This window comes from Tachypleus tridentatus, chromosome 7 (assembly GCF_004210375.1).
Source record: "Tachypleus tridentatus isolate NWPU-2018 chromosome 7, ASM421037v1, whole genome shotgun sequence".
NCBI lineage: Eukaryota > Metazoa > Arthropoda > Merostomata > Xiphosura > Limulidae > Tachypleus > Tachypleus tridentatus.
The window spans coordinates 64,732,600-64,876,778 of record NC_134831.1 but is presented as its reverse complement, the minus strand read 5'-3'; the positions used below and the strand labels follow the sequence as shown (position 1 = coordinate 64,876,778).

The 144,179-nt window shown below is 33.3% G+C and overlaps 2 protein-coding genes across 2 annotated transcripts in view; both read left to right on the top strand.

The window, feature by feature from the left end:
* Positions 1 to 55,212, top strand: part of LOC143258009 (uncharacterized) — a 56,742-nt gene extending 1,530 nt beyond the window's left edge. Inside the window, exons 3-8 of the mRNA XM_076517051.1 lie at positions 3,871 to 4,040; positions 6,193 to 6,403; positions 32,096 to 32,149; positions 33,192 to 33,319; positions 38,069 to 38,139; positions 52,763 to 55,212. Coding sequence (XP_076373166.1) covers positions 3,871 to 4,040; positions 6,193 to 6,403; positions 32,096 to 32,149; positions 33,192 to 33,319; positions 38,069 to 38,139; positions 52,763 to 52,910 — 782 coding nt within the window. The 3' untranslated portion in view covers positions 52,911 to 55,212. The remainder of the gene's footprint in view (positions 1 to 3,870; positions 4,041 to 6,192; positions 6,404 to 32,095; positions 32,150 to 33,191; positions 33,320 to 38,068; positions 38,140 to 52,762) is intronic.
* Positions 55,213 to 79,607: 24,395 nt separating this feature from the next.
* LOC143255840 (bone morphogenetic protein 2-like) lies at positions 79,608 to 139,101 on the top strand. The gene is made up of 5 exons (XM_076512159.1): positions 79,608 to 80,476; positions 109,066 to 109,217; positions 119,250 to 119,409; positions 128,862 to 129,020; positions 137,860 to 139,101. The coding sequence occupies exons 1-5, from the start codon at positions 80,173 to 80,175 to the stop codon at positions 138,393 to 138,395; spliced, it is 1,311 nt and encodes a 436-aa protein (XP_076368274.1). The 5' UTR covers positions 79,608 to 80,172; the 3' UTR covers positions 138,396 to 139,101.
* The last annotated feature ends 5,078 nt before the right edge of the window (positions 139,102 to 144,179 follow it).

Sequence of the window (144,179 nt, the reverse complement as noted above, 5' to 3'; positions counted from 1 at the left end):
CACATTTAATCAGTTATAACTAACAGTAGCAAATGTCCTTACTACTTTAAATATAATTACAAGACCATGAAACAAAAAGAATAAAGACTGATGATAGAAAGCACTGACGTCATTTAATGACATTCTGTATAGTCTTATAAATCAATTTTAACCACCCAATTATTTTTGTAACTACCTCTCACTTATTTATGGTAGACGCACTTTACAGTATTTATGCAAATTTTAGCTACTAAGCGCGTTTTAACATTCGACCAATATATATATATATATATATATGTGTGTGTGTGTATATGTATGTGTGTGTGCGTGCGTATATGTATGTGTGTGTGTGTGTGTGTATAGGCTGTGAACGTAATATGAATAAAAGACATAATTCAAACTGCCACAAAAAATGTATAACTCGAATACGTTGAAGGTTTCTCTTATATAACATTAGAATAAGTAAACTGTAGTGCTTATAACCATGATGAGCCACGTGTTCATTAATAAATATAACTCGAATAAATACAGAGTTTACTCGAATATTCAAGTAAAATAGGAAAAGTGTTTATTAATATGTATACTAGATAAAGTTCCACTCACATTATTCTAAACAAAGTGTCCATTAATATGTATACAAGATAAAGTATCTATTCATGTGTACATTAGATAAAGTATCTATTCATGTGTATACTAAATAATGTATACTAAATAATGTATACACTAATATGTATACTGTATAAAGTATCTACTTATGTGTACATTAGATAAAGTATCTATTCATGTGTATACTAAATAATGTATACACTAATATGTATACTGTATAAAGTATCTACTTATGTGTACATTAGATAAAGTATCTATTCAAGTATTCAAATAAATTGGTTAACTGTCCGCATTACTTTTACATTTATACAAATACGAAATAATTTTTTTAGAACTTTAACATTATCATTTGCACTTATTTACACGAATAAATAAAACATTCTGTAAGTTTTGATGTCAATAGTGTTAGCCATATTTGCACAGAAGAAATAAACTGAAACTGTTTCATAATCAACTATTTTATTTGTATTTATTTGACAGGAAGCACCAAAACCGTAAACCGATTTTGTCGTTAATGTAAACATTCTAAATTATTAACAGTTACTATTAGTGAATTGTGTAATATAAAAGGTGCGTGCTATTAGCGGATTTTGTAATATAAATTGTGCTATATGATAAACGTGTACTGAAAGGGATTTAAATCATACGCATTTATTTTGTGGTTTTTTCTGCGTTAAGGGAAAAAAATAGAAAGTTCTGATTGTGATATAGTACAGGATATGTGATTTCAAAGATTAATATAACTCAAGATTGATACTGCTAGATAGTCATAATATTTTCTGTTATAAGACTGTGTGATATAAAATACATAATTATAACGAATTCTGTATTGCAAATACTTTATATCAGATGCTTTTGTTAACCTGAAGATGACCTAAGAAGGTCGAAACGTTGTTCTTTGCTTTATTTTAATAAACGTTTTAATACACCTTGAGATACAAGTTTACTTCAAGTGGGTTTCTCGCCATCACGTATAGTTATAGAATTCTACATGCATTATTGACCCCGATGTCAGAGGTTCGATGTGGCTTTGCCATAAGAAAACATACACACACACTCTACACGTATTAATCGGGATTCCTACTAAGAATTGTTGTTGATAATAAAGCAGAAAGCTCAACAAAGGGTAATCTGTGGTGTGCCCGGTTTCTAGCATTATAAGTTTGAGACATACCCTGTAAGAGAATTTTGTAATAAAGAGGAGCTGCTGTTAGAGAGTATCAGTTGTAAACAATTAAATATAAAATCACCTATCATTCTTCAACCCAGAAAAATTCATTGTTAGAACAATGTTTGCGTTATTTTATTTTTAAGAATATGCTGATTGTGATTTAATAATACAAATAACGGACTATCAAATATGTTTCTAATACATAACATGTACTACATTATGACTATCTGATAATATAACTTACGGAAAATAAGGAACTATTTGGACTTTCCAGACTGTCCTTGCATACACAGTCTTAAGAAAAGCAACCATATAAATCCAACTTTTAATTTTAAGAAACGAGCGATTATCTTCTTACCCTATTCTAAACCGCTAGCCTCTACTGATGCCGACAACTCGTTCCATAAGCCAATCACTTGGTCTTAACTAGAGCCTTGCCTGTCATTTCCAAATTATAAACTTCTATACTCTCGTTTAATTATTTCCATGATAGAGAAGAAAGAAATCAGAGGTCTTTAGCCTATCAATTTCCGGGATAATCTTTGACATTTAAATAAGATCACCACTTGTCATTCTTTTCTCAACAGAAAATAAGTTAATAGTTATCCCTATAAGTTAGCCATTCTATCCTACTTCCAAACCATTTTCAGTATGTCAGTATAATTTTTTAAAGACCAAACTGCACAAAGTATTCTAAGTGAGGCTTAACTATCTAATTTTTTAGAGATATTTGAACCATTTTGACTAGTGATCAGTAGGTCTATAAACACATTCTATAATTCTGTAGCTCCCCCCACTAGTAGAGCGGTAAGTCTACGGATTTACGACTCTAAAATCAGGGATTCAATTCTCCTCGGTGGGCTCAGCAGATAATCCGATGTGGCTTTGCTACAAGAAAATACACACACAATTCTATTAACTTTACTATTAGCAACAGGAAATTTCATCGATGGCTTCAGTGATTTAACCACCACTATGGAAAGATTTTTTTCCTTTGGTTACGCTATTACGTAAGTTCTCATCTATATAAAAATGTGGAAATTACATTATGATAATCCATATGAACTGCTTTGTACCTGCTGTAATTACAGGTTACAACAACGACTTCTGTAACACATGGAATGTAATATCAGAATATTTTATATCACACATAATATAATATCAGAAGAGTTTGTAATTAAATGTTGTATTTTGAAGGAGATATTCAACACATGGAATTTATATCGTAAGTTTGTGTATCACAGATAATGTAACCATGGAGGCTCAATTCCTGTGATGGGAGCAGTGCAGATAGCGTATTGCATTTTTTTTTCACTTGAAACAAACAAACAGAATGTTACTTCAACGTATTTAGTCATATGGGCTAGGCATCATCTATTGGTTAGTGTGCCCGAAATGTGACACATTGCATTCGTGGTTCGCACTCCGTTTCCACGCAAATGCGCTCCAAATTCTAAGACAGTGCGTCCAATAAAGAGTAACAACATATTCGTTCATGTAATAGTAAGTAGTTCAAGAGTTGACGATAGTTATCGCTTACAAGCTGTCTTCTTTCTTGTCCATCAGCTCTAACAACTAGGAAATGTTAACCTTATAATTACCAGATTTAGAATATTAACCTTTACATAGCAAACTTGAGTTGAATCATGTGGCCACATCAATAAAGTTCTATGAGATATAACAAAGAAGAGGATGTTTTGATTTATGTCTATTATATGAATTCGTTACTAGTTGTTTCAAGGGTCTTTCATACAAGAGTTGACCCGGCATGGCCAGATGGATTAAGGCGTTCGACTTATGATCTGAGGTTCGCGGATTCGAATCTCCGTCGCACCAAACATGCTCGCCCTTTCAGCCGTGAGGGCGTTATAATGTTACGACAAATCCCACTATTCGTTGATAGAAGAATAATCCAAGAGTTGGCGGTGGATGGTGATGACTAGTCTTACACTGCTAAATTAGGGACGGCTAGCTCAGATAGCCCTCGTATAGCTTTGCGCAAAATTTCAAAACAAAAAAAAAACAACGTACAAGAGTTTATGTTAAAACGTTACCCACCAGCAGTAATGAATCATAAAATCTGTAACAAGAAAACTAATCAATAAGTTTGTTAGATATTACAGGTGTTCAAAGATATGTAGACGTTGGAAAATGTCGACGTTCTTGCAAGAAACAACATCATCGTCGCCATAGGAACCATCATCATAAGCGATACCAGAACAGCACACAACCAAAGGAAAGCTTTTCCAGCCTTCAAGGATTTGACATCACCAATTTATTGCAGGTCAGAAAGGTTCACACAAAGTGACATTTCATTTATTTTTGTTTTGCTTTTGAATTTTTAATGTAGTTTTAATTTCATGAAATATTCCATTCGTTGGTTAATTAACTCGTATAAAAACTAAATACTTTATCAACATGTTTTGGTTAAATTAAAAAAAAATCCTGTAATTGGCTTAAAATCAGTTTGAATACCACAGTACAGTGATCAGAATATCACCTTGTTCAAAATTATAGACAGAAAAAAGTTCATAAAAAAGTCCACTCAAACCATTAGAAAAATTAGTCTGACTGTTTACATTTTCAGTCTATCTCAGAAATTGAAATTCATGTATCGTTAAATGAAGATTGGAAAACAATGTTAAATAGAGTAAAAAAAAAGATTATGTTTTTAGGTTTCCAGTATGTGTCACGCATCCAATATCAATCCTGGTGATTTTGTGAAAAACGATAATAGGTCTAATTCTGATTATTAATGTTTCCATGCAACAACACTATATATACTATTACATCTTTTCAATAGCATTGAAAATATATTCCTTTCACATGAAAGGTCTCCATATTAAAATAGCGAGGTAATTTTAACGCTAGATTGCAAACGTTAGATATGCAGTCATAACACTGGGTATTATGGATTAATAGAGTCCTTAAAATGACGTTCCAGGGTTAATTTGAAAGCTTGGCTTAGAACAACGCCCCCAAATCGTGTTTCTAAAGTGAAACGTAAAGAGTTATGGTCATATGGCCAAACCTAAAAGTAAATACTAACATTCCATTGTAATTCAACCTTTTCATTTTAGAATCGATGCTCTCCTTTAAAGTAAAATACAGAATTTATGGCTGTTAAATAAGGGATTTCAGATGAAGATTAATTTAACAGTATTATTAGTTTTGGAATTTGATAGATGAATTATTTTCAGGTAAACACAGATAAAATATTATTGTTGTTTTTTTTGTAATTAAGCACAAAGCGACACATTGGTCTATCTGTGCTTTACCCATCACGGGTATCGAAATCCGGTTTCTAGTGTTGTAAGTCTGCAGACATTCCCGCTGTGCCACTGGTGAGCAAAATATGATTAAATATCGACTTCTACTAGTAGTGGTTTACAACTCCTTATTGTAGTGAGTCCAAAGTAGTGATTACTCTCAAATTTGATTTCCTTTTATCCAAACAGTCATGAAGAATTTTAAAGAGTTTAAAACAGTTATTAACCTAAATGTAATATTATCCAAGCCATAACTGAACTTACTGTAAGTACTTTAAGTACTATAAGGCAGTAAGTTAAACTGTGTTAGTTGATCAGTCGTTGGGTATCAGTTTTCAGCAACTTACTGTATGGTTACAGTTTTAATTGTTTATCTCAAATCTCTAGGTCATTCATTAACTTGGATTATAACAGGATAGCATATCGTATTTGGCACAACAGAAGGCACAATAAAATCATGAATTATACTGTTTAATATCAGAGCTCATGATACTACACAGCAAAATGACCTGAAAGAGGAAACTCTTGTAAAGATGGAAAACAATAAAGACAATGTTATTCATAAATTATACGTTACAGTTAAAATTATAATTTTCGGTGTGGTCATAAACAGAACAAAATAGCAATGAGCAACTTTCTTTATTATCAGCTGATCTCCTTATTTTTCCTTAAAAAACATTGAGGAAATGATGCCATTTGTCATAAGTTGGGAAGAAACTCCATAAAGGAAAGAAAAGATACATTTTAAAGGTGATGGATGGCATTTTTATTTCTTTTTTGATTTGTTTGTTTTGTTTTTTGAATTTCGCGCAAAGCTACTCGAGGGCTATCTGCGCTAGCCATCCCTAATTTAGCAGTGTAAGACTAAAGGGAAGGCAGCTAGTCATCACCACCCACCGCTAACTCTTGCGCTACTCTTTTACCAACGAATAGTGGGATTGACTGTAACCTTATAACGCCCCCACGGCTAAAAGGGCGAACATGTTTGGTGTGACGGGGATGCAAACTCACGACCCTCAGATTATGAGTCGCACGCCTTAACCTACCTGGCCATGCCGGGCCTTTCCTTCTTGAAGAACATTCTTCACTTTATAATAAGAATAGCATACAATATTTTAATTAGAAAAAATGTTTTAATGAAATATTTTTTTTTTGTATATTGAACAGGATAAAAGGGAAGTTTGTCAGCCACTGGTTACACGAGTCCAGAAACATCATCTGCAGAGAGGACCTTCTGATGTTGAAGTTGTGGACAGTTGTCATTGCGTTTCTGAATCAGAACAATGTGCTAGAACCTCCCACCGAGTTATCTTTTATGAACACTCACCTTATGAAGTAGAGGTGGACGTAGGAACATGTAGAGGTGTTTGTCACGAGGGTAAGTTATTCATTAGTTACTTTATTATTACCAATTTAGTATGTTCTTTTGTGAAACTTATTAATTATCATCTGATAATAAAACGGTAGTCAGACTATCGAAAGACTTTATCAGCCTAGTTACTAGCAGAGCAAAGAACTATAACTATAATACAAACAAACAAAAAGCTATATCATACAAACCTCATCACCAGTTTTCCATCATTTTCTTAGCTGGAGTGATGAGAATTAACTGGTTGAAATTTCAGTTATTGGACAGCCACCATTTTCTGATACATGTTCCAAAGATGGAATATTGAGAGGAAGTTAAAACAAATTTCTCCGCAATTATTTCCACACTTTACTCAAATTCATCGATAGATTAAAGCTTGAAATATATTCGGATTTATTTAACTTCAGGTGTTCTTTACGTCCACCTGTCTGTCCATCTATCTACACGATTATACAAGTATCAAGCAAAAATCTTTTATCGCCAAAAATTAAATGAATATACTTTGGAATTAGAAATTGTTGCTTTAAATGAAGTTTTATCTGTTTGCATAATTTACAATTCGAAACCATTAAGAAAGTCCCCCAGCGTCTCAGCGGTGTGTCTGCGGACTTACAACGCTAAAAACCGGATTTCGATACCCGTGGTGGGAAGAGCACCGATAGCCCATTGAGTAGCTTTGTGCTTAATTCAAAACAACAACAACCATTGAGAAGTAAATTAAAATACTTATTAAAAGAAATAAAACACATTTTTATTAATATAAACGTTCTGGGATTATAAATTTCAGCACTAATTAATTTATTCAGAATCGAAATATTTGCCCCAATTGTTTTTGTTACCTCCAAGAATTGTGAATTAATTTTGATAATAACGTTTTCATGAAATATCCATTTAACTTGGTTATACTTGACTGTGGGATGTCTCTTGGTTCACGTGTTTACTGTTATCACTATCATATAGAAACTACAACTTACCCTTTGAATGAAAAGAACTACAATTATAACATGGTGAAGATCATATAGAGATATTTCTTCATATGTATTCTTGGAGTTATTCTGATAGAACTATGGCTGAGAATCTATACGAAAATTGGGAAGAAATAGTAAATGGCCTAATGGGTGAAGAATAATGTATTTAAGCATGAGAAAGTTGTCAATTGTAAGCCTATTTATTGTAGAGAATATACTAACCTATAAGTATTTAAGTTAACCACAATCTAAACGTATGATTTTCGCCAGTTCAATGTTTGCTCTAACAGTCTTTTAATTTGTTTTTTATAAAAAGTGAAATACTTTCTCTTAAACGTTGATTTTAATTTCACAAATTATAATCTATTAACTTATATTAATCTCCTTCTTCCATTTGTGTTTGTTTATAATGTTTTATTTAATTATTAATTTACTCTCACCAGAAGTATGAGAAAAAAAGTTTCACTTCAATCACAAATGTTGAAACTACTGTTTCATAGAAAGTATCGTCCCAATAAGTTATACAAAGCTGCATACTTCGTTAATATTAACTTCATTTATTACGAGCAATGAAAATAAATTGTTTAACAGATTATTAGCTAATCCCTATTTTGTTTTGTTTTTGTTTACAAATTACTCAAAGTTTTATAATAAGCTTCAAACGAAAATTTTCTTTTAACAAATCTCTCTTTAAATATGTCAATACTTTCTTTATTACACTAACAATGTAAAAAAAAAACGTTTCTCCCATTGTATATTGTAAGAAAGGAATAAATTTGATTAAACATTTCCTTTTTTACTAACAACAATAAACGTTTCGTCTATCGTATATCGTGAGAAAGGAGTAAACATGATATATTTTGTATTCGTAATACACTTTGGACTACCCAGCAGTAACTCTTTCGAAACGGCTGAACTTTTTGTTCTGAGAAGTGTGTCGGCGTATAAAGTTGTGACAGAGAATTCCGACATCTTTCATTAGTTCAGAAGCACTTTTCTGTCACTTTGAGACACTTTCACTATGTATCTTCCGGTTTTCCTACTAAGCAAGCTAAAACACTAAATATCGGGTTTCGATACCTATGGTGAGCACAGCACAATTAACTTATTGTGTAATTTTGTGCTTAACAACAGACAAACACATTTGTAAAAACAAAATATCTCACTCATTCCATACCGTAAAAACTATTAAACTACGTCAAACCTACCTTTTTTATATATGCCTTGACAAATCGTTTCGCTTGAGGTATATCGCAAAACTAGTAAAATATATCATACTTTTCTTCCATATTCTGGTAAAGGATGTTTCGTTCAATTTATATCCTAAAACGTTTGTAATCTGAGTCGAATCTTTCTTGTCATATACCATCAACTGCCTACTCTTAGGACATTTACTTCAACTGGCTACTCTGACCGAAAACCTAGCTCATTCTTTGCCGACCTCAGTCCAATCGAATTAGGGATTGCCAGTAATTTGTACACTGCTCATCCAATCACCAAACAAACAAAAAGAGCATGTTTGGTGACGGGGATTCGAGCTCGTGACCCTCAGATTACGAGTCGAGAGCCTTAACCACCAGGCCATGTTAGGCCCAATACCATTTTGTGATATTTTAAAAATGTAGAGATATATTTAGGTCGCCCAAACACCTGCATTTGTTCAAACATTAGAAACGTACTGTCTGGTGCGGGTTTGGGACTGGCCTGTTTGGGAAGTTAATTTATGCTATTTGGTTATAGGTGTTTTAAATTCAAGTTCTTTGATAAAATCGAATGGTTCTGCAGGTGCACGTGCTTTTGTTATCTAAATGGCTAAACTTCAATGTGTATGCGTTTTCTTATCTTAGGGTTCCTCTCGAAACGCTCGAAGTTTTTATCCTGAGAAGTGTGTCGGCATATAAAGTTGTGAGAGAGAAGTCCGGCATCTTTATTTAGTTCAGAAGCACTTTTCTGTCACTTTGAGACACTTTCACTATGTATCTTCCGGTTTTCCTACTAAGCAAGCTAAAAGTCTTGTTTTAGATTACCGAAATTAAGTGGATAAGGGATTTTTTTTTACTTATAAGTATATATTTATCTAATCATAAAGAACTTGTGGATCCATGACTTTGCTGGTTACAGTATTCCTAATAACACGAGTCAAAAACTGTACACAGAAACAATGTCATTATAGCAGGTAATCCATTAATTTATGCTTGGGATTTTCTATAAATTTAATTCTCAAAATGAATTATCTGACCCAATATTTTACGCTGGGTTTTATACTGAATGGTGTAATAGTAATAAGAAACATGAAATATTTTAAGATAATGTAATATGTGGACCCTACCGGCAGTGTTTGTGGGTAAATTATACTTTGTATAAAACTGTTCATTCAGAGATGTAACCATTGCAGGAACTGGGATGCTACCCTCTTAGATTATGTTTCACTTACCACCCTCGTTCGTTTGCCTTCAATAGTAATTATTGGGCTTAACAATTGATTTGTTTTGTTTTGAATTTCGCGCAAATTCCCACAATGGCTATGAACATAAAAACAAGACTAGCTTGAAATAGTTTTAATTCTTTACTTAAAGAAAAAAGGTTTGGTTTGTTTGGAATTTCGCGTAAAGCTACTCGAGAGCTACCTACGCTAGCCGTCCCTAATTTAGTAGTGTAAGACTAGAGAGATTGCAGCTAGCCATCACCAATCACCATCAATTTTTGGGCTACTCTTTTACGAACGAATAGTCGGATTGACCGTAACATTATAACGCCTCCACGGCTGAAAGGGCAAGTATGTTTAGTGTGATGGGGATTCGAACTCGCGATCCTCAGATTACGAGTCGACTGCTTTAATCACCTGGCCATGCCTAGCCTGTTCAGGAAGAACTAACTTCTCTCATTTGTTATAGGCAGTGAATGGTAGTTTTGAGTATAGAGAGACTCACCATCCATATTTGCTCCTAAATTAAAATTAAATTTCTCATCTGAATTCAAGGCCCTTGAAAGGCGTTTAATCCAATAGAAGATGATTTCTCATAAATCTGTGAGCCTTACTTCCGAAGACACTTCTACTAATGTATATTTTACCATTCTTACTCCAGGTTTGGATAGCTTTATGATACAACTATGTTGTACTTATGCAACATAGTTGTTTCTGAATATTTTATTCTGTGGAATTTGAATCCATTAAAGTATTATAAGTACTCATTGTTTATTTAAACATGTCTTTTTTCCTCTCTAACTGTTACACACACAGAGAAACACATGCGCACGTATGTATATACGTTGGCCCGGAATGGCCAGGTGGATAAGGCAGAGGACTCGTAATCTGAGGGTCGCGGTTTCGAATCTGTGTCACACCAACCATGCTCGCCCTTTCAGCCGTGGGGGCGTTATAATGTTATGGTAAATCCCACTATTCGTTGGTACAAAAGTACCCCCAAAAGGTAATGGTGAATCTTACACTGATAAATTAAGGCCTACTAGCGCAGTTAGCCCTCGTGTAGCTTTGCGCGAAATTAAAAAAAAAACATGTATATATAATAAAGTATGTAACATAACGTAACAGAAAAGTGCTTTTAAAGCGGCTAGTCACACGAATACAGCCGAAGTAGCTCTACAGACCTACAAAGGTGTTTATCTATACATTACATAATTACCATGAACAAACATGCTATACTTCAAGATTTACATAACAGATACTGAATCAAGCTTAATGTTGATAGGCACCCAGTTTCTTTTACATGTATATATAGAATTTTAAAATAATATTTACATTTAGACTTGATGTCAAAACAGGAACCCTTTGATTTCCTTATTATTTGCTAATGTCACATATGTTGAAAGAAAGCTATAATTTCCAAAATGTCGGAGTTCATCAGACTGGGGTAACAGCTACAGATTTCATATCTATTTGCCAACTACTTTGTGGTGTGCTGTTTGGAATCATTTTAACATGCCTTATTTTGTTAACACAAATAATCCACTTCAAAACTTAATTTGTAAGATTTCATTACTTATCTTATGTTTTTGAATAAAATTCCGTCTCAAAACGCTTGACACTCAAGCGTTTTTGAAATAACTTAAATACCTCTAGAAATTTAATTGTGTTTATTCATCATCGTGCTTAAACTTTTGACATGTTTGTTTTGTTGTTTTTTAAATCTGCACATTTATTTTTGTATTACTCAAATATTTAGAAAATGGCTTCAGTTCCCCAGGGCAGCATATTCAAAAGTGATGGAGATATTCAACGAGTCAAATACCCCGTTTACTCATAATTGCCATCTACATGAACTAATACTAAGTATGGTACATCTTACATACCCTCCCTTTTTTATATATAATCTCTTGGCCTCTTTTTAAATTGCTGAGTTGAAACATCAACGCAGTCCGGATGGTTTGTCCAGTTCTGAGATGGTATCCGCAATTTACAAGATTTGTACTTTTCTACGAATCGGGTATGTTAATTAGCATGTTCAGGCTGTGAATCCGACGGTCTACTGTTTGCCGCCCGTTGTACCAGAAACAAGCTTCGCACTATGAGGTCATGGATACACTTTAAGAATGACAACAAAATCTCACTGTTAATTCGGACATGATTGGTTCAAGAGTTGGCGCCAGGTGTCTCTGAATAGCTGCCTTCTTTCTAGTCTATTAATTTAAAATTAGTGGTGGCAAAGCGTAGACAGTCTTTATGCGAAAACTCTAAAACAAACTAAAAAAACAACAAATTTTCGGCGACAGGTAAACAATAAATTAGGTTTTAATTATGTTTACCCTGAGAAAACAAATGGGTATTTGGCTTGAAGAATTACAAATTTAATATTAGTAGGATACAAATTAATTCTTATTCTGGGAAATGCGCTTGTTTTTGTTGTTGTTGTTGTTTTTACATATATGACATAATTCATTTGCTATCTTCCATATTTCTGTCAATTTGCTTTATTACCACGCTTCGTGGCACATTTTTATTGGATAACTAAAAACTAAATTGGCGCATCTTTTAGAATAAATATTCTTTTTATTGCAGCTTGCACACAAATGAAGAATGTTTTGTGTGTGTGTGTAGTGACACGTTATATCTGAGACATTAACATTAGTATAACTGCTGTGTAAGCTTTATATGAAGTAAACAATTCTGTTTTTAAAGGTACTTAGATATATTATTTATATAGGAGCTGACCAAGGGTAATAAGACATATTACTTACATAGGAGATGATTAAACATACTGAGATATATTACTTACATTGGAGATGATTAAGGTTACTTAGGTATATTATTTATGTAGGAGATGACCAGGGGTACTAAGATATATTACTTATAGAGGAGATGATCAAGAGTACTAAGGTATATCACTTATAGAGGAAATGATCAAGGGTACTAAGATATATTACTTGTATGTGTGTAAGAAAAATTAGGCTGTAGAATAGTAGAAAATTATATGTTTGTGTGCTATACATTATAACACATTTTATAATCTCCCAAAACTGAAACTATATAAAAGTTAGTCACCTACAACCGAATATTTGTACTCAGTTTTTCCTCTCATTTTAACAAAATTAAATACTTAGGGGAGGAATATTTATTAAGCTACCTACGTCTACAATACATGAACGGTTAAAGAATAAGCTGCTTAACTGCTTAACAGTGATTGAGATAATGATTAAATAAAATAACTGGATCTTTTTTTGGAATAATAATATTTTACAAGGATTAAAACCAACAGAAATTTAGTGTTATTCTTCCTGACTTTTCCAACAACTCAAAAGTTGTATGAAAGGAAGACGCATACCTAATCTCATAACCAAGACTATTCACCCCAAAAACTTTATTACATTCGATAAATGATGCACTGATTTAACCCAATTTGTTTTCACTATGTTTAATAATTACATATCTACTACGAAATATCTTCACCATTTCACTTGATGAAAACAAATTAAAAATATTTTAAAATAACTCAGTTTGATTATAAAGTTAATAATTGGTGTAAAATAAAATAAACCATTCTGTTTTTCGAAGTATCCAAAAGACCAGTCAAAGGTACTACGATATATTACTTGTATAGGAAATGATTGAAGTTACTAAGATATAATGCTTAGATAGGATATGATAAAAGGTAGCAAAATATATTACTTATACAGAAAATGATAAAAGATACTATGATATATTACTCATATTGGAGTTGATCAACGGGCCATATACGTAGGAATAGCGTTATGTTAGAATTAGACAGGCCACTGGAGGTGTTAAATACACAGACTTAGTATTTCTTTAGCAGTGGTAACCTGATAGAGGTGCTACAATAGAAAATTGGGAGTTACTTTATTTATATATCTTTGCTAGAATACATTTCCCAAAACGACAATTTTTTTTTGTCTGTAAATGGTAACATTTCATCCAATTTTGTTCGAAAACGTCACACTTTGAATAGCTTAACGGGTAAATAGTAAGCTTACATTTAAGCATTAGTTTAGTTATATACGTTATGACTGTAATACATTTCTCAGAACGTAACTTTAATAGCATATACTAAAGGATATTAAATAAAATGTAACTTTAATGATTTTGCCATAAAGATACTGTTGAAAAACTGTATCTGCCACGTTACATTTGAGTTGTTTTTTTAACGGAAGATTAAAATACCAAAAGTTGTTCCTACAATAGTTTAACATACAGCTGTGAAAAGGTTCATATTTTAAGTTTATGCTAGATGATATTTTATGTTTTTTAGGTTTTTGAACGTCATTAAAATGAATTCTATGTTAAACAAATCACAGTTTAAAAACAAACTTATAAGATGAACAATACCACAATAATGGAAAGGTTCACATGGATGGAACATATACTTTCGTTTTCACACAATTTTTATGCCTTAAATGTATTATTCAATCCTGCACAACGCAAACATATAATTTTGCTTCTAATTGCTTTATTATAAGAAACTTCGTAATCTACAAACTTGATTAAAGTTTGTTTTAAGCATGTAAACATCTTATATGTAAATGTTAGTTATTTCAAATTATGAAATATTGTCCTATAGAAAACATTCGAAACACGTAACATAATAATTTTAAAAATAATAGTTACGCCTTTCGTATCATTTCGATGGGATGCATTGCTCGAGTGTGTATGTTTCAATTTATCCGTGTTTCATGTATATTACTAGGCTAATTCACGCTTATGGCACGTGTTTGCCTCATCTAATCACGAATATCATTTTTTTGTAACGGCAAATTACGTATTGATTCCTTGTTCACTGAATATGCACACAATCATATATACACTTACAGACTCACTTGTTTTGAAACGACTATGAAAGTACGTATTACTAATATTTATTTGGAAATGTGAAAAAAGGAAAAGAAAGTTAAATAAGTTTCGAAACCGCTACTTAAGGTGTATGCTTAAGTTATTATTTTTTTGATGCACGCTATACACACTCTAGTTGTCTCCAAGGGCTAACCAAGATTTCTAATCGTAATGGAGAGTTTTAAAATAATAAGTAGAGTCTTCTAAAGTCACGTGAAGAGTTACAGTGTTATTAGAATCTGTGCTGGGTTTTTGTGTATGTATGTACCTTGTATGTGTCAAATATGGTTTTGAGAATTTCGTTACAATTATTAAGCCTTAACACAGTACAATAGTAAGATTGAAGTTTGGGTGACATGTTCCAAAGTTAACTTGGTTGTAAAAGCAACAGCTTTTATATGAAATCGTTGACAGAATATCAGTATAATTCTATCGTTAAGGATATATTTTCTAAATATATATATATAGTTTGTTATAAACAAAAACAAGCCGAGACAGAAGTAAAAAACACTGTACTGATGGAAAGGGTCCCCAGGGTACAGGTGGGATATAAAATGTACTTAGAGTTTTGGGTTTACTTTTTTTAACACAGTCCTTCCTTTTGATTTTCTTTTATTTTACTTAATTCTCCAGTTACCTCCAAAATCTGGGGTGCATTTTATATCCTACACTATAGCCCGTATCCAATGAATTCTTTCAGTTGGTATACAGGTTTGTATTTTTGTTTCGTCTTGTTTTTGGTTATAACAAACTTACGTTAGTCAGAAGTTTGGATTTGTTTTTAACACAGTTCTTCCTTTTGATTTTGTTTTATTTTACTCAACTCTTCAGTATGAATATTATATATATACATCTCTCTTTACAGATATATATTAGACCTTTATGTACGTTCTATCAATGTTTATGGTTGGAAATACATTACAACTAAAACGAAAGCATTGTTTGTTTCATAATTTTGCACGTAACTGCGCCAGGAGTATTCTGTGCTTAATTGTCTGTATCTAATTGTGAACTTGTAGTCGGTTAAAAGTAACCACTGCCAACTTCTGAGCTACTCTTTTATGACCCAATAGTAAAATTTGACTGTTATTCTTATAACGCATCTACCGCCCCAAAGATTCAAAGTGTGGGTATTCTATCCATTAGACCACAACCCGCTTAACGAACTAAGGACATTATAGTCATTAAACCTCATCTGGCCTAATGAATTACGGACAGTCTAGTCATTAGACCAAATCTGTTTCAACGAACACTTATAAAGAAACAAAACATGAGCACATAGACTAGGAAACTAGTTTAGATACTTTTGTAAATTCTATACAGTTTTCAAAAGAAAGTGTAGTATTGAGGATAACAAAGGAAAGTGTTGTAATTAGTACCTTAGATTTTATACCAATATCTTCTTCATAAAGTGTGGTTTATTTTATTTCTTTAATTTGACTAAAATACAAAGTATTGTGAATTTTTACAGAACTGTTATACTCAGATTTCACGTACTGATAAGATATATATAACACTAAAAGCAACAAACAGGGAATTTTATATGATAAAAACACTTGTAATATAATGCTAGTCCTAGGATTTTTTTATTTAAAGCTATATTAGTATATATTGATATTATTAATATAAAGTTTAAAATCTTTTTAACACTTGAATATATTAAGTTAGGTTAGTTTCTGGATTTAGTTCTAAGTTAAATATTTTAAGCAGACCAAAACTCTTGATAAATTACTGGGATTACTAATAAGAATTCCGTTTAAACAACTGTACTATATAACCTACTATTCAGCTCATTCAAATGTGGTTTATTTTTTGTGTATTGGTTTATGACTTTTAATGATATTGTTATGTAAAAGTATCTTTATTATTTAATCTAAAGGCTTTTTTTTAAAGTTTTGAATGTAATTTTCAGAATAATTTACAATAGATCTAAAATTAAATTATATTTAAGGTAAAAGAAGTCGATTGAACACACTGCGTGGAAAATGCGTCTGTTTGTATGTGTGTATAGATATTTTTAAACATAATGAATTGATGAATTTCTAAACATCTTATATAAGCATAATTAACAAAGAACAAAGGAACAGAAGTTACGATTAACATGTTTATTGTAATAAACAGATATCTGTAGCAAAAGCTCGTTTTGAACAAGTCGTGTTATACTTACACAACTAAATATTAGAATATTACATAATAATAATGAATAACGAAGGAACAGAAGTTACGATTAACATGTTTATTGTGATAAACAGATACCTGCAGCAAAAGATTGTTTTGACTAACTAGTAGTGTTATGTTTTAGAATGAGACATTACAATACGAACACTCAGATAAATTATCATAGAATTTTTCTTCTGATTTTGTTAAAATACAGCTTAGTATAATAATATATTTCATAATTTATTTAAAAATAAATCTACACAAATATAATAGAGCTGTCTGCTGTATATCCGTGTAACTATTTCGCAGGGTTTGGGTGAACCTTTACCAAAATTGGTTTGGAGATTTATTTGGTCCATGCGGGTGTACATAAAAACTTTCGGTTTTGTATTTTGCGTTTTGCGGGTTTTAATGGGCTTTTTTTTTGCGTTTTTAATCACTGTTTCGCTCCTGTTGATGGATCTTCTCAAAATTCAGAATAAATGGTTTCTTGGGTCCATGCAGGGATGCATGTAAAGTTGTGGTTTTACGTTTTGTATTTTGTATTTTTTTATGAACAGTTTTACGTTTTTTATAACAACATATAAGGGAAACAACTGTCATGTTCTATGATAGCCCCTTTTTCTAATCATAAATTTACATAATTTCCGTTCAGGGACTGATACTCCAACTAGTAGAAGAATACGTATGAATATACACATGAAATTAGTTATAATTTTCACAAAAACATTTTGGTTGAATAAAGAAAAAACACACTTAAGTTTAACTGCTACTCTAGCAAATATAACTTGTTTTTTTATTCACTGTATTTAGCGTATTTCGTTATTTTTATTTATATGTCATTTTTAACATCAATCCGAAACGCTGATCGACAAGCGAGTGCTGTAGTGTTTCCTTTCTCTCTATAAAAAAAAACAAACTATTTGCATTTATATCCTCCATCATATATATTTTAAACGTAAAAAGTTTGTTTGTTTGTTTGTTTGTTTTGGAATTTCGCACAAAGCTACTCGAGGGCTATCTGTGCTAGCCGTCCCTAATTTAGCAGTGTAAGACTAGAGGGAAGGCAGCTAGTCATCACCACCCACCGCCAACTCTTTTACCAACGAATAGTGGGATTGACCGTCACGTTATAACGCCCCCACGGCTGGGAGGGCGAGAATGTTTGGCGCGACGCGGATGCGAACCCGCGACTCTCAGATTACGAGTCGCACGCTTTAACGCGCTTGGCCTAAACGTAAAAAGAGCTACGAATTTCGGAGCTTACATTTGGATTCGAATCCTTGCGATACTGCAAAATATTCATCCCAATTTAAACTATGATCACATTATAGGAGTAACAGTAAGTCCTTTAGTACAGGCGGTAAGTAGTCTAGTAGTTCAAAATTAGGGACAGAGGGAGATAATCCTAGTGTCTCTGTCATAAATACAAAATACAGTGAAATAACTGCATAAAAATAAATGTGTTTTCTTCAGCACCAGTTTGACAGTCAAACAACTCTATTTATCAAATGCTACGAAATAAATAAATAAATATGTTTCCAGAATACTGGATAATTGGGTCATACAAAATTGGTAATGACATTAGATTTCATATAATCTAGCAACTACATTTACTATATTGACAAAACAATAAACGAAAATGTTATGCTTTTACGTAAATAATTAATCAGTGCATCGATTCATTCGTCAGCTTAAGCTGGGTTACAATGACGTGAAAACAAAGATTTTGTTTATTTGCAGTTAAGTACAAAGCTATACAATATGTTGTATCCATGATATGCCCGGCATGGTCAAGCGTGTTAAGGCGTGCGACTCGTAATCTGAGGGTCGCGGGTGCGCATCCCCGTCGCTCCAAATATGCACGCCCGTTCAGCCATGGGGGCGTTGTAATGTGAAGGTCAATCCCACTATTTGTTGGTAAAAGAGTAGCCCAAGAGTTGGCGGTGGGTGGTGATGACTAGCTGCCTTCCCTCTAGTCTTACACTGCTAAATTAGGGACGGTTAGCACAGATAGCCCTTGAGTAGCTTTGTGCGAATTTCAAAAACAAACCATGATATGCTCATCTCGAGTATCGAAACCTGGTTTTCAGCGTTATAAAACTTTAGAGTTTTTGCTGAACCACTGGGAGTTTGAAAAGAAAGAGGGTAAAGTAATTTTGTCAAAGAAATATAAGAATTTCTATCTATATAGTTTTAATGTTCATCATGATTTAAATTTGGATTAAAGGAAAAATAAACATATGGTTTTGAAATTTGTAAAACTTGGTTCAGTTGTACCTGAAAAATATGTTTCCGGTAAACGAACACCCGGTTACACCGAAATCTCTTTCTGCTATATTCCAGGTACTTGTTTGTCTTCTGAGACCTTGAGATCCGTGCCTTTTTATGTTTTTTTCATCAGTAATGAAATTATTTCTGGATCTGTCCTTCTATAATCTTTCATAATTCAGTGCAATTTTTTAAATATTTAATACTTTGTTACACGTTGGAAGTGTTATAACCCTTTAGGTTTCTTGTATAGTGATAAATAATTAGATTTTTATGTGTTACCTACTCATATTCTTTCTCATGTGTACTTATGTTTTTTCTTCTTTAAGATAACCACACTTCAGTATAAGTTTTATCAACGTCCACATCAGTATTACATAAATATTATCAGATTAGTTAATCAGAGAATATTATGAACAATTTTCTACCTTTTTTAACCTCTCTTCTCAGCATGCATAATTATATTGATAATGTATATTAGAAAAAAACCCAACAACAACCGGTTATGCTATTAAATTAAAAATAAATAACTGATTATACTTATTTACTACACATTCTATTTTTGGAGTTTGGTAGCACATGGAGCCCCAACAACAGTAGAGGTGTGTTGATGTCGTTTGATTTTGAGAACATTAACACAATTATTATGTTTTATACTCGAAAGAAAATAATAAACACACACATATATATATAAAGAAACAGAGTTCATTTCTTCATATAATAATATAAATAAAGCACCAAAGTTCGAAACTTAATTTTAAATTCTAGACCTATCTCTCCGTACTTCTAAATATAAATTTATTATTAATTTATAAAAGGCCTGTAAGTGTTTACTTATTTTTGAAAAAGTTCATTTTTAGGTTTCGTTAGTCAGTTATCAGTAAGCTTGAGTGCTTTAATGGTTTTTCTTTTCCCACTGATAGAGTAGCTCAAACATCTGCTTAAAGCTTTATATACTTTCAAGAAAAACATATAAATTATCCTAACAATAGAAGTAGAGTTTATCTAAGATAAGTATCTGAAATTTGAACAAATAAACACGTGGGCCTTGTTCTGCTAGTCTAAGAAAATTAAGTAACTACATTAAAATAATTCTAAAAATATTAACATTGCAGGGGGCGTCCTTGATGTTATTCTTGTTATAGCTTCCCTAGTTTAACAGTCTCTTCACTCATCTAAAACTTAATCAAATAAGGTTTGTTCATTAACGTGAAGGCATGTGAGGCGACACCTCTTATAAACAGTGGTCCTTAGAAGTATTAATTAATTTGATCTTTAGATAGAGCAGGTTAAGGACACTTAGCATCAAGTAATAGTAGCGTAACAGAAGAAAAATATAAGTTGCGAGTTTTAACCATCAGCTGATTAGATGTTAAAACTTCAATAGTTTGAAACTTATTTTACTCATCACTTACATTATTTTCTTTTTTAAACACACAACCAGGTCGCTGCAGATAACACACAATATAACGCGCACAAATGGTAATTAGTTAGTTCTTATAATAAATATGAAGTGATAATTAATAAATAGTTACATCAGTTACAAACTCAGCATTTAAGTAAACATCACCAGAAAAACGTCAAAAAGTACTCTTCATTGCAAACCTTATTGAACACCCACCCAAGTTCAAGAACAGTGTTAGCTCAATTGTTTCTCTCACATATAAGTATTTTAGTAGGAAATATATTAACGCTGTGTTTTTATCTATTCCGCCTTCAATAAATATTGGAAGTTCATTAAATTTGCACCCATTCCTTTAAGTAGTAAAACCCATAAACTCCTTGTGCGGATTTAGATCCCTGTTACACCAAACATGCTCGCCATTTCAGCCGTGGGGGCGTTATAATGGGACGGTCAATCTCACTATTCGTTGGTAAAAGGATGGCCCAAGAGTTGGCGGTGGGTGGTGAGGACTAGCTGCCTTCTCTCTAGTCTTACACTGCTAATTTAGGGACGGCTAGCGCAGATAGCCCTCGTGTAGCTTTGCACGAAATTTAAACCAAACCAAACCTTATTTTGTTTGTGACTGTAAAGTTTTGTTTGTTTGTAATTAAGCACAAAGTTTCATAATGAACCATCTGTGCACTATCCACAAATATCGAAAACCGGTTGCTAGTGAAGATTAAGGGGTGGGATTTTTTAGTTTTGATATCATGAAATGGTTGTTAGGACGAAGCAGTTGCATTTAAAGTTTACAAAATCTATGATCCTACCTTGGCAGAAATTAGGTGTTTTTTTAGTAAAGTACTGTAGTTTTAGCGTGTTTAGTTGCATTGAAATCTGTCTACTCAACAATATTCACAAGGAGTTTCGTGTTATTTAAATTCTTAAATTACGTTAAAGGTTCACTTAACTCCGATTTTTATGATTAACAAAACAAATAAAAAATAATCTGTTTATTGTGACGTTGGTTCTTGATGCCATAATTCCTTAAAAATACTAGAATTCCTTACAGGCCGAAGAATACTTTTGCTTCAGTGAAAAAATGCCCCATATGAAAGTTTCATGCTCTAAATTTGCTATTAAATTCTGGGGGTTAAAAATACTTATTGCATTAATATAAAGAGGCATATAAACCTAGTATTATGAATAAACGATACGAGTTTAGAAATGAATATCTCCAGAATATGTATGTACTTATGTGCATTTAAGAATGTTTCTATTTAATTTAGTAAAGGACAGTGGTCATTATTTATTAGCTTCTTACAGGCAATCGTAAGAAGGTGTTTGACGGTTTGCCTGAAAAAGTTGACCCAGCATGGCCAAATGTTTAAGGCGTGCGACCAGTAATCCGAGGGGCGCGGGTTCGAATCCCCGTCGCACCAGACATGCTTGCTCTTTCAGCCGTGAGGGCGTAATAATTTCTCGGCCAATCCTACTATTCGTTGGTAAAAGAGTAGCTCAAATGTTAGTGGTGGGTGGTGATGATTAGCTGTCATCCCTCTGGTCTTACACTGCTAAATTAGGGACGACTAGCGCAGACAGTTCTCGTGTAGCTTGGTACGAAATTCAAAAAGCAAACAAAACCTAAAAAAGTCATTTTATGAGAAGGTTACCTTTCGAATAAGTATATTTCATACGTTCTGAGCAAATGGTGTCGTAATCTTACGTATAAGCAAAAAACAAAACCTCCATTTTCTAAAAGCCATTATTTCGATTTACACTTATACTTGTCTAGTAAGCATGTGCTAGGATAAAATATAACGTGTATTTCCTGTTTCAATATTTTAAGATATAAACATCAATTATTTATATCCTAAGCATGTGCTAGGATAAAATATAACGTGTATTTCCTGTTTCAATATTTTAAGATATAAACATCAATTATTTAGGAATTTTTATACTGTGTTTTTGACCAACTCTGTAGGTAAATATTAATATGCTATCCTTCAGCGAAATTCCTGTCCGAATATTTAATGTAGGTTGATTTTATGTTCACGTGACAATCGACTATAAACGTGGCCTCGTCCATGATAGTATATAGGTTTTTAGCTTGAAATTGATCATGTACGACTAAACAATCTAGCTTATTCTGGATTATATTTAGGGTGTGGCTGAGTCTATACAGAGACACTAGTGACTTACCTTTCAAATGATAATATATTGTATAACAGGAACTGATTTTTATATATGTTTCCTTGTCAAAGCGGCAAAAACAAATTACTTTCAGGAGTACTTTGTAGAAAAATCATTAAAACAAGGTAACTGTTTGGCCTATTTAAAAGACATGATGACCTCATATATATTTGATTATGTTCCAGAGTATTGTCCTGCTAAAAGGTACTGAAAGAGTTTGTTGTTAACAAGAAACTTAGTTTCTATTTCTTATTGAAATCTTTAATCATTAACGAATTTTGAAAGTACGTTTTTACATGAAACTTGATTTGTTTGTTTAACTCGTAAAAGTTTAAAAGCTAGCACCCAGTCGATTGTATTAGTTTCACAGGAACTCATTGCTAGAATATGTTAATACTTAACGATTCTAACAAAATAAAACAAAACCCCAAACAGCAATAAAAAAGAAGTTTACAATAAGAAATTTCTAAAAAAAAATTTATAAAATAAGAAGTCTCTAGATTAAACAATGCCCTACTACTAACAAGTTTTAAGGACCTGGCATGTCCAAGCGCGTAAGGCGTGCGACTCGTAATCCCAGGGTCGCGGGTTCGCGCCCGCGTCGCGCTAAATATGCTCGCCCTCACAGCCGTTGGGGCGTATAATGTGACGGTCAATCCCACTTTTCGTAGGTAAAAAAGTAGTCCAAGAGTTGGCGGTGGGTGGTGATGACTAGCTGCCTTCCCTCTAGTCTTACACTGCTAAATTAGGGATGGCTAGCACAGATAGCCCTCGAGTAGCTTGATGCGAAATTCCAAAACAAACAAACAAACACAACAAGTTTTAAAATTAAAAAATACTTTAATAACAAGTTTATAGATTAAACAATACTTTACCAACAAGTTCCTAGATCAAACAATACCATACTAACAAATTCCTAGATGAAATAATACGTTATAAGAAGTTTCTAGATTTAATAATATTCTACAAAGAAACTTCTAGATTAAATGATACCCCGTTAACAGATTTATAAATTAAACAATACCCTGTTAAAGAATTAAGTGATAAAATACGACGATGCTGAGTAATTCTTTAGTGATATACAAAAAGAAGATTCTAAAATAAAATTTCTTAAGTTCCTACATTAAAAATGTCTCAATTTTAGATTAGGTTATCACTTAGAGCTTTCGAGGTTAAAAACTCCACATAAAAAGAATCTTATTTTAAACAATTTTTTTACTAAAACGACTTGAGATTCAACAGGTCCATCAAAAATAACCTCAGGATTAAATAATTTTCTATTAAACATTTCAAGGGTTAAATTACTACAACAAAGAGCTTGAAAGTGGTTTTAAGATGAACAATTTGAAAAATCTATTAGAGAGCGTTTTAACAAACGTAAACATTCTCTTAATACTAAGAAAATAAAAATACTTTCTTATTGTCAACTCTTCAACCAACTCAGTTTTTCAATTCTGTTCTTTTATATTAATGGCTTGCTTTTTTATAGGTGTAGAATATAGTTTTAAAACTAAAAGAGACAAGGTAATGAGAGAAGCCTGTAGAATTGTCACTTTAAATGTTGTCCAGTTTATTGGAATAAACATAATTTCTAGATACCAGTGATTTTTCAACTATTAATTAGTTTTATGTATAACAAATGAATGTTGTGCTCTGCCCCCCCAGTGGCTCAGCGGTATGTCTGGGGACTTAGAACGTTAAAAACTGCGTTTCGATACCCGTGGTGGGCAGAGCACAGATAGCCAATTGTGTAGCTTTGTGCATAATTCAAAACAACAACATCCTTTTTTTGTGTGGTGCAAAGTCTTTATTTATAATACTTTTCCACGTTTATGTTTTATCTTCTTTAATTTGTATTGAGTTAATAGTTTCTTGTTAATTTATCTTCGAATAACATCTCTTTTTACTTTATCAACATCCAAGGGAGTTTCCCTTTAAAAAAAATCAAATAAAACTTTTCTGACCACTTTATACACAACTTTCTGGTTTCCAATCGTCATAAGCAAGAAATAACAGAATATAATTTATTATCAATGGAGTTTCCCTTTAAAAAAATTTAAATACAACTTTTCTAACCACTTTACACTTTCTGGTTTCATATCGTATTGCACAACGGAAACGAGTTACACCTGCAACACTCGTTTAAAGCTAATCAAAACACTACCAGGTTGTCATGGTAGCCTACCATGACGTCACTCAATCTTTTCACACACTTCACTCCCCTTAGTCAATACCAATTTATCCTTAACAAAGAAAGGACTAATTTTTGAAAGCGCTAGAATTATCGGGTTTCTTAATTTTGTCTATAATTGGTTTTTCTATTCTAGATGTTTTCGTAACATCATGAGGAAAGTAATTAGATGATACCCAAGCATTTATATAAGATATGTTTATCTGAGACAAATTGTAACTTTTTTTTCTGGTTGAGAGTTATAACAGTTGTTTAACTACAAACAACTATGTTTTTACCAAGTATTGAACGTATCTGAAATGTTCTTCATGATCAATATACCAATACAATAGTTTTTAAACAAGTGTGTTTACTGATGAATCGCCTTTAGTTTGTTCTTCACATATATTTTACTTTGTAACATGAATTATGTTAATTTCATGAGAATCAAGTTCTACGTTTAAATACATGACAGTTTAATCTTTGATATTGAATATCTAACTAATATTATAAACATTCAGGCTATTTCACCCTTAGGTCTATCACTTGAAATAAGAATACTGTAAGGTAATATAAATAATAACAGCTTAGAGATTAATTTTCTCACGTTACGAGTTACGTCGAAGAGAGAAATACTACAGAATACACCATTTCATGTTTCGGTATTCATAATATGGAGAGCAATATTTTGTGGTCTTTCTTTGCAGTAAACAGAGAGTGACTTTGTTCCTGATTTGCATGCACAAAGTTCTTACCTCGTCCCTGATAAATAATGACAAAAGTGGCTACTGTTCTAGTACCCTTATGTCTGTATATCACTTCAAGCTTCTAGCTCAAAAATAAAAATAACAGTTTATTCATTATCATAACATTTAAGTAATGAGAATGTTTTCTAAGAAATAACACAAAATATTTATGTAAATTTGTATCTGTAGTGTTCACAAACAGTATATCAGTTTGCAGTACGTCCTGAAAGATTCTTCACCTAGAAACTGTTGCCATTGTTGTATATCCCTCCTTCTGTATTTCAGGTATAAAAACATTGTTTGGATACCCTTGATGAGCATAACGTATTTAGATAACCTGTTTCATTAGAGGGTCCAGGCTTTGCATAAAGGGAAGGCGAAACCAAGTGAGAGAGAGGATCAAGGGGTCACTTTAAATCGATCCCAGGTGTAGGGGCTTAAAATAATACATCGCTACAACCATGGTTCAACAACAACAACAATTTATTAAATTAAAACAGCACTTGAAATAAGCTTTCAAGTGGGGCTTAAAATAATACATCGCTACAACCATGGTTCAACAACAACAACAATTTATTAAATTAAAACAGCACTTGAAATAAGCTTTAGCGCTTACCATAAACGTAGTTAAGAAAGAAGTGCCTAGCAAGGACTTGTTATTGATCTTAATAAATAATAAAACATAAATATCAACATTAATCATTTTAAATAATGGAAGAAAGAAAAACGTAATAAAAAAAATGTATATATGAAATCATCTTTCTATACTAATAGCAATATCGAGTGACAATCATCAATAATTCTCTATCTCGTGACTCGGTTTATGAAGGTTATGGCAGGATATTTATTCACTCTTTAGGTCACGAGAGTACATCTGATCTGAAAATAAACTTACATAATATTTTGCTTTATTAATAATATCTGTATGTCGTTACTAAGCAAGCTGATGTCAGATTCCTAAACCATCCATATTTACTCAAAATAAACCCGATCAGCGAGAATATAGCGTTTTAATGCAATTAAAAATTCAGAAACAAATGAAACGAACAAGGAATAATAAATGAAGAATAAATAAAAAATAACTTGTAGTATTTCAACATAAATTCATTATTTTACGTACAGAAAAACTTTTTTTTGTCGAGGATGAGGAACGAGCTACGCTACAAACTAGTTGGATTAGCGTGAGGAACGAGCTACGCTACAAACTAGTTGGATTAGCGTGAGGAACGAGCTACGCTACAAACTAGTTGGATTAGCGTGAGGAACGAGCTACACTACAAACTAGTTGGATTAGCGTGAGGAACGAGCTACGCTACAAACTAGTTGGATTAGCGTGAGGAACGAGCTACGCTAATCCAACTAGTTTGTAGCGTAGCTTCTTATTTAAAAACAAAGTAGTTGTTGTCAATACAAAAGTAGTAATAATTTTATAGAAATTAGATATTATTTTATTATAATTATTCCTGTGAAGTTTAACAGCTCGTAACATAGTGTTTTAATAGGCCGTATCTCGTCTTTTATTTCTAAATGTTGACAAAACTTTTATTCGTTGTTGGTATGATCATTACACAAAACATTTTGAACTTGGCGTTTCCTAAACGACCAAAATGAGTCAGTTAACTTCTCTAGTAACAACACAAAAAATCATGAGAGTTTTTATTAAAAAGAATACCAAATATATCAATGGTTAAATAAGACAAGTTTTCTAAATTTATTACACGTAATCGCTTAGATTAGAGTTATGTGTTAACAGAATTATCGAAGACTTAGTCCTTATTGTGGATTTTGATAATGGCCCTGAATAACCTTAAAAGCAGAATTTTCTTCACTTAGAGAATGGTAGAGACCACTTAATCAGAATGATCGAGTCATACTCACACAAACTAAGTGACGTGACTTCAATATAGACACACAGATAAACGTAGCAAGGCCTAAAGTTCACTCTCACGTCATTTATAAAAGGAGCGGTTAATTTGACCACAATCAACGCTTTAACGGGAGTTAAAGAGTACAGTATTCTGGTGATACTTTCCACGTGCTTCTAGCTTTATCTCAGCACTAGCTAAGCACATATACAAGTATCAAATTAGTATTATTATCGAAGAATCTACTCATTTAGAATGCATGACACATACACAGGAAAAATAGGCCGCTCGATTGATGAAAAAATAACAGGGTAAGTACATTTTAGACAGGATCTCACCAAAGGCTATTGTATAACAAACTCACTCTGACATGACCTTGCGTCGAACTCCACGTTCGGAATCAAAATATCCAGTTTCAAGAATTAACCACAAAAAAATGCCATTCTAAGTAATTATTATAATTACATATTTATTCTACTCTTAGCACATGCTTTATTTCTAAATAACCTTAATTCATTTTTTAATTATTTTCTATCTTATCTTATAACCTAGAAAAAATGTTCATTGGCATTAATTTCAGTACCCATAATTTTCTGCTGCTACCTTTTAGCATTGTTATTCCACTGCAACTTACAATCATATCACTAACTTGGCCCGGCATGGGCAGGTGGGTTAACGCGTGCGACTTGTAATCCGAGAGTCGCGGGTTCGCATCCCCATCGCGCCAAACATGCTCGCCCTTTTATGGTGGTGCGTTATAATGTGACGGTCAATCCCACTATTCGTTGGTAAAAGAGTTGCCCACAAGTTGGCGGTTGGTGGTGATGACTAGCTGCCTTCTCTCTAGTGTTACACTGCTAAATTAGGGACGGCTAGCGCAGATAGCCCTCGAGTAGCTTTGCGGGAAATTCAAAACAAACAAACAATATTACTGACTTATATTAAAATAAAAATTGTTACTGCTAATTCACAGAGACGCGTGATTTGTTCACATATCTCTATTCTACTTTTATAGTAATTTTCTATTGCTATGTCTTTAAAGCAGAAAACGAATGGTGCGGAAGAATACAAAATACTGACAAATGTCTGAAGTTAAAAGCCGTTGATTTTTTTATCAATAATTTACGGAAGTTTTGGTAGACATTAAAAAATATCAGTTAGGGTACAAATTATATTCAATAAAACGTAATAACTTTCTCTCTGAAATTAGTGTTGAGTAAAATGACATTTACAGAATACAAGATTAAACTTCTATGCAATTATTCGTATTCGTGTCAAAGTTATTCATAAAGATGCTACTCACGAGGATGGACTCATGTGACCTGACCTCTTAAGGCACGGCTTCGGCAGACAGTATGGAGCCTCCGCGGGGTGGCGCTGCTTGCGTGGGCGAGTGGATGCACACAAGCAGGTTCCCTTTGTTGCACCGCACTTCCGCTTGTCATCCTCTTGTTGTTTACGGTACAAAATAAGGCACGTGCGGAGGGATGGATTGCATTAACAACTATCTTCTAATGAGGATACTTAACGTTCAATCCAAGCCATCGTGGGCTTTCTAAGAACTCCGAAAGCAACGCGAAAACAGTGGGGGTTCTGGCGGAAGTCACCTGAGGCTCTTTGGACAATATTAATAATTGTCATCGAGGTTATCGTAGTCTATTAATCTTGTCGCCCTTGGCAACTAGCTTGCATTAGGACAACGTGGTGGTTCCCACCAATTGATCAGAGTTGATCTGAGCTTTTATGAGTTATACATTTGAAACGGGTGTCCCGAGAAATAGGTTTGGCTGCTGTAGAGCGAACGCTTCTAATGTTATTTTTTAAAAGGGGAAGTCCCTTTACTGTCACAAAACATAATAAGTAGGGATGTTACTTATGTCAGAAAAACAGAAAAAAAAGTAGAATATTTCTAAAGAAACACATAGAAATAAACGTACGCAGCTTGTGTTAGAAACAACAACAAAACTGTCCTTGTTTTTCCTTCTTGAAGATATTTTCTTTACTCAATTTGGCAAGGAAAATTATTGAAAATATTTTCTTTTGACTACTGACAGAAATATCAGACAATTAGAGGAAGCTGTGTTAAAAGAGGGCAGCATGTAAGATTAAATTATGATGAATTTCAGAAGATTATACGACTGTTTTTATAATACAAACATTATAATCAACCATAAATCCGTATTGTGGACTATATAAATCCGTATTGAGCATCATCCTTAAGAAACGTCGTAGCGGCAATAATGAGAACTAATATTTCAATTTTAAACGCTATATTCTTCAATTATTCTCTTCAGGATTTTCAAGAATTAGAATAATGTATTATGATAATATTCCAAATATACTATTTTGTTATATGATTTGTCGACAGCACGTTTCGCTCAATCCAGCGGGCCCAGCATGGCCAAGTGGTTAAGGCACTCGATTCGTAATTTGAACGGGTTCGAATCCCTATCACACCAAATATGCTCGCCCTTTCAGCCGTTATGGCGTTACAGTGTTATGGTCGATCTCACTCTTCGTTGATAAAAGAGTAGCCTAAGAGTTGGCGGTGGGCAGTGATGACTAGCTGCCTTCCCTCTAGTCTTATGCTGCTAAATTAGGGACAACTAGCGCAGATATCCTTCGTGTAGCTTTGCGCGAAATTCAAAAAACAAATAATCAATCCAGAGCTCTTCAGACAGTCTGGGACCAATCAAATACAGCAATGATCGGAACATTGTTTATACAAGCCATTTGGTATAGCAACAGTTGTTACAGTGTATAGGCCTTATTGTTCAAAACAGATTGTACTATCGCTTATGTTATACATTGCAAAAGCATTTTAAAATGACGTCCTGCACAATAATAAGTTTAAGAAAACTGTGCATCTATATCAAACTAGAGCCGATGTGTTTAAACATACATATAATTTACAGGATATATCTTTTTTAAATCAATTATAATTGTACTGTAGATAAACACTCTAAACGTTAGTGAAAAGTTAATCTTTCCATGTTAAACAAAGTAATGGAAGGAAATGACGTATTCATCAAATGGTATCACTTCCCACCAAGATATGATATGAAAAGCGTTACAATGTTTGACGAAAATAAAAAAGCTGGCATGATTGATATGATATTTACCAGGTTTTAAACGGCCTTGGGCTGTTTTTTTTCAATTATTAGTTTCATAAAGTTGATCAGTAAAATTTTACTACGCGTAAGATGCTTAAGTCCGAAGATATATTAACGTTAGATTTGTTTTGTTTGTTTTCGAAATTCGCGCAAAGCTACACGAGGAATATCTGCACTAGCCCTCCCTTTAACACGCGGCCCTCGGATTAACGTCACAATGGATAACATTTATTTAGGTAATATTAAAAGTTAAGCCAATTTTACTAAGTGTAGTTTTTATATATGCAGACAAATGCCTTCGGATTTTGTCATCTAATGTCCGTTTAAGTGCCTTTTTGTCACGGAATACCGCCTGATGGCTCAGCGACAAGTCTAAGTGTTTATCACGGTAAAAATTGAGTTTCTCTCCCTGCGGTGAGAATGGGGAGGTACAAGTAACCCATTGCGTGGCTTTGAGCTTAACAAAATACCACAGATTAGCAGTTGAGAAGTGAACGAAACCGTGGTGGAAGTTTTAGTCTGAGAGCTGTATTATCTCGAAGTTTATATCAGGATAATAGAGGACAAACGTATGTGTTGTTTGATTGTTGACAAGCCCGAAGTTGCAAAACGGGCTACCTGTGATGCACACACCACAAGGATCGTACCCTCTATTTCAGTGTTATAAGCCCTTATTAAGCTTAATGTTGAACCGCTGTGTAAACAACTATTTTTATTTGCCGATTCTATCAAGTTATAATTTTAGACCAGTCATTTAATATACTAACAACTCATATTCCGTTTTACATTTCTACGTACCATAGTTACTAAATATAGTTGTTTGTCCTTTTATGTATTAATTTGATTAATTTGTGGATCTCATAATAATTAAAATTATGGGACGAAACATTTAACTTGTCCTATTGTCCCTAGTTTTCTATTACAACATGTTGGAATTTAGACGGTTTTTGCCTGTGCTAAACAAATCAAGGGTCGTGTTTCTTTATACTTACATATTTATTTCATTTTGCGTGTCACTATTATTACAGTGTAATACAGATCCGTGGAATGGATAAATTCCCATTGTTTTTACTGAAAGTCTGTTAAAAAAATCAACGCGTGTCCTGTTTTAATTTGTGCCGTTTTATTTTTTTATAATATTTGACAAGTGAATGGTGAATGGCTGTGTTTAGAAATTAGTAAATTCTCCTTAAAGATCGAAGATCGAGTGTGTCGCATATAGAAAGATCTTTTCCATGGATTTTGTGACAACAAAGATATTTCTTTGGGGAGTATGGTTTCTGTGGTTTATGTATATTTCATATACATGGTTGGCAAAATTCGTTGTCACGTTAGACGTGATCTGTTACGCCAAGAATGCTCTTATGTTTTAATAATAATTATAATTTTAAAACTAGAATATTTATTTACAACATAAAAGAAACAAATCATTCGTTACTGAAAGATTATTTGTTGTTAAAATACCATGACATTTACAACGTTGTCTACTTTTTAAACAAAGGTTTGACCTAAAACCATATTTTCATTGCAGAACATCGCTGTTTTCCACTGAAAAACCGTACGATCACTGTTGAAGGACCAAATGGTATGTTTATAAAGAAAAGATAATTTATGTCAAACAATTTAACGATTTTAAATTGAAATAATAGTTAAAATTAGAAAAAATATCACTCAACTTAAATTTAACTTTTGAAGTGCAAAAATGTATCATTGGGATAAATTAAAAATTATGTTTAATCTCAAACTTTATTTTCCTATACCCTAAAAATTCGAGCAGCTTTTTTTTAGTTATTTTATCTTAAATTCTAAACCAAACAAAAGGTTTTTAGTGTTCACGTCTTTGAGAAAATCCAATTAAAGTTCATAAGCCAATTTTTGTATACTTTACAAAAAAACGTAGCTAACAAAATACTTCAGTTATGTTTCTCCAGAATAAAAATAATATTAACAAGACACCGATATTACTATAGTCTAAATAAGTTAACAAACAATACTTACGTTGCAGGAAGACATACGGATAACTTATTTTATTTGGTTAAATAAGTTCATCATAGTTCTTAATTTTTATAGTACATATTTGAACTATGTTGGAATTAATTGAAATAAATGCTTGTGTTTCATAGACTTTCATAACTATAAAACAAATATATGCATTTTTATTTTGTAATTAACAAACGGATCTTTATAAATTTGATTTATAAAATGAATATAATACAAAATTACATGTTTAGAGAATTCATATTTCCGAACAAATACTTATAGAAAAAAAGTTTAAATATTCCATATTAGGAGAATAAACATTTTCAAGTTTCACATGAAACGTTTTTTATAGACTAGGCGTCTATAGAATGAGCCTTTAAAGATTTCGTGTTCAATGAACAAATCTTCAAAAGTTTGGTGTTTAAAAAATATATCTTCACAGGTTCTAGCTTTAACGGGCGAACTTTTAAAGTTCTGGTTAGAGAAAATGGGTATTTAAAAGTTCAGTGTCTAGAGATAGAATTTCGAAGATTCTACGTTTAACGGGCGAACCTTTACAGGTTTAGTTACATACGATGAGTTTTTGCAAGTTAAGTGTTTAGAGAACGAATCTTTTTAGGTCCATGTTTGAATAACATTTTTTATAGGAGCTAAGTGCGTGGAAGTTGTCGAAGAATGTCAATGTTCCGGGTCGTGTTACAGGATGACTTTCAGAGAGTCGTTTCACGAAGGACTCTGGAACGAAACTACAAACTCTACAGTGAAGCGGATCAAGGTAAAGTTTATCCGGTTGATTTACATATCGTGACTTCTAAAACAATCACGGCACCTGCCACCCGCGATGTCCGTAGGGTGGTAATTCTTTTAAAGGAGGAGCGTACAATAGAGTAGTAAGTTACTTATTTTGCATATTCAGGAAGCGTGACTGGAGATCGTTCTTTCTGGTCGTTGGACGCTGGCCATTGGTTATCCTGGTGAGCGGCATTGGCAAGCATGATGTCATCGCTCCAGGTGACGTGCTGTTGGTGGGCTCTTAGCTGGATGATGTAACGCCACCTGACGAGACTTGTTAAAGTGCTGATGAATAACTTGTCATCCGATTTTAGTTACTTGGAATAAGAAAGCAGCTTAGAACAGGAACTCATGGGATTATTCCCCTTTCTTGTCCACATGTGCTAAGTGGGCGGGGGATCACGCTCACTTTACAAGACCGCGGCGCCCCCTCCTGGGAAGAAAACATAAAATTAAATTTTGATCAAGGCACTTAAAACCAACACACGCTCAAGAAACCAGAAGTTTATTACAGCTCACTCTAACAACCTCGCTACCGTCATTAACACATTATATTCGAAAATTATAATATTATCAATAAATAAGTACCGATCACTTTAAAAGGCACGGAATTTTGGCTCACAGCTGAGCTCCAATTTCACATCCGGAAGTGTGTTTTTTAATACTAGTTCTACATTGTTTTATGTTAATTACAATTTATAAGGTGTGAAAATATACTAGTATTGTTTCATTTATTGGATGTGTATGTTAGTGTTAAAGACAATTGTTCAATGTTCTGGACAAATTACCAGAGTTTCGAGTTTGCGAGGTAAACTCCCTGTTTCTGTTTATTAAATGAATACATTTTATATGATGAAACACTTAACAAGAAAATAAAAAAATACCATTTATCCTTTAAAAAAGGGAAAATATGAGTAGGAAAAATAAAGCTAACTAATTTTAAATAATTTCTTGAGCAATTTGCTATATTTGATTTGTTAATTTCTTGGGTAATTTGCCATGTTTGATTTGTTAATTTCTTGGGTAATTTGCCATATTTGATTTGTTAATTTCTTGAGCAATTTGCCATATTTGATTTGTTAATTTCTTGGGTAATTTGCCATATTTGATTTGTTAATTTCTTGGGTAATTTGCCATGTTTGATTTGTTAATTTCTTGAGCAATTTGCCATATTTGATTTGTTAATTTCTTGGGTAATTTGCCATATTTGATTTGTTAATTTCTTGGGTAATTTGCCATGTTTGATTTGTTAATTTCTTGGGTAATTTGTCATATTTGATTTGTTAATTTCTTGGGTAATTTGCCATGTTTGATTTGTTAATTTCTTGGGTAATTTGCCATGTTTGATTTGTTAATTTCTTGGGTAATTTGCCATGTTTGATTTGTTAATTTCTTGGGTAATTTGCCATGTTTGATTTGTTAATTTCTTGGGTAATTTGTCATATTTGATTTGTTAATTTCTTGGGTAATTTGCCATATTTGATTTGTTAATTTCTTGGGTAATTTGCCATGTTTGATTTGTTAATTTCTTGGGTAATTTGCCATGTTTGATTTGTTAATTTCTTGGGTAATTTGCCATGTTTGATTTGCGAACGTTTGTGATTTCACAACTTATGTTTTCCTCTTCTTTCAAAGGCTAGGAACGAGTGTTGTTGGTAACACGCATGCGAACGTTCTATGAAAGACGTGCTTCATATTTATATTAGTTATTGTACGTTATATGTCTATTAGATATAGAAATCATTGTGAATAAATTTTAACCTAAAATAAATTCAATATTTATATCAATAACTATAAAAAAACAACAACTTATAAGTCAATGAAGTCAATGCTTATAAGTTAAACAATCAAGTTTGTTTGTTTGTTTTTTGAATTTCGCGCAAAACTACTCGAGGGCTATCTGCGCTAGCCGTCCCTAATTTAGCAGTGTAAGACTAGAGGGAAGGCAGCTAGTCATCACCACCAACGCCAATTCTTGGACTACTTTTTTACCAACGAATAGTAGGATTGAGTGTAACATTATAACGCCCCCGCGACTAAAAGTGCGAGCATGTTTGGTGGTGATTCGAACCCGCGACCCTTGGATTACGAGTCGAATGTCTTAACACGCTTGGCCTATAAGTAATCACGAAGTAAATAATCTAAGAAAAATAAAACTTGTAATGGGTATAGTGCATCGAATCCTCAATTCAGTTGCAATGTATTAATTATATATTCGGCTGTAATTCCAATAATAACCTCGAGATTCGGCTATATTAGAAGGTTCATGCTAGCTCTGATGTAACGCCATATATATACATATATCCAACTAACAAAGCAAAATAACCTTCGAAAGTTTAGAAGCTAATAACGAAATAATAATAACATTCAAATTGCCTTATAATTTCTCACAAATAACATTAAAGAATTTAATCTCAAAGAAAAATGGAGTTTATGTTTATCCACAATGAATTTTCAAGTAAAGAAACGCGAGATAAAGTAGCTAGTGTTTGAGATCAATTGGATTCATTGCAAACTTTCCAGAGTCCATCAACAATGCGTAATTGCCTATTTATCCAACATTATCTTGAATTGATAGAAATAAAAAATATCCATTGGTTATTTGTCACGTTATTTGTTCCATATCCCTGAAAGATAAAGATTCTTTATTGTTGTTTATTTAACCATCATCGGCAAGAACACACACACGATGTTTGACGTGATTAAAACTTTGCCGTAACATAATTTCAACTAGTCTGACTTTATTACTTCAACAGTTAATGGGTATGCTTCTAGGAAAACTTGTTTCAGTACGTTTAGTAGCAGATCAAGAAACTTTTTGGGAACTGTCTAATCCACAGGAAAAAATCATTTTTTAAATAGTTTTCCTTAATATCTTTATCTTATTAGATGTATGTCATAATACTGTATAAACAGCTGATTGATAAGCTGTATTATTTTAGAGTCTTTTGATGGCTCATTGGCAATTAGACTTTAGGTCTATAACATTAAAATTCGGGGTTACACTCTGCGGGGAAAACTGTGCAATTAGCTCTTTGTGTGGTTCTGGGCTAAAATGAACAAAAAACAACAACAGCTGATTTTTCAGGAGTATAATGTAAAAAACAGACTTGTGGATATGAACTTCGTACAGCTATTTTATTAGTTTTCTGATTGTGTTTGCTTTAGTTAAAATTATTCGAAAATTAATAACTTATTTTGAAAAAAAGAAAAAGCTGTTTGTCTTTACTTTTCGTTTGAGATTACGGATTTGTTTTTCGATTTTATTTTCCACCACCCACTTACACTATATAAGAAAAACGTTAAACAATCTTGCTCAATAAACGCCACTATTTAACATGTCAATGCCAATCCAATTCCTCACTTATGGCGATGGTAAATGGAAAAAACAAACAAACCTTTTTTGGCGTACTGAAGAACGTGAATGTAACTGTTTTGCTGAATTTAGTATTTCCGTAGATAAAAGTTCAAACAAGCATTATAACGATCACTTCAAAAATGTTCACAATAAGCTAAAGTAGGCCCGGCATGGCCAGGTGGTTAAAGCACTCTACACGTAATCTGAGAGTCGCGGGTTCGACTCCTAGTCACACCAAACATGCTCATTCTTTCAGCCGTCGGGGCGTTATAATGTGACGGTCAATCTCACTATTAGTTGGTAAAAGAGTAGCCCAAGGGTTAGCGATCGTGGTGATGACTAGCTGCTTTCCCTTTAGTCTCACACTGCAAAATTAGGGATGGCTTTCGCAGGCAGCCCTCCTGTAGCTTTGCGCGAAATCCAAAACAAACCAAACCAAACTAGGATAAAATATTCTTCTGTAGTTATTCAATTGATTCACTAAAGTCTCATACCTAGTAAGTCCGATTAATGTTGAAAACTACATGTTTTCAATCAGTTTGTGCCACACCCATCCTCCTTTTCTACCTTCTTAAATTAATCTCATTTGGTTGATATTGTAGTGGAGGGAGTTAGGCTTAAAGTACAGAATAAGACACGGATATAAGAAGGAATAATATTGTTAGATATACTAATTTATACCATCTACGTTTTTAATAAGTCCTTCAAAATTATTTTTCACTTCAAGCTTGATTTTGTTTCATCTGAGACCTAAGCCTAATCATAAAATGTGAGATCTAATGTAAATATATGTCAGACGTCTCCTTTCTATATTCACCGACAAATTAATCTCAAGATTTCTCAAAACACTTTTGTCAAAGAAATTTCGAATTACTTTACTAATAAATGTTATTAATCTAAACGCAAACAGCCTGTTACTTTGAAAAAAAAAGGAGCAAATGAAATTCAATAATAGAATGTAAGAAATCACCATCACTATTTCTCGTGATTGAGGTTAATATATTTTGGTAATTGTAAATAACATCTTATGAAAGTAATAAATAATTAGTTTATCGACGCTGTTTAATAACGAATCATTTAGTTTCCTTATATATATATATCTGTGTGTTTCTTAAGATGAAATATTAAGAAGTACAAGATTTATTAGTACGGTTAGGGTGTTTGTATAAAAAAAATTCTTAAACGAAGTAACCTAATCAGTTAAAAAGAATATCTAATATCGGTTCTTTATGAGATGTAATTTAATTTGATATGACTTCTACTTAACGTCGACTTTTATCATTTTAAAAATATTTTTGATGTTATGTTTTAAATTATGATTGAATTTGTAATGTGTAATTGTATTTACTCACAATTATTTTTTTAATCCCTCAGAATATCGATGTGGGAAGATGTGCTGGAAGCTGTGATGATTTTCACAAAAGTCAGTTTCACTGTGTGTTCAGGTAGGGAGTACATAATTTGCTCATTTTCAACAATTGCAAACTAGTAGTTGGAAACAATTAGTCACGTTCTTTAAAAGAAATTATGATTTTAATTCAGCAAAGCCGTTTTAAAAAATAGTTTAGTAGCCAGTGGCTAAGAAGTTTCATCAGTTGACCTTTAATACTGTGAAATATGATTGACGAAGATCCAATTGAAACACTTTAAGAGCACGTTTTACGTTGGCTGTATTGAGTTTTTATTTTTTAATTCTACGAACTTCTGAAGAACATGAATCAAGGAGTTTGTGACAATGTAACCAGAGATACCAGTTTATTTTTTGACAATACGAATTATCGTGACATTTGTGAAGGTCTTTCTTTATCAGGAATTCCCCTTCTGAAAGCGGATGTAAGTGACATTTGGGCAAATAATTTTCTCTCTCTGTGTGGGCTGCAAACCAAAAGATAGTACATAAAAGGTCAATGAACTTTATACATCACTCGAAATGTTTAAAGAGCAGTTGTGTGATATGCTCCTGATTTACGAGAGCTTTAAAAAAAAACATTTGTAGAACCGTTTCTATTTGAAGTAGCTTTAATTTTCATCGTGTCTTATGTGCGTGCTTTAATATGCATTTTAAAGCGTTTCCTTTGATAATAAATAATTTGTTTTCAGTAGCCCAGTGGTAAATCTGTGAGTTTATGACGTTAAAATCGGATTTAGATACCTAAGGTGGGCACAACATATGTTGCCCATTGTGTAGCTTTTTGCTTAATTATAAACAAAAACGTATAAATCGCCTAGATATGCATAAGCGTTTCACACTATCTTTCATTAATATATATACAATGACATTGTTGCTTCAAGGGTAATACCAATCTATCACGTGTACAAGGAAAGTATGGATCATAATGACCACATTGTACCAACGAAAGGCAAGAAAAGTATATATCTTTTAAAAATATTGAGTTTCATGGGTCCATCTTTCAGTTGGGAATTATTTGACGAATTCAAGGTTTTGAGTTTTTTGTCACAGTTGCGACTCGAACTTGAGCTTTTTGTTAATTATTGTTCTTAGAATTACATGCAAAATTATGGTATCTTGTTTTCTTTTATGTCGTAATAGTGTTTCAGATCTGTATGTGGTAAATCCTTCGTTTTAATCCCTGCTTTAAGCACAAAATCGTATGAAAATGTCATGGTTCAAAGCCGTTTTTTTCTTTGGGAACCATGTGAGAACTTAATAGTTGGACGTCTTTTTTATTTTTAAACCATTCGAGTATTTTACTCTGTTTTACGTTGTAGACATGTGATATTTCTTAGTTCTAAGTCTCAAATTAGATTTAGAGCTGTTGCACATTTTTACGCATCTCATTTATGTTTTCATTCAACACATTCTTAGTTTTGTATCCTTATTTGGTTTTCGGATCAATATGAGAGTTTACTAGTTTTAATCTTTATATCGTGTTTAACATTATGTTTTCTTTAAGCCCTAATTTACTTCTTTGTAACCGCATGCACGCTTTATGACTTTAACCTCCATTTCATGTTTGTAACTAAATAAGAATTTTTGAAATTCCAGATATTGTTTTACATCTAAAACCGTATAAGAGGAGTCATAGTTGAAACTAGTGCTTTATTAAATTTTTCATATTTGTAACTTAGAACCGTGTGGGTGTTTTAACGATACCATCCTATATTTAATTTGTTAAAGTTGTAGACGTTCCTAGTAAAATTCGATGTGCCGCAACTGCAAAACCTCTGGAGAATTCCAACACTGAAATGTAAAACAGCTTTATATTGTGTACTGTTAAAGCAAGAATCATTTAGGCACAAATGAAAAAAATTCATAATAGAAGAACATAAAATCCACAACAAGCTAAGTCATAAACCAAAGGACTATGATTTCTTTGTCTTATAGAGCAGTTATTGAAGTTTGATATGATTTAAGAAACGAAAAAGTTTTTCTTTGTGTCATTCCTGACTTGAAGTCAAACTAGTTGACATTAATCTTTAAACGTTTATTTGTAAGCTTGTTTGTTTTCTGAATTTCGCGCAAAACTGCTCGAGCGAGTACTCTTTTACCAACGAATAGTGGAATTGACTGTCATATTATAACGCCCCCACGACTGAAAGGGCGAGCGTGTTTGGTGGGACGGGGATTCGAACCCGCGACCCTCAGATTACGAGTCGAACTCCTTAACCTTACCTGGCCATGCAGGGTCTATTTGTTAGAAATCGACACTAATTTTTAAATCAAAGTAAGCAAATATTTTAATTATCTTTTTAAAATATTGCATAGTAACCTAGAAACAAACGATGAATTAAGTATGTTTTAGAGTTTCATTTTAATTTATTTTTTACAATGTACAGGATGAATATAAGGAAAATTCTGCACTTTAAATGATTATATGTCAAACAGTACTTATCGAAAGGTAAAACAAGATCCATCAGAGACATGTTAAAAATCATAAAATTTATTCAGAGAAGTTTGGACTGATACAGTGTGTTTATAAAACTGTAACAGCAGATGTATAGTATGGTATCTACCATTCTTAGTCACCATATTAAACTTATCCTTAAATGAAGCGAACGAAAGTGTCATCTGTTTCGGACAGCACTCATTTATCTTTGTAATATTCTGGACACAGACACATTTTGTTTAAAACACTAAGTCTGCATTGTTGACAAAGAAAAATAAACGTATTGATATTTTGCAGAAGGATATTTAGATATACAGTGTAACATATTTAGGAAACACATTGTATTATATTCAAACTTTCTTAATAAAACTCGTGTTGCGTTGATAGAAGTCCCCCATTGGGACAGCGGTAAGTCTTGGGATTTATAAGGCTAAAATCAGCGGTTAGATTCCCCTCGGTGGACTCAGCAGATAGTCTTATGTGGCTTTGGTATGAGAAAACACATACAAACCATTGATAGAAGTTTGTTGCTTTTGGACAAACAGTTTCTAAAACCAAATTATTTTAAATATTACTTTTTCTCTGCAATTGTTGTAAATAATTAGTAAATATAAGTGTAAACAGGAATTATTTCTTACTGATCGAACCTGCAAAATTTTGATTATATTATCAATATTATTTTCCTTATGGACTGAATACATTATATACCATTATACTACCATTTTACTGTTTTCTTTAACTATGAAACCTAATTTTAACCCCATAGCTTCCTTACATTTCTAGAAAAGTATAAAATGGCTGGTTTAGGTGAATTAGATCTATAATAATAACTGTCAAAAAAGTTTTTTTTTATGGACTTCGTTGACAATGAAGTATGCTGTATGGCCACATTGACAGTTGTTTAAGAAAGTCTGAAAGTATTAAAAGATAGGGGAACAACGAGATTCTTGATAAAAATCTGGAACTTATCCAAAACTCAAGTGATTAATTGCCCTTTTTGTAGTTTATGAGCTGAATGACACTTTACTTGTTTATGTTTAAAATGTTTTTGGTAAAGTGTGATGTAAACTTTTGTTCTTACTGATGTTTTTTGCATCTTTAATTTAAAAAAATAAATATAAAATATCAATTCCAGATCTCCCTTAAAAGGCTTTCAAAGTTATCTGTTTGTTTTTGAATTTCGCACAAAGCTACTCGAGGGCTATCTGTGCTAGCCGTCCCTAATTTAGCAGTGTAAGACTAGAGGGAAGGCAGCTAGTCATCACCACCCACCGCCAACTCTTGGGCTACTCTTTTACCAACGAATAGTGGGATTGACCGTCACATTATAACGCCCCCACGGCTGAAAGGGCGAGCATGTTTTGAGCGACGGGGATGCGAACCCGCGACCCTCGGATTACGAGTCGCACGTCTTAACGCGCTTGGCCATGCTGGGCCCATCTTTATGAAAATCGATTTAATAAATTATTTGGTAAGCTTAATTTCTTCTTAATATATTTCACATATCAATTTAGCTACTTTAAATCTTCATATATAATTTTCATCTAAGCTAAGCCCTTTAGTTTTTTTTTAAATAATGATATAGCTTTTATTCTCAGAAATTTTGTGCCCCAAAGCATAAAACCAATAATAAATACGGGGGCCCGGCATGGCCTAGCGCGTAAGGCGTGCGACTCATAATATGAGGGTCCCGTTTTCACGCCCGAGTCGCGCTAAACATGCTCGCCCTCCCAGCCGTGGGGGCGTTATAATGTGACGGTCAATCCCACTATTCGTTGGTAAAAGAGTAGCCCAAGAGTTGGCGGTGGGTGGTGATGACTAGCTGCCTTCCCTCTAGTCTTACACTGCTAAATTAGGGACGGCTAGCACAGATAGCCCTCGAGTAGCTTTGTGCGAAATTCCAAAACAAACAAACAAACAATAATAAATACAATGCACAAACCTATCAAAAAATTATTGAAATTCAAAGTATGGTATTTCAAATATCACAGACTAAAAACTGTTCTTGCTATAAGATTCCAATTATACTTCTACGTTATTATTATGCAAATCAGACATTCAAATAAATCGAAATAAAAATTATTGATCATTCAGACTACGCTTGTAAATTAATATCTGGTACATTAATTTTTATATTTCACGACCTTTCAATTCAGTATACAATGTAGTCACAATGTACTACAAAGACCGTGTAGTGCTGGTATTGTGCGTAGTCGGACTGTTGACAGGGCGCTGGAGTATTTTTCTAAGATGTATTTAGTGTCTGGATTCACTTAACGGGATGCGTTGCATCTCCGAAAAACACCAACCACATACATGCTCGATAGGACTGAGTGCGGGTCACTCCCTTCGGTCAATCCCATGTAATTCATGGAAAGTGTCGACTGGTTTACTAGAACGGGGATGCTTAGATTATCCATCTGCTAAATGTTATTAGATTGGAAAGAAACTTGGCCAAAGAGTATTAATAAATGGAGATAGACCTGACTGTATGATAGTCACAAGCTGTTCTCTGGATCTTCTGCTGTTTGTGATTTATTTTAATGAGTTTACTCTGGAATGACTAACAAAATATTGAACTTTCCAGACCACATTAAGATTTTTGGGGTGGCTAACTGTATCAAAGATGCTGCAGACATACAGGGAGATTTAGAACATTTGATGCATTGCGCCAATACGTTGCACATGATGTTTAACTATGCAAAATGTAAGTTGATGCATGTAAATTTTCACAATTTAAATTATTATTGTGATTTAAATGGGAATGCATAAAAGCGTTGTGGTTTCAAAAAAGATCTTAGTACTGTGATCGAAAAATCAGTTAAGTTATCTGAGCAGCATTTTGTGGTTAGCAATATGGTTAATAGAATATTTGGGTAGCATCTATAGAAATACTGAATACAAAAAAAATGGAGAATAATGTTTCACTGTATAGATCATGGTAAGACCTCATTTAAAGTGCTGTGTACAGTTTTAAGTTCCCTTCCTCAAGAAGGGCATTGAATTGTTAAAGGATCAGCGCTGATTTGGTTGAGGTGTTTACGGTTATTACGGGTATTGATAATATAGATTCAGAAATTTTTTTGTCTTAAGCATTAAAAAACAATAGGACAAGGGGTCATAAATTTGAATTTTTGGCAGCGTAGAAGTCGTCTGTCGTTTAGACAGTAATCCTTTTCAAACAGGGTGGTTGGCTTTTGGAATGAGTTGCCTTCAAAGAGTGGTGGAGACAGAAATTTTAACAGAGTTCGAAAAAAAATTGGATGCAAACATCAGTTGTAAGGGGTGGTTACAGTTGGAAACTTGAAAGAACATCCTCGATGGCCTAGTAAGGTATTTTTGTGACTTTAAAATTTAATGAAATTTAAGAATTATGGCACGTTTAAGGAGAATATTGCTCGACGTATCATTGGATCATCCATCTGCATACTGATACAGCACAAAGTCACGGATGGTGACATATGAATCAGTTTCACAGTAGGTGCTTTACGATAGTGGCAAACCAGAATCAACAGATAGTAATCGTCTGTTTGCGTTGTAGCTGATGATTAGTCTTACTTAGGTTTCTGAATAACATCGTTGTTGGCTTGGAAGTAATTGCACATTCGTTTAATGACAATTAGACACTCTTAATCAGCCCACTGTAATCATTTGTATATCGTATTTAATGTCTATGCATTGTTTTCGAGTGAATTCCTGTGTGAATAATGTGCTCATATGTCGTTCATCCGTCGTTTTTGAGTAAATCTCTGTATGTGTGACACTTTCATATATCGTATTTAATGTCTGTCCGTAGTTTCTGAATCTATCTCTGTGTGAGTGAGTGTAGCAATTTAAACACTGAATTTCAGATCACTCAACTGATAAACAAATGCCTCATTTGCATAAAAATGAACTAAGAAGATGACTGGCAACAATGGTTTTGTTTTGATGTTACACAATTTAATTATCTTGTAACTGTTTTGTACAGTTTGTTAATGTAATCAACTGACAAAAAGTTAAGTTTTGGGGTGTTTATTTCAGATTTATCAAACATATGCCAAGCTGTTACAAAAAATGTATTTTGTTTTTAAATAAGGACAAATGCAAGCACTGTATAAATTGTAACACACGTTATTCTAGAAAGTTTAACAACATACCAAAAACGGCTAAAACTTGCTTTCGGTCCTCCAGAGGCAGAGTGTTATGTCTGCGGTCTCACAACGCAAGAAATCAGGTTTCGATACCCGTGGTGGGCAGAGCACAGAAAACCTTTGAAAAGCTTTGTGCGTAATTCCAAACAATCAATCGAAAGATGTTTTTAAATCATTGTAAAACTAAGATATCTATAATTATTAAACTTACATTTTATTTTGTCGATTTATATGCAATACATAATCAATTAAGCATTAAATATTTTACGATTTTAATTGAATATCAATGTTATAAAATAATCTACATTAACATAATTTAAATCTATGTTTTCTTTCAAAAATATGTTAAAATCCTTGTGTTACTTTGTTGAAAAAAAAACGTATAACACTTTTGATTTGCGAAGTATGCCTTTGACCTCTGGTATTTTTTCATCAAATCTTCTCTTTGAGGGGAACTGGGGAACAAAAGTCTTATACTGTTTCATGAAACCTGAGTGTTGCTTTCTCGCGGAATTACACAAATAAAAATGAATAACTGACTGGATTTCCACTTAAATTGCCAAAGTTGGAAATCCATATATTTTATCTTTCTTTTCTATTATTCCTAAAGCTCAAAAGTACCTGCAAAACATTCTTTCTTTCTAAGATTTCAAAAAGCCAAAAAGAAAAATTCAAAATATAATCTTTAGATCTACGTAATAAAACATCTCATATTCGTGATGACGAGAAACCCACTTGAAGAAGTAAATGTATCCTCAAGACGGCTGGTATGGGTATTAAAACTTTAATTAAAATAAAGTACAGAACAACGTTTCGACCTTCTTGAATCATCTTCAGAATAACCTGATTAATTTGAAGATGGTCTTAGAAGATCGAAACGTTGTTCTGTACTTTATTTTAATTAAAGTTTTAATACCCATACCAACCGTCTTGAGAATACATCAAAACATCTCATTAAATATGAAAAAAGCTAGCAAAAAACACACAAGAACAACAGATAAAAACGTTAAGTGACTTCTAAGCAATTTAACAATTTATATGAATTAATCTAGGTTTAGCAGTATAGTTCCACAAATTACATTAACTTATTCTAAAGAACAAAAAATTAAAATATTTTCGGGTTTCTGACTTTAAACTAGTACGTACGTTTTCCTAAATGAAGTGTAATTAAGGACTTATATTATAACACTTTCATCTCAGTTTTCACACATTTCGTTCACAGTTCTGTTAAATTTGCTTAACTCTCATAATAAATGCTCTTTAGCAGAGAAACATATACTAAATCTTCAATGAAATGATTGTTGAAACTGCCGCGAGAGGTTTACCAATAATGTGCAAAAATATATCACGATACTTTCTCTCGATTCTTGTTAACCTGCCTCGAGAATTGTTTGTTCAGGTGATGTAAATGCTTGTCGTTAAACGCAAAGCTACTGAAAGGGCTATTTGTGATATGCCTACTCCCGCGTGTATCGAAACCAGATTTTTAGGGTTATATGCCCACGGACTTACCACTGATTAATGTGCAACAAAATATGGAATAACAAAAATTCAAAAGAGAAATTCAGTAGTAAACACAACCTAATACGTATAAAATATTTAGGTCAGTTGCTGACCTGTAGTACGTATTCAGTAAACCTAGCATAGCCAGGTAGTTAAGGCACTCGACTTGTAATCCAAGGGTCACGGGTTCGAGTCCCTGTCACACCAAATATGCTCGTCCTTTCAGCCGTGGGAGCGTTATAATGTCGCGATCAATCCCACTATTCGTTGGTAAGAGTGTAGCTCAAGAGTTGGTGATGACTAGCTGCCTTCCCTCTAGTCTTACCCTGTTAAATTAGAAACGGCTAGCGCAGATAGCCCTCGAGTAGCTTTGCGCAAAATTCAAAACAAACATATTTAGTATGATTAACTGTATATCCTTCTGCAATATCTACTAGGTGAAAAGTGTGAGTTGAATACCTTTTAAGTCATGTAACGTACTGATAACATTCAAAACATAGACTTAACAAATCAATCATATATCTATCATAATATTTTTAGAGAGGTAAAATATATAACAATTATAAATGCTGCCACAGAGATAGATAGAAGAAAACTACACTTCATACACTGAATCTCTATACACTTCGTTATGCTTAACTCCAAAAATGGTGTATTATTATATTTTGCGGTATTATGTTTCGAAACTGATTTTCGAGTGCGCTTTTTATCCTTGACAAGTTCACACAGTCGTAAAATCTTCGAATTCTAGGATCGAATACGACACAACAATGTTATTGATGTCTAGGTTAAATGTAGCTAGCGATAAGAATGTCGAGTTGTATATCGAAACGTTCTGGATTCGAGACGTGAAGCCCCTGAACACGCTCCATTTCAGCTGTATGCGCTCTATAAAAGTGACATTCAGTTCCACTTTTTAGTTCCAAGAACAAAACACAACTGTGACAGAAATTTGCTGCTAATTGGTTATCTTCTCTCTGGTGAGTAACTCAAAATTATGGATGGCTATAGCTGAATCCTTATGTCTCTGACTTGGCCTTTAACGCACTTTAACCATTTAACTCATGAAGTTCACTCAAGTTGAAACTTTTTGTTTCTAAAAGTATGTTACTCATCACTAGATAGGTGAAGGTTTAAGATCGTAACTGCATGCTCGCCCTTTCGGCTGTGAGGCGTTAAAAATTACGGTCAATCCCACTATTCATAAGTAAAATAGTAGCCAAAGAGTTGGCGGTTGGTGGTGATGACTAGCTGCTAAATTAGGGATAGTTAACGCAGATAGCCCTCGTGTAGTTTTGCGCGGAATTAAACAAACAAAAAAGATCCTAGCTAACAATAGTTCAGGAGTTTTCTTCACTCAAATTATGTAATTACTGCAACTTCAGAAATTTTAAATATTCAGTGTCGAATCATTACTGAAAATAGCAAGTTTTCTTTTCAACGAACCCATATTGTTTGAAAATCATAGTTAAACAGGTAGCGTACAACTGAAACTCTTGTCAAAATGACATTCTACCTCGTGAGCTTTCAATTAAATGAATTTTCGATCTACTTCTGGGTATCAAAATCAGGTCAAACTAAAATAACGTTTCGATCGACTTCTGTGTATAGTGCTTTGCAAATGCACCAATTCCTATTAATAATGATATATTTTGATGAATTAAAGTAATGCAATCTGTTAAACGAATTTATTTTTATTCAAAACTCTAATGATCAAAATTAACACTGTTATGTATGAATTAGGTTGAATGTCAGAAAACCTGCAAAGAAAATATGTAGATTGACATTTGGGAATTGCATAATTTTTCAGTTCCATGAGTCAGTATTTGGTGGAAGTGTCTTTGGTAGTAATTATTGTTAAGGGTCTTTTTTGGATAGATCTTTACCAGCTTCGCATAATTGGTTGGTGTAATTTTTAACCATTATTCCTGGAAAAATTAATCCAACTCTAATACGTTTTGGGGATCCTTGATGAACTCCAATTTTCAAGTCTCGGTATGAATTTTGTATTTGACAGGACCACTCCAGAACTCCACTTTATACTTTTGAGATCACTCCAGTGTGACTTTGGTCTTGTACTTCAGATCATTGTTCTGCTGAAATATGAATTTTCGACTAAATTTCAGATTTTTGACTGACTCAAGCAGGTTTTCTTATAGTATTCATTTGTACTTTGCACCAACTACATTCTCTTCAATCCTAACGAACCTTTAGTCTCTGCTGATGAGAAGCATCCCTATAAAATGATGAAGTCGCCACCATGCTTGACCGAATGATGTGATGTGTTGTTTTTGTACCAGATGTAACGCTTTAAATATAGACCAAAATCTCAGTTTTCTTCTCGTCTGACCAAAAAGTGTTTGTCACATGTCTGCAGTATTACTTAACTTTTTGTCTCAAACTTAATACGAGATTTAAGATGATTCTTTTGTCAGTGATGGTTTCTTGCTTGCCACTAGTCCATACAAACCACATTTGTATATGGATCAGGTGATTGTCGACGTATAAATTCTGACTCCTTTCTCGGACATGGAACTTTGCACAGCTTTAGAAGTCACTGTTGGCTTCACTGTGGAAATCCTAACCAGTTTTCTGCTTGCCCTAGAACGGTGGCCTGATCTGGGTAGTGACTTGGTGGTATAAAGCAAATTCCAGTTTACTTAATGATGGGTTTCATCTTACTCAAAGGGATAATTAGCGATTTTGAAATTTTCTTGCAACCTTCTTCTGATCTATGTTTGTCTACCGCTTTATCCCTGACTTGTTTGGAAAGCTCCTTGGTCTACGTAGTTGATTTGTTGTATCATTGTGTAAGTTGTGCCTTGAACAGATGTCTTTACTCTAAAGTAATGCTAAAGTACTTTGATTACACACAGACAGAAACCATTACACCAATTACACCTTTTTAACTAATATTTTACACCTGGGCTGCTTTAGGGTTGCCGTTACAAAGAGGTTGAATACGTATACAATTGAGAGTATTCTAATTTTATTTGAAAATCTAACTTACTTACATAATATCAGCATTTATTTAGCTTTCTCAGTTTGTATTAGACTGGTTAGATTCTAAATATAAAGTTCCATTTGAAAGTTTCATGATTGCAAGCTCAAACGGCAATAAAATGTGGACACTTTGCAAGGGAGATGAATGCTTTTACAAGACACTGCACCAAAATCAGTAAATACGTCACATATTTATTATATATTATTATAATAATATATTAACACTATATACCTCAATGAATCGAACCTTCTGTTTATATGTTCACAAACCATAATGTTCATTTCAATAACTTTCAACTGAATCTGTCAATTAATTTAGATTATTCTATTAAATTTTCCCGAAACACAAAACTACTAATCGTGTATCGTAAGTACTGGTCACAACTATCCTTGAAACTTTTAAAGGGGTCGGTAACACCTGCGTGAAAACAAATAAACGATTATTTTAGTAAACACTTGACAAAACTTCTAAAATGTAACAGCTAATTAAGAAATATTAACATTAAAAACAAAAGAAGTATCTATTAAAGTGTACTAATTTATTATGTACATAATCTGTTAAATTTTACAAATAATCCTTAAAATTAGTTAAACATGTACTGTGCTTGTTTTTAACATCTTGAATAACCTGCAATGCCCGAAAATTTTCACAATTCAAGAAACGCGAAATAAACCTCATAATATCAAAGTATCAACGACCTTATCAAAGGAAAGAAAACTGCTTTCTTGTTTCAATTTTGTCTGGGCCTCTGAGATTGGATGGACGGCCTTTGTCGTCATCCATGAGGGGCCGTGGTACAGATCTCTGAACAATTTATAGTTTTACATTAATAATTTTGAGTGCTATAACATTGGATCTTAAAAAAAAACGTTTATCAACCTATGTGGTATATCGTTGGTCAATAAACTACCTAAAAATATCTCATCATATTTAGGTAACAATAAAAGGTTTTGTATCCATAAAATGTGATAATTTTAGTACAACGAAATTAACAAAAAGAGTATAATTAAAAACAACTGAAATACATGAAATTAAAAACAACTTAAATACATGAAATTAAAAACAAGCAAACTATAAAAGCCTGAATATTGTGCTTTACGATAAACATGTGATATTCTTTAGACTGTTATGATGTATTAATGACTTTTTAAGATGAGTCTTATCCAGTTAAGTTTTATACATATTGAAATATCTTGCTATACATGTATACATTATCAGATATTTTTATAACTTTAACATATTATGGTAGTCTTGATTAATAATATATTAACACTATATACATTGACCAACTGTATTTAATACAGTGAAACTTGTTAACTTTATAATGTCAGCTCTTTGCATGTTTCGTTACCTAGACCTCAACTTTTTAACTTTACGTCTTTAACGTTAATCGCTTCCATTTTATCATAACACTTAGTACTCTTACAGGGTTTTAATTTTTTTCAGACGCTCGATTTTGTAGTTAATGTGTCACCATCTATATCTATAGTTAGAGAGATGGAAAAAACTGCGTCGGCCCGGCATGGCCAGGTGGTAAAGGCACTCAACTCGTAATCCGAGGGTTGCGGGTTCGAATTCCATTCAGCCGTGTATGCGTTATAATGTTACGATCCATCCCATTATGACTATTCTTTGGTAAAAGAGTAGCCCAAGATGATGACTAGCTGCCTTTCCTCTAGTCTTACACTGCAAAATTATGAACGGCTAGCGCATATAGCCCTCGTGTAGCTTTGCGCAAAATTCAAAACAAACCAAATCAAAAACTGTGTCAGAGTCTATCTTTTCTAGTCTCAAGTGTTTTTTTTTTTAATCTGGGTCGCAGAAATTACATTTCAAGAGTTTACAGTTTATTAGAAATACCGTCTTTGCTAACAGGACATGAACAAATTTTATAGTTTATACAATAATAAAAATCAACTCGCGCAAATGTAAGAAACCGTTTGACACTTTTATATAAAACCACATCTAAATTTCTTTTTTAGGATTTAGACTCGAACCCTAATCCTCCGTCCTTTTAAATAGTAGAAAGTGTTTAGCTGAATTTATTATACAGCATGATGTCTTAATCAGCATTTCAGACTCTGGATCTGTTTATTATATCTTACCATTAATATCATCTGACAATGTCAGAATAACGTATCTTGTATAGCAAAAAATAATAGTTTTTGTTTAATAGGTCGCGGGAACGGAACGTGGAACTTTGAATCAAAGTAATTTAAATATTGGAAAATTTAAACGCAATAACGCAATGAAAGGACACGTATTTTAACCACGAATGTAATATTCCAGACTGGCTACGTGTTTTAACCACGACTGTAATATTCCAGACTGGCCACGTGTTATAACCACGAATGTAATATTCCAGACTGGCCACGTGTTTTAAATTATCAAAAGCAATAATGAAACTTAATGAAACTGATACAATGTCTTTACGAATAATACATATTAATGACCTATCAACTTTCATTATGACCAGTTATAGTCGAACTCTGTATCACAATACTCTTTTTTCTATGACGTTTTAGTTATATCAATGACAGAGACTAGGCAAAAATAGTACACTTTGATCGGATAGATGAGTGAGAATTAGATAACCAACATTTCCAAAAAAAGTGACAAATGTAAGAAGTTTTCTATGAAAATTATACATAAAATAATATATAAGTTACAGTACAGTTCTGTAATGGTTTAATTTTTAACATGCGTATACTGTGAACCAGAGGATACGTGGTTTACAGCTTATTACAAAAAAAATTCGAGTTTGTAATCGTGGGTGCACTATAAGAGTGATGACCAAACTCCATCATTTGACCAGAGGTTGATTGCCTATGTTACCTCTGGTTAGTTAACTCAAAATTACGGACAGATATGCGTATAAATTCTTTGGGGAGATTAGCGTGAAATCCCGAAACAAACAAGCTTACTTTATAGAAAAATTCTATATATTTTTGCAGTAACAATTAATAATAAGTATTTTAGTACATGAATGAAGATAATAAATATTTACAGTTAGTATACATTATTATATATTTGAAGGTAAATAGAAATCGTTAGCTTATTGTCAATTAAATGACTTCACATTTTTCTAACTAATTTTGTTATTCTTCAAAATAAAGCAAAACTGTGACTAAAAAGGCACTGCTAACAGCTCTGCATTTATCACAAAACTATGTAGTTGATTAGGTGACAGGCGCTTTCCAATCTAGAAAATTATACTGTTACAGCTTTGTTCATTTCGCTCTGACAAGAGATTTCTTTTTCGTTTCTATAAAAGTTAATATTTATTTTTCAATTCGGTGAATGTATGAACAAATTACGAGAACAATCTATTAACATATATATATATATTATAAATTTTCATTTTGTGTCGTAGAATTAGAATTATGCTTGTTATGCAAATGAAATTAGCGTCAAGGGATTATGTTCATATAAAAAAATTATCCTTCCGCCCCCTAGAAAAAACTATTTAAAAATAAAGAAAACGTAAACATCAAAGATTATCTATGTGTCCACATTTCATCTTAAGAAATTGAAGAAAATATATCCATACACAAATAATTTGTTTACTATTTCTACACAGAGATCCCATTGACCCAGAGAGGTGTTTAATGTCCCTGAAGAAAAGCGCCCCCCGGTGTGTACCGGTGAAATTTTCTACCCATGCTTTCTTAACAACAGAGGGTGTACTGAAAGAAGTTCTGTCAGTGGATCAGTGCGGATGTCAGTGAAGACTACTAGCATACAGGGATCGTGCTATGTATGATGTCATCTCAAACAACAAAGGGATATAAACTATACACAACATTGCAAGTAGAATAGAAATGTTTAGTTTATCAAATCACATTACATTAAAAATTTATTTTTCCCTTCCTTTTAAACCTGCTATGCATAATATGTTTCACAATGACTAACAGTGTTTGCATAAAATTATCTTAAAGCTTTTCAACACAATTAATTACGTCTTGTAGTTAATATTTAAGGTACCATTTCTAGCTGTTTCTTCGAATAATATACAATTATTGCTTTCATTTCAAGAACCTGAAAGAGTTATAGAGACAGAGATTAACTGCTTTCATTGGACAAAAAGGTTACGTTGGTTCTCCTTAACATTTCAAACACAAAATTGTACTTATTATGATGTAAACTTAACATCGTAGTTAAACTAAATATTTTCAGTAGTTTTTATTAAAACTGTAAATTTGTTTTTGGGTTTAGGCAACGTAACACATATCCTTTAATCTATTGTCTTTCACTGTAGAAGCTGATCTTCCACATGGATTATTTTGTCCCTCACCTCTTGGAAATACTGCTGTAGGCGTCCATGGCTATTTTAATATCGCTTACGCATGATACTATTTTGTCCAATAAAATTTGTTATTGCAGTATGATATAATTACTTATTATGGTAAATAATTATACAAATTTGTACGGTTCACTTTGTCGCTACACTAACTGTTCATTGTCACCATTTTGAGTTCTACAAACACTGAGAAATTAAAATAATATTTATTTGAGAAAGCAGGGTAAGATATAAAAATGAAAAAGTATTAAACAACATCAAATTAATTTAATATATTTTTGTGCTTAATAAAACAAAAAGAAAAACGGAAGTGTTACAGCGCTGTAATCAAGCTAAGGCTTAACATTTTAGCTTACAGATACATTACTGGTTAACGGTATTCAAACCATTTAATAACGCTGTTTAATTTTGCTTTGGATATATTTTGGATATTTTCGTAGCTACTACATTCTGAGTGATGGTGATTTATATATCTATATTTACCTTTATTTTCTGCGCTTAGATAAACTCTTTCGAACTTATATGATCAGAGAAAAAAGCATGATTAACTTATGAACCAAAATAGATGTCATGGAAATTGTCAGATTTTTTTTTTTTTTTTACAAATAATGCTTAAAATCGTATTATCACCAAATAAGGACACTGACACTAAGCAAACAAAAATACGTATGATCATACATACAACTAAGTGAGCTAAACTTTTTAACACTAAACCTGTGATATGTAACAAGTGACTTTCGGCCTGTTACCAACGATAAGTCAGAGGACTTATAACGCTAAAATTGAGATTTCGATACTAATAATGGGCACAGAACAATAAGCCGTGTGTAGCTTTCTGCTTGAAACCAATCATACAGATTGACAAATAACGTGAAGTTTCTCAAATTGATTTTCCTTGTGAAATAGTTGTCACTGTAACAGACTACTTAAGATATGAATAATAAAACTTCTAAAAAGAGTAGTCTGATTTTGAAACTGATATGGTAATAAAAACAACTCAAAAACACGAGCAAATGAGGCAGCATTTCTCTGTGACATTTGTAGAAACAAAAGCATGGATTGTGAAATGTTTATCCAACCGGATCGAACTTAATTAATAGTATGAATTATTACACAAGCAGTTGTGCTAAGAGAACATCAGGCGTGTAAGATATCTATTTATCTTATGCAGCTCTAAATTAATATGTAATACTTTATCCTGATGATAAGTCTGTTCATGTTTATCAGTGTTAAAAGAGGAACATATATGATAGGTCTGTGCTTATAAAATAGGTTTACATTAATATGGAATGCTTGCTCCCAGTGACGTGTGTGTGTTTTTTCTTGTAGCAAAGCCACACCGGGTTATCTGCTGTGTCCAATAAGGAAAAATCGAACCCACTGAATTTAATGTTATAAGTCCATAGATGTACCGCTGTACAAGGGGAACTTTCCCAATGTCAACTCCATTCATGTTTATCAGTACTAAAAGAGGAACATATCTGATAGAACTGTGCTTATAAAATAAGAAACTGTCAGAAATGTGAACCATTTTGAAATTAAAAGAAAAGTGTTAAGTTAGTGTTTTATTATTCTGGTAATATTTGCAATAACGGGTGGGAAAAATTAATAGGTCGTAGTTATTAGGATGAGATGAATTCTATGTTTTGTTTATTCGTTGTTCTATTTTAAGTTATAGAAACTAGATTAACTTTGAGTTAGTAGAACTAGTAATGCAGAATAGTTTTAAACCTTACACATGATATTATAATTCAAATAAAATAATATAAAACATAAAATTATATATATATATATATATATATATATACATACATATATAACTAAGATTTTGTTATGTTTAGACAATTCTTTGAAATATCGATTTTCTTAAAACAGCAGTAACTGTAATATTATCCGAGCCACAAATAAAGGCATATATCTTACAAAAATGTATTTTGTGTTTATGTTGGTAGACAGTAAATAAAACACAACATTATCTGTTACCAATACTCGCTCAAAGTCTATTAATCTCTGGAACAACAAGAACATAAAAGATATAAGTTTGTAACTTTCTTCTTCCCGTTGTATAAAAATTCTGTATTATAAATATATATAAATTATATGGTTGAGTTTCTTATGTATGAATCGACAAATAATCTAAACATGCAAAACTGTTTTTAATTTTTAACTATGACATTGAAACCTCCCTTACTGAAACTTTATTTTTATATAACTTATGAACGTATACTTTACATTACAAGTAACTTTTCTAGTAGGCGTGCTAGTAGAAATGAGAATGGAATTTTTAAACAATTGTATGTCAGTTGACATTTCGAAAATTAAGCAGTGAAATACCTTTATCTATCAATTCCCTGAGCTTTGTAAATTTTACCTTTACAAATTACATTATTTAGGTCAATACACGTGGTACCTGTGAGGAAACTTCAGTACTTCCGTCATAACCGAGCATATCTATTTCTTTCTTTGTGATTTTGATCTTAAAGCGCCACTAGCTAGGGGTTATTCAGCCGGAAAATTACTTTGAAGTCGCAAATTTATCAAGAGTTTTAAACATATACATAGCACGTGCAGACATAATCATATCTCTACAAAAGTGGGTCTGTCTGTCTGTGTTTAGCGAGTGACCTGATTTGTTTTTATTGATGATTCTTTACAACACTGTTGTTACATATGAAATGATAATAAGAGTTTATTAGATATAAATTTATTCAACTCTGCCACTTCTAGTCATTTATAAGAAGTGTGAAGGAAATTTCCCACTGTAGGTCTATGTTTAAACACTTTCCAACAGTAAATAAATATCTATCTCCTTATCTTTGTAGCACTGCCGATAAAGTTTAATTGTCCGAATAAAATTTTATCTCAGCGCCATCTAGTGATAGTCTTATAATTGGTTTTACGAAATGTAGTATTAATTCTGTGGCATTTCGAGAACAAATATTGAGTGGATACGACTAACAATATCAGCATTTGTATTTATAAGACAGAATTTGTTGCCATTTTTGTTCACCTAAGTATTTTTCAGTCAAGAAAATTCAAGCTTATACACATGACATAGACTTCAACGAATATTTTTCACACACACACACACATATATTTTCATTCGAAGCTTAAAGTCCCCCGCTGATACAGTGGTAAGTCTACGGATTTGCAACGCTAAAATCAGGAGTTCGATTCCCTCAGTGGGCTCAGCAGATAGCCAGGTGTGGCTTTGTTATAATAAAACTCCTCCTTCCACTTTATGATCATAAGAAGCACAACTCTGAGCTTTACAGCAAGTAAACTTAGTTTATGCTGTAAATAAAATTGTATCAATAAAAAACTTTTTCAATAACCGTGCCGTAGATAGTAGTGTAATAAAACGGCTTGTTCCCCCTTTACTTCTTAGTAAGTAACTTATCTATAACCTACAGAAATGCAGTGAAAGAAGACATTTAGGACATGAGATTACATTATATATAGAGAAGCTAGAGATCGATATAACGCATCTAACTTAAAACAAATTCGAAACAAAAAACAGCACTAAGCGTGACTCGGAATACGGGGCTAATGAAATACACACAACAGTACAGGAGTGCTGGAGTAGGAAGAAAAATTAAGGAGGGAGAAGAAGGCGAAGCGAGTGTTTTAAATACTGAAAATAACAAGACGCCAAGAGTTCAGCCAACGTACTTTTTATATTCGAATAATGTTGATTACATGATTGTGTTCGACCTAGCTACGCGTTGTTATATATTTATTTTTAAGTTACATGATCCCAGAGTTCGAATTAGAAATGTAAATATGAACAGAATATTTCACATTTTTTTTTGCAAACTGAATGTAGTAACTAAAAGTTTCATATATTCTAAACACCACATGGTTTTCTTTCTGAGTTTTTCTGCACGGTTAATGGCTTCTTTCTTCTGTTAATATAAGGGATTGTCGTTGTGATTAACAGCCTATACGATTACCCAAGTTTCATTATTAACTGATAGGTAATGTTCTTTATTATTAGATTCTATTTATCTTATCATCTACATTTCGGAAACAAATTATATTTGATGATAACAACAGAGATCTTAGCTTTAGTGATTAGAAAAAACAGGAATGTTTGGTTTGGTTTGTTTTGAATTTCGCGCAAAACTACATGAGGGTTATCTGCGCTAGTCGTCCCTAATTTAGCAGTGTAAGGCAGCTAGTCATCATCACCCACCGCCAATTCTTAGGCTACTCTTGGTGAGTTTTATTAATTGCAGCATAACAATTGTAAATTTTTTACGAGCTTGTGAAAAGAAGTAAGTTACATCAGCAAAGTATGTAGTAGTAAATAAAATGAAACAGTTGTAGTTCTTATTTCAACTTGAATATTTTGGTTTCAGTTGTTGTAAAAGTTTGTAAGTCTGTATACTTACCACTGAGTCAAATGGGAGGGAGTTATATATATTAAAATTGTTTAGATATTCAAGCCTATATAATCATGAAGCTGTTCAACTGCAAAGTTGGCTGTAGTAATCATGTTTTTACATTGTATTTACTCTTTACGAGAGTTTGATGCTCTTATATAGGTATTCTAATTATGAAATGCTCCCCATATATTGGCTGTTAGATAGCTTAATAATCATGACATTTTATCTACAAATTCAGTACGAGGTGGCATCACATAGAAGTATAATTAAATATTTAAAAACTGAAATAAATATAAAGTATGTTTAGATACTCACCTCTACCTCACCTAGATAATAAGTCAACAGTGAAGATGTAGATTGTTGAAATATATATTAAAATACGTTAAAACGTATAAAATGTGTTATGAAAATAGAGATAATTTGTTCTAAATTCGCTCTAAACGAGAACGATATTTTAAATACTTTTAGTATTTGTTGAACGTATGTAAAAAGAGAAATTTGTACAAAACGTTTATATGGTACCAACTGTCGCTATGATTCCGATTGAAATAATCTATAATAAATAAAATCAACTGATTCAGAGGGCAACTTTTTTTCGCTTAAGGTACTTAAGATTTAGAGCAAAGTGGTATTTATTTATATGTTGTTCTTACATTGTACTCTTTACACATTTTAGCAACTACTGTCCTGTTGTCGATTAAACCTGTTACTGAATATAATGACATTAATTGTAGGATAAAAATCAGACTCTCAAGTTGTTGTTTAATTTTAAATTTATTCCATATATAATACTACGATGCATCATTGCCTGAATCTGGAAAGACTGGCTGACTTTACTAACTGTGGTGGTTAATAGTATTGTAAAAAATAAATAATATATAGGTTTGTGCATAATGTTTTCAGCAGTTTTTGGTATTGGATAATGTTTTGAATCTGCTGGATATCTAAACTTTATCAGTAGTTGAAATAAAAACGCCTGTAGAGTTCACTTTTTCGAACATCGAACTCTTTAAGATAAAATACATTTCATTACAAACAGGTAACTGATTGAAGTTTTCAGTTCAATTGAGATCTAGTTTTTATAAATGTACTGCTAAAATTTTGCGATACAAGAAAGCAGATATAAATATAATATTCACCGAAAACATTTTAGAAATAACCGTAAATTTTGTTATAAAAATAAAGAAGAATAAATAAATAAAAACTCTCATAAAAAAGGATGTATTATTATTACCAAAATAACAAGACTAATCTTTCTTAACCTACTTCTTGAACCTTTGAGAGCAAGGTCGTCCATCTATCATACGTAATATATTTTTACTTTAGAAAATTACTCTTTCATCTTCTTTAGTTACTAGATGATATTACGTCGTAAAAAGTATGTAAATCATGTAAAGTAAATATGATTCTTAAAAATAATATAATAAAGACAAGGTTTCAGATATCGTGACCAAATACTGGTAGAATATCTAACCAACGAGACACTGCCACACTATCTTAATGCGCATAAAAGTACGGGCAGTCGTACCATTCCCAGGAGTATTGAGATAAAAAATATTCGTGGCTCCCAGAACAAACATGTCATACGACAAATGTGCAGAAATAAAAAGTTTTGGCTGGTGAAAAGTACACCATTCTGTAGAGTGAGGCAAAATTTCATGTTTTAGTAGAAGTTCTGTGGAAAATCTCAGGAAAGTACATGACACTAGTGTCGGTACTAATAGAAGCCACTCAAATGGTGAGCAAAAACTCTTTAAACGTGACGTCGGTTAACTCAGTATATACACAAACATCCAGTTGAGATCTTGCCAGTGGCTTTGTAAGAAGTACAGGTGTGGATACTAGTCCTAGCACAGTAAGATAAATGTAAGCATTGACATGAAGTCGCCTGAAAGGAGATGTAGCTGTTCAGAACCACTGCTCAGGAGAGGTAACCAAATGAAAAGAATGAAGTAAATACAGACAACTGGATAAGGTCACTCTTTACAAGTTGTGTTGCAACTTTTAACGAGAGTGTGTTCGACAACAGAGACGAGAACAGTTTTTATGCTACTCATGAATTTTTCCAACCTTTAGTCAGTTAATGATATATACATATATACTTAACGATATTTTATAGATTATAGAAAATTCACACTTAATTGTAGAAAACATGCTATTAAGCAATGTGATTTACAGAATGTTGAATATTCATTATATGTAATCTCTTTATCTGTTTAAGCTCTTAAATTGTTCTCACTGCGCAAAATTTCGTAACGTTTTTTTTTGCTTTATATACTCGAACAGCTCATTCTATCAAGCCTTTGAAGAAATTACAAAGCTCCGTGTCAAGTAGAACATATGAAAGTTCTCAGTAGCGTGCAGATGGTATTATGAAAAGTGAAATGACGCATGCGCATATTAATCGAACAATGCAATATGTGCCCTGATGTATGTATTCATATGTTTTTTGCTGCGTGTTATATGTAAAAATCTAAATCATGTGAGATTTTTGTGAAACAGTAAATGCGTATTGATCCTCGAGTACGTGAATAGACCTAAACCTTTTTATCAGATGATGGCACATGTTCGTCTTCAGCAAGGCTTTTACCTCATTCGGTTGTAAATGTTCCAAAGTATATTTAAAAATGAGAATAATGCTTATAGGAACATACATTACTGATCATTACAAAAAAAAATAAAAACATTTCAACAAAGGCATAAGAATGCCAGAGTTGGCAGAACTGGATGTATTAAGCACAGTCTAAATTTATCTATTAAATGTTCTGGATGAAGTACATCAGAAATTAATTAATAAGCATTTCTCATTACTTTATTATTTAAGAAACGTTTGTTTGCTTGTTTTAAGTTAAGCACAAAGCTTTACGAAGGGCTAGCTGTACTCTGCTCTCCACGGGTATTTAATTCCGTTTTTTTAGCGACGTAAGCCAGGAGGCATAACACTGTGCCACCAGGATTCTTGAAGGAAGGAGTTGTCCATGTGAAAATTATGAAGCATTTATCGGTGTCAAAATTAATTCAGAAATAACAAGTTATTGATTGTGATCGGTAATTTCGTACTAACGGGTAGAATAATACATCTATAATTCAAATATTAGAAAACGAGATTTAACTTATTTGACGTTTTAGTTTAAATCAAGTACAACATATTTGTAGAAAAAAATGTAAGCGTGATAGATATATTTTACTGAACAAATGGAAATTACTGTCATTTATTTCATAGAATTTTTTGTTATCTATAAGAACAACTATGTAAATGGATCGAATCATAAGTAAAACATGAAGCACAAAGTTAAACATCCCTACCATTTTGTTTTGAAACAAGTGCAAAATATAGATCCACAAATTAATTACGTATTTTGTACGTGACATGTAATGAAAGACATGTCTTAAAATTAACCAGTTTATTATGAGAATAAATATATTTTCACGACTTCAGGAACAAGAAGTTTGTACTCATCTATCAGGATATAACGTTATTAAATCAGTGATTTAGATATTACTAAGCTATCTTAACCAGAGATTCTTGGAAAGCATTTAAATCATTTGATTGTTTCTATTCTAAAGAAAACCTTCTATTCATAAAATGATGTCCCCCAGTGGTATGTCAGCGAACTTACACCGCTAGAAAAAAACGGGGTTTCGACACCGTGGTGGCTAGAGCACAGATAGCTTATTGTGTAGCGTTGTTCGTAATTCTAAACCAAAAAACCAAGGACATAAAATGTTAGACATTAAGGTCATCTATCTGGGGCCCTCTGGAGGGTGTGTGTGTATGCACAGAACTAAGAGCATAAAAATGTTATAAATATGTATGTTTGCATAAATAAATAAATATACAAAGTTAATCTTCCGAGTACAAGTAAATATAGCCATGTTTCATTCAAACACCTTTAAATAAATATACAAAGTTAATCTTCCGAGTACAAGTAAATATAGCTATGTTTCATTCAAACACCTTTAAATAAATATACAAAGTTAATCTTCCGAGTACAAGTAAATATAGCCATGTTTCATTCAAACACCTTTAAATAAATATACAAAGTTAATCTTCCGAGTACAAGTAAATATAGCTATGTTTCATTCAAACACCTTTAAATAAATATACAAAGTTAATCTTCCGAGTACAAGTAAATATAGCCATGTTTCATTCAAACACCTTTAAATAAATATACAAAGCTAATCTTCCGAGTACAAGTAAATATAGCCATGTTTCATTCAAACACCTTTAAATAGATATACAAAGTTAATCTTCCGAGTACAAGTAAATATAGCCATGTTTCATTCAAACACCTTTAAATAAATATACAAAGCTAATCTTCCGAGTACAAGTAAATATAGCCATGTTTCATTCAAACACCTTTAAATAAATATACAAAGTTAATCTTCCGAGTACAAGTAAATATAGCCATGTTTCATTCAAACACCTTTAAATAAATATACAAAGTTAATCTTCCGAGTACAAGTAAATATAGCCATGTTTCATTCAAACACCTTTAAATAAATATACAAAGTTAATCTTCCGAGTACAAGTAAATATAGCCATGTTTCATTCAAACACCTTTAAATCCCGACTTCTTAAGTATATTAACACGATTTAACTAAGTGGGATGTCGTATCTATTACAACCAACATTATTCAGCTTAATCGAAGTTTTCAGCTAAAATTAAGCATGGTAACGAAAATTCTTTATGCCAAAAAATTATAACAGTAACAACTTTAACATAGATACAAAATTTAAAAGAAATATTGTAGATGTGACTTGTGTATCTGTACCGATACAGAACCTTCAGGCTTGTGTTGCGTCTAATGTTTTGTTTTTATTTCATTAACGATCACCTTTCATCGTCTCGCCCCCCGCTAGTACAGCGGTATGTCTCCGGATTTACAATGCTAAAATTAGGGGTTCGATTCCCCTCGGTGGGCTGAGCAGATAGCCCGATGTGGCTTTGCTATAAGAAAAACACAAACACATTCATCGCCTCTCCCCCTAGTGGCACAACAACAATATCTGTGGTCTTACAACGCTAAAAATCGAGTTTCTCTCTCCGTGATGAGCAGAATACAGAAACTTAATGTGTAGTATTATGATTAAAACTTTTATATTACTTCTTTCATTGAACATATTAACCATTCTATATATGCAACATTTTTTATACTAAACGAATTTAGCTTATAGTTACTGCACAACAAGTTTTTTGAAAAGTTTTGCTTCCTGAAAACTTTTTACTCATTGTGACAGGTACCTGGTGGGTATGCACAAATATGGTTTTGGTTTTGCTTCATCACGTAGGAACTCTGAGAAATAGACAGTTAATTGTTTACCGGCAATAACGTAGTTGATTACGTTTATGTTTCTAATACGCTATTAAGTTCAACATAATTAAAAGTGTTTTGCTCCAGATTTTCATTTGTATTCAATTTCCGGTGCATCACGTTGCAGTGTCCAACAGTAGTCAGCAAGCATTGACGGATTTCAGTTGCCCTGATATCGTTTCTCCATTATAGCAAAACTGAATATTTTGATGAAACGGCACGTGATAGGCAAATGTGGATGTGATTTTCGTGATCAGCAGCCACAAATCTATAAGAAACACCCAACAGTGTTCAAGAAGCAAAAACGTTGTTGTGCAGTGTCATCAATGCTACATTATTTTGGCTGCAGTATATAAACTAAAATTTCAGAATACTTGTAATGGATTTACTAATATTTTAATATTTTAATTTTTATTATAACATCGATGTTTCTTTATGTGAAATATGTATTTAGAAATACATATAACTTATATTATTAAATGTGTATTGCGAAACTCCTGCCTATTCCATATATTTGTAAGAGTGTAAGAATTAGCAATATATGTTTTATGAAAGCACTAGTGTATCATTAAGTATTGTTTTCAACTAAAATTTCGAGAACCTCTCCTATGAATAAACGCGCCAAGAGACAATTATATATTGCTGGTTTGCTACAGTTAGTTTATTATAAACCTCGGAAGCTACAACTGTGGTAAACTCTTATCAATCGGGAAACTAAAGATATTTGATCGCGAACGTTTATAGACTTAGAACACTATAAATTCTTTAACTTCAAACAATTAACTTCGGATGTTAATTTTTACGAGGACATTTGATATTTTTGTCGGTGAAAAGCCAGCTTGTAAATAACTGAGACCATCCAAGAATAAAGACCTAGCTAGCTACCCGTAAAGTGTCCGATATACTCAGATGATTAAGGTGCCTGACTCGTAATCTAAGGGTCGCAAGTTCGAATCCCCGTCGCACCAAACATGCTTTCCCTTCGACCCGCGGGGGTGTTATAATATGACGGTCAATTCCATTATTCATTGATAAAAGAGTAGCCTAGGAGTTAGTGGCGGGTGGTGATGACTAACTGCTTTCTCTTTAGTCTTACACTGGTAAATTAGGGACGGCTACCGAAGATAGCCCTCGAGTAGCTTTGCGCGAAATTGAAAACAAAACCTGTAAAGTGAACTGTATTGATATCAATTCGAAAGTAATTCGCTCATTGTAAACCGTCGATACCATATTCAGTTCCAAACCAGATAGAAGACTCAATATTGTTTGTAAATTGTAAAACTTTTGTATATAAATCATTATTTTTAATAACTATTCGTAACAACCGTTATTATAAATTGTATTATTACTTGTGTATTAAACTATATTTGTATTAAAAAAGAAAATTGTTTGTATCAAGGTTGTTGACAAATATCATAAATTTAATACATATTAACATTCAGTTAACTTCCAGATTAAAATTAAAATTTCAGGCTATTTCAAATTGTAATACGTAATGTAATAAACTGGAGGCTTGTCCGAGACAAATGATAATACGTAACATAATAAATCGGAGATTCGTCTGCGATAAATTATAATAAATAATATACTCCAAAAACACACTGTCTTTAAGTAGAATTTATGCACTTGTTAAAAGTTAGTTTTTACGTATTACATCTGCAAGACATTTAATAAACTAAAATATGTTTTAGAAGGTTGCTCTTATTTGACAGCAAATTAAAACCTAATGCTACCAACATTACACTAGAAATTTATTTTTTAATTAAAAGTCAAATTAAGCCTTTATGTTTAAACAAAAATGTATTAGGATTTTTTTAGCACTATTTAATTTTGATAATAAAGTTTGAAAAAAGAAAGAGTCCATCACACTCCAGATATAATAAGTTTATTTTATCCAACATAACTTTCTCGGCTTCTTCAGGAGTAGTAGTACTGGCCTAAAGAAGCTGCAAAGGTCGGTTAAAATAAAAGTTATTCCATCTCAAGTGTAAAAGCAGTTTGTTTTTTTGCTTTATTATTAAATATTTTTTCAGCATGCACAACAAATTTTTAAATGAATACCAGTTTAATGTTCTTGAAATGTAAGAATGTGTGTTTAAAATATTAGATAATGAATTTCTTGCTCAGTAAATGATTAACTACGAGACACACATTTTTCTATAAATCTCGCTGTAATAGCTATGTTTGTCCGTTTATATTTAAATGAGTTTCACAGCTTCTGGAGTCATCAATCAGTTCTTATTCAATGACAATCGTTTTCCACAAATTTGTAATATTGTTTGTTTAACGAAACTTTAAATTATTCGTTCCTTTTTATGGTTTTTTACAGAGCTATTGTATTAATTTGTGTTGGTGTAAACAAAGCCAGAAAATGTTCAACACTACAGGAATTCATCCCTGCAATGGATGCAGCGACACAAACCTTTAGTATGTTACAGGGAAACAAGCATTCTAAATAAGAACAATATATATATATATGTATAATAGTTATTTGCAGAATAAATACACAAAAAAAATTTCTCCTTCTTTGAACTAAGTAAAAATAGGTTATAAAAACAACGAAAACGTTATCAGAAAAAGTATATTTAATTTAAAACTAACCCTAAAATTTCATAAACAGTAATATGATGTAATATTAAACAAGCTGATATGTAATGTCAAAATGATGTATATTAAATACAGTGGCATAAAAAAAAAGATCGACAAAAGTATGATCTAATTTTTGGAAGATGTTCAGGATAAAAACGGTTAATAGTTATTTAAAATAATACTTCTATAATCCCCCTTTTTAAAAACTAGGAATAACGAATTTTCTGTTAGTGAACTTTGAACTTGTTCTTGAGTTAACATGCATTTTTGTGAACTTAGTTAGAAAACACTAAAAAGTTGGATTGATTAAAAAGAACATTACAGACCTTACACAACATACATCCATTAGATGTATATGCTTATAATACGTGACACAGAATTATTAGCAATAGAAAGAAAATGCATAAAATAACGAGATAAAAGTGAATTTGAAAAAAAAAATCCATCTTCTTATTACTTTGTTTCTATTTTTTAATGTTTATGTTAAGTATTGTTCACCAGATGGTGTTTTCCTGGTTGAAACAACCAAAGAAGAATCACTGTTTAAAATCCAATTATTGACAAACATGATTTAGTGGATTATTTCTACCCGACTTTCGACTATCATGGACAAGAAAGTAATCCAATAATTATTTGTGTACAAATAGCTGTGCCTGGTTTTTATTATATGAAAGAGATGAACTCATATTCAAGCAATTAAACACCTATATACCAAAATTATTAAATATGGGTTTTATTGTATTTGAAAGGTCCATTTCTTTCAGCTATAAACTGTATGGGGGTTATTGTATATGACTTTAATTAAATCCGAAAACTCAAATTTCATTTTAAAAATTGATATGGTGTTTTGTCTAACAGTCTAACTCAACAGATAAGCTCATAGGAGTTTTGTCACGTTCAACTTATAAGTTCACTGAATTAACAATATGAATAAAACTCACTGTGCTTAACAAAATAAGTTTATTGATTGAAAAATTCTTATGCTATTACTATTTCTGAGATACTGAGATCGTACATATAAATAACGTATAAGAGGTCGAGCTTATTAAACCTCAATTTTAAAATGGAAACTACTTTGTCTGATGTGTTCGAAGATTGAATTCATCTATCTAATAATATATGGAAGTTATTAATTTCGTAATGAGAGAAAGAATTTCACTTGATAATGTATGTTTTAACATATAGATATTTTTAGTATATATGTATATGTTTTAGTTGTTCGTATTACATGTAGGTATGCATTTCAAATATATTGTATTTTCCTTGATTTCGTCTCCTACAATCCAAGTAAATTTTCATTTTCATCATATAACCAAGTAAAAGACCGATACAAAAACTTGCTACAGCTTGATAAGCTTGATGTAATAGTAAAAGAAAAGGTACAACTGTTAAGTAGTCGACCTAAACATACAGCATTTATAATAAATAAATAACAAAAAATGTGTCTTTGGAAGTTAGGCTAAGGATGAGCTTAATTTCTAGAATTAAAATGTTTATTTCTTTATATTTTTATTTTCGATCATAAATCTGTTTTTATTTCTTAGGTTCCCCGTGTTATTAACAAAAAATGTTTTTAATTAATTAAATACAATTTTTCATTTTTTCTCGTTAAAGAAAATATGTAAAAAATATAAGAGCACGTTTTTGTAACTCTAGATAAACAGTATACCTAAAACCAAACCACAAACTAAAAATATTAACTTGTTTAAACGTTTAAAGAAGGAAGGAATATGTAGGTTGCATAATTTTTCATCATAAATATTCTTATTCTTTAAACGTTTTATTGAAAAAAGGAGCAAAAGAAAGTATGGCAATGTGTTGATTTTTGTAACCCCCTTACACAGTAAAACCTCTTTGAGGTTATTGACGTCATGCAATAAGTTAAGTTTGACACGTATGCAAAATCATGAAAATATGCCTGAGGTCTTACGAGCCACTCAATTAAAATTTCGTCATCGCATGAATGTCATTTAGTAACGAATTACTTTATTTCTGATTTTTTGTTAACTTAATAGTTATATCTTAGTCATTTCAAAAGAATGTCCCCTGGATAAAACAGCGATTACTTGCAGATCACAGCTCTAAAATTTGAGATTCGATTCCTTAGGAGAGACACATTAAATAGCCTTCTGTGACTTTTCTCTGAGACAAATAAACTTCAAAAGGAATACGGGAAAGAATATAAAATGAAGTGGGAAAAAGTATTTCAATAAATGGATTTTAATATTTTTAAAAGAGGAGGTACCAGTCACAGAATAGTAAAATCGCGCTATTTGTTTTTAAAACGTGTTAAAACGTGTTCTCCTTAAAACTTTTTTCACAAATTAGATGAAACGATGTTTGTTCTTTCATTTAGTTTTGTCACAGAAAACGTATATGAAAATAGAGCTAAACCTTAAGATAAACATTTATCCTAAAGTGTGGCAGAAAACATTAAAGGTACTACATAGGAATATAAGTCTTAACTAAAAGCAATAATAAACGAAGAAATATTCAATGGATTTAGTTACCACATACCGATGACAATTATGTAATTTTTTATATGATAATAAGAAGACACGTTTTTTTACTTTAAAAATACATTGATGAAAGTAACCTTGAAGATCATTGTGTTTTACATTTTGATGCGGAGTAAGGTGATACTTTTATGAAATATATTTGTTCAGATTATTTTATTGTAGATGAATTTATTTTAGAATATATCTTACAGCCTTAAAATCTATTTAGTAACAGTTGTGATTAGAGGGCATTACAGTAGTATGCAGATGAAACACAAAGTTCCTTAACAGATAGACAAAACGATGATGTCTAGGTAAAATACAGAATGATGTAGTTATGGGTCACTACAGTAGGCTATAAATGAAACACAAAGCACCTTAATTATTAGGCAAATAATAGCATGCAGATAAAACATAATTATGTAATTGTGAGGCAATGTAGCAGCGTATATATGAAACACAAAGTGCTTTGAATATTAGACAAAAGAATAATATCTAAATAAAACACAGAAGGATGTAATTGTGGGACACTAAAATATTGTTTAAATAGTACACAGAGAGATTTATTTGTTAGACAAAAAATAGTATGATGATAAAACATAGAAGGATACAATTATTTGCCACTACGAAACCGTGTAGATGAAGAAAATGAATCTAGTTATTTGATACTACAATACGACACAGATGAAACACGAAATGTCTTATATATTTGCCACCTTAATAATTTGTAGATGAAAAATGAAAAAATATACAATTACTAAACGCTACAATAATTTTTAAATGAAAAGCATAAGAATTTATTTGATTAATGATCTGAAAAGTGGAGTTCGGTTAGTTTCTTTTATTTGTCTGAACGTTTTTGTACACGTCTTACTACATATTTTAGTCATTAAAACCTTCTACAGAGACAGAAATGATGATGAACGTGTCTGAGAAGCACATTAGGCATATAATGCTTTATGAGTTTCAAAAAGGCAATAGTGCAACAGAAACTACACGAAACGTTCAAGGTTTTTATGGTGTGGAGTCTCTCAATGAAAGAAAATGTCGAAGGTGGTTTCAGAAATTCAGATCAAATGACTACAGCTTAAGTGATGCACCACGTTCAGGTCGTCCTGTTAAGTTTAATGATGACTTGCTGCTGGCTGCACTTGATGAAGATTGTGCTGTAACAGTTGAAGAACTAGCACAGAACCTTAATTCAACTTATTTAACAGTTCACCGTCGTCTGCAACAGCTTGGAAAGGTGTTAAAACTTGGGAAATGGATCCCCCATGATTTTACAGAAGCCAACCTTAGAGCAAGAGTGGACATTTGCACTTCTCTGCGCTCTCGTGAACATAACTTACCTTTTGGACAGGTCAGTGACTGGAGATAAAAAATGGATATTTCAAAAAATGTTAAGCGCCGCAGACAATGGTTCAGTGCAGGTAAACTGGCCAAAGCACAGCCCAAAATGGACTTCCACCCAAGGAAAGTCTTGTTAAGCGTTTGGTGGAATATTGTTGGTGTGATCTACTTTGAGTTGCTACCACTCGATGTAACGATTACATCAGGCTTCTATTGTCAAGAGTTAGAGCGCTTGAACGTTGCAATAGAAGAAAAAAGACCTGCTTTAATCAATCGTAAAGGTGTTGTGTTACACCAAAATAACGCAATGCCCCATATAGCAAGGATCACATCTGCAAATCTGCAAAGACTGAGAAAAACTTCAACATCCTCCTTATTCTCCAGATCTTGCTCCATCTGATTATCATCTACTCCAAAGTTTGCAGAACTACCTTGATGGAAAAGAGCTTGGAACACATGACGATGTCAAAACTACCCTTTCTACATTCTTGTCCTTCAAACCCCAAGAATTTATAGAAGTGGCATTCAGAAGCTTGTGAATCTTTGGCAGGAAGTAATTAATAATAATGTAACTTATATTATTGATCAAGTAACATTAAAAGCGTTTGAAATCCTCTATTTTTCTGAATCTAAAATCGGACATTACTTGAGGGATGACCTGATAATCGTTTTTTCTGAAAACACTCATTTTTAATTCTCTTTCGTCAAAACACATATTTTCTTCCTTTACTTTTATAATTAATCTTGTATTGTCGGATGATTCGTATTTTTATTAAATCTTTACAATTTAGCAATGGTAACTATTGAAAGTCTCATAAACATTAATTTAGCACAAGAATATTGTTCTTAATAGTTAAAGTTTTCCACTCAAATAATTCGAAACTAAAAGAAGTTGATGTACTTATTTTTATCTAAAAGATATTTTGACGAGAAGCAAAGTCAGTGTCCATACAACAAATGTGGGACAAACTTACGAAATAACAATGCTTCCATCTATTATCAGACGTTTTTGGAAGAGTTAAACTACATTAAAAAAGAGACGCTTTTGAATATAAATATATAACCAAGTTGTACTTTATCTAGGGAAATAAATTACAGATATAAAAGAATACAAAGGAACACTCGTGTTTAAATATGTGTATATCAAACATAAGAGGTATGAATATTTCTATTTTCAAAAAATACAGCTCACGAAACAGTTAGAGAATATTCCTAATTCTTATAGCTGAAGCAAATAATGTTCATTAAGTCCTTGATTAGGTATTTGATAATCTGTTATGTGATCTGAGTGGAAGTTATTTGTAATTTGTGAGTATGTCTATATATATAAGTTTGAAATGAATCCCAAATTCCAAATGCTCCAAATTGTTTATGAACAATGTCTAAATGTCAAAGAAGCTTTCTCGATGTTTTACTAACTTAGTGATATGTTAGACCAATAGAACATTTCCAATAAGTGCAGACTATTTTGAATTGACAACAAGTGTTTAAAAGCGTCGTTAACCAAATGTGAAGCTGCTTACAAACCAATCATACACTTGCTCAGACACCTGAATAAGACAGATCACAGCCAAACATAAACACTAATCATTATTTGTTGATTCTTTCTTGCCACAATAAGAAGGCACTTGTTCTGAGTCTGAATCAGATATTCACAGCCGTAGCTTAGCGCTACTTCAGACAAACTGTGAGGAGCAGTATCAATAAAACTAGACCCTGAAAAAGGTGCATTCTGTTCACATCAAAGCTGAAAATGGACATATAAAGTAATAACCTTTTAACACATAAGTTGTACTATAAACTTCAGCGTTGTAACAGGCTTATGCTAAACTAGGGAGAATTTTAAACTAGACTGAACTTTAATTCCTCTTCTGGAACATAACATGTGGCAATGATGGAAGTATGGCGTTTGCAGAACTAAATATTTGTAATACTTCATACCACTCGAAATAGTACTATTGCTGACGCACACGTTATAAAGACCAGACTACAACTTTGTATACTGTCAAACACTATTGAAATAAGCCTTAGTTTTAGTCTAATGGATTATAAAGCCTGTCTCTATTCTGTACTTACCTGCACATTCTTTGAAGGCGAGAACATGACCTAATGGAGTGGTCTGTAAGCTTCAAATGTGTAGAAAATGATCTTTGAATATACGTTCACATAATTCTAGAAACAAAAGCTCTTCCAGATGATCGGTTAACGACGCTACAAGGGCTTCATCAACACTGAATTTGAAGAAAGTAACGTCGGTATCAGACTGTATTTGCTCTTCTTGGTAATTGTACTCCGTATCAAAAATAAATGTCACCACAACCAAATGTTTATGTAAACAAGTAGGCTGAATGATATTTTTTTTTTTTACATTTCACATCTCGCGCCGGATCATCTGATTTGCATAAAAATTAACTGAAAGGAGGACTACCGACATTACTTTATAACGAAGTTTTCCCTTGTCTCACCCAAAATATTATTCCATTTTTGTTTTATTCACTGGGTTCTTAACTTCTGTGAATTAAAATTTCTTTTGGCAAGTGTCGCGCAGTAGTCATTTATATATTCAAAACTACTGAAATATATCTTTAGCTATATTATTTCTTTCTGTGATTCTTAAAAAACGAAGCTTCTTATTTAAGTGAGGTAAGCTAAGAATTTAAGTATTGTACTATTTATATTAATACCATGAACGTAAAGAAACATTTATATATATAGAAGAAAATATTAACACTTGTTCTACAGAGGGAGCCACCGAAGAAATTTAAAATGTTTAAAAGTAGCAATAATAAATGCAAAATATTTTCTTATACATTTTACAGTTCTCGGAGCAAAATAAAACACAGTTGTTACCTATTTATTTCAAGTAGTTTATGTTTTCAATCAGTTTATACAATGGTTTGAAAATGTGAACATTTTCCAAATCAATCTATTTGTTTATAGATATATATATACTTCAAAACTAGGTAATATCTTCTCCAAAAGCTTTAACATTTTTAGTTTATTTACAAAAAGCGCACTCTCATATATTTCTGAATATTTTTATCTTAATGTTCATAGAATAAAATAAAAAGCTAAAGCTACACGAGCGCTATCTGCACTATCCTTCTCTAATTTAGCAATGTAAAACTAGAAGAACAGCAGCTGCTCACTACCACCTACCGTCAACTCTTGCATTACTCTTTTACCAAAGAATAGTGGGATTGATTACACGTTATAACGCTTCCACTGATGAAAGGGCGAGCATGTTTGGTGCAACGGGAATTCGAACCCGCGACCCTCAGATTACGAGTCGAGTTCTTTTTGGCATTGTTATTCCACTGTGACTTATAATGATCTTATCGCTAATTTATATTAAAATAAAAATTGTTACTGCTCATTCACTAAGACGCGTGATTCGAACCCGTGACTGTCGGATTACGAGTCAAGTGTCTTAATCATTTGGTCATTCCAGGCCATTTGTGAATGTAAATATATACATCAGTAGAACAGAAAAAAAAAAAAAACTTGACTTAACCCCATAGTTTCAAGATGCGCACGCATGGTTACCACAGAAATTTGTGTTTTCTCGTAACAAAGTCACATCTGCTGAGCCCACCGTGATGAATCGAAGCCCCTGGTTTTAGCGTTGTAAACCCGTAGACTTACGGCTGCACCAGCAGAAAACACTTCTGAAATAACGATAGCTTTTCGTGAAACATTTTAATATTGTTCACTAACTTTACAATAATGGTTGCAACTAAACTGTTTAAATTCAATTTTGAAAGAAAGAAATATTTAAACTCATAAAACGAGAGCGTGGTTTTGTTTATCCAAACAAGTAAGTTGATAGAAATAAAATTTGCAAAAATGCGACACTATTAATTACATCTTTTAAACAAAGCAGACAACAGGAGATGCAAACTGAGCATGCATATTTTTATTTGTGGTTCGTATGCTATATTACATTTTAAAGTAGAGTAGGAGATAATAACCAAGACAGATAGGTTGGCTAAAATGTAACAACAAAGTGATAGAACAAACAGGTAGAAAAAGATGCAGGCAGATGAACAGATAAAAAATAGTTATCACTAGATATAGAACTACTGTTAAAATGGATAATTAGTAGAAGAGATAGATATGAAAAGACACAAGTAGGTGAACAGATAATAAATAATTATCAATAGATATAGAGCCATTGTTAAAATGGAAAATTAGAATAGGTAGAAATAAAAAAATCACGAATAGGTGAAGAGACCAAGAAATATGGAACAGATAGAACAAGTGTTGGCCCGGCATGACTAAGCGTGTTAAGGCGTGCGACTCGTAATCTGAGGGTCGCAGGTTTTCATCCCCGTCACGCCAAACATACTCGCCCTTTCAGCCGTAGGGGCGTTATAATGTTACGGTCAATCCCACTATTCGTTGGAAAAGAGTAGCCCAAGAATTGGCGATGGGTGGTGATCACTAGCTGCCTTCCCTCTAGTCTTACACTGCTAAAATTAGGGACGGCTAGCACAGATAACCCTCGAGCAGCTTTGTGCGAAATTCAAAAATAAATAACAACAAGTGTTAAAATAGATAATTAGAACAGACAAAAAATAAAAGACAGAGAAAGATGAATAGATCAAAAAATAATAATAGATAGACAGATAGAACAACTGTTAGAATTAATAGTTAGAACAGAGAAACAGAAAAAAATTATGGTCATATTGATAGATCAAAAACTAATAAACAGATAGATAAACAAAAAGATGGTTAAATTGGGTAATCAGAACAGACAGATAGAAAAGGCACAGGTTAATGAACACATTACGAACTGACAAATAAAATTAATCACAACGAACAAAACTTCTAAGATCACATTATAGATAACTTACCAAAAGGAAAGAATGTGGCCTGCATTAACATCTGATAGTCAGATATATAAGTAATTATACTTAGGGATGTTCCAAGATTCTAATTCTATTACGTGAGAATAACAAATATGAGAAATTCTATTAATACATACATGTATATATATATATATATATATAATTGCAAATTGGAAACGAACTGTCTGTGAAAAGTTAAAAGTAAAATCTGACAAGAGATAATGTGGTTTTGAAAAGCATAACCCACTATTGTGTGCTGCTTTTGATCTAACTAGAAAATCTGTTTCGTTTTCCTTTCTAGTTTTAACTATTCCACTTCGTATAGAGCAGGTTTTTGTTGCTGAAATACAGATATTGACTGTCTTCTACAAACCTATTACAGTTGGTGATACTTGATACAACCACGACTCGTGCACTATTTCAACTCCTGTTATACCAATTAGAGGCGTAATAAGCTGCTTGTAGGACACAGAGTCGTTATTTTTCCAGTTATTACCTCTATAAATGCCATATAAAAGAAAACTTAATAGTGGATTTCGAATGTAGTAAAAATAATAGTTCTGGCTAAAAGTAGAATAAAAGTTTCCGAAACCGCATATAAACACCGAAATTATTTATTTCATCGTAAAATGTCATATTAGCTGTAGAGGTAATATTTGAACACACCAGTGCAAGATGATATCGAAGTACCATCTTGATATGTTTTTGGATCTTTGAGATTTAACTCCATCAGACCACATATGCTGCTTTAAAAGAACCCTGACATACTTTTAGGGGCTTCCCCTCCCGGCTTAGATTTGGCCAAAATAATTACCTTGTTAAATTTCAATGATTGACTATGTAAGCCTGATACTAGATTAAATGTTTAAATTTAAACTTTCAACATGGTCTACGTTAATTGAAAAGTAAGGGTCAACACAAGTGCTTTATTTTATCGAAATACACAAACATAGACACATAAAATGTTTTGTTTATTTATATAAATTTTTAAACACGTTACTAATGCTGTCCTAAAACGTCACTTAGATATTTTTCAAAATGTGGATTTTAAACGGTATACCATGCTTGTCCATGGCTGTACACAGAACTAGCCTGTCACTTTTTTTGTATTATGAAAGACTAAATTTTGTTAAAGTTTCACGTACGTTGACGTAATATGGATACCAACCAAATGGTTCTGAAAACCGATGTGGTTACAACCGTTTTGAAAGAAGGAAAAGGAACAACTGTATGGCACGAGGTCATCACACTGAATATCAGGAAATAATAGTAAGAACAAACCGAATGATTAAAATTGTAATACTTAGGACGTTAGAAGTTAAAATTATTTATTTCGTGGTTGCATGGCACAAAAGTGCATTTCGAGATCGAACCCTGATTTTTAACTTTATACACTCTCTTGTTTACCCTGTAAGCCTCAAGAAGGTGAACAGAAGAAGAGGAAGGAAAATATAACTAAATTAACTTTGAAAGACTTCTGAATATTAGTTTAAGATATTTAATTTCCAATACTTTTGTTGAAACTTTAAATGCTAAATGAAAATAATTATTGTTTTATTTTAAAATATTTTACGGTACGATGTTTTAAAGAAAAGAATGACTTTTACTTTGTATTGAACTTTATAATTTCAACAGTTTGTCTTTTCATTTACAAAAAACAACAAAACAGTCATGTCAATCCTAGTTTTAAGTGGATTGCTTAGCTACTAGGTACAGTATAAAATGACCAGGTGGGTAAGGCGCTCGACTCGTAATCTGAGGGTCGCGGGTTTGAATCCCCGTCACACCAAACAGGCTCGCCCTTTCATCCGTGGGGGCGTTATAATGTTACGGTCAATTTCACTATTCGTTGGTAAAAGAGTAGTAGCCCAAGCGTTGACAGTGGGGAGTGATGACTAGCCACCTTCCATCTAAACTTACACTGCTAAATTAGGGACGGCTATCGCAGATAGCCCTCGTGTAGCTTTGCGCGAAATTAAAAAACAACAATAACAAACCAGTATAAAACTTTGTAATCCAAAAAACATTTTACTCAACGAAACTAAATACTTCAAACATAAGGAATAGGTCATAAGTGATGATAAGTGGTAAAAGGAAAAAAAAAAAAGAGAAACATTTATTTCTCTAAACGTTGTTGGACCAAATTTCATCTTTAGAAAAATATGTGTAAGTCATGACCTTGTCTGCTCTCTTTCCTTCTTGAAATCCAGCAACAAAATAGAATAGCAAGAAATATAGCCTTCTCAAGCTACAAATAATCTTGTTTATAAAATCATGTCATCTTTATGAATACAAGTCAACTAAACTTTGCTCTCATTTATCTGAGATCAAGTCAGATACATTACTTCTGTTGACTCTTTGTTTAGAGTTTAGACTGTATAACCTTCATAAGACTGACCATATTTGTTAGAAGTTTGTGATTTAAGCCTTTCTGTCTCAAAGGCCTTTAAAACTGTGTTGTAGTAACGCACACTTAAGATTGATACCAAAAACTTGAATGTGAGTTAAGCCTGTTAGACAAACTGAAGAGTTCTAACAGTTTGTTTGAAAACTTCGCGTAGAACGACATAAAGTCGACTTAGTCGTAGCCGTCACGTACATGTTAAGTCGCTCTTGTCATTATTAAAGTCAGTGAGATTAGCTTTGACATTTATGACTACCCAAATCCAGGAAATAAGTTACAAAAAGTCTTCTCGCTCAAATCTATTTTTACTTTATCAAGAAATGACGATTAATTCGTTTTGAGGCCCAAGAGCATTTCAGTATCCAGTTTTCAATGTACCTAGCTTCTTAATTATACATAGTCGGTTTTATTTTGTGTTAGTTGCATAAAAAAACACATTGTTTACAAAAACAGTCCTTTTCATTTGTGTTGCCTATAAAAAATAAATTTTGTATGTCACAAAATACATTATACCAGGATAACCGAATAAATAAACGCACGTGCACAAACACAATTATGCAAAGCATTCATTCTAACTCATTCCTGAACTTGTTTGGTGTCATTATTTTTTTTTATAAAGGAATGAAAACTATGGCAGAGTAGTATTCGGACTCGTGAGTCCACATAAAAGAAACAATATCTAGCGAACGAAGCTTCCGAGTTTATCGAACTCTTTAACCTACAGTTCTCACATCTTTGTTTAGCGAAGACAACATTTTGGTAGGATACTTGAGTTGTGCTAATTGGACTGCATTTTGGTGGGAGACTTGATTTGTGCTAATTAGACAATATTTTGGTAGGATATCTGAGTTGTGCTAATTGGACAGTATTTTGGCAGGATATTTGAGTTATGCTAATTTTTCAGTATTTTGGTAGGATACTTGAATTGTGCTAATTAGTCATTATTTTGACAGGATATTTAAGAAATTTTGGCAGAATATTTGAGTTATCCTAATTGGGCAGTATTTTGGCAGAATATTTGAGTTATCCTAATTAGGCAGTATTTTGGCAGAATACTTGAATTATGCTAACTGGACACTAGTTTGGCAGGACACTTGAGTTGGCTGGTTGGCTGTTAAGATGACCACAGATGGGACGAATAAGTTAAAATACGTATGTTAAAGATTTAAATACGCGTGAGTTGTGGTAAAAAAAAACAACAACAAAAGTTTTCCCTGAAATGGCTTTATGATTTATTGCAATGTTTATTACGTTAAAACTGGTAAACAAATATTCCTATATAAAAAGGGAATACTTCATTACTAGCACTAGTTGTGAAACATGTTTTAATTCATTTGATACATGTTTATGTATGTTTATGAATGTGTAACTTTATTCACATTCATTTCTCCCGAGAAGCTTAGTGTACGTGCATGATAAATTGTTATTTGTTGTCGTGTATTTTTCGGTTGTGTGTGTACGTGTTTTCTTATCGCAAAGCTGAGTCCACCGATTTTAGCGTTGTAAATCCGTAGACTTAATGCTGTTCCAGCGGGGGACATTTTTTCAGTTGCTCCTTGAAACCAAACCCTAAGAAAGTTTATCAGTACAAATAATATAAAACATTAGTAGTTTTTAATATATCTCTAAACAATATTTAAAAAAAACTTACTTGACATTTCAGACGTGACTGTGAAAACTATCTGGTTATTTAAATCTACTCTTAACTATAAAACTCTAGCGTACATCCATACAATAGTATCAGGTACTATTAAAAAAAAACACATTATTTTTGGAACGAACAACGTTACCTTACCTAGATATCTTGTTCCTTGCATATGATCAGACATTGTCCAGATTTAAATCTACGAGTTTTCATTTCTCAAATATTTAGTAGCTGTCAACACAAACAAACACACAGTCGTACACGAGTGATGACTTTATTTTTCAATAAATCATGTTTAACACAATTGCAAAATGCACCAATCTCTCATTCTAAAGGAATATTTTAAGATTGTCTGAACTAACGGTGGGATACATTATTTCCTGTAGTTCGCCTCAAATGTTTGCTTGTTTGTTGTTAAGCGCTTCACAACGAGTTGTCTATGGATGCCCAACGTAAGTATTAAACTCTGAGTTTTAATATTATAAGCCTATTAAAAGGTCCACCTATTATTCCGGTGTACTGCTAGACCACCGGATGGGACATATTTAACTGACCTAAACATAAAAAAATAATTAACTATAAGAAACGAAAATCCTATTTTGAATTTTTTTCATAAAATGTATGGTGAGAGAAATGTTTTTTGTGGGATAATTAAAACAAAATAAATTATCAAGTCTGTAAAGGTTAATATCCTGAATGTTTTGTAAAAATTAGTTTGTTGTAGTATTAATATACATTTTATGAACCTTTGAAGCTTTCCCACCCCATCTTTGATATAATTTTAAATGAAATGTTAAAGTTCATTTCTCTTTTTTAAATACATTTTAATTCGTATAACAAAAGTATTTTAAAAATTATTAAACTTTAAAAAGACAACGAGGCTGACACGTGTTAATTTTAAACGCACATTTTCAGTTGTAGTGGAATTAGCCCTTCATCTTTAAATACACTTCTAGGTAAAAGATCGACAGACTATTGATAAAATCTTAGTTTATTTTTTATTTTCTGCATTGAATGTAATTTCAGATAATGAAAGGTTTATAAAATAATTTTGTTTAAAAACATGGCTTTAATTCTTACTGTCTCATATTAGAATTTGTTCTTACACCAGTAGTATTTCACATGATCTATACGTTCTACTGGCCCGTTGTGCAAGCGTCGTGTCTCTACTGTTACTTTGCATGTGAATACACAAGTTGGTCCAAGCCTTGAGGAAAGTGGAACTGTTCTGGAAGCGTCGAGAACTACGACAGGGAAAGAAAGACACTGCACAAGAATAATGACAAATCAGTCCGGTTTAAATACGACAGAACTACAGAAAATGTTGTTGGTTTAAAGTTAAAAGAGGCAGGGACAACAATTCTGAAGAATCAGCTGAAGATGTACTTTAAAACAGTTTGGCGCTGAGACGACACCCATGGAGTACTTGGTTTGAAGCTGTGTGATTGGTGTAGCCTTCTTACCACGCCTGCTCAGGTAGTGAGGTCCAAATCCTAGGAGAGAGCGCCCACATCCTGCGCTCGATCTATATAATACGAGCCTTGTGACGCTAACACAGTCGTCTCCACGAAACGCCTGACTGCCACACAAGCCTGACATTCCTCTGACTTCGTTACAGTAATTCAGTCGTTTTCCAAGAGAGTTCCAGCAATGAGTCCATGCAGACACGTGCTCAAGGCAGTGGCTTTTCTGCTACTGTTCATTTGTTTCCTTCAGACTGCTCTCTCTCGGTCGGTGACTTCATCCTACTTTCCGTCGGACATCAGAGATGATGCGACTGCCATTAAGAAACTCCTTCGACTGTTTGGAATGGAACAACCAGGTCGTCGCGAGCGGCATGCTGCTCCCCCGCAGTTCATGCTTGACCTGTACAACGCCATAGCGGACAGTGGAGGAATAACAAAATCACCAAACCCATATCACGCAAACATAGTCCGAAGTTTCCCTAATAAAGGTAGGACTCCAAACAAAAATATATTTTGTGGTAAATTTAACTCATAAAATCTCTGTAAAAAAATCTATTTAGGCAAAGACAAAATCCAGTAAAATATAATATAGGTTGTAATAGGGGTAAAATGGAAGAATCAGGGCTATGAGTAAGCCGTGTGGTCTAAATAGTGACAATTTTATCACTTTAGTTTTAATGTTTCAAGTTATATAGGTAACTATTCCTGTTCATCTTGACAGTGATTATTGTAATCTGAGACATCTTTCATCTACACGTTTCTAAACATCAGTTTAATCCGTGTTAATTAGTGAGATATTTCAGTTGTTTTGTCTGAGAGAGAATAGTCTTAAATTAGCCAAAATCATGTGATTTCAACGCCAACCAAAAAAATACAGCCCTTCATCAACATGTCATCAAATTTCGAGCCTTAAACATGCGTATTAAATCTAAAGAGCAATTTTTACTTTGTAGTTCCCGTTCAAAAGCATTTCTGCAGGATAATATGTGCGCAAAAACTCTGGCTGAGGATTTATGGGATAGGAAAAAAAATTTTGTTTCACAGAACTCGTTAAAAATGTCTGTAAATTAATCAATAAAAATTTATTCATATTGACATCTTGAAAAATGAACCTTTTTTCATACTACTCATTACATAATGTTTAGAGTTAAGAGCAAAGCTACACACTGGTATAATTGTGCTGTACTCGCCAAAGCAATCGAGACAAGGTTTTTTTACAAGCAATCAGATTTATTGCTGAGCCAGTGGACACTTGAAGAAAGGTGAGTGCATCTTTACTATCACTGATGGTTTCCCAGTGGCTCAGCGGTAAATCTCCTGTCTATAGCACTAAACTCCGGGCTTTAATTTCCAGTCATGAACAGATAGCTCCTGTTTAGCTGCGTGCTATAAACAAAACAACTTTCACTAATATTTCTTTGGAAGCTTGGTTTGTAGCAGTTAAACTCTGCTAGGAAACATTACTTTGTATATACAACTCATAACCAGATGTATAACATGCATTTGTGAAGTTAGAATTTGTTTATTTATTGTTTCTCTGAGGTATATTCCAGGTAGACTAACATAAAGAGTGCTAGTGTCCCGACACGCGTAAAAATCGAGTTCTATTTCAGAATTATATTGAAAACAGCTATCGAAGTCTAACTTTAATTTAAAAATCGAAATGAGGAGATATTAAATAATAATAACCGAATACATAAATGAAATTAAAATAGAATAATGTGTTTTGAGCGACTGTTTTCCTAAAACAGATATAAGACATAATAATTTGTTAGAAACCTGAATTTTGTTCAGGAATAAACACATTATATTAGGTATTCTAACTATTGATATAGTAATATTATTTATAAGTGTAAACGTATTTTTCATAAGTTTAATGGCCCGGCATGGCCAAGCGTGTTAAGGCGTGCGACCTCTTAATCTGAGGATCGCGGGTTCGCATCCCCGTCGCGCCAAACATGCTCGCCCTATCAACCTTGGGGGCGTTATAATGTGACGGTCAATCCCACTATTCGTTGGTAAAGGAGTAGCCCAAAAGTTGGCGGTGGGTGGTGATGACTAGCTGCCTTCTTTCTAGTCTTACACTGCTAAATTAGGGACAGCTAGCACAGATAGCCCTCGACTAGCTTTGTGCGAAATTCAAAAACAAACAAACATAAGTTTAAAGTTCATTTATAAGTTGTACTATGTTTAGCAATATATATCGATTACATTGTCTATAATTACGTTGAATTAACTGAGTTGACTCAGTTGACTAGCTGCTTCTGTGCAGATGGTCCCATAGTGGGAGAGCAGTGAGTTCACGGGACTTACAACACTAAACTTGGAGGTTCAATTCCCAGCAGTGAACACCGCAGATAGCGTAATTTGTCGTGCACTATTTTAAATGAACATACGCTCCTTATCAGTGAATTACGGCTGAAAATAAAATCCGGAAAAATACATTCGTATCCTTTTTATCTTTCTGGTTGAAAACCCATAATGAGCTTGCTAAAATTCATGGCTCAAGATGTCAACACTTATGTGATACTTAATCAAAACTACCATTCTACTAAAAGTCTTGTTTTAGTCAGATTAATGCTGTTCCAATGAGATTAACATATCAGATTATTTAGCTGAATTCCCAAGAGTTTTCACTCTCTTACAATTTCGTTTTTATTATAGGTTTTTGACCCTCTAACCAGAACTTTCATATAACAACTACACACACTGAACAGATAAAAGTCTTTTATTATCTCAGTTATAATTAAACATTAAGGATCAATCTTCGTGAAAACCCGAGTGCTTTCGGAAAGTATACCTCTCTGAAAAGGTAGATTAGCACTTACCCCATTCAGATGGAGAAAAAAACTGCTTTCCAAAAGTATTTAGTTATTGGGTTTGTAATTTTCTGACTTGCTATATTTCACTCTATGTAATTTCTCATTAACAGAAACAGAGAAACGATGATGTCATAAACACAGAATATTAACATATGCGTTGTAGAGTTTAAACAAAAAAAAGATTTTTCTTATCTGTTTTTTCAGGTATAAGCGAGTTCAAACTTTGACTGCTAGAGGGCGGAAGTTCGTATTAATTAAACTGCAACTTTATGAAGCGATGAACTCCTAATAATTTGATAAAGCTGTTGACTAACGTATGTTATGAGTCTTAAATAACAAGGATTAGATTAGTCTCACAAAAAATTGCTCAGTACAATGTCATACAACATACTTATTCATACTTTGTTTTGATTTTCGCGCAAAGCTACACGTGGGCTATCGGCTCTAGCCCTTCTTAATTTAGTAATGTAAGACTACAGGGAAGACAGCTAGTCATCACCATCCACCTCCAATAGTGGGATTGACCGTCACATTATAACGCCCCTACGGCTGAAAGAGCGAGCATGTTTGGTGGGACGGGGATTTGAACTCTCGGTCATCAAATTACGAGTCGAGTGTCTTAACCACCTGGCCATGGCGGGCCGTTATTCACAATAAGTTCACTGTGAATCCATTTTAAATCACCACTGGGTTTAATAAAAGAAAGATTTTAATACTTTAAATATCTATAAACTGAAAATGTACAACGTTGTGAAAATAAAAGCAAACATAAATTGAACACAATAAGAAAGTATTAATTCTCTTTCTGGGTTTCAATTTGATTTAAATCAATACGATTTTGTACTGCAGCTCTTATAGTATATTTCATGTTATTGAAATAACGGATTGTGCATGTCTCATTGGTCGATAGAAGTTTCTAAACGAGATAGGTTTGAAAGAAGTATGGTCTTATTTATGGACAAATATGCACATTATAATGCGTTCGATTTTGTTTTCGGCATATAGACATTGTTATATAAGTTTAATTGTTTAATATCTTTACTAAACTTAAACCTGTTACTTTATACATTGGTCAAAGTTACATTTGGGCGAATATAAAACATTTAGTTGCGATTGGTTTCGTGTTGTTTGATTTTCGCACAACTTTACACGAGGGATATCTAAACTAACCGTTCCTAATTTGCCAGTCATAGACTATAAGGAAGGCAGCTAGTCATCACTATCCGCCAGCAACTCTTTCACCGATGGATAGTGGGATTATATATCACTTAAAACGCCCCCACCTTTAAAAAGGTGAATATGTTTAGTAGGATGAGAATTCGAAGTCACGACCTTCAGGCTGCGTGTAAGCCGTCCCAACTACCTGGCCATGCAGGGCTTATGAGTTGGATATAAAACTGGATATCAGAACCGTATGAATCTACAACATGGAACAGTTCAGTTAATATGATAAATTCCTATTGCATGAATATTTAAACACTAAACTCCCCAGATGGCGTGGCGGTTTGTCTTTGGATATACAACTATACAAAACGGATTTTGATAACCGAGGCGAGCAAAGCACAGATAGTCCATTGCGTATCTTTGTGCTTAACTACGAAGCAAAACATTGAACACTATTAAGGAGATCATTATAGACTGTAAAAACAATATATATGTTTGTATCTTCCACATTTAGAATACAGAAAATTATGTTTCTGTCGTTTTTAAATCATTTGTCTTTTCAAACTGGTAGATGAAGTATGGTTTGGTTTTGAATTTCTTACAAAGCTACTCAAGGGCTATCTGTGCTAGCCGTCCCTAATTTAGCAGTGTAAGACTAGAGGGAAGGCAGCTAGTCATCACAACCCACCACCAACTCTTGGGCTACTTTTTTACTAACGAATAGTGGGGTTGACCGTAACATTATAAAGCCTTCACGGCTGAAAAGACGAGCATGTTTGGTGTGACGGGGATTCGAACCCGTGACCCTTGGATTACGAGTCGAATGCCTTAACTACCTAGCCAAGCCTGATGAAGTAGGGAAGAAAGTGGGAAATAATCATCTGATTCCTAGTTTAAAGAGTCTTGTGTAAATATATATATATGTTTTAGATTTTTCATAAAAAATTTATGAACATAATACGATTATATCATTTATTATGTAGTGATACCTCACGAAATTGAAAAATAAAATGAAAGTCACTTTAACTAGGATAACATAAATTCTAAAATATAAATCCATGAAACCAATTTATCATTTCAAGATAACTGATAGAATCTATTCATCTACCTCTGTTGTAGTTTATTAATTTTTGAAATAAACCCATTAAAAAAGTTACACTTTAATCTTATGAGCTTGCATAATAAGTATTTATAAAAGTAAAACGTTTCAGAGAAAGTACATGATGACAATTAATTTTATGACGCATGGTGACTAATACGTTGCTCTTATCCTAAAAAAGGTATTTGGGTATATACTTTATCAATTTTATATCTTTGTTCTTAAACTTTAAGCTCTTTTCGTAGCAGAAATTGTTGTATATTCAATGGATTAGTTGTTTAGTTACAACACATTACTTGCACATGTAAGCGAACTATTATTTTGAGTATTGCTACTTATTATATAATCAGAAGCTTTTCTGATGTACTTGCATAAGTAGCGACGTTTTATAGGAACCATACCCACGTGCTGATGTTCCACGTGTTTTAATGTTCGATGTTTACGTCACTTCAGTATTTATGTGCGCACTTACACAATTTCCCTATCGATGCACACTCGCTTTTGAAGCAGGTTTCGAGATCGTCATTTCGATACAACGCAGTGTTATAAAAGTAACAATAAAATATATCAAGCAAAAAGTTAAGTCATTTGTAGCAATATTTTAAACACCTGCTTCACTTAAGGTCGTTTGTTTTGAGGATGGAAAACATTGTGAAAATTTGCTTTCAAAAAGTAGATATCGAAATAAGAATTGAGGAGAAATGAAATGCTATTTACCTGACATGACCTAAAAATTTTCGAGATAGAACATGGGTAGCACTTGCAATAGGTTTCCATAACATCATTTCACAATAAGTGCATGTGTTTTCTTATAGTAAAGCCACGTCGAGTTACCTGCTGAATCCCCCGATTGGAATCGAACCCCTGATTTTAGCATTGTAAATCCGTAGACTTACCGCTACACCAGTGGGGGACGTTTCATCATAACCGTAATGAATATATTTGACCAATATAGTAACAATTATTATTTGTTTATTATGCCAATATTCACAACACTTTCGCACTGGATCTCCAATTTAAACGCTGAATAATGTAGTTACACCGTCTGTATATTTCGAACTTCGTATTTACATTAGAATGACAGTTTAATATACGATTCTTTGGTTTATATATGTATTCTTTAATCAGTACAAAACACAAATAAGTATGAACTTATCCTAATTCATCATTAATTGTGAATCGTGTAAACAGCAACAACTAGATTAAATATAATTCATCTTTGTCTATTAAAAGCACTCTTTTGAGTAAATGATTCCAATCCTTTCAATGTTCAACGAAGTCAAGAACTGAAAGAGCATAATTTGTATGTAAGTCATACAATGTATTCACAGATTTTAGTTTAAAGACACGTTGTCTATGCTTCTTGGGTTTTTTTATAAAAGTATACATGCTTAGCTATTAAGAGATTTATACAAAATCGGTATACGTGTATTTTTTTTTTCTAAATCTCATCGTCAAACGAAACGCTTTGGTGCATAAGAGAAATAAAAATACAGAAAGTATATTTTTGCTGAAATGTTTTTGAAAACGAGATTCCAAGAATTCCAAGAATAGTAATTGATGTCAAGGAAGATGTAAGCACAAAACCGATGGAGAGAAGAAAAGTGTAACATCAGTCTTGGTACATTATGTTGAAGATATTAAGCAAGGAGAGAAGAAAAAATAATTTCTTTCACCGTGCAGATTGTTCAATTTACAGTTAGAGTGACAGTTCGATACATGTTTAATATTCGAAGAAGAACAGATTCGCCAAATAGAAAGAATGAATAAATCAGAAAACGTTAATTTCACATCTAGATAACTGTACATGAGAAAAGAAGAAAGAAATTACCAAAAATAAAAGTCTAGTATTTTAAAAGAAGAATTTCAGTACGTTTAGCTTTATGGAAACAAACACAATAATGTGCAAAGAAAAGACTAATATATATATATATAAACGAGATGTTTATGTTATTTTTTCTAAGGTATAGTCTTTACAAGGAAAATGTCAAGAAATGGTATTTGTCAATTTAAACCTTCTACCAACAAGCCAGTTTTACTATAAAGAGAACGATTTAATGAATTTTTTTTCGATCCGAGTTCTGATAAGAAGCTGTGATTAACATATGAACATATATATATATACATGGGAGTGCTTGTTAAAGGAATTGGTGTCTGTTTAAAAGTAGGGCTTTATGAAGAAAAGTCCAACAAAATTTATTCTGGATTTGCGGTTTGCCGGTTCTATTGTATCTACCATTAATAAGATTTCTGCAAACCTTCCAAGAACCATTTAATTATACTGGGTAGTTCATCGAAGTTTTATTTCCCTTGTGCATTTCGAAATTGGCAGCTAATTTACACCGAAAAATATTAAAGGCATTTGAGTTCATCTCTAATTTCATCATTTATTTATGTGAAATGTTGATTGAAATAAAAATAAACTCAAAATGTTTCCTAATTTGTTGTGCGAGTCTAGAAGATATTGAAATAGAAGAGTGTTAATTATTTTTTTAAGAAAAAGGATAATGATACCATTTTTGCTCAAAGTATGAAATATGTCAGAGATGTTTAATAATAGTGGAAATTAAATTAATACGTTCTAAACGTTTCAAGCTACTAAACGGAAGAGGGCGCTTCATAGCACGAAATGTGTAAGAGATATTTAATAATAGTGGAAATTAAATTACATACGTTCTAAACGTTTCAAGCTACTAAACGGAAGAGGGCGCTTCATAGCACGAAATGTGTAAGAGATGTTTAATAATAGTGGAAATTAAATTACATACTTCTAAACGTTTCACACCAAACATGCTCGCCCTTTCAGCCGTGGAGGCGTTATAATGTGACCGTCAATCTCACTATTGATTGGTAAAAGAGTAGCCCAAGAGTTGGCGGTGGGTGATAGTGACTAGTTGTCTTCCCTTCTAGTCTTTCACTGCGAAATTATGGACGGCTAGCGCAGATAGCCTTCAAGTAGCTTTGCGCGAAATTCAAAAAACAAAAAAACAAGTATTTTCTAAGCTTTTCATCTAGGATTTAGTAATTTAATGATAATATTTCAAATGCAGTCCATATCCTCTGTACCTAGGATAACGCTATTCATAAGCATAACAACACTACGTTAACGCTTGCTTACTTATGTAAGTAGTATGCGTTTCAGCGCCTGTAAGATCGCTCAATCAAACGAAAACGCCAAAGGTGGTCGATTTATTTGCTGCGCACAAGAACCTGCAGCTTTGAAACACGTAAACGGTATTAGAAGTTAAACAAACCGTTGAATTTATCAGATTTAGAAACACTTTAGATTCAATCATTTATCATCCACAACGCTTTTTTCCCTCTCTTGGTTGACTCTGACGCATATTATCTTCAAATATTATGTGTTTCTAGTGCCTTGAAAATAAGTGTCCATTATTTTGACAAATGAGTATAACAACCTAACTTCGTGACACCTGTGACGAAGATGAAACTCCATCTGAAGTAAGTTATAAATAAATTTCTATATACATAAGAAATAAATTCACACATGCTTGCAGAAGTTTCAAAATAGCATTCTTCACTCTATAAATAAGGGAATAGTGAGTTTTAGAACTACTTTTATTCTGCATTTATAGTTTAAGTGCAAATTGTTCAAACGTTTTGGTAGCAGATAATATATTGGGCAATTATTTAAAAAAGGTAACACAGAACGAATTTTAATATGAAGTAATTTTTCTTTTTTCCTATCTGAAGTTAACTAAAATATCATGTTTCACCTTTTTTTATAATACACAAAGTGGTACAGCGGTTAGGGGCGATCGACTCGTAATCTGAGGGTTGAATCCCACGTCACACCAAACATGCTCATCCTTTCAGCCGTGAGGGCGTTATAATGTGACGGTCGATCTCACTATTCGTTGATAAAAGAGTAGCCCAAGAGTTAGCGGTTGATGGTGATGACTAGCTGCCTTCCCTCTGGTCTTAAACTGCTAAATTAGGGGCTGTTAGCACAGATAGCCCTCGTGCAACAATGACGTCCCTAAAGACTCAGATTATGAGTAAAGCTTCCTATTCACCTGGCCATACTGGCCCACAGATCGAACCTTAAACTGAAGAATTATGGAACATACGAGACTCCCTCTCATAAATTTATGAGAGTGTACACACAACCTAAATCGGTTCGAATAAATAAATATATTTAAAATTATATACAATGAAAATAGTGTTAGTGAAAAGACAATTAAAACTGTTAATTATAAATGAATTAATACCAAAAATAAATTAATATAATGTTATTTATTATTATTTATTTGAAACACTACATTTCAGGTAAGATTTTATGCTATTGAAATTATTATTTAATGTTTTTTTTAATGTAATATGTGTATTCAAAATATTACACTGCCTATTTGGAAAAACATATTTTCTCACTTTTATTTGTTTCATATTACGTTTTAAAGTACACTAGTATGTTACAGTCAAATTATAAATAATCACGAAGGAAAGTATGTTCAATTTGTACCTGTATATACATATATATATATATATACACACACACACACATTTCATTTGATAGTCTAGACTTCAAGATCCTGTTCTAATTTAGTTTTATACACAGTTATTGGTGAGATGGCAACAGTTCTTTATTGCGAAGTTTGAAGCTTTACAGTCGTACTTTTATTAATGTGTTCTTTGCGTGTTTAGGAGCAAGTTTGAAGGAACACTGGAGTAATAGTTCTAAATAGATACAAAATACTAATAATTACAAGCAGTAATAATTTTTGCGAATAATCTTTGTTTTTTTAATTTGTACAATAGTATATTTTTATGCAATATTCACTGAATACTAAGTGAAGTTTTTAATTACTCGCTTTTTTAGTTTAGCAATATGAATTTTTTTAGATTAGCAATATGTATTTTTTAGATTAGCAATATGTATTTTTAGTTTAGCAATATGTATTTTTAAGTTTAGAAATATGTATTTTTGAGATAACTAATACTAATGTTGTGTAATTTTGATAAACTAGTTTCCAAAATTTAATTTTATGACCACATATAAGTACTTTGACCAATTCAATAAGACCACTTTCGTTTTAATATATAAATTTTTGATAAAATAAATTAAGCTTCTCAGTGGCACAACGATATAAACCGGGTTTCGATACCTGTGGTGTGCAGAGCATAGATATCCCATTGTGTAACTTTGTGTTTAATTCTAAACAAACAAACAAAAGGAATTTAAAATTATCATAAAGTCTTCTAAGCGTTTGAATAAACTAAATACAGTAATTGGATTTTGAATTAATGCTCACTTATTTGATAGTATTCTAGAACCAGGTGAACAGCTATGTGGAACTGCCTTTAAATTGACATGTCTACATTTAATACTACTAATGGTCTTAGTACTGATATACCTATGAAAACTCATGTACAATTTCAACTTACATTTACAGACTAGGGCAGAACTTCGTTGGGTTTATTTTGAATGAGCAGCTAAAACAGAAACTCTATGTCGAAATGCTTCCCAATAGCTCAGCGGAAAGTTTTAAGAGTTATAGTTCATTTTGGAGCTTTAAACAATATTGAAAGATCCCGAATTCGAGCTAAATTTTCTTTTAGATAAAATTGTAGTTTGAGTGTTGTATTTTCAAAACTCTTCAACCACGCTAATATTCTGATACTCTGCACTGTTTGTAATCTTCCTGGATATGTCATATTCAGTAATATCTCTGTACCTGTTAATGTCAATACTTTGATGCAGAAGACTCAAAGATTGCATTATGCTAGAGTTTAATAATTTCGTCTTAATCAAACTCGGTGTCGAGTTTAATGGACAAGACTCGAAATTATCGTAATATCATTTCTTATTTTCATAAGCCTTCTCATACGTATATCTTTATTTATAATATTTATAATTTTCAAAGTTCCTGTTAGATAAGGTGTACAATAGAGAGTGGGTTTTATGTGTGAATAAGCTTTCGTATTGAAATGTATTTTTTGTGAAACCTGTTGAATTTTGTACCACTGCAGTAGTTTTAACGAACTGGTTCAGTGAGTTGCATTAAAAACCTCCAAACGATGGATATTTCCAACAAATCAATAATCTTTAAAGTTATATGCAAAGTTAAGAGATGAAAAATGTACATATGCAGTACCTATCATAACTCTGAATTTAAGAAGAAATATTTATATTTGCTTTAAAGAAACTTGCAAGAATGGAACATTCCATTGGCAAAGGCGCGTTAAGGCGTGCGCTTCGTAATCTGAGGGTTGCGGGTTCGCGCCCGAGACGCGCTAAACATGCTCGGCCTCCCAGCCGTGGGGGCGTTATAATGTTACGGTCAATCCCACTATTCGTTGGTAAAAGAGTAGCCCAAGAGTTGGCGGTGGGTGGTGATGACTAGCTGCCTTCACTCTAGTCTTACACTACTAAATTAGGGACGGCTAGCACAGATAGCCCTCGAGTAGCTTTGTGCGAAATTCCAAAACAAACAAACAAACAAACAAACAATCCATTGGCAAAGAATCGAACATACCACAGTAACTGTTTATGCATGTTATGTAATTGCAATAGAACATTTATAAACATCATAAATACTATCACGATATGATTGTACTGCAACTACCAGAACTTATTAACTGTGGACTGAAGGGGCTAGATCCATCCATTGATACATATGTTTATATTAACACATCTGCTTTTCAGATCACCCCAGTGGCATAGCGGTATGTCTGCGGACTTAGAACGCTAGAATCCGAGTTTCGATACCCGTGGTTGACAGAGCACAGATAGCTCATTGTATTACTTTGGGCTTAACTTAAAACAAACAAACTTTACACATAGTTTTAAAACACCTTTTTAAAAAAAATTGAGTTTGTTGCAACGATGGCATGCAATGCACAAATTTCGCCCAACATACGATGTAAGTTTAAATATCATTAACTAAGCTGTGAAAAATCAGAAGTTGTTTCGTTTCATAATAAAAATAAAACTCGGTAATTAACGTTACGAGCTCTGCCGTTCAAAGCTCATTAAAAGCAGCAAGGAGCTTTAAATTAATGTTTGGTTCGTTTCGAATTTCACGCAAAGCTACACAGGAGCTATCTGTGCTAGCCGTCCCTAATCTAGCAGTGAAATAGTAGAAGGAAAGCAGCCAGTCATCACCATTCACTGCTTACTCTTGAGCTACTTTTTATCCACGAGATTCACCGTAACATTATAAATCCCCCACGGCTGAAAAGGCAATCATGTTTGGTGTGAGGGGGATTCAAACCCGCGACTCTTAAATTGCCAGTTGAGTACACTAACCTCCTGGTCGTGTCAAGCCCTAAATCTAATAAGAGGAAAAGACGTCTCAAGAAATATACAAATAGGAACATGGTGCTATTCAAATGGTGGCATCCAATCGATTCAAAACATCCCTAGGAATATACACAGAGATAAAATATATGCATAGAATCAGCAAACGAACCGTTCGAAGACTATTACAAGAACTTGGTCTACCCTTGAAAGTTGCCTCCAAAAGTGCAATAATCAACCTGAGAACAGCGCCAAAAGAGCAAGTAAATTCGCAAAATAAATAAGAGATTACATATTCGACTAACGAAATAACGTCTGAACTTAATGGAAATTTATATTTTTATGCGTATGTGTGATCATAAGAAGCTAAGCAAGGACGTGTAACAAGCAATAAAATCACACATTGACGGATTCATAAAAGTACGTGTGATATTTCTCTACTAGAATAATGAAATATATTGTGGAGGGTAATGGTGTTGTGGAAAAACACATCATAACAATATCTTCTCTCATTACTTAGTGGATAACGTTTGATTTAACCTGGTTTGAATATTAGTAAGTTCATGATCCGAAACATAGTGTTCTGCATATTAAGAGATATTTAGTAAAGATCAGAGCGTTTGTTTCAAAAGTTATAACATGAACAATCCACGTTACAGATGCAAATCTTGTTTTAAAAAATTTTGGGATTCATTCAACCATCATTTTTACAAATAGGAGTTAACTGATCTTTAGTAAGTCTGGGTATTATGGAGTAAAAATGTAAGGAAATACTGGTTGAACGTGTAAAAAACAAAAAAGTAGCGCAATGTGTAAGTGATCTCGCTATATATTTAAGAGAAAGACGTACTAAATGTTTACTATTCAATTTTTTATGTTCTCCAATGAACTTCTTACGCCTAACATTATAATGTTGTGTATAAATACAAAATAAAACATATTTCTTTTCTCCACTTTGTATAAGAATTTGAGTGTTGATACATTGAATCCATAATTTCAACTGATGTTGTGTGTTCATATTTTAAGAAGCTTTTTGTATTTTTACTCTCTAGGCGTAGATAACATTGAAACGATTCACTCAAAATCACATTTGTATTTTAAACGCACTATTGTATAGACTGAAGATTTAAACTGATTCGCAAATGAAAAGGAAATATTAACTATAAGTTTTAGTTTGCAGTTCTCAGTTAGAGAAGTAACGTATTTCTTTTCAAAAAAGTGTAACAACCTTCACTGTAAGCAAGTGCTGGTTGAAACCAACCTATGATCTAGTCTATCACGTTCGAAGTGTAAATCTAATAAAAACCCATGTACGGATGTCGAAACGGTTTATACAAGAAGCACTTCAAGAATAGAAGAAACTGTTATATCTTGCAAGATGGAATATTTTTCAAATTTAACTTCAGGGCATTTCTTTCTCTAATTTGGCGTTTCTCTTGGAGCGAATGACGTCGTCTGGTGATTATCTTCCAAAATCCAGTAAGTATTCATCCAACTGTAGGAAGGTTATAAGGTTATACAGAATCAAAACATTAACAATGTTTCAACTGAGTTTTTACACACAATGTTTTAAAACGTTGCATTTCCATATTTTGATCTAAAGCATTCAAAGTTATAAGTTTTCTTACACGTCGGTTTTAAGCATGGACTTAATGTTACATTATTTTTATTAAAATTTTTATTACTGCGCGAATCTATGTGGGATCGTTACAAAGAGTTATTTATTTTAAAAATAAAAATAAAGAAATTAATAGAAAAACTGAAACTAACATATTTATTATTTCTTACTGATATAAACACAAGAAAAAAATAATTTCAGTCGTACTGAACTTCTATATGTAGTTATCCATTTTCTACTCTCTAATTCCCAACTTATGGAAATTTTCTAAATATGGGTCTAGCACTATAATTATTTTATTTACGTGTTCGAATTTTAATAATTTATAATCACTGTTTATATTTGGTATAGTTGTTTTCTTTGATTTATGTTAGTCACTGCCAAAAACTAAAATACATATGTGTAAAAACTTAATTATATTCTCATGTTTTGCCAACGGTTTCTTTGTAATTTAAACTAGAAATGAGATCCATATGAATCTATGGTATTAACTCAATGCTAGTATAACCCAACATGAGTTTTCAGTCGGATGGTCATTCCTAACTTTAATAATATGTTATTACTCAAAATAGAACTTTCTAACATCCAGAAAGGTAGTTATTGTCAATCAACGAGAAACAAATGTAATTTTATCGATGCAATCTTTAAACCTTGGCTGATAAATATTGCTTTTGAAATGCAACCGCGAAAAGGTACGTTTCTTTCTTTGATAACATACAGCAATGCCTGTTCGACGTCAGATAAGTTCAACGTGCTTAACTTAATGTTACCTTAAAATAGATGTTTTGGTAACTACGTATACGATATATGTTCTATTTTGATATCATGGATGAACGCTATGAACATATTCTCTAGACAGTATACGTACAGTTTCATCAACATTACAATCACATTTATTGTTGGATGACAGTTTCTGTATAACAAAAACCAAAATACTTCATTTCTCCCCAAACTGACAGGGAAGATTCTTATCATATGTTTCTTCTAGTATTATGTATGTATATATATATATATATATATATATACACCTGGTTTACATACATCATCAATTAATCGTGGTGGTCTGCATCTATATAATGTTCATTTAGGTCTTACCGAAGGTTTTACCAACACTTGATAAATATTTTGTGTTCCGTTGCAGGTTTTCTGATACCATCAGTTAAGCAGTGTGTGTGTGTGTGTGTGTGTATATATATATATAAGGAAGTTGTAAAAAAAGTAAACGAGAATCGGCCTAGACAAAAAGCATTTGCTACTACAACCCTACACGGTTTCCTATTCAAAATGAATATCTTTAATTCCGGGTAGTTACACTAGCTAGACCCTACCATTATACCTGCCTGTCAGCTTCAAAAGAAAGTGATGAAATCATAGAAATGTCTGGGCTCGAACTGCTAACCACGACATTATCATTACCGAAGTCGCTTTTCAACTATAATAGCCTTTCCGTGCATTAGGTTGTTACTCAGTGTCTACCATACATCCGAAACTCAAAAGCGGTTGTTGTCTTTGACAAAAACTCGAATACTTGTATCTAACCAGAACTGATTATAGGTTTTGTTGATACATTATCATTATCACTAGGTTACGTAGAGGCATTTCTCGAATAAATTAAAGCCTTTACTGAATGAACGTAAAAAGTCTGTGACAAAGATAGTGGGAAAAGTAATCACGATTAGTATATCAGAACCTGGGTAAAGGAAAATGGTAAGGAGGCAGAAAAGTGCCATTCATGAGGGTATTTCATAAACTGCATTTCGTACGTTGAACCGTATCAAGCTATTCTTCGAATCGAACTGACACGACCTCCATACCTACACTTTACACGTGATAAATAGTGTACAAGTAAATTAACCGGTATTTTATTTCAAAATGCGTAAGAAGCGTGATCCATGCGAATATATAATATTTTATTTCTTGTGATAATATATTTTTTGCGCGTAGATTATATTATTAGAGTTTAAGAAAAAAAAGTCAAATGAGACACAATGTGCGTGTGTGTCTTCTTATAGCAAAGCCACATCAGGCTATCTGGTGAGTCCACCAAGGGGTTTGTTTGTTTTTGAACTTCGCACAAAGCTACTCGAGGGCAATCTGTGCTAGCCGTCCCTAATTTAGCAGTGTAAGACTAGAGGGAAGGCAGCTAGTCATCACCACCCACTGCCAACTCTTGGGCTACTCTTTTACCTACGAATAATGGGATTGACCGTAACATTATAACACCCCAACGGCTGAAAGGGCGAGCATGTTTGGCGCAACAGGGATGCGAACTCGCGACCCTCAGATTACGAGTCGCACGCCTTAACACGCTTGGCCATGCCGGGCCCCTACCAAGGGGAAACGAGCTCCTGAGTTTGGCGTTGTAAATCCGTTAACTTACCGTTCTACCAGCGGAGGACAGGCACATAACGTTTCAGCTAGGATCAATCAAAACAATTGTAGATAAGCCAATTGGATAGCTCATCAGATAGCCCCCCCAGTGGCTCAGCGGTATGTCTGCGGACTTACAACGCTAAAAACCGGGTTTCGATATCCGTGGTGGGCAGAGCACAAATAGCCCATTGTGTAGCTTTGTGCTTAATTCAAGACAAGAACGCTTAATTTTGTATTTTTTTAAAACTGCAGTAAGAAACATAATCGATATCTTACGAAAGCTTTTCTCAAAATCTGGATCGCTACCTTGAGGTTATCTCGAAGGGTATTCGGAAGAGTTGGGTCGTGAAGATATAAAACGTTAATAATTTCCTTTGAAAATAACAGAAAACCTCACATGAAAAATGTTTTTATTTCGATGTTCCGATACCTCTTTCTTGTACTGCAATTAGTATCACGATCTTGTTACGTCATTCTCACTAACTTACGTAATTCAGGGTTCTCAAGAACCGTAGCCTTAAAAGACAAATACTGAAACCGATTGTCGTTTCAAGATAGCTAGTTTATGCAGATACAGATACAGTTCCATGTGTTATGCTCGTCAAAACATGCACGTCTACACACGTAGCTGTTAGCTATGTTCACTGTTTCCGGAACGTGTGTGGAATAGTTGAAAGGAGCTCTGAGAGTCTGATAATTCCTACTTCACGACTGTTTCTTCGAAAAAGCACTCCACACTCTGTAGACATGGTGTGCTACAAAAGGAATGGTCGAATTCCGTTATTCAATCAGATAGGAGTAGCCCAAGAGTTGTCAGCAGGTGCTGGTGATCAGTTTTCATGTGTCTCACTAATCTATCAACTGGAAATTATGGATGACTAATTTTAAAATTTTAGTATTGGCCGTTATAAGTAAAATTTAGTACAGATAATGATGGAAATATAACGAGTATTAATACTAGCGAGAAAATAAAAAGACGGTCATGATAATAGGGTTAATTAGAGCTTTGAGAAGTTTGTCTCACAACATAGGGCCCACCATGGCCAAGCGTGTTAAGGAGTTCGACTCGTAATCCAAGGGTCGCGGGTTTGAATCCCAATCGCACCAAATATGCTCGTCCTTTCAGCCGTGGGGGCGTTATGATGTGACGGTCAATCCCACTATTCGTTGGTAAAAGAGTAGTCCAAGAGTTGGCGGTGGGTGATGATGACTAGCTGCCTTCCCTCTAGTCTTACACTGCTGAATTAGGGACGGCTAGCGCAGATAGCCCTCAAGTAACTTTGCGCGAAATTCAAAAAACTCAGAACATATATTTTTGTAATACGATGTTTCCTCTTGTCTGAATAACCAGACTCGTGTCATATTAGAAAATCTCAAGTAAAATGTTTAAGAAAATAAGAAGTTTATTTCGATAGAAAAAAACAGTTTCGCACAATGGTAAATATCATGAATTAAATTAGTAAAAAACAGATCCTCCAGATGGCTGAGTTTTTCTACAATAAATGTACAAATACATTTTATAAACGCTAAACAGGTATTTACACGCAACAGAGAACACCTGAGCGACACACCCTTACTGTCTTCCTACAGTAAACGTGGAACTTAACTTGTTTTATTCAAGGTGGTATCTTGATTAGCCGCGGCTGTAATTAGCTTTCAAATCGAGCAAGAGGTGGAGCTAGAAGCTAAATGTTTGTACTTAGAAAAATTAATTAACATAATAACATGAATTATAAATTATGATAATTTTTCTGTCGTTTTAAACATCATGTTAATAAACACTTTTCCTCATTTCTGGTCAAAGTAATGTCTAGTCTCTGTTATGAATATCCAAAAAAATATAATGAAAGAATGACCTAAATTGAAATTTTAAAACCTTGAGGTAATTGCGCCAAACAGCGTGTGCAATCGATTCATGACAAAAGACGTTATAACAACCATAACATTAAGTTCAAAATTTACTGCCATTGTGAAAAGAATGATATACTTGATATTTTGCTGTGTTTGATTGTTGTGTTGTCTTATTTTTTTCGACTGTGTTTCATTGGCTCATATTGTTTTGTGAATTTTAATGCTTAATATAAGAGAGCTTCAACCAATTATAATGAATTATAATACAGCGCTTTGAAAACGTTTTGTGTAAGAGAATTATACATTATGTATTACGGGCTTGATTTAATTATTATTCACCAAAACCATACAATGTTCTACATCTAAGCCTACAAGTAATTAAAAAAACAAGGCAGTACTTTTATTGAAGCTTTAAGGCCTATAGTGTAATTGAATGCAGAAACAGATTTCTCATAAATAAACAGCTTAGAATGCTCAATGTGATACAGTACTTTAATAACATACAAAATTAATATAAATTTGAAGTGCGACAACTCCACAACTAAGGATCATAAATCCTAATAAAAGAATAACGTCAGGGTGACGAATAGAGTTTCCTCAGAAAATAATGTGGTGATTAAAACATTTCTTCCAAAAGGCACTGTGTTGAAAACTACACTATTCTTATGAGATGACAAAACCTTTCTTAGAAGACAAAGTGATACGATTACAGTCTCTTCATCAGACACTATGGTTCCAAAAACAGAAGACAATATGGTGACAAATACAGTCTTTATAAAACTATGGTGGTAACTATGTTCTCGCTATAAAATACAGTTTTATAAAATAAATTTCTTCACAACAGGCACTTGAATGGTAATTAATAACTTCCATAAAGACAATAAGGTGCCTCAAGAAAATGTAAGCACAAATACGGTTTTTAGATATGGTTCCTTCAGAAGACACTGGTGTAAAAATTACGGTTCAGAAAACACTTTGAAGACAAATACATTTTCGCTACAAGGCATATTGGTGACAATTGTGTTTTCCTTGCCACCATGTCCTCAGTTCTCCTTATCGGTGTATAATAGTAAAAGTGACAAAACATGGTTCTTTTAATCACTTCATTCTTAACTCGTGCAGCACAGTTTATGGTATTGTCGACAATGCGTTTCAAACAGAGCCAGAGCCCATAAGTATAGCTTATTTACAGCAGTTGAGATCTTAGTTTAAGAACTGTTTGTATCAGTCGTATATTATACGCAAGTTTGACGTGTATAACACCTGAGGTGACAAAACAATAACTTTTTGGACGGTAATAAGTTAAATAAGACATCATGTACATTAGAGGGGATAATTCTTATCATTTACAATATAGCTATTGTACAAACTGTTTCAGACTGACGTGATTTAAAACGTTATCGTCTATTATTGTGATGTCTCATCAAAATCCATTTTCTTTTAGCCACCTCTGAAGTGGACAACTTCGAATAGCTTCTAACATTAACACTTTGTCCAGAAGAGCAGCTAAACGGCGTATAACTAATGATCACATCTTAGTTTGGAATCTTATAAAAAAAATTATTTATGGTCTTTCTTTTTTGAGAGGAGCCTAGTGTTTAGCATGCCCGGTCTGTGAATGTAAACGGTTGTATCCCATTGTCACAAAAATATGACTTGTACTGCGGAATAGTTGGTACGATGATATGGTAAGTGTGGGTAAGTCTATAGATGGTGGTAAGTTATTTTGATCAGCTGCTTTTTATATGGTCTACAGCCCCCCATTGACACTGCAGAATGTCTGCGGACTCACCCCTAAAACCGAGTTTTGAAACCTCTGATGGGCAGAGCGCAGAGAGCCCATTGTGTAGCTTTATACTTAATTCTAAACATACAAACAATCTAGTTCACCAGGTCAAAATTAGGAACAGCTTTGTGCAGATAATCTCTGTACAGTCTACCCCCAAGAAATAAGAGAAGTAAAAAGAGCAAACTTCCTAAATAACCACCTGTAACAATAATACATTAAAAGTTTCAAGTTTTATTTACCGCTAAATACCATACTTAACTCAAAAACCGGATTTTAATTTGAGTTTTCTATTTTCACATTTTCTCTGAATTATGGATGTGAAGTATTACTTCAAGAAACCAGTCTAATGTAAATTAAAAACAACTAGGATGTGCTACTTAAATACAAACACGCTATCATATACAAGAATATCATTAAATGATATGAAAAACACGTGTAGAATTAGTTCAAAACATTATACACAAGTATTTCTATGCTCAGCAAGCATGAATGTTTCCAGATCTACACGTATTCCCTTTGTGATATGAAAAGAAACAGCTTGCTTTCAGTTCCTGCATTCATAAAGCTATTTTTGGTTATATTTCACGTCTTTCCAATACAATACTTGTACACTATTAGCTACCTTTGAAGAGAATAAATTGATTATGCGTCTAGTTTGAATTATATTCACTCGTGTGATACACGGAAATCTAAAACACACAGAGATATAGAATGAACGAATCTCTGTTATAGATCTCGTTTCACACAACTGGGTACTTTTAGAGTAAGTGAGTGTTCCTCGGGGAATAGAGATCGTTTCTACCTCCGCCTGTCCTTACAGTGAATGTCATTTCTTTATTTTTGTTAAGAATTTTTCCTTTAAAACGCAGTATTCTTTTTAAACCAAGTTATTGAACATCCCAAAGGCTTTTTAGTAAAACAACATTTTTGCGAAAATCTTTGAATCTTTACAGATATTCCAATAATCAAATCAATTACTTTTTCTCCTATGATTTGCAAAGTGATTTATACATTTTTTTTATTCACGAATTTGCTTTGTTTTAGTTCGATTGATTGATTGTTTGGAATTAAGTACAAAACTACACACTGGACTATCCGTGTTCTGCCCACTACGGGTATTGAAACCCGGTTTTTAGCGGTGTGTTTCAGCAGATATTCCGCTGTGTTACTCGGGGAGGGGGGCTTGTATTTCGAAAGCTGCTTCCCGTGGTGTGGTTGGGAAGAAAGGGGAGGGAGAAACAGTTATCTGTGAGTACGTCTGCTGATCACTGACTCAGAAGCTTGACACGAAACTTATCGCCTAAGTGAACTTCGTATTCCTTAAGACGTCTAATATAGACTAATTTGGTCTTTTAACCTGAACCTGTACATGATCAAATCAACATAACCTTGAAATACTCAGATTTGTCTTACTCTACGTGGAGAAGTCCATGTGCACTTGCTTGAATGCATGCTATTGTTTCTGCTGAGAAGACCTTTTGAAGACCCCCCGCTAATGCAGTGGTATGTCTACGGATTTACAATGCTAAAATAAGGGGTTCGATTCCCTTCGGTGGGCTCAGCAGGTAGCTCGATGTGACTTTGCTAGAAGAAAACGCGCACACACGTTTTTTGGTAGAAACTTTAATCTTTCTCTCAAACTTAAACCAACAATATCATTTCTACATGATTTGCGTTCTAAATCTCGTCTTACCTGAACAGCTTTTTAGATAAAAATTGAAATTCTAAAGACTAAATATCAGTTTGTCGTTATCAATTGCTAAATTTTTTAACCTTATTTCTGTCTTTCAGATACGTGATACTTTGATTTCTCGTTATTACATTGACCTAAGAATCTTTTTCACTTGTTTGTCGTTTCATGTCTGTCTTAAATGTCCCAGTTAAGGGCTAATTGTCCTGTTTTCATAGATGAAGGCACTTTTTAGTAATTTTTGTGTAATTTTACCCTTGTAATAAACTAGACAACTGGTGTCGTGTCATTTAAATATATTGGTCGATTTCATGTTTAGTCATTTGACTGTGCAAGTCATATCTTTCAGCTTTTTCGTGTTTTTGTAAAATAGTAAAGGTTTTGCGAATATACAAGATTATTTGTGTGTTTTGGGGGGCACATAAAATTATTAAACTCTTACGTACGCGAGAATGCAGTGGAATAGCTTGTTATATTAAAACGATTTTGGCGCTTCACCACGTCGTCACAGTTCATGGTACAACGTTCAGACGGACTCTATCAAACCTCTATGCATCTTGACAATGTCCTGCAGAATAGTTTTAGTTGCAAAAGGTTCTGTCGTTAGCTGCCATGTCAAAAGCACTTCTGTTCCTTGTGCGCTTTCCATAATTCAGCTAGAGTCTGATAACGAGTTACCCCAGCGCTCATTTTAACTATGCGATATGTATTGACTTGTACATTTTCGTGTGGGATAGCATGGATATCCGTATCATTTTCCAGCTGTTTGATATGTATAACGACTGAACAGATATTTTGTAGGACAGCTGGTGTATATATGATCGGTGTCGCTTTTCCAGACTGAAATCCTTCTTGATTGTGTTTCTAACTATTGATAGAGCACGTGGACGGCTGTTGCTATTGGCTTTTGTATGTGTAAATTCACATCCGTTGTAAAACTACGCACTTTGCCTACAAGCTGAGATACGAGGGCTGTTAAAAAAATACGCGGACTGTTTGAATTGCGCGGCTCCAGTTGGTTCCAGGGGAATCCGCTTGGTGTCGCTAGGTTCGCACAGATCAGCTGATTACGACGCCATTTCCCGTTTGCAGATATCTTCATTTGTGTATTAGCTACTCGGTTTTAAGTGAAGTGCGATTTTTTTCGTTTGGCAGATTTCAGAATGAATGACCTGAAGGAACAACGACTTGCTGTGAAATTTTGTGTTAAACTTGAAAAATCTGCGACTGAAACTTTGCTATGCTTAACACGGCTTACGGTGATGTTGCTATGAATCGTACGGCATGTTTCAAGTGGCATGAACGTTTTAAGGATAATCGACAGTCCATTGAAGATGATGAGCGTCCTGGACGTCCTTCCACGTCAACTGACGACCCACACGTCGACAAAATCAACACCCTGGTGCGGGCAAATCGACGTCTGACTGTCAGGGAGCTTGCTGAAGAGTGTGGGATATCAGTTAGATCTTGTTACGAGATTTTGACCGAAAAATTGAAGATGCACGGCGTTGCTGCGAAATTTGTGCCTCAGAACTTGTGAGTTTTTGGCCAAACACTCGATCACTGTTCTTCTCCAACCCCCCTACTCACCTAACCTTGCTCTTTGCGATTTTTTCTTGTTCCCCAAACTCAAAAGACCCTTGAAAGGAAGAAGATTTGAGACGATTCCCGAGATTAAGGCAAATGCGACGAAGGAGCTGGAGGACATTACAAAAGAAGCGTACCAGGACTGTTTCAACAAGTGGAAACACTGTTGGGATAAGTGTGTGCGTTGGGGAGGAGAGTACTTTGAAGGGGTCCCAGACCTGTAACTTCAAAATAAAGTATATTTTGTTTTATGACGTCAGTCCGCGTATTTTTTGAACAGACCTCGTATGACTTGCTGCCGACCTCTTTCTGTGGAATCCTGGTGTCTCAAATTGATCCATATCTATTTGGTCTCTAATGAAATTAAATATAAGAGATATTCTCGTCCTACCACACTAACTCCTTGATATAAACATATCTTTATGATCTGAGAGTGTACCTATTTTGCTACAGAAAGAATTGTTACTTATTTTTCTCAAAAGCAATCAATTTTTGGTGGCACTACTTAACGGAAACGCCAAACAATATCAAAAATATAGTTCTGATACATTACGCTCCACCACAACTTTAACTCGGCTTTGCTTGTCACATGACTTGCTTATTTACATATTCAAAATCGTTTTAATGTAAAGTAATCAACCTCTTTGTAAAAAATTTTTGAGGCTTTTATGTGGAAGATACATTCAAGTCAACAAGACTCATTTTTAAGCTCTTAAAGATGAAGACTATAAAAACATAAAATATATTTTTGTGACTAAGATTTTGGCGATAATCCAAATCATCAAGAAGTTTTTTTTTACCTACTACCGTGGTTTAACTTGGCTATATTAATGTTATACAAGGTGGATATTTTATTGTAGTTTTATTATAACACGATAATATATCAAACCTATCGAGGCAGATTAAATATTTAAACTTTATACCATATATAATATACTAGTGTGTGTTTTATATAAATAACTGTACGGTGAAAGATGTACAGACTGTACAGAGTATCACACTGTCTTGCTGCTGCAGTAACCCCATATCTAAACCCATTAGGCGAAAAGTAATTCTGTACCTAAGCGTAATTAAGGTGAACTAGAGCTTAATGTAACATGACAATGTGGTTAGAGCGCTCAACTCGTAGTTTGAAGTCACGGCTTTGAATCCTCATCGTACCAAACATGTTCGCCCGCAGGGGTTTATAATGTGACGGTCATTCCTACAACTCTGTGGTAAAAGAGAAGCTTACTGCTAAATTAGGGACGGCTAGCGCAGATAGCCCTCGTGTAGCTTTGTGTGAAATTCAAAAACAAACAACGAGCGTATTTTTTACTCATATAAGTCTACATTATAACTTTCAACTATTAAATAAATGTTTATAAACATCATTTTAATCAACAAGCTAAAAAAATAATTGTCACACACTTAAGATAGATGAATAATTTTCACATTATGGTTTGTTTGTTTTGAATTTCGCGCAAAGCTACACAAGGACTATCTGCGCTAGCCGTCCCTAATATAGCAGAGTAAGAGTAGAGAGAAGGCAGCTAATTATCGCCACCCACCGCCAACTCTTGAGCTACTCCTTTACCGACGAATAGTGGAATTAATTGTCACATTATAACGCCCCCAGGGCTGAGGTGCGAGCATGTTTGGTGTAATGGGGATACAAACCAGAGATTCTCAGAGTAAGAGTCGAGCGCCTCAGCCACCTGGCCATGCTGGGTCAGTCACATTATGAAATGAGGATTATGAAATATTTATAGTAAGAGAGACATCGGTAAAAGTAACGCTTCCTTCTTCTCACCTCATGACACTGGAAATATATTGTCTTAATTGTGTTTCAACGATTGACTCTTTGAACTTTGCAAAATTTCCATTATGCAAAAGAAACTATTTACAAATAGATTTCTTGTAGGGTGTTACTCATAGGAAGAGAAACGTTCAGTTTTTTAAAAGTTAAAAGAAATGCAATAACGACACCTTTAATTTTTTTTCCTTATTTGAAAATAAGTTAGCTACCTAAAGTTTATGGCCAACATTAATTGGTAGTCGTTAGCGAAAAAAACATTATAACTCAAACAGGACATTGCCACACACAGTCTTTACCTTCGAATAACTTTAAACATAAATTTTTAGATTAAACTAATGGTTGGTTTTGCCCGTAAATTTATCCGTTGTTCATTTTCCGAGTTTGACTTCTTATCAAATCTACCGATCTTTAAATTTCCACGAAGCTTTTTGACCATCATGCAATTTATACCAAGTAGTAATACTGTCATTTTTAGTTTTACTTGTTTTTCTTGATGAAACAAAAACGATGTTTTTAGATCTCCAACAACATCAAATATGATTTTTACTACAAATGTATTATTTATAAAAATGAAATAGAACATATAACACGAGCGCTTTCGTAAGGTGCACCTTACGAATGTGCTCGTGTTATAGGGTTTCTATTTTATTTTTATCAATACTTCTTGGACCTACGTATTTTTACGACATCATGTATTATTTATATACGTTCGTGTTATTACATTTCCATAGTGTTAAAAAATATATTTAGTCTCTGTCTGACTCCATTTAAGAAGCCGCATTGTAAAATATTTCCATCACATCAAACATTATCGCTCTTTCAGCCGTGGGGACGTTATAATGTGACGGTCAATTCCACTATTCGTTGGTAAAAGAGTAGCCTAAGAGTTTTCGGTGGCTGGTAATGACTAGTTGCCTTCCCTCTGGTCTTGCACTGCTAAATTAGGGACGGCTAAAGCAAATAATCCTCATATAGCTTTGCGCGAAATTAAAAAAAAACAACATAAAGTATTATAAGGTAAAAGAGAGAGAGATCAAACCCTAAATCATCTTACAAGCGCTATTTGCATAAACTACAGCTGGAAAGCTTTACAGCAAGCTCTTCTCCACATAGGCCCGGCATGGCCAAGCGTGTTAAGACGTGCGACTCATAATCTGAGGGTCGCGGGTTCGCCTCCCCGTCGCGCCAAACATGCTCGCCCTTTCAGCCGTAGGGGCGTTATAATGGGACGGTCAATTTCACTATTCGTTGATAAAAGAGTAGCCCAAGAGTTGGCGGTGGGTGGTGATGACTAGCTGCCTTCCCTTTTGTCTTACATTACTAAATTAGGGACGGCTGGCACAGATAGCCCTCGCATAGCTTTGTGCGAATTAAAAAAAAAACTTCTCCAGATAAGGTTCAAATCTATAAATTTTCGTTTTGACAGTCAACTTTTTTACATATGATGTCTTAGGTTATTAAAACCGTAAAAGAGAATTCAAGGCATAATAGCCACAAAAGTTAAGGGGGAGATGTCTGAAATACGAAAGTCGTAAAAAGTTCTAAAGGTATTTCAATAAACAAGCAGAAATTTATATCAATATACAAATTGCCTTATTCAACTAACGTCTTGAAATGCCTTTAACACGAGAATATGTTTTAAACTTTAAGGTATTTATTTCACGTGTACAAAATCCCTTTGTGAAAAACTACTTTCTGAAACACACCCCTGTTACTTAGAGTGTGATTGCTGGCTCGTGAAGAGTTTCCGTGATCTCAGGGTGTCCCTTTAGTTACTATTATGTTATAAACGTGTTCATGATCTCAGGGTGTCCCTTTAGTTACTATTATTTTATAAACGTGTTCATGATCTCAGGGTGTCCCTTTAGTTACTATTATTTTATAAACGTGTTCATGATCTCAGGGTGTCCCTTTAGTTACTATTATTTTATAAACGTGTCCATGATCTCAGGGTGTCCCTTTAGTTACTATTATTTTATAAACGTGTTCATGATTTCAGGGTGTCCCTTTAGTTACTATTATTTTATAAACGTGTTCATGATCTCAGGGTGGCCCTTTAGTTACAATTATTTTATAAACGTGTTCATGATCTCAGTTACTATTATTTTATAAACGTGTCCCTTAGTTACTATTATTTTATAAACGTGTTCATGATCTCAGGGTGTCCCTTTAGTTATTATTATTTTATAAACGTGTCCATGATCTCAGGGTGTCCCTTTAGTTACTATTATTTTATAAACGTGTTCATGATCTCAGGGTGTCCCTTTAGTTATTATTATCTTATAAACGTGTTCATTATCTCAGGGTGTCCCTTTAGTTATTATTATGTTATAAACGTGTCCATGATCTCAGAGTGTCTCTGTAGTTATTATTATGTTATAAACGTGTCCATGATCTCAGAGTGTCTCTGTAGGTATTATTATGTTATAAGTGTGATCCATGATTTCAAGGTGTCTCTTTGGTTAGTATTATGCTGTAAGCGTTCTATATTCTCAAGGTGCCTCTCTAGTTAATATTATGTTCTTGTTTTCTTATCGCTAAAAGATCATTAGATGTGATTATGGCGAACCGAGAACAAATCCCAAAACAATTAATATAGAAAAATGTCACCAGTACAAAGTCGCTTCTTTTCATTTAAATTAAAATGGAAGCAGATATGTTTTATCCCATTAGACTGTAAAGAAAGGAAAGATAATAAATGAAACATTAATATCTAATAAACTCAAGTACCATTTAAAAATTAATTGAACGAGAGTGGCTTTTGGGTTTTTCAAAAGTGAGAATTCGATCTGTGACCTAGCATTAGAATCTACTTCACGTTTACAGCACAGCTTAAAACTGATATGTTATTATCAGATTCCTCTAATGTTCTTGGGAGAGGGCAACTGCTGGTCCTGCCTCTACATTTGGCGTCCCTGTCAGAAAATACGTACAAGTATGCTGCTAGAGAACAAATTACTAAAACTGTGCGAGCTTTTACAGTAGCGAGGCATTTGAGATAATGAAATCTTTATGTTTTTTGTTACGAAGGTTATTTGTTCACAGGGAACCAATTGTCCACTTCTATTCTAGAACGCCAAGTTCTAAAAACAGAATTTGGACAATGTATTTTATTTTTATTTTGTCTTTCTTTTTATCTAAAGAACATTCTGTGAACTATATTACACATCCTAAGATTTGCTATACAGTGTGATAACTAAAATTTTTTTTCAACATTACGTCGAAAGAATGCCTAGATAGAGGGGTGTTAAGTGGGTTTGGTTCATTTTACAGAGAGAATTTTAGACCAAACATTAGTTCTAAACTTCTGATGGTCTCTTACTTGCTGCAATCTAATACATGTGTGTGTGTTGCTACAACAAAGTCATACCGGCCATCTGCTGTGTCCACCAAGGAGAATCAAACCCTTGACTTAAGAGTGAGACTGGAAGACTCGCAGTTTGATACACATGCAATTTAATTTTTTGATATTGTTGTCAGTTAAGACACTTTTAAATTATAAGATTAAACTAATTAGTAAGAGTTTTATATTCAACCTGCAAGGCCTAAATCTCTCTTTCAGCACCGTGAAATCTCTAGTCATCTTTTACTATTCTCTTAAGTTACAGCTATGAAGTTACAAAATTACTTCTCTACATTAAGAGATAGAATTTCGTTTCGACATTAAACTACTTTACCCATAATGCTTCAGTTTATTACAGTCGTAAAAGAGAATGTAAGGCATAGTAACAGAAACCAGAGCGTTTCAGTACAGATGTATGAAATGCGAAAATCGTAAAACTACTAAAGTCTGTTTCAATGAACGATAAAAAAACAACTAATATTTAAACTGTCATATTTAACAAAATTCTTAAAGATCGTTCAGTTTATTTCTTTAACTCAACACCTTTATTGATTTCAGTGCTTGTCATATATTTCAGTTTTATTTTTAACTTGACATGTCTATTTATTTGTATATACTGCGTGTTAAAAGACACTACTAATCCAAGTTTACTCTGAGTTAATAAACCTTTTTTTTCTTAAAGATATAGAACATCCTATGCGTTTTCACTTCAACATGACACCAAATGTACCAGAACAAGAACGGATATTAGAAGCTGAGTTGCATTTGTACAAAATAAAACCGAAACCTAGAATGGAAAATCGACATTCCGATTCAAGATCTCACTTGCTTGAGGTAGGACATTATTTAATCAGTAATAGGATTTAATACTTGCAGATAAAACTAAAGCTTAGATATGTAATCATTCACTTCATTTTGTTATATGTACTTTCTGAATCTAAAATAACACACGATATACTTTTTAATACCTAAAACTAAAGTAATTTATGATATAGTTTCTAAAATCTAAAACTAAAGTAGTTCACGATACACTTTCTGGCATCTAAAATTAAGGTAATTCATGCTTGCTTCTAGTAATATCACGAGATAAGTTTTCAGAACTCTGTTTTTGTATGTTTACGAATTTTATAATTAACTTACGTATAATATTTTAGTAAACATCTATATCTTATGATTTTTAACCACAACTTCGTTTCTTGTATTTCGTGTACTTTGAAAATCCACTCGTACAATATATCCCTGATCCTATCTGGTGTTTCTACGTTCAATGTACGTTTGTTCCACTCACTTGTCGTTTATGTATCTGGTCTTAACTGGGCTCTTTATGTTTCATTTACTTGTACAGCGTGTTCCTAATCTTATCTAAGTGCTTTGTGTTTGACGTATCTTTGATTTTATTTTCTCTTACTTTGTGTTTTTAACCTTAACTAGTTTCTATGTGTTTAATGTGGTTTCATTCCGCTTTTTGTTCCTAATTTTAAATATACATATATGTATACATACACAAGATACGCTGTTATATTGCGCTTTAATCGTTTTATTTGTTGTTGTTTGTAACTTTGGCTTCTAACTGAGAGTAATATTTCTTGATTTAGTTTGTGTTTATTTGTCTTTAATTACATGTTTCAAAACCATCGTTATTAGTATTGATAAGTTTGTTATTTAGTAAGAACTAATTTTTTTTACTGAAACGTCCAAACAATTAAAATTTTTAACTTTTATTATTTTTACAGTTTCCACGAATTTTGGGACACAAAACCAGTTCATATTCAAATTCATTAAAAATTATAGTTTAAGATATGCACGTGGAAATCAACTTATAGAATGTCTATCTATATAATGTACATAAACAACTGCTTACAAAGTATCGTAGCTGATTTCTTTATTGTCTGTCACAAACCACAAAAAGTAATAATAACTAGAGAAAAAGTGTATTTGCACCGTTGTAATCAAATGGTTTTGATATTATTGTATTTCTTTGTGGTAGTTTTACTCGTCACTCAAGATAAAGAATACTTCTTCGAACATATTTATTAATTTAATACAGTTATTTTCTTATTATGGGATGACTTTTGGTTGTGATGGTTACGGCTACAGTGCAGTGACACGCAATATTTACAGACATTCTCTACACACTTGTCATTTTCTTCGAATATGAAAAGAAAGAAAACAAAATTACAAACACAATGAAATTTCTTACGTGCTTGTTGATGTATAATATAATAATTGATTTATCTTTTTCTTGAAAATGTTCTCATTATTTCCAATACCATTATTTCCAATCCTTTATGTAGTTTAATGTTTCTTTACTTATTCTCTTTAAAACTAGAATTAAAATATATGGACATATATATATCTAAAAATGAAACCACATTACTTTATAACTTACGCAGCAAGTTAATAGATGAGTTCACTTGATAAGAGCCTGGTAAGGCTTAGTACGAATGGCCCTTTTCTCGTATCTGAGGGTCGCTGGTTCGAATCTCCGTCACACCGATCATGCTCGCCCTTTCAGCTGTGTGGGCGTTATAATGTTACGGCCAATTCCATTACTTTTCGTTGATAAAAAAGTAGTCCAAGAATTGGCGATGAGTAATGTTTACTAAGTGCCTTCAGTCTGACCTATGATTGGTAAATTAGAGACGACTAGCGCAAACCGTTCTCGTGTAACTTTGCGAATTCTAAAACAAACCACTCCATGCGTTGTAGCCTCTATAAACTGAAGCGATAACGCCATCAACCGAGGTCAGATAACGATATTGTACAATATACAAAATCATCTACAAGCGTGAAAAAACACACCATTAGACATAAGAACAAAACTAAACTCTATAAAAATAACACTTATGCTAAAAATCATTAAGATATAAACCCTTTTGCACTGTTTAACACGTATCAGTTTGAGCAAAATGTTTTCAGAGAACGTTGTTTTCTGATATAGATATTGTGTTCTTCCATACGAAAGGGGGTTTGATTTTAACTGTCGTTTTAACTTAAACGCTTGGGCTTTAGTTTGCATTGGAGTAGTCTGGAATATGACACATGCTGAGAAACAAATCTCGTATCATCTCATTAGCTTAGCCAGATTGACAGTAGGGAAAGAGTGGGCAGATATGTTTACAAGTACAACTCTCACCAAGTTGTCTCCTATATACCCAAAGACGTATAAAGATAATTTGGATAAAATTCCCTGTCAGTGATCTTCCTAAGCTGATAAGAACTGAAAGAACTTGAGACTACAGCATTCAATTGACCTTGTTGTGGTATTTGTTCTACAAATGAGTAAATAAGTGTTTTGTTTTGGTTGTTTTCCGTACCTGTTGAACAACGTGTTCTCACAGATTGTATATAACATATTTTATCAGCAAAGTGATCGCTACATCTTGGGGTTTTATGTATGAGACACAATCTATCTCTGATTTTTTTTTCTCGAGAATGTGTTGCTATCCTATTGCCATAGTGTTTCATCGATAAAACTATTTGAAAACTTATTCCTAATCAATTTGGGTGAGTATAGACTATTATATAAGCCTAATGTCTTATCATCAAGCATAAAATATTTTGCATTGTGCATTACGAATTTTTCAGTGTTTGCAAAATATAGAATAAATAGATAAAATTATTAAGGAACAACTAGTAAGACAAATAGCTAAAGGGCAGTTGCTTTGCTATTTCCCTTTTGAAACATACGAAACGTATTTAAATATAGATACGTACTAGTAGGTTAAACTTACGTTAGTAAAGGCTTTCAATTTCATAAAAAAATATTTTTATTTGCGTTAACTTAGTAACACTTTAAACATATATTAATGTTGCCATTTTTTATAAATACTATTCATATATTTGGGATTTTTATCGTTACATAACATATCTTGTGAGATAATAAATGTGAATGTACACTGTCGTTGGCCTATTATTGTTTGATGGATAAAAAAATAAACTTTATATGAGGCTATTCAGCAAAGTGTATGAAAATTCTATAAAGCCTAAATTGTATTGGGAAGACTAAAACGTAAAGTGTATAATAGAGACTTAAAACTGAAAACTGTAAATTATATAGATAAGATAAAAAAACGTAACTTTACATACAAAACGCTATTTACGTTGCATCTGAGATAGCAAACACGTTGTTAGTCTAATGAGAAATATTATGAAGCTTTCAGAATAAAATTGTGATATTCAGAGCTGTAATAAAAATCCATTACTAGGACCGGCTAGAGAGAGATCTCGGGGTCGATTTTGAGTCGAGGAAATGTAAAAACAAAATTTATTGACACAACTGTATTATATCCTAGTTTAGTGAGTAACACTGGACTGTTGAAAGAAAGGGTATTGTATTAATATAGGCGCTTGGAATTTCAGAGCTACTATTAAAAACTTTTGTCCCATTTTACACATCAGATTGATTGTTTCAGAATTAAACACAACGCAACACAATGTGCTGTCTGTGCTATGCTCACTATGGGTATTGAAACCCTGTTTCTAATGGTGGTAACACCGTGCCAGTGGGTGGTTTTATACATACATATATAAAAAAACATGTGACATATAAAGAAAGTTAAACAGTTTCGAAAATAGTGACAAAAGACTGGAGTTCTTTCTTTCTTTCCCAATATTTGAATAAGGCAAACTTTTGCGCAACATTTCTTCAATAATGGTTGTGGATAACCAATTAGCACGTTTATAAAATCTTATTTTTATGTCATCGCCAAGTGATAAGTCCACCACTGTTTAGCTGGAAGTTAAATAAGCTCTCACAGAAAAATACATTTTGAGGCTATATAGCCATACGAAGCTTTAGATCGTAAGGTTTGTTTCAGATAAACGTGAACCAATGAAGCCATGATATCTTTGTGTTTTGTTTATTTATTTATGTGAAGAAGATATTTTCTCAAACATCAGTGAGAGAACACGAATGAAAACTACCTAAACCACGCTTTGAATAAATACATCGAAGAAAGTATAATGTTCTACAATGTGCGTGTTATTTCTTCCAAAAAATAACATGAAACATGTTCTAAAATTACTGATATTTTATGATATTGTTCACCAGCGTGGCCCACATACTGCATGGTATTCAGCGATTTTATTTGTGTGTGTGTTGCCTGTTATAATAATCAGTCATTTTTTGTTAATCACAAACTACACAATGGGCTATATGCGTTTCAAGCGATATAAGCCTTCAGACTTACAGTTCAGTCAAAAATGGAAACAAAAATCATCATTTTCTAGATAAAAAGACATAGGGACCTCGGTAGCACTTAATAAGACCACTTTTAATATTATGTTCCTTGCCAGTACAGCGGTAAGTCTACGGATTTACAACGCTAAAATTAGGGATTCGATTCCCCTCAGTGGACTAAGCAGATAGTCCGATTTGGCTTTACTGTAAGAAAACACACTCTTTCAATATTAATGGTATATTTGTTTACTTTTCATATGGTTTACATACTATTAGGAACTCTGTAACTAACATAGTCATACACCCACAAACTATGTGTTGCACATAGTTTAAAAAAGCGATAGGGATCTCAACTCCGTCAGTGTTCTAGGGTTAAGGAATAACTGAAAATATCAAAATGTGAGTGAACTAATGGGTTACATAGAATAAAATAATTGGTTGTTTCATTTTAATACAATATTTTAAAACGTTAGAAATGGAGCCAAATAAATAAATAATAAAACACTATCAATAGTGCTAAACAAGTCATGACTTTAAACCAGTGTCTTGTTTAACCGGATTAAAAAAATCGTAAGTAGTGTTGAAATTTCTTAAGGTAATTCTGAAAATTATTATTATAAAAACACCATATTATTTGCTATCTCATTCCTTGCGTTTACTAAGATTATCAGTAAATCGTAAAGTTCAAAAGTAGGGTTGTTGGTAAAGTAAGACTTCTACTGCAACTTAGAAACAAGCTTGCCAATTACTAAATACATCTCGATTACTCATTGATTGGCTGTTATTCTAAAGCTTATATCACGATATGCTATAGCAACGTCATCATCCTTATCATTTGTCAGTATGCATATCATTCCATCTGAGCTCTACCACAACAGTTACACAACAAACGTGTTAAATTCTCTGTTTAGAGTGGCCCAGCGGTAAGCTTGAAGATTTATAATGCTAAAAAACAAAATTGTGATACCCGTGATAAGTGCAACATAAATAATTCCTTGTTTGTAACTTTGTGCTTAATAACAATCAAATAAATTGTCATTTTCTTCCTGTTTCTCGCTTCCCAGGGATGTGTGCAAACAACTTAACTGATAAATTATTTTACTCGATAAAATTAAGAGACTAATATTCTGGAGAAACCAAAAATATTAAGTTATGATGAATAGGTCAAGGTCACAAAGGGACATACTTTTATTGTAAAAGTATTGTCAAATGTGAATGTGAACAAACCCGTATCTCTAGACAAAATGTTACGTTTGTTTGTTTTAAATTTCGCGCAAAGCTACTCGAGGGCTATCTGCGCTAAAATGTTATGAAAACGCAATAACATCTTTCGGAGGTATATGATATTGCTCATGTAATTTCGAAAAACGAAGGCTGTCGGACCATGTGTGAGCATATCTTTCGAAGTCATGTTAAATGTGTTTAACAGTTTGTTTTTTTTGGTTTTGGTGATCTACAGGTAATTTTCGTTGTAATTACTCATTGGCTCTCCCTCTAACACAATAGGTTATAAAATAACTTTAAAATAAACAACAAATGTTTTTGGCTTGATTTATTTGTAACATTACACTAATAGTTCTCCACGTGCTTAGACGTATCTCTCAAAGAAACAAGTCATTTATCAAGAAAACGAAGGCGGTGGAAAATAACAAGCAACATTTTACTCCTGGACGTTTCGGATTATCTACAATCCATCTTAACCGGTTTGCTGTTAAAACAACACAAGTATTGCACTTTGAAAAGTCCCCCCCCTAGTAAAGCGGTATGTCTATGGATTTACAACGCTATAATCAGGGGTTTGATTCCCCTCAGTGGGTTCAGCAGATAGCCTGATGTGGCTTTGCTATAAGAAAACACACACTCTGAAAAATCAAGAAACAAAACAAAGAATGACGTCGGTTAAGTTGTAAAAACAACACTGGTTGTTATAGTAAGTAGTTAAATGAATCGATAACTAGTGCTCAGCTCCTGGGAACGAATTCAACTTACAAAATTATGTGATTCGTCATAAGCAGATAGATGAATAATCTTGATATAAACTATGCTGTAAATAAGCTGAACTGTTTGTTATTTTGAATTTCGCGCAAAGCTACACGAGGGCTATCTGCGCTAGCCGTCCCTACTTTAGTAGTGTAAGACTAGAGAAGGCAGCTAATCATCATCACTCACCGTCAACTCTTGGGATAGTCTTTTACCAATGAATAATAGTGGGGTTAACCGTCACATTATAACGCCCACACAGCTGAAAGGGCGAGCATGTTTGGTGTAAAAGAGATTCGAACCCGCGATCCTCAGATTACAAGTTGAGCGCCTTAACCACCTGGCCATGCTGGGTCGAGTTGAAGTGTTGAGCTTAAATATTCCAAATAGTACAACAAGAAAAAAAATTGAAGTTACAAAATTACACGTAATTTTTAGAATATGGTAGCAATTACGTTTTGAACTCTATCATCTTCTTCCAGTGAGTAAACGAAGAACTTTGCTCATATTGTAATCATTTTTACATAAGTCACTTCTTGTTTCCAAAGCTAATACAAAAAAAAACACATCATTATCCCGCTATTTCGCTACTGTATTACTTTTAAGATAGCAAAATACGAAGGGATCATTAAAATAATTAAGCGAGTTGAGGAAAATATCTCTTTTCTTCTTTTGACTTTCATTTTGGCATAGAATTTCTGAGTAATGTTGCGCCATCTACAAGTAAATTAATTTAATCGTCCAGGTCGTCTGCCGATACGCCTTACATACGTCTCAGTAGGTTGACAAACTTCAACATGAAATGGCACGTACGTACGACACATTTTTTTCTGGCATAGCGGTCGACGCTGTTCGTAAAGACAGGTCATAAAACAGATACACCTGAAGTAATAATTTCTCTGCGTCCTCATGCTTGTTACTGTGTATCGGCTTGAAGATCTTTTTTCGGAGACAAGTGTTACATGACAGTTTTAAGACCGCCAGTGTGAGTTAACGTTATTAGAGTTCTCCTTACCTCCCCAACAACCAACCATACACACAAAGATATTAGAACAACTGTACTGCAGGATTCTTTTCACTTTGTTTTCTTGTTATAAAAATAGCTAAATGATTATCTTGCAAAAACCTGTATTTATGCCAAAATTATTGTTTCAGATTTGTAAGATAAGATTTCGATGTTTGTTGTATATTGAATACAAACATCCTAAAGACTAGTATTTCTTTGTTTCATAGATATATATTACATTTGCAAAGTCAACACAACGTTTACGAACATAGCAGTATCTACATTCAGTGTTGAATGTTTTCAAATGGTTTTAAACTGCTAACTTCAACTACCTAACAGTTTATAATATTTTTTCGATCATAAAATGAAACAACGTAACTTAAAAAGTATGCGATTAAATTTCGCTAATGATATATGAACATTCTAAATTTATTATTTACATTTAGTATCACTTTTCCCTCAAATTAATTACACTATGTAACAAAATTTTTACTTTGTTTTTGTTCCTGGGCAGAAAGTGTTATTTCCCAAATGCTTATCCCTAAAGTGAATGGATAAACCTATTTTTCTCTTCAAGCTTTGCTTTTGTGACCTGGATAATGAAATTTTCAAATTTACCCATTTTCCAGAACATTTCAGGTAGATTCAGTGTTGAATAGCTCAGAAAGAGTTTTCTCGAACTTACAAAAGAATTTTCAAGAATGTTGTAGAACTTACAAGAATTGGGATTTGTTAGATGAAAGTGTGCAAGTCGCAAGTCAGAGGAAGCGTCACCGACATTTCTTAAGCTTCTTCGCTCGTCAAGATGGGATCTGCTTCTGCCACAATGTATCCGGTCTATGTGAGGCATTTAGAATTGCTTGTAACCCAATTGATAGCTCATCCAAAAGCCTCAAAGCTGTGCTGCTCCATAACGGGAATATGTATCCGTCTCTTCCCCTGGCTCATTCGGTGCCCCTTAAAGAGGAATACAACAGTGTCAAGACCTTGCTAAAAGCCTTGAAGTGTGATAAGTATGGCTGGGAGGTTATCGGAGACTTCAAAGTGGTGGCATTCTTGATGGGTCTCCATGGAGACTTCACCAAGTTTCCCTGTTATCTTTGCTTTTGCGACAGCATGGACACAGCAGCGCACTACAACAAGTAACACTGGCCACAACAAACCGAGTTCTCTGTGGAGAGGCACAATATCAAGTGTGAGCCACTAGCGGACCTCTAGAAGGTGTTGTTCCCACCACTGCACATAAAATTGGGTCTTATGAAACAATTTGTCACAGCTCTTGATAATGAATCTGCAGCCTTCAAGTACCTTCGAGACTTCTTCCATAAGCTATCTGAGGCGAAGGTCAAAGCTGGTGTCTTCGTTGGACCACAAATAAAGAAGATCCTAGAGTGTACAAAATTCCCCAAGAAGCTCAGAAGGAAGGAAAAAACGTTTGGAGCAGCTTTGTCACAGTGGTTCGGTGCTTCTTGGGTAATCGCAAAGCCGAAAATTATGTGGGACTGGTTGAGGCTCTGGCGAAGAACTACGGCAAATGGGCTGCAGGATGTCCCTGGAAGTCCATATCCTTGACGCTTATCTTAATAAATTCAAGGAGAACATGGGAGCATACTCAGAGGAGCAAGGCGAGCGCTTCCACCAAGATATACCAGACTTTAAACGCCGCTACCAAGGAACGTATAACAAAAACATGATGGAAGACTATATTTGGGGGCTGATGCATGAAAGTGATTTACATTACAGTCGCAAATCTCAAAACCTACTCTCTTCTAAACATTTTTGTTAATTTTTGTATAACTTTAGTATAAACACATGTAAATTTTGATTCATATGTTGTTTTATTCAGACCTTATGTAAATGAAAATGTGCAAATTTACCTGTTTTTAACTATAAAATAGATTAATATCTAAATTTCATTATTCAGGTCACAAAATTAAAGTTTGAAGGGAATAATGGCCATGTTCTGTACTTTTACAACATAAGCAATTAAAAAACAGCACATACTATCGAGGAACAAAATTTGTTACATCGTGTAACAGGTAAACTGAGAACGAGTTTTATTGATGGTAGAACATGTTTGGGGCCCGGCATGGCCAGGTGGGTTAAAGCATTCGACTCGTAATCTGAAGGTCAGGGGTTCGAATCCGGGTCGCACCAAACATGCTCGCCCTTTCAGTCGTGGTGGCGTTATAATGTGACGGTCAATCCCACTATTTGTTGGTAAAAGAGTAGCCCAAAAATTGGTGATGGATGGTGATGACTAGCTGCCTTCCCTCTAGTCTTACACTGCTAAATTAGGGACGGCTAGCGCAGATAGCCCTCGTGTAGCTTTGCGCGAAATTCAAAACAAATCTAATTTTCAGGTTTGATCACTACTAAACAATTCAAGGTTTATAAATCATTACAAAGAGAACAGAGATTTGATTTGATAGAAATTATATTTGGTTTGGTTTGTATTTCATCATATTTCGAGGTGTTACAGAATACTTGATTTAACTTAAACTGGGAATAACTTTGCATGTTTGTGTTTATAAGTCATAGTTTGCCTACCTATTACTGTATTACAGAGTAAGTAGAAATGACAAATTACTTTGAGTACTACGAGTGGGAAGAGAAAAAAATCATTACTATTTGTTATTTATTTTACTAACAGTATAAAAAATACATATTTCACTCATCGCAGTCTTTCGTATTTCAGGTGAGATTGTATCAAGTGATGCTTCCTGAAACAATCAATAAGGAAGAAGGAAACAAACTACTGGCCACACGTCGGATTAGTGTCCACTCTGTAGGCTGGGAAGTATTCTACGTGAAACCAACAGTTCTGGACTGGCTACGTGGAGGAAGTCCAAATCTGGGTAAGAAAAAAATTTGCTTAAAAATGTTCATTTCTTATATATTGATACCAGTATAAACGAAAAGAAGTAGCGTTCTCTATCACTTAAAAACGTAAAGTGAATTTTGCAGATTTTAAAAGTTACACAGCGATTTTTGAATAGTGTGTAAGATCTTTAACAATGATGCAAAACATCTTGTAGCTAACTAGCTGTGGATAACATTTTGTACAAAGCTGTCGAATTTCTTTCAGTCTTAACATTTTGTTGTAATAATTTAAAGCTATGGATATTTCAACAGAGATTTTCCAAAAAACACCTGGATGAAATAATAGGACTAACTGTGTCAAAATTCAAATTAGATAAGTATATTTTTATCGGTGTGATTATATATATAGATAAACATAATGTTTGTGTATATATATACAATCATTAACCGCAGTTCCATACCAACGTAAGAAGCAAACAGTTGGACTATGTTTCGCAAATGTTTCATTTTATGTATTAACCATTGATTTATTCAAATAAATGTATTCAAACTTATAAAGATATATTTGTTGGTATATCAATTCCTCATACTTATGTTAAACGTTCTAAACCAGCAGTAGATAGCTAAAAAAAAGCACAAAAACGTTCAAATATTTTACTTCACTGCCCCACATCATAGTAAATCATAGAGAGGCTACTGAATAGCTCATTGAAGCTAGTATACAGTTCTACTAATTTGTTTTGCTGTAGTCAAAATATCAATTGACGATAATGTATTACTTTTTGAATGTTTTGAACGATGTCAACAATAAAACAAATATATTAGTCCACTCTGTATAAACACAGAAGCAAAACCTAAAAATAACTTGCTGATAAAAATAAATATTCCTTAGTGGCAGAGTAGCAACGTGTTTAAATTATAAAACTGAAAGATTAGTTCAATAGTCTGGATTAACATATATAAAAATAGTAAAGCTGTATTGCAAAATACCAACGTGTTTAAATTATAGAATTGGAAGACTAGTTCAATAGTCTGGATTAACACATATAAAAACATTAAAGCTCTATTGACGAGAGAGCAACGATCAAATTACGCGTAATATTCAAGACAGTGAGAAACCGACATAAACAATTGCCACATGGTCTTGTAGGCGAAGCAAACTACCTGAAACCAGAACATCTGGCCATGTAAGAGGCTTAGAACAAGGGTCGGCTAGTGGCCTGCCGATAATGATTTCTTTTGCTCTTGTTTACTCAAACGCACGAATGTGCATTAGACAGCTATATTCTGTTATATTTCTCCTCACGAGGGTAAGCTGAACAAAATGAGTGTTCGTTTTGTCTGTGGCCCAGAGTAAAAGTAATTGAAACATCTGTGAGTTCTCACATATATGACGTGTAATATTAGATATATCTGTTTCCCAGAATCTCAAATAAAATTATACCACCAATCATTAGTGAGCAAATAAGCAATAATTGAAAGAATGACAGACACTCAGGTATATAGAATATAAAATACATGTAAAAACGTTTTTTTTCAACATCATAAAGACTTAAAAATTAATTTTATTGGAAGAGACCAATTTATATTCGATACAAAAACAACAAATGCCAACAAAGATTATTTAGCTAAAGAAAAAATAGCAACACATAAAATATCATATCTACCAGAAATTATATTAATTACGTGACCTTCAAGATTACGTAAGGCAGTGTCATCACATCAGTTAAAAATCCTGGCAATCGTGCTTCAATAAGCAACTGAACCAGTAGCTCAAACTATGACAACATGTGTGAGTAATCCATTTCGTGGCACAAGCATCATCTACTTTTGTTACCATAGCAACAAAGATGGTTTGGAGAACATGTGGCGCTGCTTTATTTCATTTAAAGGAAAGGGAAAGATTGCTTGATTGAATCTACACACGTGTGCCTATGGGGCTTTAAGAAAAGCGCCAACATAAAATGAAGTTGAGACATAATGAAAAATTGAGATATATTTCTCACTTTACTTTTTGCAAAAGTATTCAAACAAGGAAACGAAAATATGTAATGCTGATTATTAGAGAGTCGTCTTCCAAAAAGAAAGTACTCGTTTTTATTATTAACCCCAATGTTGCATGTGATGCTTTTTATCTTAAGTTATTCATGCATTTTACATCATGTAACTTTTTTATCATCTCCAGGTTTTATCTATGAATATTTAATAATTTTGAGTTTTTATGACTTTATTACCACAGAAGAAAAATAGAGGTCACGTGGTATGTACAAGTTGAATCACTAAGACTAAACAAAGCAGTGTTTAAAGTAAAATAGTACACATACGTATTGCAATTAAATAGATATTACCCATTAAACTTTATATTGAACTTTGTTTAGTAGTTTGTTAAAGATTATATAATTTCCTAACGTCATGCAGCAGAAAACAAATTATTATTGCCAAAACACTGCAGAATATCGCTCTCCAAACCGAATTCCCCAAATTTTGATTTTGTTTCTTAAACAAATGGTTATTTATGCAAATCTCAGCAACGCGTTTGTAAAACAGCTTCGAAAGCATATTTCTTACGTATAGACAGAAAGTATTCAGTGCTCGTGTGGATAACTACAATCAAAATTACCATCTGTGTTAGAATCTTTTGATGGATAATTTGCACTTTTCGTAGACAAGAGCTGAAGGTGGCAAACTTATCTTAAAGTTTATCGTCAAGAGAAAAATATCGTACAAGGAGCTTTCCGAAAGCTGATACAGAAAAAACAAAATATCAATATAGTCATTAGAAATCTTGGTTTTAAAGCTTTATTCTAAAGACGGATAATAGCCGGATATACTTGACAAGGTATGATAGAAATGGTCAAATTTATAGGCAGTTTTCTTCAAGGTAGAAAACAGTATCAAGCTCTCGATTCATCTGGTTAAATGGAACTTCAACCACGAAGTACACATCAGAATTGTTGTTGTTGTTTGTAATGGGCTATCGGTGCTCTGCCAACCACGGGTATCGATCCACGGTTTCTGGCGTTATAAGCACGCAGAAATACCGCTGTGCTACTGCATTTGACATAACAGTATTATCCCTTTTTACAATGACCTGTTTCTAGTTATAACCCTCCCCTCCCCCCATAGTTTAGTGTTAATCTCATAAAGTTTAGACATTACACAATGTTTATTTACTATTATTCTTATTGGTTTGCGATGATTATCTTTCACGTTAGAAAATAAGACTCTGATGCAGGTAAGCAGAAAGCAACTCTAGATGTCATTTACCATTGGCTTTTTAATAATTGTTCTTACTTTGATAAAATATACATATGGTTAGAACGAGTTCTGTAGCTCTACACTTATTACAATAGGCAGCCACATAGTATAAAGTTTGATGACACTGAGTCAATAAATACAATTTGATCATTCGTTCGCGACATTTTGTCTACATCATCATGATTTAAGAATATCCTTCAAATCTCAAACACAGGACGATGAAATTCCTATGATGTAATGCAGTAGCGCACCGTAATAGTGAATCTTTTGTTTGTTTTTAAGAAATAAAACCGGTTTTTTTTCATAACGAACGTTTAGATTCTGTAAGTTAATATTATTGTTTAATTTTGCACGGAAGGTTTGGAGTAGTCATGGCTTATTGAGGTATTGCATGTTCATAACATATTTTCATTATTCTGGTGTACACGGATTGTTTGTTTTTGTCTTGTTTTGTGTTGATTTTTGTACTCAAAAAATGTTTCCTGTATCTTTTCTGATGAGAAAACTGTGCTAGAAATATGTTTGATAGCGGGACGTTTTTCTATATGAAGTCAATATCAGCTGTATTTTGCAAATATTGTTAAATAGAGGCATTTAATGTAATAGTCTTAAGTCCAGGACCTTGTAATTGCGCTAACTTAGCGGTTAACAGGCCGTTCTACAAATCAAAGGGTCTAAGTCTCGAACAGTGATCTTTCAGAAGATACTTCGCGTTTTTAGCTTTAGACAAATTATAAAACCTTATTAAATTCTGCTATTTGATTTGAATACCTGGACAAAACTGCTGTGATGGTAGATACTTCCAACTGGCTTCCCTACTTTTGGCTAGTAATTTGAAATTATGGAGAGTTGTGTCTGAATATGAAAGGGAACTTTGACCTGGCCGTTTACATCATGTGAGTTATAAGATAGTATTCAGGTTGAAAATTCCTATTCTGATCCTGAGGTTTTGTATTGTTAACTAATAAATCTATTAAACTATTTTGATTACTGCATTATAATAATAAAACATAACACGCGCACACACACACACTCATATATATATATATATATATATATATACATACATACAATCCGGTGTTCTGCAGACTAAAGTATAAGAATGGTCTTTACTAGAACTATGAATAATTACTGACTTTATTTCACATTGTTATGTTTATATAGATACGTTTAATCGCTTACATATTCATGTTTAAAATAACAATATAACATTGAAATAAATAAATCAATTTCATCTCTGTATTTGATGAAATGTCTCATATAGCTTAATGTGACTGGCCTCTTACCTCAAAATTTAACATTACAGGTCAAACTGTTTGGATACATAGGTCTTAACATGCATGACGGAAAGAGATAATTGATTTCTAGAGAGTATAACTGAAACTAAATATTTTCGTGCATATTAGGTTAGAAAATGACTTGAAGAATTGAGTTTACAAAAGTAAAAGTCACACACATATATGTCTGTTATAAATATTTAATGTGATACTTTTACTGCTTACAGACGTATGAAAAAACAGAAATATAGACATATTTTGAGTCAAATAATTATAATATTTCCAATTTCTCGACAGAATAAAACCAAGTAATTTCCTGTATTGGACTCTTAAGTACACACACGTTCATTTATATGAATGTATATATACATATAACTTGATTATTATATATCAATAGCTACACGACATAAATTTTTCTTCTTATGCAAATCCATAACTATTCCTTCCCTTCCTCGTGCGACTTCATCGACTGGGTTATTCTCATACTGACAGAAATGTAATTACATATTATACACGTGCATATCATGAACTGCCCGAAGATTATACAAAAATATAGCTTTTAACATTACAAACTTTGGTGAACATAATTCCCTCGCAGATTTCTGACGTTAAAATCGACTCTCTTCAGACACGGTACAGAACCATGAGTCCCACGCTAGTACAGCAGTAAGTCTATGGATTTATAACGCTAAAATCAGGGGTTCGATTCCCCTTGGTAGACTCAGCAAATAGCCCGATGTGGATTTGTTATACGAAAAAAACACACGGATTTATCACATTTCTCGTATTCGAAGGGTGTGTCACATCTCATGAATGTGTCAAGTTAGTAGAACTATATAGATCCGAAACTAAATATTTGGAATTACGACCGAATATATCGCTAACAGCTCGAGCAGGGTACGCAACTGATGAATCAATTTATCATAATTTTTATAGGTATGAACTGAATATTAAAATACTTATATTCATTCCTGGGTTGTTGTTTTTTTTTAATTATGATTTGAATTATTAATTTAATAAACACTTGCCAATCACAAATCAGAAAAAAAAAGAACTGAAAAGCTTTCCATTAATTGGTAAAGAGATGTAGGTTTTCCAGAATCTCAGCACTAGTATAAGTATTAATTATAGCACATATGTAATTTCAACATATGTTTGTGTGCATAAGCCACTAATTCCAAATGCGGCTAACTTAAATACATTTGTGAAAAGTTCAGACTTAATTAAGGTATCTGTGTATGTTACAGCATGCGTTAGCCTTCGAATCCACGAATTATATATTTCTACAGTGCCGTACATGTACTAGTCTTGCAAATAAAAGCTCCTGTGGTTTTTGAGCTAGTTTCGTATTTCTCATCTTGCTAAGTTATTTTATTAAAGTTAGGTTAGGCACTATTGCTTAAAAGTACAAAAGAATATATTGGAATGTTAAACCTAGTTTACGTACACTATTTCTTTACAAATGTATATTTTATTTTAAACGTATTCATATATAATACAGCACAGAGATATCTATTAAAATCTTTGTTTTACTTATCGCCAGTTTGTTGGAATTTTTCATACTCATTTCTGAATGTTTGGAAGAGACATTTATGAGATTAATCCGTCTGTTGTTTGGAAAAAAAATTATTCAAATCTTCTTTTTCTTCACACATTGTTGACTTATTGTAAAGACAGCTTTGTCCATTATTTAACATCTAAAAATATTAACTGTTCGTTTCGTTTTTTCCACACGTTCCTTTTCCTCTTTTCTCAACTAACAAGGTTGAATTAACATTTGGCAAACTAGTTGGTCGTCACTGAGAAACTTACAGTACAGTTTATACAATAAAGTGTTCACAGCCCATTTGTACTACAAAATATTTTAAAATATTCCATTACACTTAATAGTTAAACTGAATGTTTAAAAATAGCCTAAGTTTTTATCCCTGCTAGGTATATTTTCACTTCGAACGCCTCAGCTTATGACGCTAAACAAATGGTTTGATTCTGTGCAATTGTGGAGCTTAGCATTTAGAAATAAACGGACAAAGCATTTCGAGTAATTATACACAAACTCTACGTGATACAGAGCTCTTAATTTTACATAAAGTGTCTCTTTCTCGGAACTTGTACCACAACCTGTCAATGTGGCAGCCATGCAGTCTGCTACGTTTGTTAGAATTTAATACTGTAACGATTCTTGAAGCCACTTACCTACGTGAGTAAACTTAGAAAAACATTAGCCTCAAGGTAATCTACAATGCAAAAAAGCATAGGCATCAGAAGCGCATAACATTTATTAACATTGTTATCATTTTTCAGAGCGAGCTATTATTTTATTTACCATCATATGTATTAAGAGTTTATTTATATATGAACAAAGTTGCATTGAAACTGTTTTAAAAAGGTAAATTATTAAGACTAATAATCAGTTATAATACTTCTATATCAGAGTACAAAATAGTGGCGTGACTACAATAAATAACCTGTCTTATCATCTCCGGACAAAAGTTTAATCACTCACACGTTTCAACGCTACTAAATGAAAATGTATTTTATACGTACAGGTATTTGTGCTGCCTGTCTCCTTAGGTTTCGAATAAATAGATTATTCTGTTATAAGGCTTAATTAATTTAACAGACCGCGTAGATTTGTTTGGAGAAAAAACTATTTCAGGCTGTAATCAGTTACAGTACTAACGTTACAACTCAAGTCATAATCGCTTTTAAAATTTGAATCTGCAAACATAATACCTGTTGCTAAGAATAACAAAAACAAATATTTTGCTCTTGGATATTTAGATTTTACTGAATATATCAGGCATTGTTTATATACGTGGATTTCTGTAGGGTACAACTCAGCAACAAGGAAAGTCCAACAAGCTGTTTACTTGATTTAGTCTCAGCTCAGCATTTTTTTAGTGAATATGCCAGGCGCTGTTGCTACATAGAGATTTGTGTGACATGTAGCTTTAAAAAATGAAAATGTAAACAAAGTTGTTAAGGCAAAATACAAATAAATAAATGTTAGATTCCTTTTCTATGAATCTGTCTTGATCTTTTTTTAAATTCTTGAGTTAAGTTTTAAGTTAGACAAACTTAAAGAGGAGCATGATAGGTGGCGCTTTTCTAGCAGAGGCGAAGCCATTAAAGACCATTTTCCTTACCAGTTGTTTAAAACTAATTGTCATCATGATTATCGAACAACAAACAAAATGTTCTTTAACTGGGAGGAGGGTAATTAACTGCCAACTAAAGATAGCTGACCAAGGGAAAGATAATAATGTTCATAAATACAAAAGGAATTAGACTGTGACCCAAATAATTAACCAAATAAAACAAAATTTATCTTTGTTTGTACCATGTGAAGTACAGTCCAACAAGACTCATATGGTAATATGAAACCGATAACGACCTCCGCTCATCTCAAATGTAAATAGGAAATAATATCTTTACATGTGCTTAGAGCACTAATTCTTAGAAGTGAACAACTGATAATGTGCAAAGTTATTTAATTATCATTTTACTGCTTTTATGACATTGATATTAAAGTATATAGAAACCTACATGACAAATTTGACACTAAATTTATTGTTCCGTCAGTGCTGGAAGTGGGTTACAAGAAAGGTATGGTTTGTTTTGAATTTCGCGCAAAGCTACACGAGAGCTATCTGCGCTAGCCGTCCTTAATTTGGCAGTGTAAGACTAGAGGAAAGGCAGCTAGTCATCACCACCCACCGCCAACTCTTGGGCCACTCTTTTACCAACGAATAGTGGGATTGACCGTCACATTATAACGCCCCCACGGCTGAGAGGGCGAGCATGTTTGGTGTGACGGGGATTCGAACCCTTGACCCTTGGACTACGATTCAAGTGACTCAACCACCTGGCCATGCTGGGCCGTAATAGAAAGGAAGATATTCTCATAACAAAGTAGCGGTTCTGTGCTTCTTTTAGAAATGTAAGTAACAACTGATGAAGACCACTCTGAAATTCTGGAGTTTAACTCTGCTGGAGGAAGTTTCTTTAGAGATGACAATAAAATAATACACAGTGAGTGTTATGTCAATGTCTCTGAAAAAATAACAGTGATATTTTTCAACTACAGAAACTAATTGAGCTCAGTCCAATTCGGTATTTTGTGTATGGACTCGAACGTCAAATTTACTATAATTTTCTATTTCCAACAACTACAAAACAATCTCTGTAATTTTCTGGGAATGTTATGGACTGCTAGAAGTTTTCACTTTGAGTCCAAGCTGTTATTGCAGACGAATATGGTTCAATCTTATATTGAATATATAAGGTCCTAGAAAGAGATCATTCAGTGTATAAAACCTTCATATGGTTAAACTTCTTCTAAAATCATGTCTGTATTTTCAACCATGGGCGCCCTATGTGGTATTTGAAGAGAACGAAAGAAATGTATTATTGTGCGCTAGTACGGCCGGTACAGCGCCTCACTAGACAGATTACTAAAACAAAGTCTCTCTTCCCTTATTTGCCGGCCTGGCATGGCCAAGCGCGTAAGGCGTGCGACTCGAAATCCGAGGGTCGCGGGTTCGTGCCCGAGTCGCGCTAAACATGCTCGCCCTCCCAGCCGTGGGGGCGTATAATGTGACGGTCAATCCCACTATTCGTTGGTAAAAGAGTAGCCCAAGAGTTGGCGGTGGGTGGTGATGACTAGCTGCCTTCCCTCTAGTCTTACACTGCTAAATTAGGGACTGCTAGCACAGATAGCCCTCGAGTAGCTTTGTGCAAAATTCCAAAACAAACAAACAAACCCTTATTTGCCACATTTCGTGTTGCACTTGACTCAAAATATGGTTTAATATTATTTATTCTTATTGGTTATTATTTCATCACATTTTAGCTTCGTAAATTGTTGAATGGTTAACTACAAGTTCAAATACAATATTACTATTAACAGTGCCTATATCTTTAAGTTAATACCTATCTATGTCTTTTAGGATTCCTTGTAACTGCTCGAACAATGACTGGTGAGGTAGTGAGAAACGGGATCTTGCGGTTTGCTAAACGTCATCAACATCACGTGAACAAACAGCCCCTCTTAGTACTCTTCAATGATGATGGTAGACCTAGGAAGGGCCCAAAGTTTCCTAGTTTTAGTAAGTAAAACAACCTCAGACGAGATAATAAGTTCCAAAAAACAAAATTCCTTTTTGGTTCTACTTCATTTTTAGCAGTAATGAAAACCTGAGTGGTAGTTGCGTCAAACTAGTATGTTTATAAATATTTATTTCAGTTAAATAAATAATTATGTAACGACTTTTATAAAAAAAAAAGATATTACATTATAGAGTAATTAATTTATTAGAATAGTCGGTCTTGGAGATCTTAAAAGAAGCAAGTATAACTAATATAAACCATGTTATCTTGTATTAGGAAAACAACATTTAACCAAATGAAAACTTCAGTATCGAACCATGTCAGTTTTCATCAGACCTGTTAAGTCGATTATAATTCATGGCAGAATGGAGTTTACATAGTACATCGCGTATAATTTATGGCGCAGCAGAGTTTACACAGATTTAGGTGTGGAAAATTGTGTCGCGTAGTTTCGTTTTATATCTTTAATTTGATATCTAGACCCAACATGCATTATTTGTTGTTGTTTGGTTGGTTTTGTTTAGTCCTGATTCCTGTAATATAAAACATAAAAAGTAATCAAAAAAGCTTTTTTCACTTAAATATGACAGTAACATTCCTGGCTACGCTGACGTATATTGAAACTACAGTTCCAGGCTTAATATAGTATACGTTCTTGTTGGTAACGCGCACTACTATGTTTTATTGTACGATATGATACACTAGTTTCTAATTTTGATATTAAAATAATTTACAAAATGTGTGTATATTTTCATAATGCAGCTTTGAAAGTTCTGTGTGGTACGGTGCAAACAGTTGTACTAGATTTTGGAGTAAAGAGCGAATTAAAGAAATGAAAGTTCAACGAACTCTGAGCTCTAGAAATACAGACAGCTTCAGTCACTTCTTTTCAGTGAAAATATGTAAAACTTGGGTATAAAAATACCTCAGACTATAAATCAAAAATATCTTTAAAACCAAATATATTTAAATACATGCATGTGTTACAAGCGATGGAGAAACTATAATCCATAATTTAAAAGCTGTTTTTGAGCTGAAATATTGTATATGCCCAGTGGGCTTGGCCACGTGCTTTTTCCACACTGCACAAAAGGCTGTTATACAGGGGCTTAAATGCCATAATTTCTCACAACCTATTAAATTACGAGTGTTTTTTTCTTATAGCAAAGCCACATCGGGCAATCTGCTCAGCCCACCGAGGGGAATCGAACCCTTGATTTTAGCGTTGTAAATCCGTAGACATACCGCTGTACTAGCGGAGGGCATTAAGTTACGAAGACAGTAACTTTAACTTGTATTTTAACTAATGAAGTTTATACGTTAACTATTTTTAGCATGTAAGAAATAACGTGTTAGTATTGTGCTTTCTACATTTTTCTTTCTAATGTATATATATATTTATATGTATATTTCACTCGACCTATCTTTATCCACTTAAAGCCCTCCCAAACAATATCACTAATGCCCCAAATACTAGTTAAACTTATTATACGCTGTAAATACATCTTTGCTATCGCGAGAACCATTGACATATTAATTGAATAGGCTATTATAGGTTAATTTAATGTTTCTTTTTTCTTGTGTTTTTTTTAAGATTTCGCGCAAATCTGCAAAACTTTCGCTACGCTTAGCCGTTCCTAATTGCAAACTGATGGACTGGAGGCAAAACAACTGGTCAACATCATCCACTGTCAGCTCTTGTCTGATCCAATAGTGGAATTTACCTTTACTGTTGAAGCGCACTCACAACTCCAAAACGAGGAGTGCAATTTTTTGTAGGCAGTGCAATGCGAATCGTTAGTCCTCGGATTGACAGTAAATATGAGGCCATGCTTCTCCTATTGCTTTGTTTGTTTGTTTTGAAGTTAAACAAAAAAACCACACAATGGACTATTTGCGCTCTACTTACCACACGTATTGAAAGTCTGTTTCTAGCGATGTATGTCCGCAGACATACCGCTGTGCCACTGGAGGGGGGCGCTACCTGAACGGACTGGAAGATTTGAATGTATAGTAATGAAAACACAATAAGTAACTAAAAAAAATTCAAATAATGTTATTTCTAGTTCGACATATCTCATTTTCTAACACAATTCATATAATAAAATTAATTTACACTTCTTGGCAAAAGGAACAATTCATGACTTCGTCTACTTTGATATTTAAATTGGGATTGGCATGGATTTAAGCAGAATATTTTATGTTTGAACAGAGAGAGTTATTTCTTAAGGCGGAGGTTTATTTTTTACTGTGTTACGAGTCAAGACTCCCGGTGCTGTTACAATTGACGTTTGTGCCTTGGAAACCAAAGTTCACGTTTAACGAAAAGTTCGTGTAAGAGCTATCGACCTTTGGTCTAAGATTTATAGTAGCTTGTTAAAAGCTGACTTTAAAAAGGATGTTATTAAGTAGCTGGTAAAGGACGCACTGAACGAACTGGTAATGATTTTCTTTCAGTGGATCAGAACAATAACGTTTTCGAAACCTCTTCCAAACTGATGTATCTCTACTTCAGAGACGTACTCATTTTATAAGTACTTCGTATTTGTATAGTTGAGAAGTCGTTCTACAACGAACATGTTTGTATCATTAATATAGTCAAGAGTAGAACTAGAGCAGATGTGCCCTTCTTATTACGAAAACTCTGCGTGGTTTCGAATGTAGACAAATAGTTATCCCAAATCAATTTAGTACCATCGTATCATCACAAAAGCCAAGTTCAGTTCTTCTAAGCCTAACATCAAGCTCATCAATTCTTATATATATATATTCAAAAATATAAGATAAAAACTACACAGCGGAAAAAGCAAAATGCATTGTAAAGTAAATGTAGTCTGAGGAATTAATACTTAACAATAATGTCATGTATTTATTAATGCCACTGTAAATGTGTGCCTACATTTATACATATATTAAGCTCTTAACCGGTATTTCAACTATTTTTCAAAAAATGTTTGAAAAATAGGCCATATTATTAATTTATTTCTGAGCTAGAATACATGCCCGTACTGGAGAATAATTTTAAAACCACAGATATAGTAAGATATTTAAGTCAATATTGTGTAGATTACCTAAACCTACATCAGACCAAATCATGTATGGATTAAACCATTCACAGAAAATAATAATGAGTGAAATAACACACACACAGGTTCTGAGAAAAAGTCGTTCTGTAATTCAGATTTTTAAAGCTTTTTGTTCACCTTACCTGTTATTAAGATTACATTGCTATAACGATCGTGTTGTTAGATGGAGAGAAACCTTAAAGTTGGCGTAAATCTATATCCTGCGCATGTTATACAAATTGGGTGTATAATATGCACAGTTATTGTCAGATAGTTTAAACAGTAATGGTTCCTAAGATGTTACAGAGGTTCATCGCACTTTATGAGAACGATGTTACAGGTTTTTCGTTGTTTTTTAAATACATGGAACTACATTTTTCACCGTATATCGTGCTGACTCTTGAAATTCATTGCAGCAAGATACTACAAATCCTAGATCCACGTCTCTTGATGAACTTTACACTGACAACCCGATTGAACGTTGTTTCCAAGACTACGCTTAAGCAGTCGAAAGGTACAAACGTCCATTAAAGTTGCTTTGGTAGACTTATTGCATATGTGATCGAATGATATTGTCATGATTTCACTTTCTACGATAATTTCGAGATGTGTCTAGAAGCCTATGAGTCTTCATTGACTTCAAAGCCTTATTTATAATGTTGTTAATGACATCACAACATATGCTCAGCATCACCACAATGGCTTCTTGGCTCGGATATTGTCAGCATCACCACAATGGCTTCTTGGCTCGGATATTGTCAGCATCACCACAATGGCTTCTTGGCTCGGATATTGTCAGCATCACCACAATGGCTTCTTGGCTCGATATTGTCAGCATCACCACAATGGCTTCTTGGCTCGGATATTGTCAGCATCACCACAATGGCTTCTTGGCTCGGATATTGTCAGCATCACCACAATGGCTTCTTGGCTCGGATATTGTCAGCATCACCACAATGGCTTCTTGGCTCGGATATTGTCAGCATCACCACAATGGCTTCTTGGCTCGATATTGTCAGCATCACCACAATGGCTTCTTGGCTCGGATATTGTCAGCATCACCACAATGGCTTCTTGGCTCGGATATTGTCAGCATCACCACAATGGCTTCTTGGCTCGGATATTGTCAGCATCACCACAATGGCTTCTTGGCTCGGATATTGTCAGCATCACCACAATGGCTTCTTGGCTCGGATATTGTCAGCATCACCACAATGGCTTCTTGGCTCGGATATTGTCAGCATCACCACAATGGCTTCTTGGCTCGGATATTGTCAGCATCACCACAATGGCTTCTTGGCTCGGATATTGTCAGCATCACCACAATGGCTTCTTGGCTCGGATATTGTCAGCATCACCACAATGGCTTCTTGGCTCGGATATTGTCAGCATCACCACAATGGCTTCTTGGCTCGGATATTCTCTTTCGCAACATCCACTTCGCAGATGAAAACTTTTCTTATCACTGGCTTGGGATTCGATTTCAAAGCCTAATGTTTTTTTTAAGTGCTCATGGAAAATTTGAATGTTTGTGTTTTTATAAATGTTTGGTCTTTTATTCTACACAGCATAACAGTCTCAATAAATGAATATTTATTTTCGTAAAGCTAGCCCTGGCATGGCTAGGTAGTTAAGGCACTCGACTCGTAATCTGAGGGTCGCGGTTTCGATTCCCCGTCATACTAAATATGCTCGCCTTTTCGGACGTGGGAGCGTTATAATATGACGGTCAATTCCACTATTCATTGGTAAAAGAGTATCCCAAGAGTTGGTGGTGGGCAGTGATTACTAGCTGCCTTCCCTCTAGTCTTACACTGCTAATTTAGTGACGGCTAGCGCAGGTAGCCCTCGTGTAGCTTTGCGCGAAATTAAAAAAACAAACAAACAGTTGTAAAGCTGCTTTTCATTTTATTTTTCTCCAGTTAGTTCATATCGTCGATAATTTTAATGTAAATGTTAGCAAAACATAAATCAAATAATAATCCTATGGTGAATTTTGTTATAACGTTACTGTTAGTAGACTATGTAACACACCATAGTAAACTACTATTTCTCAAATATATATTTTGAAAATTTCTCGCAATCACACCTGCCTGTTGATACTTATATATATATATATATATTATACTCGGATTACGAGTCAAGTGTCTTAACCACCTGGCCATCCCGGGCCTTCTTTTAATAATAATCTTCAAATCAGAATAAGCAAGTAAAGGGCACTTGAATCGAAGTGTGTCAATATTATATCATAAATTGTTTACTTCTAAATCTAATTCTATCAAATTTTGAATAACCCTAAATAACAACACCATTAAATACGATCACTGGATTAAAAAGATAACTAAACTTTAGTTTATATACGAAAGTTCCATATTTTCATGCATGCAAATCACTTCTTTACAGTCAACATTTTAAAGAAAAGTTCAGTATCAGTTATGGGCTGACATATATTTTCATTACGTTATATTGTAATCGTTTTAGCTACTTCATTTTCACATTAAACATTTTTATTTTTCTAATAAAACATTAAGCCTTATTTGTTTACAATTCTTACAATATATATGTAAAAACAGCTCGTTTGGGTTGAGAAAATATTTTACGTAGAGGAGCGAACAACGTTTCGACCTTCTTCGATCATCGTTAGGTTATAAATAAAGGGAAATAAAGATACAACATTTTAATGATTATATTAACAAAATAATATATAATGTGATCACGATATTGACATTGTCCACGTCTTTGACAAGTTTGAAAAGCGTTAAATTTGTTTTCGCAATAAACTGTCTGAAATCTGTCGTTAATGTTCTTATTGTCTCGTAACTCCGCTGTCAACGAATAAAAATGTTTCCCGATAATTGATGTAATCTTTCACTAAATTTTCTGATAAATCAAACTCAGTCAAAACAAGTGATTTAATTCGTTATATGCAGTAAGTGAAACAGAACCACGTGAACAAGGAAATAGGGTTCTTTATCTATTCCCTTGCCCTATGTGATTTAGTTTTGTAATTATGCTAAAGGACTGAACTCGGCTAGAATTTTATAGGTAATAATATGGTACGAAATCATTTTTTTCCTTATTTAAATGTCGTTTCATCTAATTATCCAACATTTTGCTGTGCGTCAACCATTTTATGATCACAAACCATTTCGATATTTTTATCAGAACGAAACTCAACGACCAATTTAGTTTCGATAAAGAGGTATCAAAATTACCTTGTGACTGTAATTTACCATAATAATCACCAACTGTAATTCTCTGTTTCCAAATTTGTTCGTGGGATGTATGTCTATATATGAGGTGTGTATGCATGAATATCAAAGTGTTGGTAATTGATGTAAAAAGTAAATCGTTTGAGACATTCACAATTAGATACAACGTAATTCGCGCCAATGTGATAAGTTACAATAATTAAGAGTTGTAAAATTAGCATATGATAAAGAATATATAATATAAAATTCATTAAAACTTTAAATTCGTAATTAAAGTCCGAATGTCTGATTAGTTAACTTTCACGGTTGTTTCGAGGTGAATCTCATTTATAACAAATATTACGTCATTAAGAAAAAAACCCATGACTGTGTTCGAAAGTTACCTAGTTATCACTTTTTTCCTTTCTTTTTTTCATATATTTTTTGCGTTAAACTGACTGCATTATATCCATGGTTATATACGTATTGCTAGGCAACGGTATAAATTTAGTGCTTTGTGTTGTGCTGTTTTAGAATTCGACCGAGTAGTTATTTTCAAACCTAGAAATCTTGCACAAAAGATTCTGTTGTAACTTAAATTGTAATTTCAGCATTTTTCTCCATATTCAAAAACATTTTTTTCATAATTAATTAGTCAACTAGCGATATTATATTTTAAAATTTCTTATATACAAATAAGAACACTTTTGAAAAAGTTAATCGAGATGTTTATCGGAAATCTTTATCTTTATCATTATAGTATTTTGGTATTTTTAAAATATTTTAACACAAGTTCCATCTTGTTTTTATTTTAATAATATGAATTCAGTTTCTGTAATCTCAAGAATGTGGTTTCAACACGTGTTAAAGAAATTCATTCATCTGACTTGAGAAGTAAAACTAGCAGAGGAGCAGTTTGATGACTTCGGCGGTGTTACTGTGCCACGCCCTACAGAATTACAAACTAAACTACTACGCATTCAGAAGGTAGCAAACCCATCCCGCTGATTATAGAGATCGCGTGCTGCAAGCACCACGTGTACATCTGCTACAAAATTTGTCAGTAATAGTCTTCAATTGGGAACACCGAGAAATGTTTTATTCATATTACCCGAGGGAGATCTGGAACTACGAAAGATTCTTATAAAAAATACATATATGTATATAGACCTTCTGAGCAAGGTTATTTCTTTAATTTCAACTTTAAGTGGAAAGAATCAAGCTGCTTCTCAGGTCTAGTTAGTGAAAACTTTTTTTTATTATTTTAGTATCCCGTCTGCACGAAGACTCAAGTTAGCTAATAAAGTAAAATAAAGTGAAACTTGCTGCTTTATACTACTGGAAGTGTTGTAGAAACTTATTATATAGGGCGTGGTTTAGAGGTAAAGATAACATGTTGAGCATAAGAAAAAAAAACAGTTGTTGTTAGAGTGCTCCTATGATCTATAGCTTTGAATGAAATACATTCGTGAGTTAAGAATAATATTTAATACACATTAGATTACTATTGCTATTACATTATAAGACAGCCCCCCGCTAGTATAGCGGTATGCCTACGGATTTACAACGCTCAAATCAGGTATTCGATTTCCCTCAGTGGGCTCAGCAGGTAGCTCGATGTGGCTTTGCTATGAGAAGACACACACACACTCATGAGACAGTTCACCTGTCTGGTCTTTCTATGTTCACGTTTTAAGATGCTGATTGGCCATGTGGAGGAAACCCCCCCCAGTGGCTCAGTGATAAGTCTGAAGTTTATAATGAAAAAAAAATTCGTTTCAGTACCTTAGGTGGGCACAGCACAAATAGCCCATTGTGTAACTTTGTGTTTATTAATAATAGAAAAACAAAAGAACCCTGTAACTTAGCTCTGTATTTCGAAGCTAGCAAGTCGGATTTGAACTCGTGATATACCACAAAATGTCTCCCTGCACTTCAGGCTGCGAGTGTGTTATAAGAATGGCAATCAGTCCTTTCACAGGTCTGGTGGGTTGTAGGGTGGTGCCGGCTGATTTCTTTCATTTCAGTCAGTAATTAAAAATCAAGTATGACGACAGAAAGCCATAAATACAGTTGCAAATGTTAATGTTCTGTAATTCATTCAAACGGATGATTATTTTATTTTATTTATCTTTAGGGGGGTAGAGATGTAATGTGGAAATGCAGCAGCTTAAATTAAGTAACAAAAATACATACTACGAAAGGTCCTCTCACATTCGCTTAGTCTTGTTGATGATGAAATACGTCGTTCAACGGTGTTTTATAAGTTTAGATGAGAGAAATGGCTGATGTGGAAGTTGATGTTGTTGTTTTATTTTCTCGCTCAAGCATTTGTAGTTTGTATATCTGTGAGGTCAGAAAATATCGAATTCCAGTAAATTAAGGATTCAAAAGTACAGCGTATCAGTTACACTGAGAGGAACTTATGAAATATTTAAATAAAAGGTAGCAAATTTACTTTGTTACTTGAGGTACTGGTTAGGCATACTTATCTGAGCACATTTTGGTATAACTGGCTTGAAACGTCACGAAGATATTTTAAACTAGTTTCTGACTTTCTTGATAAAACATTTCTCTTTAAGATTTCCGTAGCTATGGATATCCTGAACTGGCTCGAGTACAACTTGAAATCTCCAACAAAGAAAACTGGAATCTGAATATAGATGAGAGTCAATGGGTAGACGGAGAGAATGACGATACAAGATCAAGAGCTGAGAGGTCTGTGGATGAAGTGAACACAGAAAGAGAAGAAGACGGATTGGTTACACAAGCAGAAGCACCTCAAGTTTCTTCGCCGTCTCCATCCAACGATTGTACTCGTCACGAAATGTACGTCGATTTTGAGAAGATTGGATGGTCTGGATGGATAATATCTCCTAAAGGATACCATGCTTATTACTGCAGAGGAGAATGTTCTTTTCCTCTTGGTCAGAATCAATACCCAACCAACCATGCCACTGTACAGAGCATTGTCCACGTGCTCACCCCTGGTGTCGGAGATCCTTGCTGCGTTCCAAACAAATTGCGCCCAGTCAGTTTGCTGTACTTTGATGAACATCAAAACGTAATTCTCAAGCAATACGAGAACATGGTGGCCGAGAGCTGTGGCTGTCAGTGATGGCATACATTATTTTTTTTTGTCACAGTTCTTTTTTGACCGCTAATCTAGGCAGCTTGCCAAATTACATATACTTCCAGTGACATATGTTTGTTCGCCAAGAACTCCACCTGGTAGCTGATGGAACGGACTAAAACAGCGGCCTGCATTTGCTCGCCTTTAATATGGTGCTTTATCGATTTGGCGACATAAAGGGATCGTACCGATAGCATTCAGTGGAGCTTCTGACTGAGATGTCCTTTGTGTAACAAACAGTGGTTCCAGTCTAAACAAAAAACACTGAGTATTTGTTAGCATTGGTTTTGGGGTTTTCTCTTGCCAGTTGTTTGGTTGATTATTTGTTTTAAAATATTGTTTTAACAAATGGTATCATAATCCCTGTAATGTTTCCGTGAAGCCTAACTTTGAACTCAAAACTAAAATAATTCTTTTCGTGAAATATTCGTATCTAAAAGCAATGATTATTTGTAAATCATGACGTCGTCAAGTCCTAACATAACATACTCCACTGTAGTATTTTAATCTTATGTTATCATTAAAATATATTCTTTAATTTATTTTCGTCATCTCAAAACGATTAAGACAACGCTTCTTATTATAAAGATTTGAAAAATAATAACATTATGGATACGTAAACTCACAAAATAAAGATTATATCAGTGAAAAAAAATAATGTAATAAATGTATCTGTTGAGTTGTGTCAAAATACTTTCTCGTGTACTTTGTTATTTCAATGCATTTTTTTCAAGTATACAAACACTTTAAGGGAAGCTTTGAATGACGAAAACGACTGACCATCGTGGTCAAGTAACCTTTACCATGTTAGTCTCTGAAATTTAATCTCATGTAAATGTTGCAAAAAGTTCAAAGCTGAAAACAAAACAGTACGATCCTCTCAGTATTCGGTAAGCGTCGTTTACACACACACATAAGTATATTAATATAGATTAATATTTATGGTTATTATCATTAGAGTTTGTTTTGTTTTTACTTTCGCGCGAAGCCACATGAGAGCTATTTTGCGCTAGTCGTCCTTAATTTAGCAGTGTAAGACTAGAGGGAAGGCAGCTTGTCATCACCACTTACAGCCAACTCTTAAGGATTGACCGTACATTATTACGCCCCCACGGCTGAAAGACCGAGCATGTTTGGTGTGACGGGGATCCAAACCCGCGACCCTCAGATTACATATTCTTAAAGAATAAACGAATTAAACATTTTTATATCTATTATATACATTGAATTTTTATATAAATATTATTGCTTCATACACTCTACACTTTGTTGTAGATAGGGTTAGGGATAGTTTGTTTTCTAGGCTTGCACAATATCTTCAAGAACCATAACTTTAGAAAGTTTTAATGCCATTTAACCCTATATGGAACATTAGTTTTAGTATGTAGTTTTTCAAAGCAATAGTATATTCCATTTTACCAAATTGTCATTTTATTTTTTATTGCTTATAATTCTTAATGCTAATTATCTCCATGACAACAATGTACTTTTGCATACCCCAAGATGTCTTAACAAAAAATATAAAAAACTAATATAAATCTCTCTTAGCAATTATAAAAATACAGAAGACTTTAACAGTAATAATCATCACTGTTCTCAAGTAACAGAAAAATTAGACATTCACTAAAACATATTTCTAACTTGTCTTTTAGTACAAATTTCAAAATTACCGGAAACCATTCATGTTCTAAATATTGTGTACTAGCTTACTTGAAAGGTTTTTATTATTTATTTTCGTTCAAACCTGTTTGGCTCGACATGGCCAGTTGGGTTGAGGCGTTCGACTCGTAATCTGAGGGTTGCGGGTTCAAATCCCCAACACACCAAACATGCTCGCACTTTCAGTCGCGGGGGCGTTATGATGTGACAGTCAATCCCACTATTCGTTGGTAAAAAGTAGTGGTGGTGATGACTAGCTGCCTTCCCTCTACTCTTACATTGTTAAACTAGGGATGGCTAGCGCAGATAGCCCTCTTGTAGCTTTGCGCGAAGTTCAAAAAGAAGCAAACATTATTTATCCCATCCTACACTGAGATGGCAAAAAATAATAAACACTGCAGCGCTAATAGTAACAATGGGTGGAAAGTCTTGTTTTTAACGGGTTAATTTTAACTGAAACTAATAAAAATATCGGAAATCAAAGAACAGTAAATTTATAACCTGAAACTAAAGTGATGTTATATTCTGTGTATGCCTTTCAACTTGTTAATGTTCTTCCTGCTCATGGCTCACAAAACATCGTATTCAAGACAAGAATGATACAGAACATATTTATTTATGAGGTTTTGTGAAGTATTTGGCTCAAAAATGTTTACTAAATTATGTGATAGGTAGATTGTTTTTTTGGCGAGATATATACGTACATATTTTTTTCTAAAATATCTGAGAATAAAAATTTAGTGTAAACAATAGATTTTTGACTTGCTATGGATTAGACTGAGAGAAAGACAAATTTGTAAAAACTTTTGTCACGGTTAAGAATTTTTTTTGGGAATAATTATTACACAAATAATAGCAATAAAACCTATTTAACTTTAGTATTTTTTGTATTATATCACACGTTTGAAAGCTCTAGGTTTCAAATAAGTAACTTTTATGTTTCTGTGTATTATGTAGTAAAGAGAAACTGAATATTTTTTTCTGAAATTTTGATTTCGCAAGTTTCAAAAAGTATTTTAAGGGTGTGTTGGAAACCAATACCAAAAGCGATAAAAGGGAACGAAGGGTGAAGTGCACCAATGAAAAAAACAATAACACCGTTAACTTCTAGAAAACTGGAAATTTTATAATAAAAAAGAAAACCAGTGAAGATCTAAAACAAGTAATCGTTTCATCTGTTAACACTTGATTTGCTTTCCCTCAAGTTGATGCAGTATGAAGTATAAGTAAACAGATCGCAAGATTACACGAGTAAGAAAATTCAATGTAATCTTCTCATGTTATTACAAGTTGAGTATATCGAGGTGGATAAGTCGATCGATTAATTCCAAGGCCATGTCTCGTGCTGTTACTACAAGACAGGACAATTTTGTCATATTTCCTGTTACACAGCGTGTTTGAGTGAGAGCTACATTCTCCTGTAGCCCTAGTGACTGCTTTGTATTCCCAGCCACACACAAAGTACTTATACACGCGAAGAACTTGCTTCTACCCTCAGGCAGTCAAGTCTATCAGGAAAATCTAACAAAAACCAAAAGAGCTCTTTAAAAAACCATAAAACTAATCTACTTGTAAAACAGTCCATTAAATCTCCAAAATGTTTCAGACCTTACTGAAAACAGTTCTATTAGACACAAACAGGATTATTAATTCGGTGTTGTTTTTTACGCGTGTATAATAATTTCATATTATACACCATTTAGATTAAAAACTTAAACTTGCTATTACTTAAGCATATATATTATTTTAATCCTAACATATAACATAACTTATTAGAAACACCGAACATTCAATTTCCAATAATCATATGAAGTTTCACAAAACGACATGACAACAGTAAACTTGAATTATTAACTAAAGTAGTTAGTACTTCCGCACCATTGGTTTTACATACAACCAGTTACACGAAGGTCGATATTAGTTGCCTATGAAACATTTTAAAGTAGTTACAAATAATATACTATGGAACTAATTAGCACTAAAGAGGGAAAATAATATTGTAGCTGCTGAAGTGCTAGTTTGTGAGATATGTGCAATGTTGAAGCGAGACATGCAAAGAATGTTCTTTCATCTCGATATGGCTGGCGAACTTTTAAACATAGCCATATCTTGTTTAAGTTTGTAAAACATTCTAAAATGTGCATCAGATGTTCGTTACCTTTTTTAAAATAACTTCCTTCATAAACCAGCTTTATGTTAAGTGTATTAGTTCCGTCATAATTAGTCTCTTAAGGGAATGTTATTGATTTCAGATTGATTCGAATCAACATGTATAAGAAATTATTCCAAAATAATAATTTTTTGCGCCTTTTAAAATTTCTTCTCAACCGCTAACATTTTCTAGAATATTTTTACCAGTGATGTCGTTTACTTTAACATGATGACAAAATTGCATCATTTTTATAAAATAACTTGATAAACCCTAGAAAATCAAAATATATTCAGGAGTTTACGCAACAGAAACTTCCCATACTTGAGCATCAACAAACTACACCACCTCAGCAAAAAGAAGACAATAGAAATATCTCATACTTCAGTAGTAACAACCAATAAAAACTCTCCATACTCGAGTAGTAACAACCAATAAAAACTCTCCAAGTTTGAGTAGCAACAACCATTAGAAACTCTCAATACTCAGATAGCATCAACAGTAATAATGTTTCACCAACGTACTGACAGTAGAAAATCTTTATACTCCAGTAGCAACGACAAAGATAATACTCCACAAACAATAGAAACTTCTTATAGTCGAGTAGCAACAACAAAGATCACACTTCAAAAACGTATCAAAATAAGATTAATTTGTGTTATCTAGCTCATAAAGGTATAATTTATAATCCACGCCGAGAATTAGTTGTTTGATATAATTGTAACAAGTAAAGACAATAATATTAAAAAAGGAAGTGAATGTAGGGATGGCTAATATCAATGTTTCCAAAACAATGCAAACAAAAAATAGTATGGATGACAAATGCCATCTTTCTACCAACTACTTTTTGAAAGATTGATATTGGCTATTCCAAAATTTACTTCGTTTTTCGAAAAGATTTTTTTTCTTTACTTGCTAGGAATGTTGTATTGATAACCAAATTCTAAATACAATGAGATTCCAACTGTAACATTTATTGTTTTTTTCTATCATCGACTGGTAATTCCTGTTTCACCCTGTACTTAAGTTTATAAAGAACTCTAAATGTCTGCAGGAAAGCTAATATCAATGGGTAATGATAACATCATTTACACTAGAACTGTAGTTTGTTTTAAATTACTACTAATTAACAATACTTATAAGATCGGATGTTTCATTTAAAACTACACCACCTCAGTGAATTTAGTTGACTCCAATATTTTGGTTTTTGAGTTATCGTGTAATAAAAAATCAAGAAGAACAAGAAATTCATATTTTTGCTGTAATATTTACATACATTCTCAGAACCTGTGACTCAGTCATTATATAGATATAATTATAAAAGATATCACTGTAGAGTGTTGTAGAGTTCTGATGGACTGTTGAGGAGATATTCAAAATACCATTTCCATGAACAATCCGAGCCATACCGACAGAGGCAGCGTAACTGCCTGTCTGATACTAATATAACATAAAAACATGTTTATCAAATAAATAACTAAACCATCAATTTCACAAGTTTAATTACTAAATGAAATCATTTATTTAAACTAGTTAAATACAAAGTTTGAGCTAATAACTCATTGGTTTTTCAACCCTCAGAGAATTTTTCGTACACTTGGAAAAAGAACGTTATTCATATTTACGTATAAAAACGAGAAGCGAATCAGAACTTATTTCGAAAGGGGGGACATCTAGCGGTACTACAAAAATATATATTTTCGACTAAGTATTGATCCTCCAGAAAAAATATAAACTGTAATATATATTTATTACTTATTCTCATTCAGGTAAAAAGAAATTATAGCATTATATTATTTTAAAACAACTACAGTATTTCGGTTTAAAATACTGATACAAAAACTACAAAATCAAGTTCAAGAACAACTTGAATACTAAATACTGCAAGTAAAAGTTTCATAAAGCATTTAAGAACGTGAACACAAGCAAGTAGAATTATCATTTGAAGTTAATAATATATT

Bases quoted from the DNA above. Each gene is read 5' to 3' on its own strand.
- LOC143255840 (XM_076512159.1), top strand. From the start codon at position 80,173: ATGAGTCCATGCAGACACGTGCTCAAGGCAGTGGCTTTTCTGCTACTG. The intron at 109,218-119,249 runs GTAGGACATTAT...TTCGTATTTCAG, and splicing joins CAAGATCTCACTTGCTTGAG to GTGAGATTGTATCAAGTGAT. The intron at 119,410-128,861 runs GTAAGAAAAAAA...TATGTCTTTTAG, and splicing joins TGGAGGAAGTCCAAATCTGG to GATTCCTTGTAACTGCTCGA.